Consider the following 144,179-nt stretch of genomic DNA (forward strand, 5'->3'; position numbering starts at 1 on the left):
AAAAGTGAAATGTGAAAGACTGGATGCACTGCTGCTAAGTCTGCTGGCAACTCTAACTCATAAGCCACTTTACCAATCCTTTTCAAGATCCGGTAAGGGCCTACATATCTGGGACTGAGCTTTCCTTTCTTGCCAAATCTCATCACCCCTTTCATAGGTGACACTTTCAGAAAACCCAATCATCAACTTGGAACTCTAGTTCCCTTCTTCTATCTGCATAAGACTTCTGGCGACTCTGGCAGTCTTAAGTCTATCTCTAATGAGTTGCACTTTCTCCATAGCATCAAGGACTGAATCTGGTCCTATCAAGGCTGCTTCACCTACTTCAAACCAACCAACTGGAGATCTACATCTACGCCCATACAATGCCTCATAAGGGGCCATCTGAATGCTGGAATGGTAACTATTGTTGTAGGCGAACTCAATAAGAGGAAGGTGATCATCCCAACTACCCTTGAAGTCGATCACACAAGCTCTCAACATGTCCTCTAAGGTCTGAATGGTACGCTCTGCCTGACCATCCGTCTTGGATGAAATGTTTGCTAAGGTTAACCTGAGTACCAAGACCTTTCTGAAATGACTTCCAGAAATGAGAGGTAAACTGAGGACCTCTATCTGAGATGATAGACAAAGGAACCCCATGCAACCTCACATCTCATTAATGTAAAGCTTGGCGTAATCCTCCGCCGAATCTGTAGTCTTGACCGCCAAAAAGCGAGAAGACTTAGTAACCTATCAACAATCACCCAAATGGAGTCATGTTGTCTGCGAGTACGAGGTAAACCTGTGATGAAGTCCATGTTGATCACTTCCCACTTCCAAGTAGGAATGTCAATCTCTTGAGTCATACCTCCTGGTTTCTGATGTTCTACCTTTGACTTGCTGGCAATTGGGGCACTTAGCCACAAAGTCTGCTATATCTCTTTTCATACCATTCCACCAATAGACTTCCCGCAGATCATGGTACATCTTAGTGGCACCTGGATTAATAGAATATTTGGAGTTATGGGACTCTGCAAGAATATGATGTCTCAACTCGCCCATATTAGGAACACATAATCGACCCTGGTAGCGAAGCACACTATCTCCCCCATGGGAGAAAATCTCAACTCTCTGTTGGTGGACTGCACCCTTGAGTTCAAGGTAATATCGATCGCTGTCTTGCTTTTCCTTAACTTCACTACCAAAGAAGATTCTGATCTATTCTGGACTATCACACCACCATCTGATGTGTTAGTAAGACTAACTCCTAAGAGAGCAAGACGATGAAATCTTTTTCTACTTCCTTCCTTTTTCCTCAATATGTGCTACACCACCCTCTAGATTCACCTCTTTCTGGCCTTAAGGTAAGAGATAATCAACATATAGGTACTGAGCTACTACCCTTCTATTCTAAGACTGGCTCGTTTGGAAATTGGAACTAAACAACCCAAATTCTACAATCGACTGAGGCATGACAGAATTGAAACCAATCCATGCCTAGAATATATCGAAGTCTACCATTTCTAACTCTACAAGATCTGCTGAGGTGACTTTCTGAGACTGTGACAGGGCAATTTCTGTATACCCGTCTAGCTATAACTAGGTCACCAACTAGGGTAGAGACTAAGAAGGGTTCTGAAGGAGTTTCTAGACTTACTCCTAAGATTACTGCTATAAGAGAGTTACAAAGGTAAGAGTAGCCCTTGGATCTAACACTACAAAATATCTAAAGAAAGCTCGAAACGTACCAGTGATCACATCAAGAGAATCTTCCTGGTCCTGGGGAGCCTGAAGAGCATAGAGCCTGTTTTGGCGTTGTCCGCCACCTGTACCAGAAGAGTTACCCTGCTGAGTTGGGTGACCTTTCGGTACTGTTGGAGCTGTAGACTGAGCCCTAGTATTGTTACCTTCTTGCCCTTCCTGGCAGAAGGGCAATTCTTCACCCTATGACCAGACTGGCCACACCCAAAACATCCTTCCTTGCCTGCAAGACACTCGCCTGGATGGTTCTTACCACACTTTGGACAAGTTGGGTAGGTCCTATTTCCTGAAACACTTCCCTGAGACTTAGAGCCTGGTGCCCTACTATTCTGATCTTGTCGAAACTGTGAGTGATTTCCACCACCCGATTTCTGTTGAGAGTACTCATAGTTCCCTGTTCTAGCTTTCTTGGTTACCTTAGCAATTTCCCTAAGCTTATCTCCCTCAACCTGCTGATTGTTCTGATTATTCATACTTTGAGCGAAAGGTTGAATAGTGTTTTGAAACTCTGCATTCGAAACTCCCTGATCTGGGACTAGAGGAACTGTTAGCATTCCTGGCATTCGCATTCCTAGTGTTAGCTCTACGGGAGGCATGATCGCTGAAATGTAGAACGTCGAGTTAGAATAGAATTAGATCATACCTTACGCACGATAAGAATATCAAGAAAGTGAAGTTTTCCTAAAACACTTCATAGCCTCCCTCTCATTAGATGTGGTGCACTTCACACCCATGAAAAGACTCTACTTAGTGCGGCTTTTCAGACATCCTAGGACACTTAAACCTAATGCTCTGATACCAAGTTTGTCACGCCCCGAGCTACCCCGAGACGCGGACACGGGACCTAGGACCACAAGTGATCCCAAGCTAACCCTGCTGGCATGATCATGAGCATACTAAAATAATAAACATGCGGAAGCTAATCATAAATAAATCTGAAAAGATGGGGAATACCCATATACTATAACTGTGATAAATGAAAACTGATGAGTTTAATACAAAGAAGATATTAACTAAATACTAAGCTGAATCTAACTATGTCTGAAATAAGCCTCTAAACTGACTAGAAATGTTGGGACATGCCCCAACTAGATCTAGCAAAACTGAAACTAAAGACTAAAACGATAAAGATAAAATGTCACTAGTCCTCGAAGAATGAGGACTCACCACTGATGCTGCTGAACTGAAGATCGGGAACCGATCTAAGCGTGATCTGGATGCTGAGAACCTGAACCTACATCACGAGAAGATGTAGCGCACGTATGCGTCAGTACTTGAAAGGTACTGAGCATGCAGGATGGAGTAAAGCTGAAATAACATATAACTGAACAAAGCAATAAAGCAATGAAATAATCTGAACATGATATAGATACTGAATACTGAGCTAACTGAATGCAATGACCAATTTATAACATGCTGAGACTGAATACTGATGTACTGAAATATGGTCAATGCAATAGAGTCTGACTGAACTGTGGGAGCTACTAATAACCGACATAAAACCACATGAGCTAAATGTGGAGTCGATGTATACGCCCCATCAAGAGGACCCAATATACCCGGCCAAAGGTATAGAGGCATGACTGGCGTGATCACTAAACTGATGTTGCCCACAGAGGGGACTTACACCTACGTGGCTCGTAGTTCTGGGACTATAGGTACGCTGAACCCTAGTCCAACTCGGTATTATGCTACTCCCAATGAATTAAGTAGTTAACTGGTTATGACTGAAATACGAAATAACTTAAAAATACTGACATGTAGATACTCATACTTGAAAACTCCTTTTTAGAAAACAATTCAACATCATATTATACTCTGATCATTGATGACTTGGGAAGTCATACTGCATAAAAATTGATGGTATATCTAGATACCATACTATTCATACATTGATGACCTACTCAATTGTCATACTAAGCATGTTTTAGAAGCTCTTTCTCAAAACTCATCTTAACCTTCTCAAAAAGTCAGTTTAGAACTCAAGTGTTGTCTTAAAGAAAAGCTTCTCAAGATTTATAACTCAAAATAGGGTTTATGCTGAAATATACTGATAATGTGGCATAAAACTAGACCATGTATATCTGAATAACTGAAATATCTGACCTAGCATGTGTTATTCAAGAACTAATGAAATACATAGCTAGGGTTCTGAAATTTATAAGAAAACTGAGCAATAACATGATAATCTGATTTGGAACATTTAGATAACTAATTCATGATGATCTATTGAAATTCTAGAAACCCTAAGTCTGTTCATAATCATGGAATCAAGAATCTGACTGAATTCTAGGGACCTAATGGGCGAAAGGAACCCACTTGTGAAATCCCACATACCTGGTGACAAATTCCACGGAGAAATCTTTCGATTTCAGGGCTGGAACTGATGGAACCTTGTTGCGTTCTTGAACTAGGGTTCTTGACCTTTTTATCCTCTCTTGATTCTAATTTTCTAAGATTTTGACTAATGAATTGACTTAGATAAGTTCTAGTTAGGTTTCTAGGCTTAAACTGATTAAAACCTCATGATTTAGGGTTTAAACGATGTATCTTAGGGGTTAAATGAAATAGGAAAATACCAAAAGACCCCTGACTTAACTGTTGTCGGAGTGACTGACGGACGGGACTGACGGGCCGTCATTCAATCGACTGTCCGTCGATTGGAACCGTCGGTCGAGTCTGTCCGACATGGCTTTACTAAAATGGGCATAACTCTTTACTCGGAGGTTAAAATTTAGCAAACTTGGTGGCGTTGGAAAGAGGATTCAATTATCTATCTTACTCTAGGTCATGAGACACACAATTCTTTTTGTGCTAAGAGGTATGGCCATTTGAAGTTTACCCATCAATAATTTTCATCTAACTAGCTTCTAACCCTCATCTACGGTCAGACCTACGGACCGTGGATCGAATGACGGTCCGTGCTGGTCGACCGTAGTTCATGTCAGAGGTTGGGTAAAGGAGATCTTGATCCACGGTCACAGACCACGGATCGTGGTCTGATTTACGGACCGTGGGTCTGTCCGTGAGTCGGGACTTAGCTAATTTTTCTGAGCTGGTTTGGGGAGGGGTTGCAGTGGTGAACCACGGACCACCAGCACGGGCCGTGGTATGACCTACGGTCTGTGGATGGTGACCGTAAGTTGCACCTGCAACTTCACAAAATCTGCATTTTTGGTCTGTTTCGGATATGAGGTGTTACACTTACGGCCCAATATTACAATTTTATTTATGGTTATAATAGAAATTTGATTAGTTTTTTGAAAGAAAAATTATTATGATATTTTCAAATATACATGATAGGAAATTATAATAAAATGTAATAGGTGTTTAACAAACAAAAATAATGACCTACTTGATGAAAATTAGAACGAATCATCTCATTCTTTACAAAGTGATAAAATGATGAAAAAAAAGTTATGACTTTGTGTCTTGTCTTAATATTTATTAAAATTAGGAGAACAATTTAGAATAGTAAAGAAATAATGTTTTTAGAGTAATTAATATATATGATGAATACATGTTTTACCTCAAATAAATGAGAATTTAAAAATATTAACAAAAGTTGATAATATATATGACAATAATTTAGCATGAGGTAGTTAATATAATAATTTATATAACTTTCTTAAAATGATATTAACTAATGATAAGCTAATAGTAATAAATAAATATATGATTTTCAATAAATTATATAATGACATATATGTTACGTAAAGTTTTTGGATTATACATAAAAAGAGAAATCAAGTAAATTAGATACTTCAAAAATTATCTTTACAATCCAAAAAAAAAAAAAAGCAACACCATGAAATTGAAAAGTCTGAAGAGAACCAAATGAAAGGACATAACATGCTCCGAAATTATTAAAAATTTTGTTCTTGAAGAGCTTGCTCAATGGTTGCATTCCTTTTGGATTAGGCATTTTGAGAAACACAATTGTGATTGATATTGGATTAAACATGCTAACTAATTCACTAGGATGTTTGAAAAGTGTGGAACAGTTGAATTTTGCTGAAAATAGGCTATATGGGCAAGTCCCAGAAGTGATATGTCAACTAAGAAATGTTGAATTTTACTTTTGTCTTATCTTTAATTTACAAAAGTAGGGTCATTATATAGAGAATTGATCAAAAATGAAGTTCTTAATGTTGGAAAAATTCTGCATTATTGGTCTTTCTAATAAATTAGGAAGACCAATTTGCATTATTGGTCTGCATTATTCCGGAGTGTATAATATTTAGGACACAAATTAGAAATAAAGGGCGAGAATTTATTGGTATAAGACATGAAAGGGAGAGAATTGAGGAGTGAATGAAATGAAGAATGAGTTAATGTCTATTTATTTGTGTCAAAGACTTAGTTCTAGAAATATCTTATAATTTATAGTTTCTAGAAAAGTCATGTAACTTGTGGAGGAAATTTACCCACTTGAAAAAATATTTTTAACAAGTTTAAAATATAATTTATAGAGCTTTAAAATGAAATATATATGAAATGGCCATATTACCCTTGATCGTCCTCAACTTCACATTTCTATATAATAGAAAAATATCAAGTTTTGATCCGGCAACTTCAAATTTTAAATCAAACTTACATCAGTTCACATATTTAGATTAATATGTTTGAAATCCAGTAAAAGTACAAACTTGATTATATATTTTAATGAAGAACTACTCTTTATAATCTAGTAAACATTTATAGTCTACTTAAATATTTATAATTTACTTTAAATGCAAATATACCATCCTATTCATTTTATTTTTATAGTTACTTTTTAACATCTTTTAAAAATATTGAAATTAATTTTATTTATTCTTTAATTCCAATTTAATACATATTATTAATTTTATCAAACTTATTTCTTTTCAGGTATATTAATTAGAGAGTAATGAATTTTTATGTTAAAGTATATATTTTTAGTAGCATAATGAATATAAAAATTATTAGGAATTAATTAAAGTAATAGTACAATAGAGTAATGACTAGATATCACCATAACCCATAAAAGAAAGAAAGTGAAGTGATAACAAAATGAGTTAATAGTACTAACAATAACTAAAGATGTTTCTAGAACTATTTAGTTTTCTTGTTATTATTCTTGGTAGATTTTTGTTAGCATGATATAACATTTTTACCCTTGATAATCATTCACTTCATATACAGAAAGATGTTTATAGAATTATTTGTTTTTCTTGCTATCTTTCTTAATAGATTTTTGTTAGAATAAAATTACATTTTTAACCCTTGGTCGTTCTACCAGCCACTTAACTCTTCTAGTAAAACCTCATCACATATGACACTTCAAATACACTAATTTAGCACAACCCAAAAATATCAAAAACTTATGTGTGATGTTCCTAGAAAGGCTCACATCAAAATGCATCTAGTCAACAAAAGATTCACAAAGTACACTTAAAAGTGCAATCACATCGATTTATTTTTTGTAACACAAACACTTTACACCATGATCATCATGAGTACTATTCAAGACATCGATATTGAACACAATCGATCCTTGAATTATTATCAATGAAAACTCAAGCATTTCACGATTTCTAAAACTCACGGGGAAAGAGAAAAAATTTGAGAGAAAAATGCAAAGAGAGATAAAAACCAAATGAAACAGTATAATAAAAACAAAAATAAAATACTACAATCATCCAAAAGCTGAAAGTAACAAAATACCAAAATACAATAAAAAGGGGAATATTGGCACAAGTGCCCTCACCCCACCAAAATGTAAATAACAGTGTCCTCAATGCGAAAATAAAATAAAAGAGTATGAGAGGAAGGGTTAAAAGGCCCCCCTCACAGGCTATGCCTAAGGAGTGCTCGAATGAGTAGTATCTAGAGGAGTGGCATCATCTAGGGGCACAATAGTGGGAGGAATGGTGGAGTCCAAAGAGACTCCACTGGTGCCACTGCAGAAGTCTCCTGAAGGGATATCTCCAATGTAGCATGGACTATCATCTCATATGTGTCCTGCAACTCAGTCAATGTCAAAGCAATCCTTTTCTCATCTTCCTATCTACTCAACTCTTCCTCATCAGTCTCTTCGGCCAAATCATCATCGACCCTCTCAAACTCCACATCAACATCTGCATCAACTACTCTCTTATCCTTCTCACTCAGCTATACAATCTAAGATGGATCACTGCTGGGCATAGTAGATGGCACTAAAATAGGCACATCACGTAAGGGAAACTCTCATCAAAGCATGGTAATGTCCGTAGACCTCAGATGGTCTACATGAGCCCTCAATGTACCCATCTCAACCTGAATAGTAGAAATCACATCCAAACAATCCTTGGCCTTCTCTCGGGCCTCTAACATAGTAGTGAGGTTGTCCAACCTCACACCATGTGACTCAATAGTAGCCTTACATTAAGTCAACATATCTCTAAGTGAGATATAACCCTCTCAACAACCATATTAATTAACGAGGGAATCTCCTTCTCAACCCTCACAACCCTCACATCCGTACACTGGGCAAGACTGCCCCTTTGGTAGATCATAGCTTGGTTCAAGGGGGGATTGGAGACAGGAGTAGGGGCAGGTGCAGTAGCAGCTATAGAGTAGAAGTGAAATGCATAGTAGGGGACTGAGATATACCTGATTGCTTGATGAGTGAAAAATTTGCACTTATTTGAGGTCATTTTAGCTCAATAATTAGTGTCCTCAATGCCCAATTTTGTCCTATTTGATAAAATGTTGATGATTTGCAGCTATGAAAGCAAAAATGGACAAGACAATGATTGGTGTTTGGAAGAATGACCAAAAATACAAAAAGAAGTGAAACTATACATTGTTGATCACCTAACAAGAAGGGTGGATCTCCTACTGAGCACGACCTCACCCAAAATGACAGCGCATAACACTTGTGTCTATCGAACTAGGTTGGCGAACTCTATTAAATAAGGGGATGCACTGAATGAGAAATGTGACCTTGTTGATAATCACTGAAAATGACAGTGTAAGAATAAAAATTAAATGCTCAAAAGGCAAACCAAGGTGGTAATCGACGATTTGCTAAATGTGAAAGACTGACTCAGACGACTTCGCAGACTGAAGTTTAAACACCTGAAGCCTAGAGGATGAAAATGTGACCTGAAAAGGGAGAGGCATTTCACCAAACGTGCTCAACGAGCGTGACTAATGTCGCCAAACGAGGTGCACAATACGTTTTGGGCCAAATTTTGGGAAATTATAAATTTCCCAAAGGAGAGAGAAATTGGACGTCCTTAAAATTAGTTCTGAAATTAAGTTTTGAGAGAGAACACTTGAACCTTGTGAACAACACTTTCTAGCTTTAGGGGTTTTTCAACTTTTGCTCTTGAATTTGATAAATCAAAGTTGAATACAAAGTTGGTTTACTTTTAATTGCTTAATTTCATATGGTTGCTTACATGGAAGGTATATTTTCTTTGATTTTTGTGATGGGTTTCTAAAACCCCAAGATCTAGGGGTGCAATTATGGGGTCGAATTTTGATTTAATGTAGTGGGTATTATGTTATGCTCTGTTTTTTTTATGTTCATACATGAATTTGAGCTCATTAATATTGGGTTAATTTTTGGGTTAAAGTTGCAAACTTAGTTCGTACTTCCGATCTTCAGCCGATGCTCGAAAGTGATTGCTTGGAGCGGGTAATTAGTCCAATACTAGAAATTTTGGTTTGATGTATGTAACTTGTTTGAAAATAGGTTACGAGTTAGATCTATTTGCCCTATTTCTGCATCGAAAGAGAGAATATAGTAAGGTATTGGGTTGTTTAGTTGGTCATTTTGATAAGATCGAAAGGATATTCTATGCATAGATGCTTTGAGATCGAAAGATGATTTGAGTCAGTGAAGATGACCTAGCCTATTCATGAATGTTTATCACTATAGAGCAACCGAATTACCCCTATGTGACATCCATTTCAAATCACCGCACCTCTAGAATGCTTGTTAACTCTCGAATTCTTTGAAATTTTAGTTTAGTTGTGATAACTGATAACCAAAGATTTTTTATTAAATTGGTGGAATCATCCATTCACTCGTTCTTACTATTACAAATGAGCAATTATACAATCCAATTTTCTTTATCAGAATTCTCTACTATATACCATTCTCTCTAAGATTCGACCCCGACTCTTTGTTGAGTTTTTGTTGACTACAACTTTTATCCCTTTTAATTGGTTTTAAGGAGGACATTGAGTGTGATAAAAAAAATGGCACTGTTGCCAAGAAATGGTGGTTGATAATTCTAATTGAGAAATTAGATTTTAATCTTATTTAGTTGTAGTAGATTGTTGTTTTGTGTTGTTTTTGACTAATTTGCAGGCCTTATAGAATGAGTGACCATGGTAGTGACGACTATTGTCACTAAGGTGAAAATGACAACATTGGTGATTTTAATGATATGCATATGAATATTGTTCAAGCCAAACCACAGTTGGGTGGGTTGTGTTTCACATTACCAGAACAATGTTACAATTGCTCCAACTGAAAGGAAATTTTGGGGGACTAGCTCATGAGAATCCCGATGAACACCTTAGTAATTTCATAGAGGTATGTGGACCATTTGTGTTCAGGAATATCTCTCAAGAGTTCGTAAGGTTAAGGTTATTCCCGTTCTCTTTAACGGGAGAGGCTACTAGATGGTTGGCAAAATTGCCAAATGATTCTATCACTTCGTGGGAGGAGCTAAATGATGCCTTCTTGGAGAGATTCTTTCCAGCCTCGAAAATTTTTAAACTTCAAACCCAGATCCAATAGTTCAAGCGCATAGGAGGTGAACCTCTACATGAGACGTGACTGAGGTTCAAGAAGCTACTTTTACAATGTCCAACGCATTTGCTGCTGCAATACTTCTATTATAGCCTTGATTCAGTCAATAAAGGCATGACTGATCTGTTAGTCCAACAGGGAGTAATGAGACAACCGCATGATGTGGCTTCTTTGTTGCTAGATGACATGAGCAAAGTCAACCGAGCATGGCATACTATAGAAGACCAAGTCTCTACTCTACAATTGAGTTTGAGTAAAAAGCAAATTGAGAAGGAAAATGAACAAGATGAAAGCATGGCCGAAATGATGACCGAACTCGATTTGTTTTCTAAATATGTCATGGGAGGTGGACTCAAGTAGGTAAATTCAGTTGAAACCAACAGTGGACAGTGCCCGAATGATGCCAAGTTTAAGGCGTTATACAATGAGGAAGTTCAATATTTAGAAGACAATTTTAACTTTTAACTTTCAAATTTCAAGTTTTAAGTTTCAAATATTAAAATTCAAAATTCAAATTTCAAGTTTCGTATTTCAAATTAATGACACTACACTACACGGATTTTAAATATTTCATTTAAGCCCATGAAAGATGAAAGTTAGAAATTGAAATTTCAAAGTTGAAAATAGAATAATAGGCAAGAACTAAGTAGAAATATAGATAGATGGAGAAAGAATTGGATGAAAAATGAAATTTGAATTGGAGTTTTCAATAACAAGACAATTAATAATTAAAAACTCAATTGTCAACTTACAAATTTATAATAAGTTGGAGAATGACACAATGTTTTAAAAAAATAATATTGTCAATTCGACCCATGAACCAGACCGACTCTATCAAACAATCCAACCCCCAAAATTTGGCGGGTCATGGGCCAGGCCGGACAACCAACTCTTACCCCCAAAATGGATCCAGAATTGATACTTAATTTTAAAAAATTCAACTTGAGTCGGGTTGGCTTGGATCGATTGACTTGACACATTTATATCAGTTTCTCAATATTTTAAATCGTAAAAGAAAGTTGTGTCACATATCCTTCTGTCTTCCACAACAAAACCCCCAACCCTTCCATGAAAGAAGCCATGGGTAACATGAAATTAGCAATTACAAGCAATACCCACTTTGAATTTCAACTTCAAATTGTCACTTTTAAGAACAAAAGTTGAAAAACCCCCAAAGACTAAAAGTGTTCTTCACAAAGCAAGTCTTTTTCTCTCTAAGATAAGAATCATAATTCTCTAACTATTTTTTAGGACTTTGAAGTTCTAAACTCTCCATTTTCTCTCTCTTTTGGGTTATTTATAATTTCCCCAAAATTTGACCCAAAAATCAATACGTGACCCATTGGATGACGTTAGTCAGGATCGCCGATCATACTAGGCAAATCACCAACAACTCTCCAGCTCGCCTTTTTGTTGCTCTAGGCTTCAGGTGTTTAAACCTCAATCGATGAGCTCATTTGAGTCTGTCTTTCACATTCGATGTATCACCAAGTACCACCTTTGTTAACCTTTCAAGCCTTCAATATTTCTTCATGTACTGTTCCTTTTGACGAGGGTCAACATGTTTACCTTTCTCATTCGGCAAATCACCATTCCCCTTTTGGTTCGTCGACATGCCTCAATTAATTAAAGTTTGTGCATGTCTCTTTGAGTGAGGTCATACCCATTGGGCGATCTGCCCTTCTTGCTAGGCGATCAATAATGTGGAGTTTACACTTCTTTTCATATTTTTGGTCATTCTTTCAAACATTCATCTTTTCCTTGTCATTTAGCCATCATAGCTACAAATAATCAAAATATTATTAGAATATAACATAATTAGACATTGAGGACACTAATTGTTGAGCTAAATAGGTCTCAAATGAGTATAAAACTACCACTCATCAACACCCCCAACTTAAACTTTTGTTTGTCCTCAAGTAAATCAAGAACTCAATCAGCTCAACAAGGGTGTCTACGACAATTCTCAATGAGAGCTAACATGGAAGTTCCATTACAAGACTACTCTCAACAACATGATACACTCAATCATGATAGAGAAGCTTCAAATGATGACTAGCCGGTCTCAACACAAGCTCAAGCTTACAATAGCTTCTTTTCTAATACGAGACCATATTATAACAAACGTATTCAAGTGCCCTGACATCAAGAACAATTTCATGCTCTCACAAAGAAAATAAATAAAGAAGTAAGCAATCAATGCAACTCTCACTCTCTCAAAAGAGAAATACATGCAAGATACATCCCATAGGTTTGCCTATATTTTCCAATCATCACACAACCTAGTTCATGCAAGATCTCAAGAGTCTTTTAGGTTTGTAATGGGGATGAGGGTTAAGGTATCGTCAATCTGGCTTAGTGACTTCACCTTTTCAAAACATTGTTGCAATCAGTTTCACCTCTTCTCAAGTTCTTTTTATTTCTTTTCATTTGAGAACTCAAACTTTGATACTTTGATTTGTCAATCACTTTATTTGGAATTTTCTTATATATATATATATATATAAAAGGAGGGATTCCTTCTTTTTGTAATAAACTTCAAAGTTGAGTCTCATTTCATCTTTCTTCGTCTTTTACTTGACTTTTATTCCTCCTTCCTTTCCACACCCCCAACTTAGGCTGTTGGCCTAAGTTGGTTATTCAAACAAACCAATGCTTCAAAAAGGATTTTAGGTGAGAAGGTAAGGACAATTTGGCTCAAGGGATTTCAATATGGTTGTCAACAAATGATTTAGGCTCAAATGGTGCCAAAATAGATGCACACCCTCACAAGTTAGTAACAAAGGATATGGAAGCTTGGGTTCCCTCTCAGAATTTTTGATCAAGATCATGCCTTAACTTACCAAGGCTTAGACAATTAGAATAACAAGACATATTCTAGGAATCAGCAGACATGCTTTCAAGTAAAACCTCATCACATATAACACTTTAAATACACTAATTTAGCACAACCCTAAAAGATCAAAAACTTATATGTGATGTTCATAGCAAGGCTCACGTCAAAATGCATCTAGTCAACAAAGGATTAACAAAGTACACTAAAAAGTTCAATCACATTGATTTATTTCTTGTAACACAAACACTTTACACCATGATTATCATGAGTCCTATTCAAGACATTGATATTGAACACAATCGATCCTTGAATTATTATCAATAAAAACTCAAGCATTTCACGATTTTTAAAACTCACGGGGCAAGAGAAAATTTTTGAGAGAAAAATGCAAAGAGAGATAAAAACCAAATGAAACACTATAATAAAAACAAAAACAAAATACTACAATCATCCAAAAGCTGAAAGTAATAAAATACCAAAATACAATAAAAAGGGGAATATTGGCACAAGTGCCCTCACCCCACTTAAATGTAAATAATAGTGTCCTCAATGCGAAAATAAAATAAAAGAGTATGAGAGGAAAGGTTAAAAGGCCCCCTTCACAGGCTATGTATGTGGAGTGCTCAAATGAGGAGTCTCTAGAGGAGTGGCATCATCTGGGAATTAGTTTTGGGCACAATAGTGGGAGGACTGGCGGAGTCCAAAGAGACTCTACTGGTGCCACTCTAGAGGTCTCCTGAAGGGATCTCTCCAATGTAGCATGGACTATCATCTCCTATGTGTCCTGCAACTCAATCAATGTCAAAGCAATCATTTTCTAATCCTCCTCTCTACTAAACTCTTCCTCATCAGTCTCTTAGGCCAAATCATCGTCGACCCTCTCATCCTCCACATCAACATCATCAACATTTACATCAACAACTCTCTCAGCCTCCTCACTCAGTTTTACACTCTGAGATGGATCACTGCTGGTCATAGTAGATGGCATTAAAATAGGCACATCACGTAGGGGAAAGTCTCCCCAAAGCATGGAAATGTCTGCCTGCATAGTAGAAATCACATCCAAACTACCCTCGGCCTTCTCTCGGGCCTTTAATATAGTAGTGAGGTTGTCCAACCTCATACCATGTGACTCAATAGTAGCCTTACATTAAGTCAACCTATCTCTCAGTGGGGATATAACCCTCTCAAAAACCATATCAATTAACGAGGGCATCTCCTTCTCAACCCTCACATTCGCAGACTGGCCAAGACTACTCATTTGGTAGATCATAGCTTGGGTCAAAGGGGAATGGGAGACAAGAGTAGGGGCAAGTGCAGTAGCAGTTGTAGAGTAGAAGTGAAAGTTATAGTAGGGGACTGAGATATACCTGATTGCTTGATGAGTGATAGATTTGCACTCATTTGAGGTCATTTTATCTCAATGATTAGTGTCCTTAATGCCCAATTTTTTCCTATTTGATAAAATGTTGATAATTTGTAGCTATGAAAGCAAAATAGACAAGACAATGATTGATATTTGAAAGAATGGCCAAAATTATAAAAAGAAGTGCAAACTATACATTGTTGATCACCTAAAAAGAAAGGTGGATCGCCTAGTGAGCACGACCTCACCCAAAATGACAGCGCATAACGCTTGTGTCTATCAAACTAGGTCGGCGAACTCTATTAAATAAGGGGATGCACTGAATGAGAAATGTGACCTTGTTGATAATCACTGAAAATGACAGTGTAAGAATAAAAATTAAATGCTCGAAAGACAAACCAAGGTGGTAATCGACTTAAACAATTTCGCAGACTAAATTTTAAACACTTGAAGCCTAGAGCATGAAAATGTGAGCTGAACAGCGAGAAGCAATTCACCAAATATGCTCGGCGAGCGTGACTAATGTCACCGAATGAGGTGCGCATTAGTTGTTAGGCCATATTTTGGGAAATGATAAATATCCCAAAGGAGAGAGAAATTGGACGTCCTGAAAATTAAATTTGAAATTAAGTTTAGAGAGAACACTTGACCTTTGTGAACAACACTTTCTAGCTTTAGGGGTTTTTCAACTTTGCTCTTGAATTTGATAAATCAAAGTTGAATACAAAATGGGTTTACTTGTAATTGCTTAATTTCATATTACTCATGGTTGCTTACATGGAAGGTATATTTTCTTTCGTTTTTGTGATGGGTGGCTAAAACCCCAAGATATAGGGGTGCAATTAGGGGTCGTGTTTTGAGTTAATGTAGTGGGTATTGTGTTATGCTCTATTTTTATGCTGTTCATACATGAATTTAGGCTCATTAGCATGGGGTTAATTTATGGGTTAAAGGAAAATTTAGTTTCTACTTCCAATCTTTGGCCGATGCTCGAAAGAGATTGATTGGAGTGGGTAATTACTCCAATACTAGCAATTTTGGTTTGAGATCTGTAACTTCTTTAAAAATAGGTTACGAGTCGGATCTATTTGCCCTATTTGTGCATCAAAAGAGAGAATAGAGTAAGGTATTGGGTTGTTTAGTTGGGCATTTTGATAAGATCGAAAAGATATTCTATACATTGATGCTTTGAGATCGAAAGATAATTAGAGTCACTGAAGATGACCTAGCCTATTCATGAATGTTTATAACAATAGAGCAATACAATTACCCCTATGTGACATCGATTTCCAATCACCGCACCTTTAGAGTGCTTGTTAACTCTCAAATACTTTGAAATTTTAGTTTAATTGTGATAACTGATAACCAAAGATTTTTATTAAATTGGTGGAATCATCCACCTAATTGTTCTTACTATTACAAATGAGCAATTTTACAATCCTAATTTCCTGATCGGAATTCTCTACTATATATCATTCTCTCTGAGATTCGACACCGACTCTTTGTTAGGTTTTTATTGCCTACGATTGTTGTCCCTTTTAACTGGTTTTAAGGAGGACACTTGACCGTGATAAAAAAATGGCACCGCTGCCAGGAAATGGTGGTTGAGAATTCTAATTGTGAAATTATATTTTAATATTATTTAGTAGTATATTGTTGTTTTGTGTTGTTTTTGGCTAATTTGCAGTACCTTATACAATGAGTGACCATGGTAGTGACGACGATTGTCACTATGGTGAAAACGACAATATTGGTGATTTTAATGATATGCATATGATTATTGTTCAAACCACACCACAGTCGGGTGGGTTGTGTTTCACATTACTAGAACAATGCTACAATTGCTCCAACTGAAAGGAAATTTTGTGGGACTAGCTCATAAGGATCCCCATGAACACCTTAGTAATTTTATAGAGGTATGTGGACCATTTGTGTTCAGGAATATATCTCAAGAGTTTGTAAGGTTGAGGTTATTCCCATTCTCTTTAACGGGAGAGGCTACTAGATGGTTGGCAAAATTGTCAAATGATTTTATCACTTCATGGGAGGAGCTAAATGATGCCTTCTTGGAGAGATTCTTTCCACCCTCGAAATTTTTTGAACTTCGAACCCAGATCCAATATTTCAAGCGCATAAGAGGTGAACTTCTACATGAGACGTGACTGAGGACTAGCTTTCATCCCCAAATCGATGGGCAAGCGGAGAGTACTATCCAAACTTTGGAAAATATGTTAAGGGCTTGTGTGATCGATTTTAAGGGTAATTGGGGTGACCATTTGCCATTGATTGAGTTTGCTTATAACAATAGCTATCACTCGAGTATTCATATGGCTCTATTTGAGGCCTTATATGGTAGGAGGTGTAGATCTCCTATAAGATGGTTTGAGGTGGGTGAAGTCACCCTAATAGGTCCCGAGTTGGTACATGAGGCCATAGAGAAAGTTTCACTTATAAGAGAAAGGTTGAAAATGCCTCAAAGTCAGCAAAAGTCATAAGCCGATGTGAGAAGAAGGGATCTTGAGTTTGATGTTCATGATTGGTATTACTTGAAAATCTCACCCAAGAAGGGTGTAATGAGGTTTGGCAAGAAAGGGAAGCTTAATCCCCAATATGTAGGCCCATATCAGATTTTGAGACGTGTTGGTAAGGTTGCTTATGAGCTAGAATTGCCAAATGAGCTGGCATCGATGCATCCGGTTTTCCATGTCTCTATGTTGAAGAAATGTGTTGGTGATCCGACATCCATAATTTCCTTAAAAGGGTTGGGAGTTAAGGAGAATCCTTCTTATGAGGAAGTTCAGGTTGAGATTTTGGACCGGCAAGTCAAGAGGTTGAGAAATAAAGAAATAGTTTCGTGAAAGTGTTGTGGAGGAATCAGTTAGTTAAGGGTGCTACTTGGGAGGCCCATGCCGATATGATGTCCCGATATCCTCATCTCTTTCGTTCTAATCCTACTATAGCTTGAGGTAATGAGTTCCTCATGTTTTTTTCCTTGTTTTGAAGTCATATGTTTTTATGTGTTTCCATGATCTCCTTATTAAACATGATTTGTAAAAGTTCAAGTTTTGAGAAAATGAGTTAATTTGATTGATTTCTACATGTTTATGTGCACATGAGTATGAATTGCATGTAGACTACTTGATATGATGTTGTGAGCATGATGTTATCTTGGAGTTGATGTTTTCTCCTCGAATTTGTGCATTTCATGCATATTGGGCTGTTAGACTTAGTTTCACTCCTCTTATGATGTTTTGGTAATGTCTTAGATTGGAGTCGATAGTTTCTCCTTAGTTGTATGCATTGCATTGTAGGTTGGGTTGTTAGTTCCTCTCCTACTCTTTTCGTATCAACTTGAATCTCATTCGAGGACGAATGATCCCAAGGGGGAGATACTGTAACATCCCGAATCGGAAAGAAGGCAACATAGCCTTTTTCAGGAATTCCAAGTGCCAGCCACGAGGGGCCAACCAAGGCCCTTGGAAGGGACCACGGACCATGGGTGGGGTCCGTGGACTGGTCACCCTCAAGTTCCTCGAAGGCTCAGGACCACAGCCTAACCAACAGACCATTGGTCAGACCACGGTCTGTGGTTGGGGGTCCCCGTGGTTCGATGCCCAAGAACCCTTTTTGACCACCATCGACGGTCCAACAGGAAGCTAAGGACCGTAGGTCAGTCCATGGTTCGTCCACTAGGGTCCGTGTGTGGTGAGTCGGCAGTTAAGTTCAAGGGTAGTTGGGTCTTTTACTAATTAATTAACTCCTATACTACATCGTTTTATCCTTTACTAAGACCCCTATATAAGTAGTTTCAACCCCCAAATAAACCCATTCAAGTCATCCTTCCAAAATCACAAAAGAAGATCAATCCTTCTCTCCAAAATATTTCTCTCTCTAGAAACTTGAAGAAGAAGAAGGGTTCAACCTAGGGTTTCAAGGCAAGCCTTCATTTTCACCATTGAAGATAAGCTTTTGGCTTTGAGGTATGATAATTTTTATCCATTGATTCCTTCCATTCATGGAGTTCCCAAATTCCTCTATTTCAAAGTTAGAATTCCCCAATTGAGTTAGGGTTTTCTTCAATTATCATGGGTTCGTTTCATTATTGATTTAGATGATTGAATTATGATATCTTATGCATGAATTGATGAAGTACTATGATTTTATGATGATTTCCCCTATGAACCCATGTAATCCCCATGTTTTCATGTTATGAGTCATATGATATATGTGGGATTTTGATTATAAAGGAAGAGTTTTATGAAATTAAGCATATATTGCTAGCTTTACCTGAATTTATGATCAAATCCATATATAATCCTTGTTTTCTAAGTATTGATGATTGAAAGTGGGTTTTGACCGTGAAAGGTAAATTATGGATTTATGCATGTTCTTATGAAATTTATGCAAATGTTATAAGGATGCTTTGAGAATAAAGTATCAATGATGTTGTTGATGTGTTATTGAAAGGACATTCTCATAAAAACACAAAGAAAGATGTGAAAGGTTTTCTTACATAATAAAGGATTCTAAGGTTGAAAGGTTTTCTCACCTAATTAAATCAAACATTAAGAGCTATCCTAATGAACCTAACTTGGATTGGTTATTGAAAGATACCTTTCCATGGATGATGACTTAGCTTGGATTGGCAAGATGACGTGCCTTTTCATGGATAATAAGAACAAGTAAGAAATGACTATTCTGTGAGATTTGTGCTTAGCACCGAGAGGATATTGAGATGGAAGCTCCCCCGTTATTAGAGACCGGGTTTCTAGTAGAAATCTCCTTATCCCTTATCTATGTGCTCCCATAGGACGATTGTCTAGATAGACAATATCTAGTGGATCCACTTTAGCTCAAATTTATGGTCCTTACCTTGGAAAGTAAGACAACCCTTTTTGGTGTGGGAGACACTAGGATCATGTTATAGCTCACATGGTCTCTATTTCGGTTAAGGCTAATTCCCCACATTAATAATGAACTAAGGTTACTTCAAGAAGTATCTCATGAGTGTTCAAAGGCTTTAAAGATGATTAGCTTGCATTGACCATGGTTTTATGACTAATGTTTTCTAACTCTTTTATATCATGTTTTAGCTTGGTCAATTACATGTCATGAAATGAAATGTTCCTTTTTAGCATGATTTAAATGTTTTATGCATACCTATCATACTTGGTACATTATTTTGTACTAACACATACTCTTGCCTATATTTCCCCAAATGTAGGGTCCGACAATCAGGTTTCTCAGTTTCGTGGCTAGTGTTTGAGTTCAAGGTTTCCCGAGCTTTGGTGAGTCCTCATGCTTCGAGGTCAGATGTTTATTGTTTCACTTTCGTTCATGTATTTCACTTTTGTACATGATGTATGGGCTATGCCTAATTTCATTCTATTGTACTAGATGGCTATATTGAGACAAGTGTTTACGCTTCCGCTTTTCTTTTATAAAAACCTATTGGACTTGGACTATTGTTTTACTCTTATTGTTCTATTTCTTATGTGATGAAAGCTAAGTGGCTTGTATGGGGTCCTTCGAGGTTCTATACGTCATGTTACATCTAAGGGGTACCCCTAGGTCGTGACAATAAATAGGGGATGTACATGACATTCTAAGGAAATTAAGAAAACTCTTCAACAAGCATTCTGCAATTGGAGAAAGCTACAACACCAGCTACATATAGCTCTTCGAAGGAGTGGTCAACGAAGTTCTTCCAGGAGATCAACTTGCAACGACGAAGTGCTCCCGACGTTCTCGGAGATCAAATACATCTCTAGGAGGTCTACATCATCCTACATTCGAGAAATATGCTATTGAAGGCCCTCGAATCACGAAGAAGCTTAGGAGAGAAGAATCAAGAGAGAACAGAATTATACTCACAAATTCATCAATAAAAATCACATTTTCTTTTATTTATTTTGCTTGCAGTTAATTTTCAGCGCTTATGGAAATTTGTTGAGAACAACAACCATATGTAAAATGAATAAATAAAAGAGACAACAAAGATGAATTTTAAAAAAATGAAATTCTAGGAACATCATTGCATAACAAATAACGACGATATACTAGACAATTTGATATTGAATAGTTTTACAATACAAATGCATACATTATAGTAGTTTCATGACATGATATGCTTTCAAAGAGGATCATTAAAAGGGTTTAATAGTATATGAGTTGCAGTAGCCCCAAATTAAATTTAGAGTTTAGACCTTATCTCATAATTTTATATTATAAATTCAAAGTTTAGACCTTTTCAATTGTTCTCTTTCTGGAAGTTCCAAGTAACCCCAATGATCGTCATGGACCACTTCAGAAAACTGCATTACTATTGCATCGTGTACTTGCTCCAACTTTGATGGTTCCCACTATACATGTTCACAATAAACACATTCATTATAACCATTGGTTTTTTCTTTTTTATTTAATCTAAAATTTGATAATATTTTTCTATCACTTGAATATTTTAATTTGTTGTTAAATAAAAGAAAATGTATAGAAATATCTGTATAATTAAATTCGAAGATTCGTGATACCTTAAACTTTTTGTCCTTTGTAAAAAAGATTGCTTTACCACCCTACAAGTTCAACCAACATTTGTATTACTTAATTAATAGAAAGGGTAAATTAAAATCATAATTTACATGACAGTGTAACTTAAAAGACATACCCCTACGTACCTCATAGAAATCGTTGTAATTGAATGATCTTAGTACAATGTGACTACTGATGTTAAATTCACGAATCAAACATTGTCTAAGTGTTTGCTTGCGTCCTTCTCTAATCTGTAAAACAAGATAAATTTTGTCACATACATTCAAGAAATTAAATTTTATCTTAAAAACAATAATAAACTTGATTAAACTTTTTGTTTAGGAAAACCAACTAATAGTGAGCAGTTATTACAGATCTGAGAGTAATCTTAAGGCTTGTTGGTGATGCCAACTTCATAGACTTGATTGCATTGGCGATCCACTTATCATTCATTGCAGTGTTTTCCTTTTCCTATCAAACATAATATATATATTCTAGTTAATTAGCAGTAAATACAGGATAATTTGTATGTTATATTGGTAAAAGGGTAAAATGTATACCTTTATTATGCAAAATTGTTCAATTTTATCCTCTATTATATTATATGTACACAAATGTCGTCTAAATGGTTCAATTATACTCCTCAACAAATTATTAGTGTCCATGTCAGACAGCCTTAACAAAGGAGGGGTATATTTGAACTATTTAGATAATGACAAAGACATTTTAATTTGTATAACAGAGGATAAAATCAAAAAAATTGGCCTAGTTGAGGGGGTAAATTTGATGTTTTCCCCCTTTTCATGTTTGCAAACAAATTTGATTTCACGTGGTAAAGAGGAAAATTTGACCATTTTCCCTTTTTTCCTATTTTTTTTTTAATATCCCTTCTTGCTATATGGACAAACCTTCAATGTTCAAAGTCAAAACATATTAAACTTGTCGTTTTTTTTATGAAACAAACAAAGTCAAAAGTTGAAAAGTCATTCTTGTAAATCACCTCTTGGTCAATGAGTTTTACTAACATAATTAAAAGGAGATAAGAGAAGGAGTTGATGATTAACTTACAAGTGCAAATAATATTTCTTCAACTGTGTCCTTGCCAAAGCAACCATTGATAATATCAAGTCTATTACATTGATGATTGGTAAATGACAATGTCATACCACAAACAAAAAGATATTTTTAGGTAGATAAAGGAAATATTACACAAAGTTGTATTAATGCACTTCACTCTTTTGAAAAATGAGACAAAATTTTCTAATATTTTGTAGTCAACCATAGTCATTTCGTTTGTGATCTAATCTCACAAGTCATGTATAAAGCTAGAAATATTTGAATACAAAAAAAAAAAAAAAGAATATTACCTTTTGAAAATACTTCCTTCCTTCAATACTGGATTACGAACGAATTCTTTGATGATTCTTGAAATGTCCGATTCATGAATAGATTTTGATGATGTGTTTAGTGATAATGCTTGGCATAATGCATTTTCCATCGACTCAATATCCTGGAAAAGGTTAAAGTGGTTATGTTTAATGTATAAGAAAATAGCAATACCGTGAGGTTTATTAACATGGAGAGCCTCAACTTACATGAAAATAACTAAGCATACATGAATGGGGAACATGCTAACTCTTTTGTGCACTAGACAGTTCCACCGATGTTTGTTTTGAGTAATTAGAAGCCGACAAAGTAGGAACTCTATTTGTTAGGCTACTTTTAGGAATAATATTATTAAGTACTATTTAAACATAAACAGTTAAAATTTTACATGAATATAATGCAAATAATTAATTTGCATTAAACTACCTTTTAGTGATCAAAGAAAAGAAAAAACTGTGTACTAATATTTACTTATTCACTTGTTCCAAATATTACTCTGATCTCTTGTATTTAGGGGAGTTGTCATTTTTCAGTAATTGTATATGATGATATCATTGACATGTAAATAGTTTCTTTGGTATATTTATCAAAATTAGCAAAGCACAACCATAGGTATATATATTAGTTGATTATTTGCATTTATTAGTTCTTGTAAAGCTAATTGTGAATGCATATTCTTAGAGTTCAATAATTCATATAATAGTTCTTAATTTCATTTGTTCCTATTTGTTTAGGTATCTAGTACTAGTATTCAGTAAGAAATGCAGCTAAGTGAAAATTGAAACACAAGCACCAATAAGTTGTAGTCCTCTTAATCCTTTAAGAAATTTACTTATTTTAGTTTAGCAATGATATTCCTTTGCCATGTACACCATGAGAAATTTTTCCACGTACGTCACATGTGAAAATTAAATGTCAATCTTGCAACATGTTTTATGAACAAACTGATTTTAGTTAAGCAATATATGCTTTATGAACAAACTAGATATTCCTTTTGTTTGTATTTTGAGTTTTGATAATGTAACAAACTATAGTGCAAATGGATCTGGTCCTCAAAGCTTTCGACTATAGGATAGGTAGATTGTGTGCAGTTGTAGAGGTCCAGTTGCAACAGTGATTGATGGGCATTGCAGCAGAGGCGCCAGTAATCCTCGACCAATGACATGCTCCTAGGTTTTTGTATCTCTAATAAAAAGAAAATGTTGACAAGATAAAAACCTAATTTTTGCATCAAGATTTTACACACAATAGCAAAATCTATTTTGAAGGAAGAACGTTACTCATATTCAACAAGGGACGTGATCGAGTGTTACAATGTCTTTAATTACATTATTGAGTCTAGTGTTTTGTGCTCTTACATTGCATATCTACTCCTATGTTATAAAGGATTAAATTGTTTCGTGTCTCACTGTCTTGAGATTTGAGTGTGCAGTAAATTGTTTCTTGTCTCACTGTCTCACTTCATCAGATACTATCCAATGAAAAAAATTGAGTAGGAGGACTACATCAAAATTTCTGGTGACAAGGATAAATAGAGAGATGGGTCCCAGACAAGTCCAAAAGAAGAGTTGTTTTTCATTATATTGTCAAAAAGGCTCTTGATGCTTGGGGAGACTCATCAAGTGAATTGGATGAACCAAAGCACCTAGAAGATGCTTCAATGGTAGCTATGGAGGATGCTGAATATGCCTTCACTTCACTCTTTGTTCTCATGGAAAAGTCAAAACTACGAGGATAAAGAGGTAACACTTCTTGACATTAAGCAAAATCTTATTATTATTCTCTCAAGAAACTAAAAGGCTTGGTTAATATCTTGATTGACTCACACTATGAGCTCATTACTATAATTGATTTCTTAAGAGATACTCTTGACATCTTAGAAAATGAGAAATATTCATTAACTTGTCAAATCTCAGAACTGGAGAAAAATTTGGTTTTAGCAAGTGCTGTAAACACAACACTAAAGGAGAAATTAAAGAAAATTCTTGAGTCTGTTTCAAAGGGAAATAGTGAGGAAACTAGACTGCAACTAGAACTTCAAGAATGCTTTAAAGAAGTATGAGTTGAATCTGGCTATATATTTAGAAAGAAATGTTTAGTTAGAAAAGAACTTGATCCGGGTGGATATATCACTGGCAAAGGTCTAGGGTGTCAAAAGTTTGATCCCCCATCCCTAGAGTAAATATGTGTTTGTATCTGAAAATATGTTATGTATTCAGTGTAGACGAAATGGACACCTTAAGAAAGACTGTCAAGCCTGGATAAAGACTGAGAATTTTTTTTCAAACTATGATAAATAGAAGAGAAAGTTTAGAAGGGGATCTGGTCCTACTTCTAAGGTTAAGAAAGTCAGATTGTCGGGCTGAACTAAAAGAAATCTTTGATTGCACCCTTATCTTCATTTTTGGAACTCAAACTTAAGTGGGTTCTCAAAACTAACAAATGATCTTACTGTGCAAGAGAGAGTAGAAGATAGTCATTATTGGTTCATGGATAGTGATGAATCTAAGAATTAGAACTCATCAGGGGGCTTTTAGTTCAATAATTAGTGTCCTTAATGTCATTTTACATCCAATGGTTAATTTTTATTTTGCTTAAGGACAAGGCAAGAACAAATACATGCAAAAAGAAGCCAAAACATAGAAAAACAAATAAAGTGTAAAGTTGATGCTCGCTGAAGGCATGTGGTGACTCAACAAAAGTGTCAGACCTCGCCAAATATGACAAAGTCTTCTACTGAAAAGCTCAAGGCAGGTCGGTGAGAAGAAGGAGCAAACAATGACTCACCAAACTTTGTCAGCTAGATGAAAAGAACTCGCTGAAAGTGACAGAACAACTAAGCTACAATAGAGATAAAAAAGGCGAGCAAAGGTAATAGTTAGTGACTCACCAAACATGAACACTTAGGGCCATCGGGCTCACCAACTATACTTCAAACACCTAAAGCCTGGAATGAAGGAAGAAAAGGCGAGAAGAAGTACTAGTCAGTGACTCGCTGAGTGAGTTGGTGACTCGCGGAGTGAGCCAGAGACTCGCAAAGTGTGCCCGCGACTCGCCGAGTGAGTCGGCAACTCACCGAGCTGACTAATATCGCCAACTGGGTCACGAAATGAAATTTTGGTTGAGATTAGGGAAAGTATAAATAGTTGAGAGAAAAGAATAAAACTCATCTTATACTCTCTGAAATTATAGTACAGAAGAACATTCTTAGATTTTGTGTGTTAAGCAAGTTTGTAATTCATTTTGGTGGAATTTGGAGCTAGGTTTCTAAGATTTTAAAGTTTTAATTTATCAATTTATATGGATGACAGTGTTTTTGGTATAATTTCTGTGAATTCCGGTATGATTAGCTAAAATCCTGATTCTAGGAGTGTGTAATTAAAGTCGTGTATTGTTTAATTAGTAGAATTTTGTATATTGCTCTATTTTACATTAGTTTTCATTGATTCAAACTAATTGGTAGGTGTTAATTGATGAATTAAGGTTGCAAACTTGGTTCTACTGTATATCTTCATGTATTTCTTGAAAAAGGTTACATTAAGTGGATGAGTAGTTTGATGCTTGCATTTTAGATTTTAATTCCTAGTTTGCTTGAAAAAGAAATTTGGAGTTTCACTTGTAAATGCTTGATTTGCTTGAAAGAGAAAACAAAATTTATGTTAAGGCAATGGATTGTTGAGTAGATTCTATATGGGAGGCTTTGAAAAGAGCTCCTATGATAAGCATGTTTTTATTGAGAAATGCAATGCTGTGTTTTTTAAATTAATCTAGCCTATCCAGAGGCAGCTAATGTTATTAAGCAATCATATCAATCTATTATTTGACATCAATACCCACTTCCGCACAAGCTTAGATTGTCACTCCACTTGCAAAACACTCGGTTGAATTTACTTTTGTCAAAATTGGTCACTAAATCATCTTAAATTGATATTTGGAGATATCCAACTTTGTTTATGTTGAACACTTGTTACTATCCCACAACAATATATTAGATCACAATTTGTCTTCATAATTGAATTCTTATATATATATCACTCCTTGTGGTGTTTGACCTGATCTCAAAGGTTGGGTAATTATATTACTAAAGATCACCTGCTTGTTAAATTATTATACGAGTAATATGAGTGTTATCAAAATGGTGTCACTATCGGAGAGTGGTGCATAGAATTTTTTACTGATTTAGTTGTACTAGAACACTCTTACCATTTGTTAAATTGGTGTGCTCTTGATAGGTAACGATATGAGTATCATTGGGAGCAATGCCTCTAGTCACAATGGGCAGAATGATGATGTTGGAAACTGGAACAACGTAAATCTTAACACATTAGGGAGTGGGGGAGCCATCGGTTACCCCCAACTGTGGGTAATGTTATATTTCATGTGACTGGAACCATGCTCAAACTACTCCAAATGAAGGGAACATTTGGGGTCTAGCTCTTGAAGATCCCATGATAACATTCACAACTTTGTGGATGTATGTGGCCCATTTACTTTGTAGAATATCACTCAAGAGTCCATTTGGATGAGGTTGTTTCCTTTCTCTCTAATGGGGGGAAGCAATAAAATGGTTGGCTGAATTATCAAGGGACTCAATTACTTTGTGGGAAGAGCTAATAGAGGTGTTCTTTGAGAGATTCTTTCCTTCTTCGAGAATGTTGATGCTTCGGGATAGCATTCAAAATTCTAAGCGAGTTGATGGTGAACCAATCCATGAGACATGGTTGAGGTTCCAAAAATGGTGTTACAATGTCCTAATTACGAGTTGTCAGATAAAGTGTTGTTGTAATACTTTTATCGGAGTCTTGATACCGTGATCAAGGGGGGTAGCCGATCAACTCATTTGTGGTGGTATCATGCGACAAGCGTTTGAGGTAGCTTCAGTTTTGCCTGATAAGATGACTAAGATTAATCGTGCATGGCATACAAGGGAAGATCAAGTGTCTCCTCTCAATGTGGGTTTAACTAATGAGCAACTAGAGAAGAACCAAGACCGTGATGAGAACTTGGCAAAAATGATGACCCAACTTGACTTGTTGTCAAAGCATGTCATGGGAGTGGATTCAAGTTGGTGAATGTGGTTGGTGGTGGTAGTGGGTTGATTTTTCCGGGTGTTGGGTTAGATAAATTTGAGATTTCCCATGGGTCTTGAATATTTGTTGTGTGGGTGAAATCTCAGTATCTTGAATTCATCAAGATAACTTGAATTTTCCCAATGATAGATTGGGTGACGACATTCTTAAGGGTAACTAATCATTTTGTTGTTAATTGTTGAAACTGGGGGAAAATTTGAGTGCCCAAGGTGATTGGGTGTTATGGGTTACCTAGAAATTATGCTAATTTTGTTGATAATTGATCATTGATTGGTTATTGCAATCGAATTTTGAAAAATAGGTTGAAGGCCTGTGAATTACCTATTTGGCAAGCTCAGTCGAGCTCGCCAAGGTTATCTGGCGAATCACCATGTAAGTCTCACCACGCCCTATATTTGAGAATTGTTGATATGTTTACTGTCACTTTCTATGAGTTCCCTTTAGCTCGTTGAATGCCCTTGGGGACTCGCTAATCTGATAAGTAGCTTGGCCTTTTTGCCTGTAATATGATCAAATGACCCTACCCCTTTCAGCGAGCCTGCTCTGGATTGCTAAACTTGTTTGGTGACTTGCGGACCAAGCTGATCTCAGGATAGGCTCAGTTCTAAGCTTTATTTTTTATTATTTTTTCCAAATCCTTCACCCGATCTATGTTTTGGGATGTTGTGCAATGCAGGTATTTCCCAACCAAAGTTACCAGTTACCCAGAGGGTTTCTCTAGAAAATTTTCATCCACCCTAAAAAAGACAATGGGGAATTGTGATCTTAGAGCCTAGTGGCATACCACATCCCACTCCACATACTTCTATGTGTGTGAGGAAAAGGCTCAAAAAAAGGTTGTTGCAAAGACAATGTGAGGAGAAAGCAAAAATTTTGGGAGCCTACAATTGAAGAGAATAGCTCCGATAATGATTCTATTGACTTCACATTAATTGAGAGCGAATAGGAGGTTGAGAGGGTTCCTAAGCCTGTTCGTGGGCCTGCAGTGGAGTCTTGGGCTACCCAAAGGAAATGTTTTGAAATGCGCTCCAAGGCCATTCATCTCCCATTTACCAATATATTACCTCGGATAGCTCCGGTTGTTTCCCCCGAGCTATGAACAGATTGAAAGCCACTGGGATGAGAACTCTATTAGAGGAGAAAAGGTTGTCTACTGATGGGGCCATGGATAGATATTCGGTTGTTTGGGATACTAAATGTTACCATAAGTTTGAGCATTCCACACAGGCTAGGACATTGTATGTCCTCACTTGGGTCTGAGAGTTCTTTCAAGCTTATGATCAGGTACTCCTAAAGAAGAGAAATGGGGTCGTTTACAAACCGATCGATAAAATTGAAGTTCAGAGAAAAAGAGTCCATTTTTCTGCCAAAGTGATTAATGATGTGCTTAACTATGGATCAAGGGACTCTAGTTCATACAATGAGAAGATGAAATATCCTCTTGATGAGTTAAGAGAGTGGCTTGCCCCGTTGTTAGCTGAAGTTGCCCTTCTTTGGATTGCAGATGGGGTTGAAGTTGAGAAAAAAAAAACTTGAATGTGGTTGCTCGATATTAGTTCGTCTTTATCAGTAGAACATCGATGCCTTCCCAGAATGAGTCGATCCTCCAACATCCCCAAGCTATATTGTTGGGATAAAGTATTGCTAGAGAGGGTATGTGCCTCGGTTCTATTATTATTGAGAAGATGCTCTTGAGAGCATGGCAACAATAGACCTCTTTGTCGTTCCAGTTTAAATTACCAAGTTGTGTGAGTTAGCTTCTGGAGGCTACTAATATGAGGATTACTTCGGCCTCCTCTTGTGACATCCAACAGATAGAGTTGGATTATTTGAGAAATGATGCGGCTAAGAGGAAGCCACCACCAGCTAATACTACTCAGGAGATGGATCTTGCTACCTTGGAGGTTGATCCTGCACCTCCCACTCCTACTACAGAGCCCTCGGGTATAGATATGCCCTCCACCTACACTTCTACTACACCTCCCTCTTCATCCAGTCCACCTTTGACACATGCCTTAGTTCATCGAATGGGTAACCTTGCTCCCTCAGCAGATTTTAGAGTCTCTTGTTTTGAGAGAGAGAGAGGTCCATGATATGATTGTCGCAACCATTGAGGGTGTTTTGGCCCCCTCTTGGGGATGAGGTAGCGAATCAGCACACCTTGTTGACTGAGTTTGGACACCCTTACTGCTCGGTTGAGGAGCGTGAGAGAGTTGAGTGTGCTTCTGCAGAAGTGACATCCTTGAAGGTAAATGTTGTGGCTTTTAGGAAAGATGTGGACGAGCTCAAGTCTATCGATATTACTATGCTATGGGGGGAGATGCCCCTTCCCAATGTGCAGGCGACTCAGCCTCCTTCCTCCAAATAGTTAGTAAGGTCAATCTTGCTGCGTCAGAGTTGTTGGTGAGGCTGATGAGGACTCCGACACTCCTGAGATGGATGATGAGGAGTTTGTGAGAGATAAGCAGAGGAGCGAGGACACTTATGCAGGTTTGCAGGACTTGGAGGACACATTCGTGTAGGTTTCTTTGGAGCATTCTCTTCTGGAGACCTCCGCCATTGGTCCGAGTGGGACCTATTTTTGACACTCCACTTCTCCCTTTGATGCTTCGTGCACTAATTCCTAAGTTGATGATGCCTCTGTTGATCCACAGAGAGATTTCTCCTCAGGAATAGCCTGACGGGGGGGTCCTCACCTTATCCTTATTTTATGTTTTTTTTATCTCACATTGAGGACAACGTTGTTTTCTATCTAGTGGGGTGATGGCACTTGCTAGTGCCTAGCCCTTTTGTTTGTTTATATTGCTTTGATTTTCATTTGGGTTGTATTAAATATTATTTTCTTATTTTGGTTTAGTAGTATATATATAGTTTAATGTTGGTTGTTGGCTTTAAAATTTTAATAATGTTTATTTTCCTTCTTTATTACCCCGAAATGGTTGTTATTGGTTTGACTGATTAAAAACCTTGCACACCTATTGTGAACATTTGATTATCGATCATGATCAAGATTGATGTTTTAGATAGTGTTTTTAATGAGAAGTACTTTTGTGTTAGTTCTATGAGGAAACTCAAATTGCATGACTCTTGCGTGAGTTTCTAGCATCTCCTTATGACTAATTGTGTATCGATTGTGAAACTTTGAATGACCATTTCATACAAGCTTAAGTTTGTAGAATTATGCACAATGATTGTGTTTGAAGTTCCTTGTGTGGTGAGGATTACTTGAAAGGCATGTGTGTGGATTCCTAAAATTTGTCTTGTTGGTCAAATTTCTTAACTTTTGTGAATACAAGAAATGACTTAAGACACAAGTTGTTAGAGTGAGTCCAAATTATCATGCCTACATTGTGACTACCTTGTGAGGGTGTGCAACAATTTTGGGACCAATTAGGCCTAATCCATTTGTTGGCAACCTTGTTGAAACCTCTTGACCTAAAAATGTCACTCCATTCTCACTCAGAAATCCTTTTTGAAGCATTGATTTGTATGAATAACATACTTAGGACAAAAGCCTAAGTTGGGTGTGGTAAGGAAAAAGGGAAAAATCCAAATGAAAGAGAAGTGTGAGACTCATCTTTGGTTCTTGTGGCAAAAAGAAGGAACCCCTCCATACTAATTTTTTTTTAATGAAAGTGCGTCACCAATTGAAGTTTTTATTTTTATAGTGCGTGATTGAATAAAAAGTGTTTCCAATGAGTCAAATAAGAAAATAATAGTTTGAAAAATGAGGTTGAGTTTCTATGTCAAAAGGAGGAAAGAAAATGAGAAGAGGTGAAGTTGAGAACGACAATGCTTCTAAAAGGTAAAGTCACTAAACCAAATTGATCATACCTTTACCCTCAGCCCTATTACAAGCTTTAAAAAGACATTTGAGGTCTTGCTAAAGCTATATGATGTGATGATTAGAAAATATGGGCAAACCTGTGGGTTGAGACATTCATGCATTTCTCTTTGAGAGTGTGAGAGTTTGTGTTGATTTCTAACTTTATTATTGATGTTCTTTGTGAGATCATGAAATAGCCTTTTATTGTTAGGGCACTTAAATACTTTTGTTGAAGCATAGGTTTGCATCATGAGTGATCATTCATGAGCTTGAACTTAAACTTAGATTGATACCAGCTAGTCATCATTTGAGGCTTTTTGTGCATAATTGAAAATTGCATATACTTGAAGTTAGCTTTGTGATAGCACTTGCATGTTGGCTCACCAAAAGCAATGTTTGTAGAAACCTTGTTGAACTGATTGGATTTTTTATTCAATTAAGAAAAAACAAAAGTTTAAGTTGAGGTGTTAATGAGTCAGAAAATTTGGACTCATTTGAGGCTTTTTCATTCAACAATTAGTGTCCTTAAAATCATTTTATGTCCATATCTGATGTTTAACTGTTGTTTTATAGCTATGAAGGCTTAAGGATAAGGCAAGAACAAATACATGTAAAAATAAGCCAAAAAACATAGAAAAATATATAAAGTGTAAAGTTGGTGCTCGCTGAAGGCACTTGGTGACTCATCAAAAACACAAGACCTCGCCAAAAATGACAAAGTCTTCTACTGCAAAGCTCAAGGCAGGTCGATGAGAAGGAGAAAACATCGACTCACCAAACTTTATCGGCGATAAGAAAAGTATGCGCCGAAAGTAATTGAAAATTTGAGCTAAAATAAAGATAAAAAAGGTGAGCATAGGTGATAGTTGAAAACTTGATGAACATGAACGGTGAGGTCCATCAAGCTCGCCAACTCTAGTATACTTGAAGCTTGACATCAAGGAAGAAAAGGTGAGAAGAAGTACCAGTCAATGACTCGCCGAGTGAGTCGGTGAGCTAGACTAATATCGCCGACTGGGTCACGAAATAAAATTTTGTATGTTAAACAATCTTATAATCCATTTTAGTGGAATTTGGAGTTGGGTTTCTTAGAATTTGAAGTTGTAATTCATCAGTTCAAATGGCTGACACAGTTTTTAGTATAATTTATGTTAATTCCAATATGATTAGCTAAACCCCCAATTTTAGGGGTATGCCATTGAAGTCGGGTATTGATTATTTTAGTAGAAATTTGTGTATTGCTCTATTTTACACTAGTTTACATGGATTCAAACTAAGTAACATGTGTTAATTCATGAATTGAGGTTGTAAACTTGGTTCTACTTTAGATCTTTCATGTATTGCTTGAAATGGGTTACATGAAGTGGATGGCAGTTTGATGCTTGCATATTAGATTTGCATTCCTTGTTTGCTTGAAAAAAGAACTTTGGGGTTTCACTTCTAATGGCTAGATTTTTTGAAAGATAAAATATATGTTAAGCCAATGGATTGTTTAGTAGACTCTATATGGGAGTCTTCGAAAAGAACTCATGTGGTAAGCATGTTGTGTTTGAGATTAACCTAGCCGCGGCTAAAATTATTGAGCAATCACAGTCATTATTTGAAATCCATACTCACTTCCACACACTCCTAGACTGTCACTCCACCTGCAAAACACTCGGTTTAATCTACTCTTGTCAAAATTGGTTACTAAATCATCTTAATTTGATATTTGGAGCTATCCAACTTTGTTACATATACCACTCCCTATGGGCCTTGACCCCCCACCTCATACATTGGGTAATTATATTCCTAACGATTCTCTACTCCTTGAACTATTGTATGAGTAATCTAAGCTTTATTAGATAGTGAATATTCTAAGAGTATGACAAGCAAAACTACGTCAATGAACTTCAAGGTGTAGGTGTCTATTTTCAAAATGGAAAGAAAGGATATATTTTGGGTGTTAGAAAGATCTCTTGATCATGCTATTGAAGATGTATATAGTGTGAGTGGATTGAAGTATAGTCTACTCAATATGTATCAATTTTGTATGTCACAAAGTGAGAATGCCAATTTGTGGCACCGAACATGTCAATGACTTTCTACTCAACAAACTTGTCTCAAAGGACCAGATATGTGGGGTACCAACGATTAAATTTGTACACGACAAATTTTTTTATGGATGTGACAAAGCAGGACTTCATTCAAATAAAAGAAGAAAGTCTGCTACCAGGCCTTTTAAATTACTACACGTGGACTTATGTGGACCTATAAAGGTTCAAAGCAGAGGAGGGAAAAATGCATATTGGTGATTGTAGATGCTTTCTCAAGAATCGGTTTCCCAATAGAGAAAACATTCTTATAACACCTATGGTGTCCAAATCATAAAAGGGGTGCCTAATTTCAAGTGAAATACATACACCATTCTTGAAAAAACCCGTAGTATGAAAACTCTGAAATGGATGAGTAATTTCAAGTGAAATACAGACACCATTCTTGCTCTCGTATGAATTAATTTACCGAATTTACCTTGGCCCTATTACAAATGGGATGTGTTATGTCGGATAGTAGTACTTATTGGCACCCTTATTGTGATACATAAATCTGACTTGTCTAAGACGAGACCCACCACAACAAAAATGAGAATTGAGGTTGACTTAGTTAAATCTCTAATTACAAAGGTTATTATTGAATATCAATTCAGAAGTCATGCTAGAAACCTTCAAATAGAAGGCTGAGTATAAATTTGCTCCATTTTTTTGCTCTCATCGCAAAATGATGTTAGAAAAGGAGATATTTCTAGATGTCTTTTGTTTAATTGTTATTTTCTTAAATATTATGTTAAGTATGTAAAGGAAAGGTAGTCCTTGTTTTATGGAATATGTTTTGTATGAAAGTCAATAGTGGTTGGATATGTATGGTCCTCTACTAACTTTGGAAAAGCTTATGTAGATATAGTGTGTATGCTTTTCAAAAGCTGAATATGAATGAATTTCTGGTGCTGAACCTTATTTTTTCTCTCTAAAAGTTTCAAATCCTAACAGTGGTATCAAGAGCCCTGCTTCTTGAGGGATCTGTGAAGGCAAGAAGGCTAAGGTTTTTTCTCCTTCTAAGGTGAGAGCTGAGCAGCAGTAACCTAGCATCCAACAACTTCTTGGGTGCAGGCCCCCCTATGTTTACAGGAGAAAATTATCACATATGGGTGATAAAGATGAAGGCTTATCTCAAAGCTCTTAGTCTATGGGAAACAATTGAAAGTGAAGATGATCCTCTTCCACTTGGACCAAATTAACAGTTGCACAAATGAAGATTTATGAATATGCGAAGTCAAGGAAACCCAAGGCTCTCACATGTCTTCATTCAGCACTTTCAGATGTGATTTTCACAAGAATAATGGCTTGTGAAACACCTAAAGAAGTATGGGAGAAGCTAAAAGAGGAGTTCGGTGGAAGTGACACAGTGAAGACTGTCAAACTCTTAACTCTCAAAAGAGAATTTGAGATGTTAAGGATGAAAGAAGGAGATATTGTGAAAGAGTATTCTGCCAAACTTATGGAGATTGTAAACAAAGTAAGGGTGTTTGGTGAAACCTTTCCAGATTCAAGGGTGGTGGAGAAGATGATGATAAGCTTACCAGCAAGGTTTGAGTCCAAGATTTCAGCAATAAAAGAATCTTGTGATTTGAAGACTTTATTTGTGGCAGAACTGATCAGCAAGCTGCAAGCCCAAGAACAAAGATCAAGTATAAGAGATGAAGAAGTAGCAGAGCGGCATTTCAAGCACAGCATAAAGGCAAACAGCCTATGAAGGACAGTAGAAGGATGGAAGGAGATAAATTAGAAAAGGGAAAACCAAGGAAGGAATCTTCAAAGAGAGGGAAGTTTCCACCTTGCAGCCACTGTAAAAGAACCATTCATCAAGAAAAAGACTGTTGGTTCAAAGGAAAGCCACCGATTTAGTGTAGATTATGTAGAAATATGGGTCATATTGAGAAAAATTGCAGGTCCAGGCAGAATCAACCACAACAAAACCATGTGCAACAGGCAAATTTTATTGAAAAGTCCGAAAATGAAGAAGAAATCTTGTTTATGGCTTCTCATGTAGAAAACATAACCAACAAATCCTCATGGTTCAGAGATAGTGGATATACGAGTCATATGTCACACAATGAGCTCTTGTTTCACACACTTGACAAGTCATTCAAAGCTAAAGTTAGGATGGGAAATGGTGAAATGGTTGATGCACATGGAAAGGGTTAAGTTTTCTTTCAGACTACACAAGGTACAGAGTTTATACATGATGTGTTGTATGTTTCTTCTTTAGCATGTAAAATGTTAAGTGTGGCTCAAATGATGTCTAAAGGCTATTCCTTATTTTTTAACGACAAACATTGTTTGATTTTTGACTCCAAAGATAGTTTGATTGTTAAAGTAAGAATGGTGGATAAAACTTTTCCTTTAGATGGGAGGTTTGATTGTGCAAATTTTGCAAGTAAGGATGAGTCATGGTTGTGGCACAAAAGATATGGTCATTTTAACTATGCTACTTTAAAGTCTATGTATGAAAAGGGCTTGACTAAGGATTTACCTGAGATTTCACTGTCTAAAGAAGTTTGTGAGTCATGTCAGATGTGTAAGGTACACAGGAAATCATTCCCTAAAAGTGCTACCTGGAGGGCAACTGAAAAACTTGAACTAGTTCACACTAATGTGTGTGGACCTATGTAGGCATCATCTTTGGGACACACAATAAATATTTTGTGTTCTTTATTGATTACTTAACAAGGATGACTTGGGTGTATTTTCTGAGTAACAAGTCTCAAGTATTTTCAGTTTTCAAGAAATTTAGAGCTTTGGCGGAAAGACAAAGTGGTTGTAAGCTAAAGGCTTTGAGGTCAGAAAATGGTGGCGAATACACTTCAAATGAGTTCAATAAGTATTGGGAGGATATGGGGATTGATCACAAGTTGACAGTAAGCTATTCGCTCGAACAAAATGGAGTCTCGGAGAGGAAGAACAGAACAGTAGTTGAAATGGCAAGATGTTTGTTGCTGGAAAAGAAACTGCCACAAAGCTTTTGGGAAGAAGTTATTCATACTTCAGTGTATTTGTTAAATAGGCTGCCAACAAAAGCTGTGGATGAAAAGACTCATATTGAGGCATGGAGTGGAATACAACCATCTGCCAAGCATCTAAAAGTTTTTGGTTTGATATGCTATTCTCATGTTCCTTCTGTCAAAAGAAGCAACCTTGAACCAAAAGGTGAATTGGGGATCTTTATTGGTTATTCATCACAAGCCAAGGGTTATAGAGTTTTCAACTTGCAAACAAAAAGTATTTCAATCTGAAGAGATGTAGTCGTGGATGAGCATGCTTATTGGAACTGGGATAAGGAGCAAATTGAGAAAGATAATGCAGTTTTTTAGAACTTGAGTCTGCTGCTTGAAATCAAATCATTTGGGTCTAAAACTCTAGAAGAAGACGAAGAATCAGACAGGGAATCCTCACTTGATTCGCCAATTTTGAAGACAAGGTCTCTTTCCGAGATATATGAAAGATGTAATGTTGCAATCTCGGAACCAAATAGCTATCAAGAAGCATCAAGACATGAAGTTTGGATTGAAGCCATGAAGGAGGAGATTGGTATGATAGAAAAGAATGATACTTGGAAGTTGGTTGATAAACCCAAAAACATAAATGTGATCGGGGTGAAGTGGGTTTATAGAACCAAACTTAATCTAGATAGCTCAGTTTATAAATACAAAGCAACGCTTGTTGTGAAAGGTTATGCGCAAGTTGCAGGTCTGGATTATGGGGATACGTTTGCACCTGTTGCACGACATGATACAATAAGGCTGCTATTTTCTTTGGCAGCTCAATCAAATTGGAAGCTGTATCATTTGGATGTGAAATCTGCATTCTTAAATGGACTGTTGCAGGAGAAGATATATGTTGATCAACCAGAAGGCTTTCAAGTTGCAGAAATGGAGGATAAAGTCTATCGACTTCATAAGGCATTGTATGGATTAAAGCAGGCTCCTCGAGCATGGTACAATAAGATTGATGATCATCTCATTCATTGTGGCTTCAAGAGAAATGAAAATGAAGCCACTTTATATGTGAAGAAGGCTAAAGGAGGAGATGTGTTTGTGGTGTCACTCTATGTTGATGATCTTCTGGTAACAAGAAGCAATAAAGCAATGGTGAATCAGTTCATGCAAGAAATGGAGACCAAGTTTGAAATGTCAAATTTAGGTGAAATGAGTTACTTTCTGGGAATGGAGATTCATCAAGCTACTGTTGGAATCTTTATTTCTCAGAGAAAATATGCATGGGATATTCTTAAAAGGTTCAAGATGGACAGGTGCAAGTCTGTACCGACTCTACGGGTTCACAATGAAAAGATTTCGAAGTTTGAAGGAGGTGACAGGCCTGATCCAACAGTTTATAGAAGTCTGATTGGTAGTTTGCTGTATTTGACAGCAACAAGACCCGATCTCATGTTCGCGACAAGTTTACTGTCGAGGTTTATGCAAGCTCCAAGTCAAGTTCATCTTGGTGTTGCTAAATGAACGTTGAGATATATCAAAGGAACTGTTGATTATGGTATTTGGTTTAAAAGGGAAGAGAAAGGGCAACTGATAGGTTATTCAGATAGTGATTAGGCAGGAAGCGTTGATGATATGAAAAGCACTTCTGGATATGCTTTTACACTTGGTTCAGGCATGTTCTCATGGAATTCAAAGAAGCAAGGGGTGGTAGCTCAATCTTCTGCAGAAGCAGAATGCATCACCGCTGCTGGTGCAACTAATCAGGCTTTATGGTTAAGAAAGATTCTACGTGATCTGGAGCAAAATAACATTGAAGCTACTGTCATTAAGGGTTGACAACAAGTCAGCAATATCTATGGCCAAAAATCCAGTGCAACATGGTCATAACAAGCATATAAATGTGAAGTTTCACGTCATCAGGCAAGCAGAGAAGGATGGTGAAGTTCAACTTGTTCATTGCAGCTCAGATCAGCAGATTGCAGACATCATGACCAAGGCTCTTCCTAAGGGGAAATTTGAAGTTCTAAGGGCTAAGTTGGGAGTATCCAAGAAAAATCTCAAGGAGGAGTGTTAGAAAATGAGATATTTCTAGATGTCTTTTGTTTAATTGTTATTTTCTTAAATATTATGTTAAGTATGTAAGGGAAAGGTAGTCCTTGTTTTATGGAATATGTTTTGTAAGAAAGTCAATAGTGGTTGGATATGTATGGTCCTCTACTAACTTTGGAAAAGCTTATGTAGAAATATCTGTGTATGCTTTTCAAAAGCTGAATATGAATGAATTTCTGCTGCTGAACCTTATTTTTTCACTCTAAAAGTTTCAAACCCTAACAAATGAAAGGTCATCTTGCAAAAAATGTAGATTAGGCCAAATGAATGCTTCAAGGGATAGAAATAGATCGAGGAATCGTGGGAAAGAAGGGAATAATGTTTAACCCAATATAATAGTAACAACCATAAGAAATGGAACCAAGGCATCTCTACAAATTAGACAAACGTATTAACTCATGAGGTTGATATTGTGATGTCAATGATCATGACCATGGAAGACACTCTTAAAGCAGAAGCAGATGAATGGAAACATGTAGATAAAAGGAAGGGTAAGGATAAGAATATCCTCTTTCATCAGCAAACTCAAAACAAAACAGGAAGCAACCTATTCCAAAATATGAACCAAGAAGAGGGTTATGGCACCTATAACTAGAGAGAAATAAGGCAATGGAAATCAGCAACCCACATGACAACTAGAAAACCAATCAAGAATAAGAGTTCCCTCAAAGTCAGATCATCAGGATTTATATTGGAGAAACAACAAAAGGATAGTTCTAGGGAAACTAAAGACAAACATTCCTCTTTCATTACTTCATTCTTTCCATATCCCTCTCCTTTATTCACTGTTACTCATCAAATGACACTCAGTTCATATCTTGAAGTTCAATCAGGGGGTGCGGGTATGTTCATTCTCACATTCATTCTACCCAGTCAAAACGATGGAAACGATTGAAAGCGGCTTACTCAAAGTCAGGTAAGTCACAGCTATTACCTCTAGAATATTGGATTGGAAGGGGGAAACCCTCAATCCTTATTTGAAGGGAAAGATAATAGATTTTCTCCGAAAGGAATTAAAATCAAGGGAGTTACAACTCTTCCCTGAAGGGTTGGTGTTTGATGGTGAGCGGGAGGGCTAAGAGAAACAAAATAACCACCACTATTATCCTGGGACAAACTAATAAATAGATGCACTCTTACCAAATGTTATATGCACACCAATATTCTCATGACTTTTGAGATTGATTACTCAGAGACTTTTTCAAACCTTATTAGACCTATCAGTTTAAGAAATGTCATCACTAAAGTCATTGCCAAAATATTTAACTCTAAATTTGTCATTATTCTTTGTAGCATCATCTACAAAAATTGGACTCGCCATATTAAAGGGAGATTCATAGAAGAGAACATATTACTAGCCCAAAAGATCATCAATGATATCAATAAACCTAATTAAAGGAGCAATGTGGTTAAGAAACTAGACATAACAAAAGTCTATGATAGAGTTTCATGTGAATTTTTTGCCTATTTAAGAAGAAATTTGTCTCTTATCAGTACTGGACCAACATGTTTTATAACTACATCTCCATTAATTAGTAGAAATTGACTTTTTCACTCTAAAAAGGGCCTCATACAAGGGGATCCTCTATCCCCATCTTTGTTCATCCTTAGTATAGAGGTACTCGCACAAATAAGGAATAATTTGTTAATCTCTACCAATTATATTAGATTCTACATGAATTCTAACCATCCTTAGGTTAACCATCTTTCTTTTGTCAATGATACCATAATTTTCTAAAATGATAGAAAAAGGACTATGACTCTAGTTATAAAGACCCTATCTAACTAGAAGAAAGTTTTTGGTCAATTGATTATCAATAACAAAAGTTGTTTTGCCATGAGCTCTAAAACTAGTCTTGTTTCCACTGACAGATCTCTATCAAATATCTTGGATTCCTTATAATCACATGTAGAAATGGATTGAGAAATTCTCAGATATGGTCAACATGGTTATTGGTAGGATCTAATGATGGCATACCAAGCACTTATCTTCTGGTGGCAAGGCTATAACGATCAAACATGTTCTGTTGGCTCTCCCTATCCATATCTTAGTTGTTGTTACCCTTCCTAATTTCACCTTAGACTTGATAGAAAATTTCATTGTCGAATATTTTTGGTGTGATTAAGATGGTATAGAAAAATTTCATTGGGCCTCTTTGAATAACCTTTGTTATCCTTATTAAGAAGGAGGTGTTGATTTCAGGGCCTTGGCAAATATTTATAAAGCTTTCACAAATAAATAGTGGTGGTCTATAAGAATTTGTAGGGTTCTTTGGAGCAATTTCATTCTGGCTAAATAGTGCTGGATTAATCAATCACCTTGTCACTGTCCCTCAGAGCATAGGCAACTGTCACACTCGGAAGTACACTTGTGATACTAAGGAAAACATGGACTTTAACATAAAGTCGAACATTTGTAAAGGGAACATTTCGCTTTGGCGTGATGATTGGTCTTCTCTGGGACTCTGTATCAGTATATTTCCAGTGGTCATACCCCTCAAAATATTATGCTTACAAGTGTGCTTTCCAACAATTTGTGGTACCGGGAGAAATTGGATTTTGATCTGTTCGATGATTTAAAACTCAAGATTCTCTTATTTAATATCTCCCTTTACGAGGACATTGAAGATGAGGCTAATTTTGACTATCTCTAACTCTGAGAACTTCTCTATTCGATCTACCTTGGAATCCATCAAACAGAGAAGTGGAGGATATACATCAAATTAATTGTAAGAGATGCTATTGATAATAAGAGAATTTTCAGGTTGGGGATCGTGATGGAGCCCCAATGCTATTGACATAGGGGACCAACAACTCAACAGTAGTTGATGCAATGTTTTTTGGGATAAAATAGTGCACAACCAAGGGGATTATAGGGGAAACATAGTCTATGTTTCTCACTAAATTCACATACTTCAGTGACCTTTTAAGATATTAACTCTCTTTAAAATAGTAAAACTGCATGATACCTTTGAATAAACAAAATGAGTTGCAAGGCCAGATGCAATCATTTCAGAGCCATTTATTTTTGCTCCTGTTAATCCTAAGTATTCTCCTGTAAGTAAAGATTAAGTGATAAACAAATCATTCAATCACATTAAGAAGTCATAATGGAATGACTATAAAATTTGTTAAGAGAAAATGATTACCAAAATGGCCAGGTAATCTTGAAAGAAAATAAGATGCCCCAACATCCGGATAATGTCCAAATGAGGCTTCTGGCATGGCAAATACCTACTTACACACAAATAAGTAATTGTTAAAACGAAAGGATCTCCTATAAAATAAAACAAATACCACTAAATATTCATCTTTCAAACATTAATATTATAATTTTAGAAGAAATTAGCTATACAGCTCACCGTATTTTCAGTTACAATACGAAATTTTGCATTCATGGAAAGACCAGCACCTCCTCCCATTACAGCTCCATTGATAAGGAAAACCTTCATGCATGCATGCTTGTTTAATAATTGAAAATAATTTATTTCTAGGATACATACTACTGATAAAACTTACAACTGGTTTTTTGTATGTCGCCACCAAATAATCCAAAGTTAGCTGATTTTTGTAAAACTCCTTAACACAATACAAGTCTCCTAATATAACACATCATCAAACACGCAATTTTAGTTTCTATATATGCTTCAAATCAACTAGTCTACCATCTAGCTTAAAGCAAAATGAAATTTTTTTCTAATTTATATATATATATATATATATATATATATATATATATAAATCAAATAAAAACTACACCAACCTTGCATCCCTGCTTCGAGATAACATTTTATTTTAGCCTTATTTATTTGTATTGGTCCATCAAGAAAACATAGGGAAAACCAACGTACTCCCTCAATTTTTCTACCATAAAATTAGGTTAACCGATAGACAGGGTCAGGTTTAATAATATATTTTTCTATTTTTTATGAAAACAAAACTACGGGCTGTCCATCAAGTTTTTAATCTAGATCCAATCAACTCATTTAGTAAAAAACATAAGGACAACCCGACCCTATCTATGAATGTTCTACTTAACATCAGAATTTTTTTCGATTCCCCTTCATTGACCTCCTACCCACCAGAACACCTATATATATATATATATATATATATATATATATATATATTATAATTAAAGAGGTTAGTTTTCTTCAATTACATTATTATTGTTAGATTTTAATTATATATCTTCGATCTAAATGTATTAGTTTATTTAGGTTACTTTTATATATTACGTGTTTTACCATATAATTTGTGATCAAGGTAGACACTTTACTAACCAAAAAATGTGTAGTGATCACTTTTGATGTCATTGAAATGAAATTATATTTGATCCTCATTGTCAATATTATGAATGTATTAGTTAGTTTAAAATTTATAAATTTAGGTTCTTGGCATTGTTAAGTTATCACTTTGTTAATTTTCAATTTGTAGATTCAGGTTCAACGCTTTATTTATTTGAAATTTGTATCTTTACATTAATTTTTGTTTTAACATTGAAAATATAATAATTTAAAAATTCAAAAATTTCATAACCATAATTTAATAATTACAAGAATTTATAAAAAATGATTTTTGAGGGTGTTCTTGGATTAATTATAATTGGCCATTACATACTCAAATTCCATAACTGTATATAATTTTAATAATTAACCATTAAATACTCAATATATAATTTCATTGAAATCCAAGTTACTTTAGGAGGATGGTTGTCGGATAATTATCAACCATTATTAAACAATAAAATTTAATTATCAATACAACTTAATTAATCTAATTTTATATGTAATCTAATTTATAATTAAATATCTATATTTTTTTAGATAAATCATAGGATGCGGATATATGAAAAGTCTAATGAAAATTTTGTTTACTCAATTACATGATTTAGAGCTTATGGGAGTATCTTGTGAATTTTAGGTAAAAAAAAAAGACTTTGAAATCAACTAAGTATAGAACAAAAAGTTGTTGATACTCGCAAAATGAAGTCCAAGGCAAATATTAAATTAAGCCCCTGCATGAAGCACAGGGAGGGAAAAGGAAAAGACCTTTGTGACGCGAGGGGCATGATGAGATAATCCACCTCGCAGCACGAGCTATAAACCTACATAATTTTAGGCCCTTCCTAGTCTTATTTGGTGGACCCTCAAAGATGATTTCAACATTATAAATACAATACTTATGAATTTTAAAACAAGAATTTGACCATATTGATGAGAGAAACGATGTAGGAGTATAGAAAGAAGACAAAATACTATTATTTTAGGGTTATTTCTAAATTCTTAAGATAGATTACCTTATTTGTTGTTTTTGAAGTTAATATTGTGTAGTAAGATTGTAAGTGGCAAAAAGCCTTCATTCTAAGGTTATGGTCATTGTATGAACATAATAGTTTTCAATCCTTTATTATTGTAAATTCTACCATACATGTCTTAATTCCTTGATATTATGCTTACTATTTTGTGGTTTCGTGTACCATAAGAAAAATGAATAATTCCTAGGGAAACTTGAGAGAAAAAATCTAGAAATAGAATATGAATTAAGGGGAGTAGGGTTCGTCTGCTGATGGATCAACTGCTAGGACTAAGTCGTACCTAAATTTTCCTACTTGTCTTAAATACAACACGATATAAAAATATATTCTGAGTGGTTTACCACATTCCCTCTCAATGATGTAGGTGCGACGCCAATCTAGGTAGGTGGTTAGAGTATTGGGAGACCGCGGTCATATTATCAACCAAGTGACTTAGCAAGTCAATAGATATCTTAGTCATGCTTAACAACAGTAAAACAATATGATGGAATTACACAAGCATCATAGCCCTAGGCTTTAATAACTCTAGGAACAACACCCACAATCATTCTTACTTACTTGCATTACTTAGTATAATTAATAGGTTAAACAACAACAACCAACTCTCTCTTGAACTAAATACCATTTATTCTCATAACGATAGTAGTGGAATCTGTAGCTTGTCATCAACTAAATTTTTGAGGGATCGATAAACCCAATTATCTAACAATCACTTATCACTTGCTAACACGTACACTTGAGTATGTGTGGGAAGGACAAAAAATTATTGACGCCATCGATGGGGACTTAAAGAATTGAAAAACCGAAGATTTCACTTATTGCTTTTGTCCTTGTAAGTGACAACAACTTGGTTTTAGGTGTGTATGCATGTGACATGTGTATGCAAAGTTCTTGACAACGAAACATACCTTACTGAGACCAGTGATAGCATAACTCCATCTCATCTGAGGGAGAGAGACTTTTTTTAAGCACATAGCAACCAACCATTAATAACAATATGGAAAACTCACCACCAATCCCATTATTAGCAGTGCATGAAATGGTAATCCCAATCGCAGTGAATGTTAACTCCAGTATTGTGATGCCTAACATTACTGAAAGATGGGAGCTAAAGCAAAATATTGTGATAATTGTTCCACTCTAGTGGGTACTTCACATGTCTACCACATGTGAACTCACATGCTCATCTCTAGACATTCTTGGTGATTGCAGACACTTTTATCACTAATTGTCTCTTTGGACTATGTGAGACTCATATTGTTTTTGTTCTCACTTTTAGGGGAAGCTAAATGATGGCTTAAAGCGGAACTACCAAACTATATCACTTCACAAGTTGGCTTAGCTCATAGATTCATCACATTGGGAAAGACAACTAAACTAAGAAGTAAGATTTTGGATTTCAGACAAAGCAAAAGAGAAGACTTGCTTAAGACTGGGAACATTTTAAGATATATATTGTTGCTCAGTTGTACCCATCATAATAGAAATAAGGAAGTTCAAGATCATACTTTTATTGAAAGTATATTTTGACTCTTAAGATTCTTCATCATCCAGCTCCAAGTGGACAAGCACTTGAGAAAATATATGATGAGCTAGTGCAACTCTTAAATAGGTTGGCAAATTTTAAATAGTTTGGCATCCAGTAATGCTATCTAGACTAGCAAGTCCAAAAGTTATTTGTTGTTGGATTATGTCTGTTAGTACTTTCCCCCTCCAATCCTCATCCCAAAACACTATATCTTTCAATAGGCATTTACTAGAGGTTCTGCATTACTAATTTTATTCTATATATATTCTTCTATATCTTCAGTATCATAGAAATGTTTCATTAATGCTATAAATGAGTAGTGATGTTTTTTATGAATGTATGTCAATATTTCAAAAGAGCTTTGGATGTTGTATACTCCAAATAATAACGTTTTGTCTATCGTTGGAAACACTTTATGCTTCTTGATTTATTAATCATTGTTGTGACTTGAAGTGGAAATAAAGCATTAATTTATTTATTTTTTGATGGCCATTTCTTAAGATGTTTGCATGTTTTGATGATAAATATCCATCTTTGATGATTTGGTCAATGTTCTATTCTGATTCATCCTATTATGAATTATTTATGATTTGCAACTGCTATGTGAGTGGATGGGTCAAGTCTATATCCTCTTTTAGGTGTGGACAATTCATAACCCTATCTTTAGCTTCACTATTAGTTTTCAGAATACTTAGGAGTTTTGTTGGTCCTCCACTTATTGTTTTAATAGTGTTATTAGTTTTTTAGGACTTGTGAATCTCATCTGAACTGCTATTCATCACTTCATTCATATTATCCACCTCTTTATTCTCATCCTCATCTCAATTTTTGGATTTTTTCATCAGGGTCTTACCAACTAACAACTTTATGTTATTTACTTTTTATTCCCATATCCCAAGTGATTATTTCTAAGTCATGTGAGTTGTTGATATGTGTATTGTTGATGTCCTTTGTGATTGTTCTATTATTTGTGTATTGGGCAATACCTTGCCCATTGGTTTGAGCTCTATTTTAGTATGGTTGTTTGCCAAAAGTGTTTTTGACCCATTGTTTAGAAGAGATCTTTTTCAACTCATTATTTAAGAGAGATCTTTTCTATACCCTATGAAATTTTTTCCTCAGTTTTCTCTAGTATTTATCGATACTTCTGTCGGTGTGTTTTTGTTGTTCTATGTTACAATTGTTTCCACTATTTTTCTAAGGTTTTGTGTAACTATTGTTCCTATTGTTTTTGTGTGAATAGCTAACTTGGATTCCTCTATCCTGTTGGTGTCTTTCCTATAGTGCTATAAATTTATTGCTGGTGTGCACTCCAGGATCATATTGATGTCCCTGTTGAGCAGCTAGTTAAGTGTACAGTTGTTGATTAGTGTTAGTTAGCTGACAGTTAGTTTTAATTAACAGTAAAGAGTTAGTTAGAGTTTGTTATTCAGTTAGATAGCTAGCCACTTCTATATAAAGCATTGTAAAGCATCTCTTTCAGTTAAGCCGTATATTCATAATTCAATCAATATATAATCTCTTTCTTCTCTGTTCTTCAACTTTACCTTGTTAAGAATTACTGAAACTAACATGGTATCAGAGCAATTGGAAACCATTTTGAGGGCTTAATTCCGAGGATTTTACAGCTTTGCTACAACAAAGTTTACAGGAATTAATTCATAGCGATCGAGGATGCATCTGCAGGAGGATCGAGTGGCAAAGCAACAGGAGACGCCATTAATGGGAGCTCAATTACTATTGATCATAATCATCCGTTGTATTTGAGTTCTTCTGATGTACTAGGAGCTTTATCGATTGGGATTCAATTGACCGGAATGGAGAATTACACAATTTGGAGTCGAGCAATGGAGATCGCACTGCTTGGAAGGAATTGGGATTTGTCGATGCATCTATGATGCACACTGATTTCGAAGGAGAATTGAGAAAGATTTGGGATCACTGCAATGCTAAGGAATTGCTTAGTGGAATCCTTTATTCCTCCGGTGCACATCATGTATGGCTTGATCTCAAGGAGAGATTTGATAAGGTCAATGGATCGAGGTTGTATCAGTTGCATAGAAGTATATTTACACTTACACAAGGAGTTTTGTCTGTCTCTGCTTATTACACAAAATTGAAAAAATTGTGGGATGAGTATAATTCTATTCTGCCTCCACCTAGTTGTGATTGTTCTAAGTCTAAGGAATATGTGGAACAAATGCAATATCAGCATTTACTTCAATTCATGATGCGCTTGAATGATAGCTATTCACAAGTAAGAGGTCAAATTCTCATGATGCACACTTTGTTGAATGTGAACCAAGCATATGCTTTAGTTATACAGGATGAATGTCAGAAGGGAATTGCTGGCAATACTAATGAAGGAATGGAGTCCTTGGCAATGTATACAAACAGGACAAATCGACCACAATAATTCAACAATAGGCAGAATCCAAGGATGAATTGTCAGTCCATTTATTGTGACTTCTATAACATGAAGGGGCAATAGGGGAGATTGCAACAAGCTGAAAAAACGTGATCATTGCCATTCAACTGGACATGTGAAGGAGGATTGTTACTTGCTAATTGGATCTCCTGAAAATTTCAAAAGAAAGAAGAAGGTCAATATAGTTATTGGAGGTGGATCAATGCAACAGCAGGACACTCATATGCAGGTCCCTATGGACAAGATAGCACACACAACTGCAACAGGACAAACACCTGGTGCTCAGAACACACATGAGTAGTGGCTAGAACTGCTACACAAGTCCTCACCACAGCAGCTTCAACAAATGCTTGAGACATTGCAGGGATGCAACCCTCGAAGCAGTGTCAACATGGCAGGTAATTCCAAGTCTCATTTGAAGTGGATTATAGATATAGGGGCCTCAGATCACATGATACACAATCATCAGTATTTGATTAATGAGAACTTAGTAAATAGTAGAGGGAATGTGAAGTTGCCTATAGGAGAATCTGCCATAGTTTCACATTTTGGAAGTGTACATCTAAATGAATGTGACATGATTAGTGAAGTTATGAGCATACCAACATTCAAGTTTAACCTATTGTCTGCACACAAACTGACAAAAGAGTTAAACTACTATGCTTCATTTTTCCCTACTCACTGTGTTTTTCAGGATCTGTTGTCTGGGAAGGTCAAGGGGATTGGTAAAGTAGAAGATGGATTGTATGTGATGCACTGGCCAGTAAAGCAACAAAATGTGAAGAGTCACACAATGTTTGCAATTAAGGAGGGAACTACAGATCCAGAACTTTGGCACAAGAGACTAGGACATGTTCCTATGGGAGTACTTAGAAGAATAAATGAGTTTAATGCTAGTAGTATTTTTACTATTGATCATTGTATTGTTTGTCCACAAGCTAGGCAAACTAGGATTCCATTTTCTCAGAGTAGTACCATAGTGGATGATATTTTTGACTTGGTGCATATGGATGTTTGGGGTCCATAAAAAGTCACTACTAACAATGGTATGAGATACTTTCTCACCCTAGTTGATGATAAGTCTAGGTGGACTTGGACTTTCTTAGTTAGTTTGAACTCTGATGTAATTGTTGTATTCAAACGTTTTTTAACAATGATAAAGAATCAGTTTGGAAAATGTGTTACGGTGTTCAGGTTTGATAATGGAGGTGAATTTTTGAATTCTAGCTGTTGTGAATTATTTGTGTCTCTTGGGATCATTCATCAGAAATCATGCCCACACACTCCACAACAAAATGGAGTTGCAGAAAGGAAACATAGACACTTATTAGAGACTGCCAGGGCAATCGAATTCCAAAGCCATTTTCCATATAGGTTCTGGGGAGACTGTATAGAAGATGCAACCTATATTATCAATAGGATCCCACTGTCTGTTCTGAAAAACAACTCACCATATGAAATATTTTATGGTAAACAACCTTCTTTGTCACACCTCAGGGTGATAGGTTGTCTTGTTTTTGCTACAAACTTGAACATGAATGATAAATTTGCACCAAAGGCAAGGAAAGTTGTGTTGCTTGGTTATGCTACTAGCCAAAAGGGATATAAGCTACTTGATATTGAATCCAAAATACATTTTGTCAGCAAAGATGTCAAGTTTCATGAGGATGTGTTCCCCTTTCAAACTTCCGATCTTGGACAAGACAAAGATCAGGTTGTTTCATTGTCTTATTCACATATGGAAGACTGTGACCTTACACCTTGTGTTGTATTCAGAAATACAGTAGATGCCCCTGAAACTATAACTCAACAGGCTGCTCTAACTGACTCTTCTTGTCATGGTTCAGCCATTGAATCTCCAAGTACCCTTGGTTTCTTCTCCTGAACCAAGCATTTTACCAACTGATCAGTTGCCTATTGCTACCAGAAGATCCAACAGACTTGCAAAGTCCCTAATTTGGCATACAGATTACATTTTGTCAAAGAACAAAGCTGCAAGTTATTGCTCTTATCCTATTACAGATGTGATGGACTATCAAAGCATCATACCTGCCTACAGAACTTTTGTCACTAAATTTTCACAAGAGAAGGAACATGCTTCTTATCAGGAGGCTATACAAGATACTAGATGGATTACATCTATGCAAAGTGAGATACAAGCATTAGAAGACAATCATACATGGGAGATTACTACCCTGCCTAGGGATAAGAGGGCAATAGGTTGTAAATGGGTGTACAAGATCAAATACAGGACTGATGAGGAAGTTGATAGGTTCAAAGCAAGGTTAGTAGCCAAGGGTTACAATCAAAAGGAAGGCTTGGACTATCAAGAAACCTTTTCTCCTGTTGTAAAAATAGTGATTGTTACATCAGTCATAGCCTTAGCAGCTGCACAACATTGGAAAATACACCAAATGGATGTATTCAATACTTTTCTTCAAGGAGATCTGACTGAAGAAGTTTACATGGATTTGCCCTTGGGATTTGTCCATCAAAGTGAGAAGGGGACAGGGACAGCATGCAAGCTTAAAAAGTCACTTTATGGACTTAAACAGGTCAGCAGACAGTGGAATATAAAATTGACCACAACATTAGCTAACTCAAGCTTCCAACAGAGTCATTATGACTATTCCTTGTTCACAAAACATCAAGGAGAAAAGTTAGTGATGGTGCTTGTTTATGTTGATGACCTATTGATCACATGCAATGACCACAAGTTGATCTTGGAAACAAAGAAGACCCTCCAAGGCAACTTTAAGATTAAAGATCTAGGTGAGTTGAGATACTTCCTAGGGATTGAATTTGCTAGAAACAACAATGGGATCCTTATGCATCAAAGAAAGTATTGCCTTGAACTGATTTCAGAAACTTACAACTGCAGAAATTGATTTACACTTCCCTCCTACTGATGAGCAGGATAAGTTGTTGAGTGAGCCTGAAATTTATCATAAATTGGTTGGGAGATTGCTTTATTTGACAATGACAAGGCCAGACATTGCATTTGCAGTGCAACTACTAAGTCAATTTATGCACAGCCCCAAGACATCCCACATGAATGCAACATTAAGGGTGGTGAGGTATGTTAAACAATCACCAGGCTTAGGGATACTTATGGCATATACTGTTGACAATCACCTTACTGCATATTGTGATGCAGATTGGGCATCATGCCCAAACAATAGGAAGTCCATAACAGGATACATGGTTACATATGGGAATTCACTAATTTCATGGAAAGCCAAGAAACAAGACACTATTTCAAGGAGCTCAGTTGAAGTTGATTATAGGAGCTTGGCTTCAACAGTTGCAGAGGTTGTGTGGTTGGTTGGTCTCTTTAAAAAACTAGGGGTTCAAGTGAAATTGCCAGTACACATACACAGTGACATCAAATCAGCTATACAGATAGCTACCAATCCAGTGTTTCATGAACAAACTAAACATATAGATATTGATTGTCATTTCATCAGGGAGAAGGTTCAAATGGGGATAGTTCAACCAGTGTACTTAAATACAACAGAGCAACTTCCAGACCTGCTTACCAAAGGACTCACCTATTTGTAGCATAGCTATCTACTTACCAAGCTAGGAATGAAGAATTTTTTTCATACGCCTAGCTTGAGGGAGGATGTTGAGCAGCTGATTAAGTGTACAGTTGTTGATTAGTGTTAGTTAGCTGACAATTAGTTTTAATTAATAGTGAAGAGTTAGTTAGAGTTTGTTATTCAGTTAGATAGTTAGCCACTTCTATATAAAGCATTGTAAAACATCTCTTTCAGTTAAGCTGTATATTCATAATTCCATCAATATAGAATCTCTTTCCTCTCTGTTCTTCAGCTTTAGCTTGTTAAGAATTACTGAAACTAACAGTCCCTATGGACGTTTTCGTTTTAGTCCTTGATCATTCCCTCCCCTTTGGTATTATCTATTTCTCCTCTAACTATTCTTAGTTTTTGGTTCAACAAAATTGTCAACCCGAGTCACCTACTTCCCTTTATCCTTTGATGTATATGTTGGTTTCACGACAAAATAATCGTTGTTGAGTTGTTTATTAGGTATTTTCTCTTGTTCTATATTTTGTCTTCTCCTCATCCTTAGGATATAAGTCAAGATGAATAACATAAAATTCTTTCTCATTATCTCCTTGCAAGTTGCAGCTTTTTCTGTTTTGGAACATAATTATATTGGATTTGTATCCGCTTCTCAACTATATGCCTCTTGTTCTTCTTTCTCGTGCTTATGTTAATTCATAGAGAAAGTTTTGATGAGAGATACACCTTTACCTTAATCCTAGAACAACTAGGTTTCATTAGATTACATTACCCATGTTCATTTGAAGAGGTTTTCCTACAAATGATGTCATTGGAAAAGTTGTCTGCTTCACTAGGTAATTTGGAGGTAGGTAAGAGATAGATCCACACAATTACAATTATCCTTTCTTACTATGTGTTGAACATGAGGTTTCCACTTTAATGTACGCATATGGTACAATCAATTCATATAGGATAAACAATTTGTTTAGATTACAGATTCACATAATCTTCTAGTAGGGCAACTCAAATTAGCACATATATGTGATGCAACAGACCTATAGTGCATTCTCCCTTTGGTATACACTGTATAAGAATTATACAACTTTGTTTTATATTTTTCCAACCATATAAGAACTTTTCAACAACTGCATATTTAAGAATATTGCTTAAGATCATCTTTTATCTTCTTCTTCTTCCCATACAATTATTATCTCTATGAATATGCGTTATTGGTTTAAACTCAAGGGGAATTTTGGGTTTATTACATATGTGGGTTGTAGGGTTGATGTGTATGTTATAGAGTAGTCTTTGTAGTTGTAAAGTTGATATGTGGATATTGCAATGGTTGAATGACCTCCATAAAAGGTTGCCAATGGCTATGTTACCATGAATCATAGGTGTAACTAGGATTTTAGGTTTTTTTATCATCGATTTTCTAGAGAGAATTTTCTCTGGTTGGACATTCTATTTTTATCCTCTATTCAAACTCATTGAGTTGTTCTACCATTAAAAAAAATACTTAATATCTAAAATCTGAATGATAATATTTAGTTATAAAAATAATGGAATGACTGGCAAAAATCTAATTAATTAAGATTAAAATCTAAAAAGAAGACATGATCACATAACTCAGCACACCAAAAAAGAAAATAATCCTTATGTTATTACCTTGTAGCATGAATTGTATCACTCGGACTACGTCTCCTCCAGCACAAAATACTTTTCCTTTTCCCTATATTGAAATATAAAATAACAATTAAGGATGACATTTAGTGTCAAAAAGTAGGAACTCTAAATACATATAGACATGATTTTAATTTAAAAATGCTTTTATTAAATTTATAGAACACATTTATGTCACAAGTTAGGTGGAAAAGCTTAAACCAACCATGACTAATGTAACACCTCGAACTTTGGTCAGTTTTTAGTTTCAGGTAAAGTTTAAATGACCATATCTTTTAGCACAAAAATAATTAGAGAGCCTATGAGCTATCAAACTGAAGGTCTTAGAGTCTTCTTTTCAACGTTGCCAAGTTTTTTAAATTCTGAGCTCAGAGTGAGAAGTTATGGCCATTTGAGTGAAGCCTCTCTAGTTAAGACATTTCATCCGTTTGAGAAAGGGGTATTTTGGACTTTTCCTTACCCCACCCTAGTTAAGGGTCTAATCAGACGCTAAGTTATTTTTCACATTCCTAAACGCTTAAACTTTTAGGGCTAAGTTTCAAGAAGAGGAAAATAGGGTTTTCAAGCGTTCTTCCAAGAATTGAAGAATTTCGCCAAGAACAAGGGTTCTTTAGAGGTATGTAAGATTCTCATAGTGTTGGCATTGTTTGCCCTCATGCCAATCATGAAATTTCATTAGTGAATTCGTTCTTGAAATCGTTTGTTTCGAGATTCTTGAGAAGTTCTTGAGTTTTAGTTTCTATTCTTTAACAATGGAGGTTTTGAGTTCTTGATGTGAGGGTCTTGTCAATGAGTGGTATTTCTTTATAGAATTTGAGTGGCATTTCATTGAATTTACGTTGGGTTTATGAATCAAGAGAGTTTGGAAGAAATCAATCAATTCTAGATGAGTTAGGACAAAAATTGAACAAGAAAATTTGTGTGATTTCTGGGTTCGGGCTAGGGAAATACGCCCACATAACGCCAGGAGGGCTGGCGCCCTACGCTAGCAGTGCACCCCAAAGTACTCCAAGTACTTTGAGGCCTAGTGTGTCGCGCCACTGATGCGCCAGGGTCGCCAGGCCCATTTGTTCTCCGTTCTTCGTCCCGTGTGTGTTCGTTCAAATCATGTATTCACTCTCTTCTTGATATTAACTTTTAAAGTATTCATTAATCCTTGAGAGATCCTACATATCCTAAATCACATTTCTTAATTTACATTTTCAATTAAAGTAAAGTTAAGAGGAAAGTTCAAGATATCATTTTAAGTAAAATTTGAGAACTCTTTCTCAATTAACTAAAGTTTTGAACCAAGTCTTGAATAAATGAGTATGAGGATGAGGAAAGTTGACTTCAGTTTTTAAAATGAGTATAAGGGAACTGATTATGTATGTAATATGTAACACCTCGGGTCTCAAAATAAAGAAAATCCTAGTTTTCAGAAAATTTGGTACCAATACCAACGAAACCACCCACGGACCATAGGTGGGACCACAGATCGTAGGTGGGGTTCGGTCATTAAGGCCCGAATCCTTATAGTCTCTAATCCCACCCATGGTCATGGGCGGACCCCATGGTGTCCTCCGGGTGCTCGAGCACCCATTAACCTCATTTTGGAATATATATATCTGTGTAGAAATTAAGAGGTATTTGTATAAAATTAACACAGAGCACCCAATTACCAAATGATCTCACTAGTCCATTGGCTCTTGGGTGGATGTTTAAGGTTCTTTTGGTGTTGTTGAACCCGAGTTCGAATGTCACTTTTAACATTTTTTTTTTTTTATATTTTTGACTTGTGCCACAACCTTAAAATACTAGATCCGCCACTGCCCACGGTAGACCAGTACGGTCCGTTGTTGGACATACGGACCGTAGGTATGGGTCAACAGTCAGCTAGATGGAAATTATTGTTGGGTCAACTTCAAACGGTCAGAACTCGTAGCACAAAAGTAATTATGTGGCCCATGACCTATAAAATGAAAGATAATTGAATCATCTTTCCAACTCCATCGAGTTTTCTAAAATCCCATCTCTGAGTAAAAAGTTATGATCAATTTAGTGAAGCCCTGTCGGAAAGAATTGACCGATGACCCCTACCTACGGTTGGTAGGTCAACCCACGGACCGTAGGTCCCTCTATGGGTGGCCTTCATCAGAATTAAGTCAGGTCGTTTTGGTCCTTTCCCCTATGCTTTAGGCACTTAAACTATGTCGTTTGATCCCTAAACTACGTAGTTTGGTCAGTTTAAGCCTAGTAACTTAGTCAGATCTTTCCCTAAGCGATTCATTCACTAAAAATTCATCAAACTTAGAACAAAAGAGGAGAAAAGAGGCGACCCAAACCCATCCAAGAACGCAACAAATTTTCTTCAGTTCCAGCCCCGAAATCGAAAGATTTCTCCATATATGTCATCACCTAGTATGTGGAATTCCACTAGTGGATTCCTTTCATCCACTAGGTCCCTAGAATTCAGTCAGATTCTTGATTCCTATATCTTACTTAGACCTAGGGTTTCTAAAACCTTAGATATTGGTTTGTGATTTAGTTGTTAGAGTTCTCCTAATCAGATTATCATGTTTTTTTATGGAATCGTTGCTTAGTTCTTTGCATAAAACTCAAAACCCTAGTTGTGTAGATTCTCTTAGTTCATGAATTACACATGCTAGATCAGTTAAACAGATATACATGCTTGAGTTTTCGAATGTCACATTATCAGTATATAATTGTTACATTCTCGGATTTTCATGTTAGTAGTTTGAGCTATTCAGTCTTTCAGTCATAATGTATCATATACATACTCAGTTGGGAGTAGGCTTAGCATTGAGTGGACTAGGGTTTCAGCGTACCCTCATAGTACTAGAACTATGTACCTTGCAGGTTTGTAAGTTCCCTCTGTAGGCATCAGATTTAGTAATCATGTCAATCATGCCTTTATACCCCTGGCAAGGTAAATCGGGTCCTCTCGATGGGGAGTATGCATCTGACTCCATGTTTAGATCACGTGGTCTTATGTCGGTTAATAATAGCTCCCATAGTTAGAATCTAGTGAATTTGACCAGGTTTTTAGTTATACTTCAGTATTTAGTCTCAACATGCTATGTACTTGGTCATTGCATTCAGTTAAGTTCTTTTCAGTATATTTCAGTGTTTGCATCATGTTTAGATTATGTCATTGGTCAGTTATGATTGTTCAGCTTATATGTTTTGTTCAGCTTTTATCCTATCATGCATGCTCGATACTTTCCATGTACTGACGCATACTCTGCACTACATCTTTTCATGATGTAGGTTCATGTCCTCAACATTCAGATCACACGTAGATCGGTTCCCGATCCATATTCAGTTGCTTCAGTGGTGAGTCCTCATACTTCGAGGATAATAGACATGTTTTCAGATTTGGACTTTCATTTCAGTTTCAGTTTTGCTAGGGTTAGCTGGGGACATGTTCCAGCAACTCTAGTCAGTTAGAGGCTTTTTCAGACATAGTTTAGATTCAGTATTAGTTTTTGAGTGATTGTTCAGTATCACTAAACTCTTAGAATTTTGTATATATTCAAACTAGTATTAGGTATTCCCCATCATTCAATTATTTCATGATTTAGCTTCCGCATTAGTTTATCTTTTTCGTAGATATATTCAGTTTGCTTATGATATGCCAGCTCATGATCCTAGGTCCCGTGTTTACTCATGATCCTAGGTCCCGTGTTTACATCCAGGGGATAGCCTCGGGGCGTGACATAATACTTTTACATTTAAAAGAGAAACATCAATTTCTAAATGAGTTTACAAGTTTAGAAGAGTTTTAGAGTATTACCTCTTTTAAGAGGATCTTTTAAGTAATTACCTCAAATTGAGAAAGAGTTATGTTTTTAAACATTTGAGTATGAGTTATATATTATTGGGAGTAGTATTGAACACCGATATGGGGATCAGTTTAGACAACTCAAAATCCTCATAAACGATGTATGCCAGCATGGGTAAAGGATCATTCTTTTTAGATGACTCCTTATTTCTTTTAAGCATAGCTTAGTAGATCCACTTAGTTGAGGTTTTTTATACCCAGAAAAGGTATATGACAGTTCTGGCAGCACTGGCGAGATATTGTTTCATCAGTAGCTCATAGTGATGGTTGTTGGTTAGAGAATCTCCCAAATAAGAGTAAAGAGTTTGTTATTGTATTTTTATACAATTTGATTTGATAATTAATGTTTTAAAAGCTTTAAGTATTGAAAATCTTATTGTTGCTTTCATATTGAGTTGAGTTGAGGTGAGTATTCCTTCCAGCCTTGTCAGTTTAATTTCTATTACTTTTAGTTTTCCCCTTACATGCTCGTACGTTCAATGTATTGACGTCATTAGACCTGCAACATTTTATGATGCAGATATAGGTGTTCATGGTCATCAACAGGTTCTCCGTTGATACCATTTTCATTTCATTTAGCTTTGGTGAGCCTCATTACTTTCTTAAAGGTTCCATATTTACATTTTTAGCATTGTTAAGATGTCGTGAGTCTTGTCCCGACATATATTGTAGTATTTAGAGGCTTCATAGATACTAGTAGTTGAGGATCTTTCACTATTTCCCCTTGTTGATGTTTTGAGACTTGGAGATTATTACTACTATTTATTTAAGTACTTTACAACATTTACTAAGTTGAGTTATTGTTGAGACTTTTGAGTTGATCTTTACAACTGAAGTTTTTGTTTTGTTGAGTAAGTCTTCTGCTGAGTAGTGAGCCTGGCCAAGGTTTTTCTTGGACCAGCGAAGGTTCTCGAGTACCGGCCACGTCTAGGGTGATTGCTCGAGACGTGACAAATTTGGTATCAGAGCATAGAGTTCAAAGTCCTAAGGTGTTTATGAAGCCGCGTCCGTAGAGTTCTTGTTATTGGTGTGAAGTGTGTCACATCTATAATTAGGAGGCTATAACATTTAAGAAACATTTTACTTCCTTGTTACTCTCTTTCATGCGATAGAGTTCAACTCTATAAAAGTTTCCTTCTAATTCGTATTTGCGTGTATCTTTCAGATCATCCCTCAACAAAGAGTTGCTCAAGGACGTCCTACTAGAAGGAATATGGATCCTAAAGAACAAGAGGTTCCTAATGCACCAGAAGTGCAACCCCCTCAGGGAGAAGTCACCAATGCTGAGTTCTGGAATGCTATCCGGATGTTGACTCAAGTTATGGCAAATCAAGCTGGCCAACAAAGAGTAGATCGCCAGGTTGTGGCTGATACATCCAGGGTCTGTGAGTTCTTGAGAATGAATCCCCAGAGTTCACAGGGTCAATATCATTGAGGATACAGAGACTTTGTGGAAGAACTTTAGAAGGTGTTTGAGGTTATGTGTGTTGCCGATGCAGAGTGTGTGGAGTTAGCTTAATACCAACTCAAAGGTGTTTCTAGGATTTGGTACGTTCAGTGGAAGAAGAGCAGGGCTGAAGGAGCACCACTTTTGGGTTGGGAAGTGTTTGAAGGTGCCTTTTTTCCCCCACAAACTAAGGGAAGCGAAGGTAAGAGAATTTTCTAAATCTTAATTAGGAATCCATGAGTGTGCATGAGTAAGCCTCAAGTTCACTTAACTATCCTGTTATGCTCTGGAGATGGTGGCTGATATGAGAAGCAGGATGAGCTTGTTCATGTCTGGGCTATCCAATTTGTCAAGTAAGGAAAGTTAGATGGCTATGTTGATATGGGACAAGGAAAAGTTTTGCAGTAAGAGTGTTAAGACATTAAATCGGGAGTTTGGCCAGCAGAAGACCAGAAATATGAACGGTCCCTTTTCAAAAATAGTCACATGGACCTGCTCCGTCGTCAGCAAGTGCGCCTGCACCAAAGAATAGAGGTGATTTCAGGAACGAGAATTCCATATCTAGACCTACTTAGTCTCAACGTAGTGTGGCACAAGGGGCTAATTGGACTTCTACATGTGTTAAGTGTGGTAAGACCCAAGAGCGTGTCGTGATGGCTCTAATGACTACTTCAAGTGTGGACAGATAGGTCACTTCATGAGAGAGTGCCCTAAGAATAGGCAAGGTAATGGTAATGAGGGCAACAGAGCCCAATCTTGTTCAGCGACTCCAGCAGACAAAGATGCTCCGAAAGGAGCTACTTCAGGGACATGCGGAGGACCAAACAGTTTGTATGCTATAACCAGTCATCAAGAGCAAGAGAACTCGCCAGATGTTGTCACTGGTATGATCAAAGTTTCTACTTTTGATGTATATGTATTACTTGATCCAGGTGCGAGTCTATCTTTTGTGACTCCTTATGTAGCTATGAGGTTTGATATTCTTCCCGAACGACTTCTTAAGCAGTTTAGTGTTTCCACACATGTTGGTCAGTCTATTCTAGCAGAAAGATTTTATTGTGATTCTACCATCTCTGTCAATCACAAGAACACCATGGCTATCTTAGTTGAGTTAGACATGGTGGACTTTGATGTTATTCTAGATATGGACTAGCTTCATGCTTGTTATGCCTCAGTTGATTGTAGAACTCGAGTATTCAAGTTTCAGTTTCCTAATGAGTTTTCTTAAAGTTGAGGAGTAGTTCAGCAGTGCCTAAGGGTCGTTTCATTTCATACCTTAAGGCCAGAAAGTTAGTCTCTAAGAGTGCATCTATCACTTAGTCTGAGTTAATGACTCTAGTGTTGAGACTCTGCCTATTCAGTCAGTTCTAGTTGTGAGTGAGTTTCCAGAGGTCTTTCCAGATGATCTTCCTAGAGTCCCTCTTGAGAGAGAAATCAACTTCGGAATAGACATCATTCCTAATACTCGATCTATCTCTATTCTGCCATATATAATGGCTCCAGCTAAGTTAAAAGATCTAAAAGAACAGTTGAAAGATCTTCTTGATAAGGGATTTATTCGACCTAGTGTCTCACCTTAGGGCGCACCGGTCTTATTCAAGAGGAAGAAAGATGGTTCCCTTAGAATGTGTATTGATTACCGCCAATTGAATAAGGTCACCATAAAAAATAAGTATCCCCTTTCGAGAATTAATGATCTTTTTTATCAAATTTAGGGTGCCACTTGCTTCTCTAAGATAGACCTCAGATCTGGCTATCATCGGTTGAGAGTAAGAGAAAGTGACATCCCGAAGACAGTATTCAAGACCCATTATGGTCATTATGAGTTTTTTGTTATGTCTTTTGGCTTGATTAATAATCCTGCACCGTTCATGAATCTTATAAACAAAGTATTTAAGCCATATCTCGACATGTTTGTGGTTGTATTCATTGATGACATATTGATTTATTTGAGGACTGAGGAGGATCATGCTAGCCATATTAGAAAAGTTCTTCAAACTCTTAAAGATAGAGAGTTGTATGCCAAATTTTCTAAGTATGAATTTTGGCTTGGGTCGGTGGCATTCTTAGGCCACATCTTATCCGGCGAAGGGATTCGAGTTGACACTCGAAAGATTGAAGCAGTGCAGAACTGGCCCACACCTATGTCTCCAACTGACATGAGGAGTTTCTTGGGGTTGGCTAGTTACTACAAAGGGTTTGTCGAGGGGTTTTCGTCTATTTCTTCCTCGTTGATTAAGTTGACATAGAAAATTTCTAAGTTTCAATAGTTTGAAGCTAATTGTGAGAAAAGCTTTCAATAAGTGAAAACCCGGTTAACTATTGCCCCAGTGTTGACCCTATCGGAGGGTACAAAAGGCTTTATTGTTTATTGTGATGTGTCCATAGTTGGACTAGGTTGTGTATTGATGCAGATTGGTAAGGTTATAGCCTATGCATCCAGATAGCTCAAGATTCATGAGAAGAATTACCCAACTCATGATCTCAAGTTGGCAGCAGTAGTGTTTGCTCTAAAAAATATGGTATCACTATCTCTATGGTGTTCATGTAGATGTGTTCACCAACCATAAGAGTCTCCGGTATGTTTTCAATCAGAAAGAGATTAATCTCAGACAGTGGAGGTGGTTAGAGTTACTCAAGTACTACGACATGGGTATCATCTATCACCTAAGTAAGGCTAATGTTGTTGTTGATGCTTTGAATAGGTTGTTCATGGGAAGTACTGGCCATATTGAGGAAGGTAATAAAGAATTGGCCAAAGATGTGTACATACTTTCATGTTTAGGTTTTCGATTGTTAGATTCCAATGAAGATGGAGTGGTGGTGATGAATGGGGATGAATCATCACTAGTGTCTGAAGTGAAGGAGAAACAAGACCAAGACCCTATTTTTCTTGAATTAAAGGTGAATGTTCATAAGCAAAAGGTGATGGCTTTTGAATAAGAGGGAAATGGTATGTTGAGGTATTAAGGTAGATTGTGTGTGCCGAAGGTGGATGAGGTCCAAGAGAGGATCATGGCAGAGGCTTAGAGTTCCAAATGATCAATCCATCTTAGTTCAACAAAGATGTACCATGACATGAGAGAAGTCTATTTGTGTAGTAGTATGAAGAGGTGCATTGCAGAGTTCGTTGCTAAGTGCCCAAATTGCCAACACATCAAGGTAGAGCACCAAAGGCCCGGTGGTGTGGCTAAGAACATAGCTCTTCCGAAATGGAAGTACGAGATGATTAACATGGATTTCATTACTGGCTTGTCATGCTCTCGCAGGCAGAATGATTCAATTTGGGTGATTGTAGATCAGATGACTAAATCAGCCCATTTCTTGCCGATAAAGACTACCAATCAGCCGAGAATTATGCCAGATTGTATATTCAAGAGATAGTTCGACTACATGAAGTTCTTGTGTCTATCATTTCAGATAGGGATGCGCAATTCACCTCTCAATTCTAGAAGTCTTTTCAGAAAGATTTTGGTTTGAAGGTAAATCTTAGTATCGCTTTCCACTCTCAGAGTGATGGTCAAGCAGAGTGTCCAATCCTGACTCTAGATGATAGGTTGAGGGCATGTGTCATAGACTTCAAAGGAAATTGGGATGATCACTTGCCTTTCATAGAGTTTGCTTATAATAATAGTTATCACTTTAGTATCCAGATGGCTCCTTATGAGAAACTTTATGGGCGAAGATGTAGATCACCTATTGGTTGGTTTGAGGTTGGTGAAGCTGAGTTGATAGGGCCAAACTTGGTTCATCAAGTCATGGAGAAAGTGAAGATCATTTCAAGAAAGGCTGAAAACATCACAAAGTCGTTAGAAATCTTATGCATATGTTAGGAGGAGAGACTTAGAATTTGAGGTTGATGATTGGGTCTACTTGAAGGTTTTACCCATGAACGGTGTTATAAGATCTGGTAAGATTGGTCCTTACAGGATATCGTAGCATATGAGTTGGAGCTACCTTCAGAGTTAACACCAGTTCATCCGGCGTTCCATGTATCCATGCTAAATAAGTGTTTGGGCAATCCTTCACTTATTGTACCTACATAGAATATTGGTATTAAGGACAACTTATCTTATGAGGAGATGCATGTTCAGATTCTTGATTGTCAGGTTTGCAAACTAAGGACCAAGGAGGTTGCATCAGTCAAGGTTTTATGGAGGAATCAATTTGTTGAGGAAGCTACTTGGGAGACTGAGAAGGATATGAAGAAGAGATACCCACATCTTTTTACTTCCAGAGAAATTCCAGACCAAGGTACTAACTCTTTGTAAAGTACTCTTTAAGTTTATATGTTGAGTTATGTTAATTGGTTGTTGGGTGTTTGGGTTGGGGTTGTTAGATGCTTCCCACCCCTACTCTGCTTAGTGTGATCTCATTCGAGGAAGAAAGTTCCCAAGGGGAAGATATTGTAACACCTCGAACTTCGATCATTTTTTAGTTTTGAGTCAACTTCAAACGACCGTATCTTTAGCACAAAAAGAATTAGAGGGCCCATGAGCTATCAAATTGAAGGTCTCTAAGTCCTCTTTCCAGTGCCGCCAAGTTTAATAAATTCCGAGCTCTTAAGTTATGGTTATTTAAGTGAAGTATCTCTAGTTAAAGCATTTCATCCGTATGAGAAAGGGGTATTTTGGTCTTTTCCTTACCCCACACGACTTGACCACGTTTTCCTCACCCAAGTTAAGGGTCTAATCAGACGCTAAGTTATTTTTCACATTACTTAACACTTAGACTTTTAGGGCTAAGTTTCAAGAAGATGAAAAGAGGGTTTTCAATCGTTCTTCCAAGAATTGAAGAATTTCACCAAAAACAAGGGTTCTTTCAAGGTATGTAAGCATCTCATAGTGTTGGGTTTGTTCTCCCTCACGCCAATCATGCAATTTCATTCGTGAATTCGTTCTTGAAAAAGTTTGTATTGAGATTCATGAGAAGTTCTTGATTTTTAGCTTCTATTCTTTAACAATGGGGGTTTGGAGTTCTTGAGGTGAGGGTCTTGCGAATGAGTGGTGTTTCTTGATAGAATTTGACTGAGATTTCATTGAATTTATGTTGGGTTTATGAATCAAAGAGAGTTTGGAAGAAACCCATCGATTTTAGATGAGTTAGGACCCGAAGCTGAACAAGAAAATTCGTTGGATTTTTGGGTGAGGGTTGGGGCAATGCTCCCCCATAGTGCCAGGAGGAATGGCGCCCTGCGCCAGCAGTGCACCCAAAAGTACTCCCAGTACTTTGAGGAGTGGCGCAACGTGCCATTGATGCGTCAGGGTCGCCAGGCCCATTTCTTCTCTATTTTCTGTCCCGTGTGTACTATTTCAAATTGTGTCTTCGCTCTCTTCTTGATATTAACTCTTAAAGTCTTCATTAATCCTTGAGAGATCCTACATATCCTAAATCACATCTCTTGATTGATAAGATTTACTTTAGCATATAAATTGTTTTGATAAGATTATTTTTATTTTTATTTTTTATCTTATTTTGAAATTACACATACCTTTTCTTTCACCATAATCATATTTAAATATAAGAATGACAACGAGATAGAACAGGACAGGGAGTGGCAGACTCATAAACGTTTTTAAAAAAATTATACAAGTGAGGCAGGTCACAGAACAAAATTTAAGTCTTTTGAATTAAAACTTACCATGCTTAATTTATTTTCAAGAATCAATCGGTTCCATATAATTTTAAACTAACTACTCAATATATTATTATAATAATTATTATTATTATTAATATAATTATTATAATAATATCATTCAGCCTTAATATTATTAGAATTCATTTTTCGTGTCTTTACGTACATTCAGTTATAATATATATTTCCCAACGTTGTTCTATTAAGTATTTAAAAAAATTATAACTTAAATTAAGAAAAATAACGGATAGTCTTTGTTAAGAGAATGACTATAAATATATGAACTAAAAACAGAATTAAAATAACAATGACTATAAATATATGAACTAACAGAATTAAATTTTTTTATGGAAAACTAAATATGAATTAATTTGTTTTTTTAGATGCTAGTAATTGAGAAAACACTAAATATTTTTTAGTTAATTTAATATTATTAAAAATATAGAATGATATGAGTATTTTAAATACTCAGTCCTAAAAATGTTTTTAGTTATTGTGATAAAAAAATGTTTATTAATTCTTTTATTCAATATATCAACATCTTAAGAAAATGAAGTAAAAAACATTTATTGGGAGTAGGAAAATAAGAAAATGAAAAAAAAAAAAAAGAGGTGAGTAGGAGAGAGATGGTAAAAAGGTAAAGAAATTGCCCCATTATTCAAGTGTCAACTAATTGATGGAGGGTCACACAACTATTGTTGGTTGTGGCTCTACCATTATAAAAAATTTCGCTTTCTTCCTATGGTGATTCTGCAAAACACCATGTCACGATCTGTCACCTTGTAACCTTTCGTGAACGTTACTACCTTATGTGTTGTAGTGAGTTCCAAATTAATAGTATGAACCAATTTCATCTATGTTAGAAGGTAAGTTCAGAAGTCAGATAGATAGTAAGAGTAGCTCCTTTCTCAGCTTTCAATTCAGCTTGACCATCATTCAAGGAAGAATGATCCCAAAGGGGAGATATTGTTACGTATTCTTCCATCAAATGAATTTTTAATGTATGTAATGGTTTGTACTAGCTGATATTGCTCATGTAATTTGTGTTGTTAAAACGTCTACTGACAATCCTAAGAAAGAGCATTGGGAAACGGTGAAGTGGATACTCCGGTATTTGAGAGGAAGCTTAGATGAATGCTTGTGTTTTGGAGGAGCAAATTCAATCTTGAACGGCTACCTAGATACTGATATGACAGGTGAGATCATAGAAAATCAACTATTGATACCTATTTACTTTTTCAAGGGCTATATCATGATAATCAAAGTTGCAGATGGGTTGAGTATATTGCGACTACTGAAGCCGGCAAAGAGATGATATGACTCAAGATATACCTTCAAGAACTTGGATTGCGATAGATGGAGTATGTTGTTTATTGTGATAGTAAGAGTGCAATAAACTTGAGCAAGAACTCGATGTACTATGCAATGACAATATACATCAACGTGAGATATCCTAGAATTTATGAACAAATGGAGAGTGAATTATTTCACATAAAAATTATTCACATAAGTAAAATTTTTATTGATATATTAATCAAGGTAATACTGAAAGACAAGTTCAAGTTATACAAAGAACTTGTTGGCACATGCTCTATTTGAAAAGACCAAAATGACCTTCTTCGGATGCATATGACCCGAGGGGAAGATTTGTGGGATCCGGACCATAATTAAGGGAATAAAGTGTTCGTAGCATATTGCAATGTCCAAATGAGCTCTTTAGCTCCTCAAACAAAACGCACCATAGAGAAAGGATAAATATAGAGAGAGCGATGAGGTATTTTATAGATTGAGTAGGAAAATCGTCTGTGAAAAAAAATAGAGTGTGAGCGACATTTTAGTAAGATGAAAATTAAAAAGGGATTATTTATTTTGAGTATGTTATGAACATTTTGAGTATTGTACTTGTGATTATATAATGCAAATATTTTACCATAATAATATCAGGTGCCTCTCTGGGCCTGTGATATTTTCCTTATTAAAATAGAATTTTCACATAAAATTGTTGGTGTCCTTATTTTTTCATTTTATTCCAATTATTTTGATTGTAATATTTTTATATTAGTACGCATTTCATAACAAAATAGGGGATTTATACACCATGTTTGCCTCTTCTTTACCTTAACTATTACAGCCCTTACTTGTGGATCTTCTTCATACTCTTCGAAAGTTCTTAACAATTCACCAATCTGCAAAATTCAAAAACAAAATTGGGGACATGAAAAAACATATTAAACAAGAATGTATATAATTAAAAATTAAGATAGAAAAAAGAAAGAAAGCAAAATAATGATGAGTAGATGCTCAACATACCATTTCAAAAGTCAAGCAATTCAATTGTGTAGGTCTATTTAGAGTGACCTTCTGAACACGTGACATAGCTTCAAATAGTATCTGGGAGGACAATCAAAGAAAAATTTCAAAAATAAGTCATCTATTATTAATTATTATTATTAAAAACTATAAATGTAGAGGTATACGATATAGGGTTAAAAAAAACTTTAACATAGTAAAAATGATTCGAAATTGCCCTCTTTTTGTCTAGTGTATCAATTTTTCCCACCACACATTTTTTGGAATAAAAAATGTCCTTTAACGTACTAGAAATAATTTTAAAATGTTCTTCTTTCACCTATTAGATCAAATTTGTCACTAAAGTTATATTCATGCTTAAAATTGTCTCTCTATTAATGACACAATTTTATGACATTTCATTTGATTAAATTATAATTAAATATGTGTCCTTTATTTATGAGTCCACGTAAAATTCTAAAGCAATTCAAAAGGACCTGAATCATCCATGATCCAACTCAAATACATTATGTATGATCATTTAATATATATATATATATATATATATATATATATATATATATATATATATGTCCGCGACAAAGGAATATTAATTGGCGCAATCATCGGTATTTTCATGAGGACGCCAATCGATCCTAGTACTTTAGGGCTCGAGTAAAACTTCTTTATTTATTGATGCATTACTTTGTAACCTATACACAGTAGTCTTAACATGATTGAAAAGAGATTTAATTATGAACCGAATAAAAACAATACATAATATATTGACCATGAGAAACTTTTACTTTTTCCAAGAAAATTATTTCATTTTATTCCAATAATTCCAAATACAAATACAACTTCAAGATGTATTTGTAATTTGGAAAACATCCAAAACCTTGTTTTCATTTTTTTTAATTTTTTTGTTTTTTTTGTGTTTTTTTTAAAAAAATATATATTTTTTGTTTTCATAAAATAACCTCATTTGAATTATATTTCATGTTCAAATAATATTTAATATTTTTTAAAAAAAAATACATTTAAATTCTAAATATTAACTCAACAGTTATGATCAAATACAACTCAAACTTCAATTCCAACTCCAACTTTGAAAATGCAAATAAATTGATTTTTTTTTTTATTTTCATGGTCAAACATTTGGGGCTCCAAAATTTTCATATTTTCTAACTCGATCATTTAAGACCCAACAGGGTAAGGGGCCTAGGCTGAACATCCTTTTTCTCTCGCAATTAGGGCTGGATATATATACCGGGTCAAATCGAATCGAATATATTTTATTTAGATTTTGGTATTTAATTTATATGGTCAATTTTATTTTCAAAATTTAAAATTTCAATTATTCGATTCAATTTTTGATTTTTAACAAATTAAATTGGTTAAGTCAAAAAATCTATCTATATATAATAGGAGAAGATAAATCGCCACATGTCAACACCACAAATTTTCAGAATTTTAAACTATAACTAATTAAATATTATATAAATAATTAAATATTATAAATTCAAAATTAGAAATAAAAATAGACACATGACATCAACATACACAAATAATGACAAATGTCGGCATTTTAAAAAAGATTTAATTTTTTTAAAATCTAATTTATAAATTAGTAATAATAAATGACTATTTTTAAAAAAAATAATTTTAAAGCATTTTTTACAATTGATAAATAGTTTTAAAATAGTTCTTAAAAATAGGGTGATGTGACGTGTGTAATTCTTTTTTTTTTGAAAAATATATTTTAACTATCTTTCCACAACCTCTTTATTTATTGCATAAAAACTGAATGTCTAAAAATTAGTTCAAAAAAAATAAATTTTAAAACTGTAAAAAATGAGAAATAACTGTGCAAATTATAGCTTTGTCTTGTTTCTTTTAATTATATATCCATTTTCGTGCAAAGAATAAAATAAATTTTAAAACTGTAAAAAATGAGAAATACTATTAATTATTTAAAATTTTAAAAACAAGAATTACTATCCTATATTTTTTTTTCTAAAATTACATTAGTTTTCTCCTTTGAAAAGACGAATAAAAAATAATAAGAAAAATAAAAAGAGTGACCAACCTCACAAACCTTACCCCTATATGATATATCCTACTAACTCAAAACACAGACGTAAGTAGTTTATAAAAAATAATTAAATTTTTAAATTTAAAGTAGTTATAACTTCTCAATTTTATTTTTAAATATACCCCCTACGTTTTCTGTCTCTTCTTTTCTCTTTACTTTCTATGTTCTCAAATCTCAATATGGATAGTGAGGAAATAGCTTGATTGTTCATACATAACTTTATGTAATTTATTATTTTTTAAATCAAAAAGAAAAATGTTAGTATACTATTTAATAGTAACTCATGTTAATCTGCTTAGCATGCTGATGAAACAAAGCAACACTTCTTTTACACTCCGTTAAAGGTATGATGTTTGATTGTTTAGGAATTCTTATTTCTTATGCCCCATCTTTTTCTCTATGTATCCAGGTGTGCTCCCCTAATTCAGGGACAAACATTTGTTCTTTTTCAATAACTATTATCTTTTTAATATGACACGATATCCACATATATAAAAATATATATATATAAAAATAGAAATCGCCAAAAAAAAATCCAGTTTAAAAATTAATATTTTTAAATATCTATTTTGCAAAATAGTGCCAAATGTCAATATTACAAAAAATACTTTTTTTTTTTAATCTCAAAAACTAATATCAAGAAAAAAGAGTGTTAACATAATTTTTCAAGAACTAGCCGTTTCAAACAAAATATGTTCACGCTCTCGAATCACCGGCAATGATAAAATTAGATGAAATCTTCACATTCACGGTTAGATATAGGAATTATGATTTGACGTCTATTTATGCTTTGTTTGTGATTTTTATTCGGAAATATATATATATATATATATATATATATATATATATATATATATATATATATATATATATTTTAGAACAGACAATTATGGATATCGCCAGAAAGAAAAGACACAGGAAGAAAGTGAAGATGAGACTACAAGTAGTCTAAAAGAATTGGATGAAAGCGATGATGAAACAACACGTAGTTTAAAAGAATTTATGGAAACTGCCTCCACAAGTTCAAGTCCTTTCCAAAAAACAATTCCAGTACCACCAGTGGAATATACAATAGGTAATTTATCACGATAGCGTGTTTATAGACAAGACCCTGCTACAGAACTAGAAATGGTTAGACCTATAGGAATAAGAATGCCAATAGAAGCACCTATCAAACTCCAAGATGGAGGAGATAGAGGAAAAATATTAAATATAGTTGCCCATGACCCTTAATTGTGGAACTCAGTAATAGATGTATGGAAAGGTATAGTAATAGCAGACTATATACATCATTATAGTGAAACAGATCGCAGAGACCATGTATAGATACCTGGAAACTTTTTTAGAAAAATCAATTAAAGGAATGTGGGAGGCATACAAAGTAGCTTACCCTCAAGAATTCCAAGAACATATATATGTGCAAATTGTTATATTAGATGTAGGGAAGAATATTACATAGGGGTTCAATCTCTGTCCAAGCATCACAAGTCTTTCTAACACAGACAAAGAAAGAATTTATAATGCCTTTAGTGACTCTATTGTTATTTCATAATTTGTAGTAGTAACATAATCAAATCTAATACTTCTGGAAGATTTTCTTCAATTTTGAATCAATGCTAGAGATAAAGCAGTCCTTAAAATTTCTTTTGCAGATTCTTTTATTGTAATATAAATTAATAACTAATTATATCTCCTAAAATTTTGGTAATCTATTTCTTTTGCAAATTTTTGCTACTTTTTTGATGATTTTTTTAATTAATGCAATAAATATTTGAATGTATCACTCAAAATTTTGGCAATTGATTAACATAACTAATTCTTAGTTTTAAGTGAATATATATATATAGAGAGAAATATGATGGTATTTAGATATTTCTTAACTTAAGATATTCTAATGCGTTTAATCCAATTTTTGAATTCAAGTGTTAAACTCTATATCTTTTTTGCCGTTGAATACAAAAAGTGAGATTTTCGTGTTTGGGGGATTCTTGGAGTAGAACAATAACCCCAAATTTACTAGAATTAATGGCAAGGTATGTATTAATATTTCATATATTTGAAATTTAGATAGTTTGTTCACTTTATTAATTCATTTCTTTAATTTTTGTGCTTAATTTCAATCTTAGCACAAGGCAAAAGAGAAATAAAAAAGAGAATAAAGAGTAATACTGGATATAGAAAAAATGTGACATTTGTTAATTTATTAAAATTTATGAAGGTGAAGACTAAACAACTACAAGTCTACATGTGTGTATACTTTTTTTAATGTATATGAAATAAGAATTTGAACAAAGCATTCTTAATTTCCACTATATATTATAGCGATGGTAATTGTTGGGTAGCTTTAATTTATTTTGGGCAACAGAAAAAGTGGTAAATATTGACTTGAAAAATTTACTAGGATGACTCCTAGCACAAAATACTATCTATTGTTATATTGAATTCATATAAAAAAAAAATTCCTGTTTGCTTATAATTGAATGCTATATCTAATGGGGCATGTTATTATCCTTGCACTCTAGCTTACTGGGAAAACCTATATATAGAGAGAGAAAATGTAGTTTCTTTTTTCATTTAAATGCATGTGATATTCAAATGATACTAATTAAATTTATGATGTGTGTGAATCGTGTCTTTGTATACATCGTTTGCATTGGTGGATTGTTATGTTTTATGACCTTGGTATGTAGGTGTTCAAGTCACACATCAACTTGGTCTGATTATTGCGCACACAAATCACTTTTGTATGAAAGTCAAGTTTCACTTGCTTTTTCGTTTTTTTCTAAAAATAAATACCATAACAAAGAATAATTCAATTTTTACATTATTTAAAGCTTCAAATATTACTTTTCTTATTGTATAAGGTAGTATTTATATTTGAAGGAACGTCATTAGTGTTGTTAAGTAATACAACAATCGGAATAATCTAATGCGTTCATAATTTTTTTTAACTTCTTTAGCATTATCCATGAGAAAATACCACTTGCAATTTTGGATAATTGATGAAAGTGTTATTGTAAGTTTTTTTTGCATATCAATTATTTTTTTAAGACTCAAATATATACATATATCTAATCGGGTATGTATGATAGAAGCTTAAATTTTTAAATCTCATAAAAATAAATATTTGTGTTGAATACTTTTATCGAACAAAGTTATCTGCTTAGCACTCACATTAAGCAAAAATATTATTATAATGGTAATGATGAATTTAGAGAAAAAAATGACATTGCAATTGGTTATTCCCTCCCTATGAAAACAATGATTACAAAAATATATTTCCTAAAATTTTGATATAATTATATGATTTTTTTGAAATATAATATAATTGATATATGATTTTATGAAAAATTGAAAAACAAAATTTAAAAATTTGAATACCATGCCTACAATTTGATAGTCAAGTGATTAAAACTTCTTAGTTTTATGTTTAACATTATCATAATTGTAGATCTTTACATTTTATTTTTTTTGTATAACGATTAAATTTTCTCATAATTTCCTTATTCTAACAAGAGGATAATATGGATTGTGGGAGTGTATTTATGATTATGAATAATTTGAAAAATAAATAAATTTAATAGTGCTAAAAATTATGTTTGTCAAATTTAGACAATGATAAGCTTATATATTGATTTATTTTCATAAATATTCTCTTATAACCTGTTAAAATGTTAAATGCTCACATTCTCTAATATAAACTTTATAATATCATCTTATAATAAGTTGAATTTTGAAATTATCGATAAATTATTTACGATAATATTTATCAACTGATCGTGTAACGCGTGAATACATATACTAGTTAAATTTAATTACACTAGTGACTAGTCCCTACACTCTAATAATACTAACTCAATTGACAGTGTATCGAATCCAAACCCAAATTTAAAAGTATCGAAACAGAAATCTAATTCCGAAATCAAAAGGACTATAATTGTCATTCCTAAGATATAGTGACTCATCATAGCTTAATATCTATGCTAAGCCATGTTATATTGTTGTTGAAGTTGTATAGTGATAATGGTCATGCGATATGGTATCATGATAAGAAATTATGATATGGTATCATGATATGGAATCATGATATGATATAATAATATGGAATTATGAGATGAAATTGAAGTTTTGTTTGGGCATGCGATATGAAATTTTGATGTTGTATATTTTCTCATAAACATAAAAACTTCGCAAGTTGTAAAACTATTAAACTTGCCCCAATTGTTTATCCAATCTTACCAAATAAACAAAAATTTATAAAATTGCATAATATATTATTACATGGCTATTTGTTCTCCACTTAAGTAACTGTTTCATCAAACTTTAATTTAATTAAAAAATTGAACATAAGTTTTAGTGTACTGGTCTTTAATATTACTCAACAATCGGTTGGTGTGACTTAAATTGACTATATGTTGGTGAGAATAATAAATTTTATGTCGGTGAGAATAATAAATTTTAAAAAGTAATGATGTCATTATAAATTTTATTTACATATGAAATAAATAGTTAGTAGATAAATGTGGGGTTGTTTTAACAAAATATAAACTTGTGGATCAATTTTTGTATTAAAAATATCTCAAATCATGATATGGTATTCCCATATCATGGTTTTTGGAAAATATGGAATCACATCTCATGATATGGAATCATGAGATGGAATCAACATAAAATTGCATGTCCAAACGCTGATTCTATCTCACGATACCATATCGTGATATGGTATCGCATGGCCAAACAAAACTTATATGTGAGCAATGCCTTGGATTTTGTGAGTTGTGATTGAAATTTAAAAATGTGTAAATCATTACTCCCTCTGTCTCAATTTATGTGACCTACTTTCATTTTTAGTCAGTCCCAAAAAGAATGAAATATTTCTATATTAAGTAATAATTTAATTATAAAATATCTATTTTATCCTTAATGAAATGATTTACAGTCACACAAATTTCTTTCATTTATTTTGGACCACAAGTATTAAAAGTCTTCCTTTCTTTATTAAATTTCGTGTCCAGTCAAACTACCTCACATAAAATGGGACGGAGGGAGTATTTTTTATCATTTATTAAATTGAATTACATCGAAAACCGAACCATATTTTGTGAGTTGTGGATGTAAAAGACAAGAGAGGGTAAAGTAAACAACCCCTCACTTACACCAACAATAGGTTTGGTGAATTTCAATCTTTTTGATATAACCTTCAATAATTTCTATTTTCTTAGTCCAACCCCTCACTGAACATGGCAGGTCTAGTTGTGCTAGTTCCTTTTCCTTTAAATTTCTTCTTCTTTTTCCTTTCAACTTTAAATAATTTTAACATTTAACATATATTTTGCAACTTACTAATCCCTACAATTATATATACATACGTAATTTACTTTTAAATACTTCCAACAATCATTTATTATGTACTTGTATATATATATATATATATGACAAACTTTACATTTCTAATCTTCTAAGATTTTATATAATGGATGACAAATATATGACAAACTTTACATTTCTAATCTTCTAAAATTTTACTATAATGGATGACAAATATCCTCTAACATAATATATATGATTTAATTTATAATGGCAATATATATGTAAGATAGCTCAGGTTAGAGTAAGAAAGATCGGAGGTTGTTGGTATTATATTTTGAAGTACTTAATAATAATTTAAGATTGTAGATCTAGCTAACTAATAATTAATATATCACAAAATCTATTACTTTTTCCTTTATGAAAATTATTGGATCTGACAAGATAAATAAAAACACTTGAGATCATCTAAATATTTATTAATTTCGAGCAACTCTACAATATGCTAAGATCTATTTTGTTAGAAAATTTCTTTTAAAAAAAATGTTTATTTTCACGAGAAGGTTGTTTGTATAATTTGTATATAAAGGAAGCAAATTGAAGATGATAATTTAGCTTTTTCACACACACAAAACTTACTAATTTAATCTTAATGAAGGAGTATTATAAAGCAAGTTATATAAGCATGTTGTAACGCGATTCCTTTCGAGAATAAATTAATAATATACTATAATGTATAAAGTTGAAAGTTGATAGATACCTCATTATTAAGCCTAGAAGCCATGTTTTTGTTTCTTCTGGATCTGTTAAAAAGGAAAATAAACAAATATGTATTATATAATGGTGAAGGCTTAATATTTTACTAATTTTGGCAAGTTTTAGAGAAATAGAAGGAAAAGTTAAGGAGTATAGGAACCTGAAATAGGAAAGGTGACGAGCAGAGAAAGATTAGAAGATGGATGCACTGCATATATAGTGCATGGGGGGGAGGGGGGTATATCTTCATTTTTTATTCCACAACCCACCCTCTTAATGCATTTATTGCCATCAGAGAAGTAGGTCGAAGTTGTTGAAATATACTTCATTTTCAACCATTTAATTTACTTACCACTAGGGCTCTTCAAGGATAAAAACCCATTAAAATCAAACTACATACTAATATTTAGCTTTAATTAAAGTTCATGTTTATTTAATAGGAAGTGAATGGAAAAAAGAAAAAAAAGAGAGAAAATTCAGTTTAGAATGAAATCATTTTTATGCTTCAAGATTTCACGAACCTCTAATAACTAACGACACATGAAAAATTATAAAGAATAGAATAAAACGAGTTATATCAAAAGAAACTTTGTACGGAGCTTTTTCACTTTTAATAGCTTTATAGAAAAAAATTAAAAATAAATAGGATTTGCTTATTAACTTTAAATTAAATAATTACTTTTATATTTTATTTAAATTTTTAATGAAAAGAAAAAGAATAAAATTGATTAAAAATTCAATTGGTTACTGAGCTTTTTATCCCCTTAAATTTTTAAGTTAATTTTTTGAATTATTTTAGAAAATAATATATTTATTAACTACAATTAAGAAACTAATTAGGAGCTCTTTGAAAATGTAAAAAAAAGTGCAGCCAAAGGGAATTGAACCCATGCGCAGCATGTAGCAAAGGCCTCAGGTTAACGACGGAAATTGTAGCGACCCTTCTGAAATAATATAAGTCAATAACTCACGAGATTCTTATGCATATATCGTACTCACACTAGAACAAAAAATGACATAAAAAAAAATATTACCAACTTCCAAGTACCCAAACTAGGTGGTTCATGCTTCACACATTAATTCAAAATTAGTGGTAAATTTAATATATTACAAGACTTGGGCTTACACACCCCAAAAGAACAAAACATAGAGTCATACTTATATTACAACCCATGGTGACATGATCAAATTAGTCCTCAAAATTTCATGTAAATATACAACACATAGATCATGTACAAATTCCGGGTTTATACAAAATATAGATGCCTATATGCAAATGTGATCTTCCTTAATGCTCTCAAAATTTCCCTCTCCAATGGCCAGCTTCATGCATCCACTCGCTCATTCCCTACGATAGAAACAACTATCGCTAAGCATATAGCTTAGTGGTGTAAAACTATAGGTTCGGAGCCATCAAATTCACAAAACTACCCTTCTCAAGTCATGGGCAGCATAATCGAACATAATAAATAAATCAAGTAAACAATATATCAAAAGTATCAAGTTCGATATTTAGAGGTCCAATTGTCAAGAACGCTCATAGCACCATTTTCCAAGAGATTCAATAACAAGGCTCGCCCAATATGTACATCATGTCTTCACACCAAGCACAAACAAGTATCAAGAAGGGCCGACGCCCTATATCAAGAAGGGTCAAAGCCCAATAATCAAGAGAGATTTCTAATTCGTACTTAAAATGGACAACTTCCATACTTAAGACGAACTAAAAATCCAGAGTCAAGATGGCAAATGATCTGAATCAAGAGGCATGCCAATAGTGACAAAGTCACAGCCACAAGAAGGACAAGGTCCCAACAAGAGTGCCAGGTGATCAAACAATCCATACAAGTGGGCGAGTTACACAAACGTCTTTAACTTCTCAAAGGATACCAATACAACAATGCAAAGCGACAAGAGTAACCAAGGTACTAAGATCAAATTTCAAATATACTAGCAGTTAAAAGAGTGCAAATACAAGTTTATACACAAACCTCAGTGCTTTAGCAAAGAAACAGTCCAATACAACTTCAAGAGTTCAAACCGTAGATCACAACGTATCAAGGTCCTCAACTTGTTCACGCGTATATACAACCTTAAAAAATATAATTAAATAACTTCTTTAATTCCCAGCAGCTCAATAATATTAGTGTAAAACAAAATTATCATCACAAGTAAGCTTAGCCTGTACAAACACGACTATGCTCCCAAAATAGTGATTCTGGCCATCCTAGTACCTTATGTCGCAACTTAGATTTGAAAAGGAAAACGGAAAAACTAAACTTTATAATCTTCATGAAAGATGTAGCTACACCTCTTAAGGTTGCAAACAAACAAGAATCACCGTAAAATAATTTTTTTATAAAAAGATATATTCAAAACACTAACAGCTGTCCATACAGGATTTCAAATTTCAAAATCTGGACAGAATTTGTCATATGTTGTGTCCCATATTTCGATTCCATAACAGCTAAATCAGAGTTTTACATAAACATAAAAGTTGTAGGTCTACGAATTAGCTTTCCAAATCATATTTATTCACTATAAAACGGAGTTCTCGAGGATGAGATATGCATAAATTACCAAACACTACCCAGCTCATGAACAAATTTCGTCACTTACCAAAAAGAAGTGTGTGTCTCGAATTCCAGCCAAAAGAACCAAGTTTTCTCTTGTGATTTTGAAGAACAATCTATTTAGATATGCTTTTAAGGTTCTAAGGCTTGAGGAAAGAGAAAATACTAAAGGAGGGGTGAAAATATATAGTCAAACAAGTGATGTTTATCCCTTGGGCAGCTGTCCTTCAAAGGTGCTGCCCAAAAATTTGTGTGCTGCCCAAAATGCATACATATACACCTATATATATATATATATATATATATCCCTAATCTCCTTTTAAAGTTATACATAATTCTAATTAGAAAATTACCTAAACACCCCATCACAATCCCTTAAATTACGATCACAATTTATGTTAAGAAAGTTAGCAATTATCACAACACTTCAAGTTCCTAAAATGAGAGTAAAACATATTGTAGTAATTAAGCAATGGTAAATCGACATGCGACTCTTGGTTAATATTTAGGGGTGTTACAGAAATCACTAGGCTAAAAAAGTTTATTGTTTCAAGGATGTCCAAAACGTCTCATTTAAGCAGTTAAAGTATTATTTTACTTGTATATATGGTGTAATTTGTCGATGAAGGGTGTCAATTGGACACCCTCAACGTAGTGTAGCTACGCCCCTAATTATTATACATATAATATATATATATATATATATACGTTTTCATCAAATTTTATCTCACTACTACAAAAGTGAACTTTAGCGACAATTATTTTGTGGCAATAAGCTAATTGTCACTAATATATTTACGCAAGGAAAAATATCAACGGCTAATGTATAATAGTCAGCAATAAGTATATTTTTAGTTGCAATTACTAACAAAAGCCGCAAAAGAGTCTCTTTTTTTTCTAAAAATAAAAAATCCCACCTTTCTCTAAATTATTTCCCTCGACCTTTCTCTAAATTTTGAAGAAAAAAGGTTTCCTACGCTTTAAGGTAAACCTGAATAGCCAAAAAATCTCTCCTACACGCATAAGGAAAATAGTTGTACTAAAAAGATCTTCCACGCACATTAGGATTCCTCAACCTAATTCATCAGATTAGCACGTCCATCAGCCTATATTTCTCTCACAACAGTGACAACCATCAATATATTTTTTTTCATAGCAGCGACGTCCGTCAACAACGAACTTTAGAGAAGTTTTCAGGTATGTAGATCGCTCCTCTCCACTCCTTTGTTTCTATTATGTTCAATTTTCTTTGTTGCTCTGAAGATCTTCATTGAGAATTCAACCGTGCAATTTGTTTTCTACCATGTTCATTAATCGATATTTAGTCATTAATTGGGAAGAAAACATAAAATACACCTGACAAAGTAATCAGTTTTTAGGCATTAGTAGGGATTTAAAGTGATTTATGATTCGTAAAAGTATATTTTTCTGTGTTTGTGATCTCTTGTTGTTGCTGTTTTGATTGAAATTGATCGAATCGATTCCTCTGTTAATATACATTAAGGCATATGAATGTTATGTTAAAGCGAGTGGTTGTTTATATATTATGGAGCGTGACTCTTGATATATTAAGGTGCATGATTGTTAATAAATTAAGGTGTGTGGCTATTAATAAATCAATTTGTTTTACTATATCTCTTTATGTTAATGATACATTGTAGTGTTGAAGCCAATGTTTATATTTCTTGATCTGTTGCATCTTTCGTTTATCCGTTAATGTTTTCTTCAAACTCTTTCAACAATAAACACGTTATAACTACAGGTTCTTGCTAACAATGTTCACTAGAATTTGGTCAATGTTTGTTATTTAAAATCTCATAGAGGATCTGGTTGTATGGTAATCCTACATCATAGATTAAACATATACTATACACACAAACTAGTGAGAAACGATTAGAACAGAAAATATTAGAACAACAAAAACTTATCTCAAAATTTCAAAACTGTATAGATGTATGTGTGTTCTGATTCAACAACAACAAAATTCTCTTACCCAAAAACTTATCAACAATCAGCTGGTTAGTACAAAAGGAAAAGGACAACCATAGTTCCTTAAAAGAAAAAGGGAAAAAAATAATCAAAGAACATATCTCATGTATCCTATCTATTTTCCTTCTCGCTGAAATCCAAAAAATTCCTCTTGAACTCCTAACAATTTGAAGAGTTTCAAGTCATTGAATAAATTCTGCAACTTATCAAATAGTAATATCCTATTCCTAGAAGTCTTCCATCCAGTTTTCCCTTGCACGGAACTTCTACCAAATTCCCCAATTCCATTAGAAATCCAAGACGCCTAAGTCATCCAAGCAGAAGTTGAACTCCTCCTGCCGGCTTGATCTCAGAAAATCAAAATTGTAATCAATCTTGATAGGTTCTTACTGCTCCATTTGCTGCAAACCTTCCAACGTATTGTCATCTGCATTGTCCAACTGATATGATGGATTTGACAACTGATCATCTGCATTTTCCAACTGGTATAATGGATTTGAGAACTGATCATTGTCATAGGTAGTATTCTGCAATTGATACGAAGGATCATAGGCATACGACTCTTGTTTAGGATGAAAGAGTCAACATCTTGACTTGGAACCGAGGCATCTAGTGGCGTCGAATCTATAATTTCTGATGGCTCATTTACATCAAACCACTACAAGAAATCTGCCTTATTGTGGCGGTAGAAGTCGCCACAAAAACTCCAAATGTTGCCACTAAAAGTTTATTGTGGCGACTTACTCTCCGTTGGTAGTAATTCCGTAACTAAAAGTTATTTGGGGCGACAAAAGGATGTCGCCACAAAAAACACTCATCTGTGGCGACATAATCCGTCACAATTTGTTAACAAATATGCCACAAAAATAAAATCGCAACACGACTATTTGTCAAGTCGCCACTAAAAACAAGCCCTTTAGTGGCGACATTGTTGCCACAAAAACATATAAACTTTCTGTGGCAACCTTTGTCGCTACTAAACATTAATATCAGTAACGACTCCTACCGTTGCAAAAAACGATTAACTATTAGTATCACCTTTCATCTCGCTGCTACACACTATTAATTAGCAGCGACTTTTTCCGCCACAAAATCAACTAATTATCAGTGGCAACTTTTATGTCAATGCAAAAAGTGATTTTTAGTAGTATCTAAAAATCACCACTAAAATTACTATAGCATTTGTGGCAACATTCATCTCATCACTGAAGAACAATATTTAATGTTTTGAATTAAATTCTCTAAAATCAATACATATATATAGCTATTAAAAACATCTATTTGTATTTCACAAAATTAATACAAAAGGCATTTTCGAGTTAAATATTACAAATACTCCCAGTACTAGAAATTCAACTATACATTATAATATATATATATATATATATATATATATACGCTAGTAGTTCAGTTATCGTTGTATCCATATACATATGGCCAAAAAGCAAAAACTTCCATTGCACGCCTTAAAACTACTTCTTGATCGTGCCCCATTGTTTAAGAACCTTGTCCCTGAAATTAGAAAAACACACAATCACTTTCTAATTCCCACAGTCAAATGCTAATAATAACAAGAGTAACATAAGACTTTAAAATCAACACCATCATAGTTTCAATACTTTATTTTTTTGTGTATGAAAATATATAATAAGATACTGGCAGTTGTTGTCATTCGAAAATCCACACCAAAAATTTTAATTGCAACACAACAAGCAAATCCTCTATTTAAATCAACAATCAAAACTATACATGATATGGACATTAAAATATCTAACACAGTAAGAGAATCTCATTTGTTCTCTTAAGTGCTACATCCATCACAAATCAAATTTCTAATTCTAGTGATGACTGAGAGATCCAGTAATAATAGTGTTATATTATAATAGTGACAGAAATCCAGTTACATTAGTTCATATTGTGTTAAAAAAGAGTAAACACATAGAAGGAAAAAAGAATATGTCAAGAGGCTAAATTGATTCCAAGTTAGTCACTTAAGTAACAAGACACAATCTTTTCTAATATTAATAGCAGAGGCAGAACAAGAAACATTTACTCACATTACAAGACAACTTATTAAAAGCTTCATAATACTTTTTCATTCATACACGAGAGAGACTAGAAGACATAATACTTTTTCACAATTAAACAAATATTTATCTCAGACTTAATCTTTAAAAAGAAAAACCAATCCACCCACAACTAAAATCCCTTGATAACTAAGGCATTTCACGCTAAAAACAAAGAACCTACATATAAGGGAAGTCAATAAACAGAGCTAACAACTTCCTAATATCAAAATCTTGAAAAAACAAACAAATGCCACATACTCTTTCTTGATATGTGGTAGAAAACGCCTTCACTGAGAGGCAATTAAGATCTTTAAATAACATTTAAAATTTTACGGCAAGAAGAATAGACAATGAAAGGAGAAGAATTATTCAGGAGCAAGAGAAAGGACCTGTTGCATTCTAGTCATGATAGCGGCCATTTGTTCTTGAAACATCTTGTCCACTTCGCCTTTCATGTGTTCACGCTCCTCTTCCAATTTTTTTTGCAAATCTTCTTCCATATTTCATTTTAAATCAGCAGTCATTTGCTCTCGTTCTTCTTGTAACTTTCGATCCATATCAGCTTGCATCTCTTGACGCATACTTTCCATAGTTGAAGACACACTAGCCTCTATGTCTGCCTGCTGTATTTGAGTCTTTTTAGGAGGTTTCTTTCCGTATCCTTTCCCCCGAACATAGCCTGATCTCTCACCAAGAACTGAAGATAAGATATCATCCCTAGTCATGCGATGCTCGATCTCTTCAGATTGTTGTTCAACAACAAGTTATTGGAGTTGACCCTACAATAATACGCAACCATTTACACAAAAAACATAACTTACATATTGGAAGTAACTTGTAGTAGGTCAAAAAGATAAAAAGGCAATTATTTTAGGAAATTACATGAATCTGTTGTGATTGTGGATCCAACCATTCACGTTCTCCATTAGTATTTTTACGTGTGTGTTGAATCTCCCAAACTTTATCTGGTGTGTCTTTTTCTCCCGATTCAGGATTTCTCTATAATATAGTTCAATAAGAAAAAAAAAAATATGAGCAGATGTATATAGGTAGCAAAGAAGTATATGAAATAATTGAGGAACAAATATATTTTCACCGTAGATTCCTCTACTTCTGCAAATGATCTTGTACCACAAGAATGCTTAGTTATTTGTTTTTCTCTATTTTTTCTGTTTCTCTCACTGACAACCTGCACCAAGTCAGGTGATCAGAAAATAGTTATCCTAATGTGCTACTAAAAGAGTATAGTCTGTTCATGTAAGCATAAGTAAGTTACCTTGAATTTTTCACTGCCAAAATACTTAACTAGGTATTTCCAATCCTCCAACTCAACATCCTCAGGACGATGTGACAATCTGTCTTCATCGGTACTATAGGCAGAGTAACAGTTATGCAATCGAGCTTTCCAAGCTCTAAAGAGTCTTTGGATAGTGCTTATCACAAAGCCTTGTAACTTATGCTCTCTCAGTCCATCGCAAACTTCAAATTTGTCCTAAACACATTGTAATATTAAATTTGATAAATCAGGTAACTAAAGGCAATACAAAATTAAAAGTGATTTATTACCTTGACCTTATACCACATTGCTTCTCCATGTTTTAAAATAATCTTTTGCCAATTTCCATCTCGGAACGAGATACTACTCCTCATGATCAAGCCAGAGTAATTAACAATATCTCTAGCCCCAGAACCCACAGCTCTATCAATGTCATATGGAATAATTACTTTGATTTTTTCTCCATACTTGGTTTTAATATCAACAATTTTAGATTTATATTTTCCTCTTCCTCTCTTTCTATTGACGCGAGAACCTGCAAAGCAAATAAAAGCTCAAAGAACATTATATCAAATAGTTCTTGTATAATACTATTAATGCAAAACCAAAATATACTAGTATTCTGCCACTTAACCAACATACTTTCTTGTATAAAAAAATAATAGTTGAACAGCAACAAACTAAAACCCCAACAGGTATCCTCTAACAACAATCGGGTAGAACACTAGTGAGTCGTTTCCTATTAAGAAGGGAGGTGAACTAACCTGTTCCAGTTTCAACCTCTGGAGAGGGGAGTGTGCTTTCTTCAAGATTTCTAGATGATTGTGTCTCTAGAGATGTTCTTGGGAGAGGGTGACTTGATATTTGGCCTATCTGTAGAGATCCTTGATTTGGGTTAGATGATTGTTCTACTTCTAATGATATTTCGGTAACTCTTATTGGTTGTAGTTGTGGCTGAGACGTAGTTCCAAAACTTTCACGTCCTCGAGAACTGCCACGTCCACTTTTTACATCGCCTCTTCCAATTTTACCTCGTCCAGTTCCTTTCATTTCCTGCAACATCAAATAAAAATCACAAGTATCAAAATAAGAAATTAAAGATGATTAAGAATATGTCTACAAGCCAAATAAAATATCAATTCGTAAAATAAAGTAATTCACTGACAGCCAAATAAAATATCAATCCATAAATTTAAGAAAATGTGGGACATTTTGCTGACAACTGCTGCTTAATTGGTGAAAATGTAACTCACTGATTCTACTAAAACCAAATATCAATTTATAAAGCTAAAGCCACAAGCGTTATGAATTAATTTCATCTTAGTCTCAAAACAACTAAATACAAATAACTTCCAAAAAACATGTAGACATCTATATGAACCGTCTTTGTTTCTCAATCTTCAGAAGGATGTATCACTGTCCTCTCCATCATTATCAACAAGTGACTCTTCTTCACTTTCTTCATCCTCGGATACATCTGTATGATAGTCATTAATAAAATCATCTTCCTCATTTTCTTGATCATTAGTACGCAAAACAGTTTTTGGTTCAATATCATCTCTATGTAAAGACACCTCAATATTAGTTTCATGATCATTGGTATTCAAAATATTACATTCGACTTCCTCTTGTTGATAAACTTCGTCATTTATTAATTCTTCTTCTTCAACATCAGGCATATTAAAAAGGTCCCGAGGATTTGTCTTTACAACAACAAGCCAATCTTTATCAATCATGTCATTCAAGTAGAAGACTTGTTCAGACTGAGATGCCAACACAAATGGCTCATTTGTATTCAAAGCACAATGAGTATTTACACTTGTAAAACCATAGTGGTCAATCTTATATCCTCTTCCTAGGCGAGCCACATCCCACCAATGACATTTGAATAGATAAACTTTTCGATTTCCCACATAACGCAACTCATAAATGTCCTCCAATACACCATAATACTCCTTATTAGAGTCTGCATCATCTGCTCTCACAAGAACTCCACTGTTCTGCGTTTTTCTCACAAGCTCTTTTGTTTGAAACCTAAATCCATTGACCATAAATATCGAATATCGATGCACCAATGGTTCAGGACCGACAACTAAGCTTATGAGCTCATCAGTTGCACGTCCTTGTGCAGCTAGTACAAATATCTACAAAAATCAATAAGACTTGTTTATAATGAAATGTCAACACTAATAGTAAAGCGTTGTTGAAGTAAACACTTACACGTGCACGAAACCACTCAATACATTTGTTATTATGTATCCCTTGAGGTCTCGTTGCACCTTGAATTTCCATTTCTCTCATGTATTCCCTGCGTTTTGTGTTAGTAAAGATTAATTAAACTATCTCAATATGAAATTATATTTGAATTAAAAAAAGACTTGCTCCATGAATGGTGAAACCTCTTCACAATTTTGAAGAACATACATACATGCTTGGTTGAACTCATCATGAGGTAGTCTGATTCCATCTGAAGCCCCTTTTGTTTGCCCACTTTTTTTAAAGATAGACATCTCACCATTTGATTCAAATCCATCATCATTTCTTGTTGGTTTATTGAACTTGGTTGAGATATTTTTTAAATATATTGAGCCAAACGTAAGGTTTTCCCTTGCCATATGACCTTGAACAATTGAGCCTTCTGGACAACGTGGGTTGCGAAATCTGACTTAAGTATTCGCAAATACCTATATATAGATTTCTTATTAATATAATTATAGAATATTACATTTTAAATACATTGGCATTCAAATTATAAATTATATGTTACCTCTCAATAGGGTACATATCTCGATATTGAACTGGTCCACCAAGTTTTGCCTCACTTGCCAAGTGTATTGGCAAATGAATCATGACATCAAAAAATGCCGGGGGGAAAACCATTTGAAGTTTGCACAATATGATAGGAATTTCAGCCTCTAGGATATCAAGATCTTCAATGGTCAGACACTTAGAGCATAAATTCTTGAAAAATTTGGCTAAGGCTATAATTGGTTCACACACTTCCTTAGGCAACAAACCACGTATAGCTATTGGTAAAATGTCTCGCAATAATACATGATGATCATGACACTTCAATCCATGTATCTTTTTCTCAAGTACGTTCACACACCTTGAAATATTTGACGAAAAGGCATCTGGAACCTTTAAATTAGCCAAGAATTCACATAACTTCAACTTCTCTTGAGAAGACAATGCATAGCAAGCAGTTGGCAATAAAATAGTATCCCCATCCTCAATTGGATGCAATCCTTGCCTAATTCCAAGGTCCACCAAATCATATCGACTTTTCAATGTGTCCTTTGTCTTTCCAACTATACTCATCATGGTCGATAAAATATTGTCGGAGACATTTCTTTCTATGTGCATCACATCAAGGTTATGTCTTAACTTAAGACTCTTCCAATAAGGCAATTGAAAAAAGATACTTTTCTTCCTCCAATTATAAGCATTGTTAGAAACATTATGCTTTCGCTTTTTCCCTTTACCAAAACTCAGATTGCCTAACTCTTGTATCTGCATAAGTGCTTCATCACCTGTTAAAGGGCTAGGTGCAACCCCCATTTCAACTTTCCCATCAAATAACACCCTATTTTTACGCCATGGATGGTTCATAGGAAGGAAGCGACGATGACCCATATAGCACAACTTATTGCGCAAGGAAATCGATTGTGTGTCTTTATAGCAACAAGGGCATGCAAGCTTGCCTTTGGTTGACCATCCTGAAAGGTTTCCATACGCGGGAAAGTCATTAATCGTCCACATGAGAGCCACGCGCATAAGAAAATTAGATTTTGTGTGTGCATCATAAGTCTCCACCCCATCCCATAATTCTTTCAACTCTTCAATCATGGGTTGTAAGTATACATCAATATCATTGCCTGGAGATTTAGGACCTGGAATAAGAAGTGGCATCATGAAATATTTCATGCAATCCCATGGTGGCAAATTATATGTAACTAAAACGACAGGCCAAAAACTATGATTTGAACTCATATTTCCAAAAGGTTGGAACCCATCACTTGCTAAACCTAATCGAACATTTCTTAACTCAGATGAAAAAGAAGGATAACGCTCATCAAATGATTTCCATTCTATTGAGTCAGATGGATGACGCAAGACACCGTCATCAATATTTTCCTCCTTATGCCACCTCATCTTCTTTGATGTCTCTTTTGCCATGTATAATCTTTGAAGCCTTGGTTTGATTGGAAAATAGCGCAATACTTTATGAGCTACTTTCTTGCCTTTGTTTTCTAGTGATTTCCATCTAGACATTCCACACTTTGGACATGATTGGGCATTGACGTAATCACGCCAATATAAAATACAATCATTCTGACATGCATCTATTTTTGTATACCCCAAGCCTAGGTCACAAAGAATTTTCTTAGCTTCATAAAAAGAACTAGGTAATAATGACCCCTCGAGAAGAACTTCTTTAAAGAAGCTTAATAACTCATCCATCGATTTGTTGCTCCAATGGTTGAGGCACTTCAAGTGAAGTAATTTAATAACAAAAGATAACTTTGAGACTTTTGTGCAACCAGGATAAAGTTCTATCTGAGCGTCTTCCAACAATTTGTAGAACTTTGCTGCATGCATATTTGGTTCTTCATTTTCCTCAGACGAATTAATATTACTCCCCATATATCCACAAGCGTCATGAATCATTTCAATAATGTCATCCTCTTCAATGTCATCAGCTTCTACTTTAGCACTACATGCGGCATTAGAGTTTTCAACTCTAACTAATACTTCTCCATGCAAGTCCCACACTTTATAAGAATCCCAGAAGCCCTTTTTCAATAAGTCACCTCTTACATCAATTCTTAGCTTGAACACGGTGTTCATACATCCTCTACAAGGACAGCGAATCATGGTATTCACTCCAGTTTGACTGAATGCCCAATTAAGAAAACCTTCAACTCCATCTCTATATCTTTGGTCAACTCTATTCCTAATATTTAACCAACTTTTATCCATTCCTATTCTCAACAGAAAACAATTCATTAATTTAATTTTTTTACAATGATAAACAATGGAGAGAGAAGCCCAGATAAATAGAATTAAACAAAGAGAAGTGAGGATCAGCTAACTAGAAAGAAACACACAAAGTGTAGTAAATAAATCACTGAATAAAAAAATGTAAGTACTCCATTCTCCAACAAAGGTGTCAATTCTTTAACAAGTCAAACAAACGATTTTTGTATAATTAGAGTAAGTATTTTGCGGTAAATTAAAACAAAATGTAATGTTTATTTTACAGATTTTACATTATAGATTTGGACTGCCAATAATCTACTTCTATCATATAATTTCAATCCATTCTAGGAGCAGATTTTAGGCCAATAAACTTTTTTTTTGGTAAAAGGAGATGGTTTTATATATATATATATATATATAATGAATCAATACAATCAGGTGGCTACAGATCTACTAATACTAGGATTAATAGTACTAGTACTAGATATAATGTTGCCAGAAGCTTTAACGTTACAAGGGTTCTTAGCACTATTAGCAAAACTACTAATTCTCTTGTCCAACAAACTACCAAATGGTCACCACACCATAATTGTTAGAATCTCCAAGCTCAATGGAACTATAACAGAAAACACATACATAAATCACCAATAGAAATGAGATATTTACATGTACACAAATCGCAGCTAAATGAGACACTACTTTTACTTTGAATCATGTTCATACTATTTAAAACATAATTCACAATTCATAGCAAATAGAATCTGAAATAAAGTTTAGAGGAGTCATTAAACATCGTGTAACGAATCAGAGTACATACAAAGAAATAGGTTTCAAAATGTCTCAAGTAAAATGAGTTGTTTCCCAGATGACAACTACTATTGAATCACTAACAGATTCATTTTTTCTTCATAAAAATGGAGTGTAAGAAAGTGTGTAATTTAGAAACCAATTATGGCAAATAACATTAACTTTAAGCAGCTTCTTTAGAAGATTATTTGACATTACAAAATGAAAGAATTCCAATGAAGTGCTTGGAATAATAGCTTTCTTGGAAGTCAACAAATTAAAAGGCAAAATGGAAAAGGAATTTCTTGTTCTCTAACTTCACATGTTATCCCCTCAATGTTTTACATCACACTTTTCAAGCATTAACCGCAATTATATTTTCTATCATAAATGGCTACAACCATACACAACAGTAGCAGTCACATTAGCATTACATGTTCGTTCTTTTGAAAGTCTGTTTCCATAAACCTGCCTTTTGAGAGGCATTTACATTCTTACCGTACCTATATAGGAAGAAAGGCTTTTACCATCTCAAAGTTTGACTGTACCATGTTTTAAATTTCCAACAAACACACAAGACTTTATGCTTTCAGTGACTATGGTTGATTTGGATAGAAGAAATTTACTTAACTTTCACAGTAGAAACCCAATAGAATACTGAAACTGAATCATTAAATCACTTATTTTAACCTGAGGTAATTTTAACTGAAAAGAAACTCTTTTCCCTGAACTTAAGGTATCCAATCTATTTTAAACAGACAATCACAATAACAATATCAAAAATAAACTTCCAGCTTACCCAAAGAAAGAGATTACTCAGACATGACTTTCAAGATCGAGAAAACAAAATAAAAAATATTAAAATATGGATAGACATGAATCGTACCTTCAAAACTTCAAACAAAGAACAAGTTCAATTGAACGAGACACTCTCATACTGATTTTCAAGTTAGGAGATTTTTCCCTTCCTCCTTCGAGTTTAGAGAACTCTCTTCCTACATAATTTCAACTGGGTTAAAGAAATTATATGTGAAATCAAAAATACAAATACCAAGAAAGGGATTTGAGCACATACCTGATGTAATATATACTTTAGAGAACCCTATTAGTGAAAAATTGAAGAATATTCAGCAAAAAAACCCTATTCCAATAGATTTGAGGAAATATTAAACCAACAGACACTACTTCTTCCTCCCTTTTCACAGATTTGAGCAAAAAGGAAAGATCTTTTTCTTCCTCCTTTTCCCAGATTTGAGCAAAGAGGAACGAGTTTTTCTTCTTTCCTTTTCCAAGATTTGAGCAGAGATATGTTTTTCTTCTTCCCTTTTGCTATAGAAAACCCATTTGAGCTAAGAGGAACATTTGCTTATTTTAGCTTTGAGCAAAGAGGAACAAATGACCCTTTAGTTTTATTTTCACTAGAGCCTTCATTTTATTTTTTTATTCTTTTTATTTTAAATTAATATTAGAGGCGACCTGATCGCTACAAAATTATATTTAGAGGCGACGTTTAATAAGATGCTACTAAATATTTGGAGCGAAAATTTTCATTTCAGCGGGAGTATAATTTTAGATTTAGTGACAATTATTAGTGGCGACACAAAATAAGTCGCCTCTAAAGATAAATGTTCAGGAGCGACAACAATTGTTGCCACTGAATATGTAGCTTATGTAGCAAAAAGAAGAGTCGCCACTAAATATCGTCACAATAAGTGTTGTTTCTTGTAGTGAACATCTCATCATCCAAACACAAGTTGCCTAAGTCCTCTAGTCCAATGTCCCACGTCTCATAACTACAAGCCACATGCTCTTCTTTAATTTTAAAGGTCTCACTTTTATCGAACACCTCCTAACATTGTCTCTACCTCTCATCATGTCATCAGCACACCTCAGAGAAACTTGTTGTTGTATTCGAGTTCGAATGAGATACAGTAGGCAACCTCGCCTAGTCACGTCTTTGGCTTTGACGATTTAATTTTTTTATGAATCTCCCTTTAAGCACTCAATCTTGGCCAGTCACATCTTTGGCTTCCTACTCTATTTGAAAAAGAAGGTACAATACGAAATAGACGTATATAATTCTCACGAGTAGAGGTAGTAGCAAGAAGAGTGACACTAGGGTAAACAAATAGAGCAAATATAGGACTGGTATGCGCCTTAAATTGTGAAATAACTGCTCAAGAAACAAAATCCTTAATAGTAACCTGCAGTAGAAAAGATGGAAAGAATATTCAGATCTCATCACCACCATACTGTAAACAAAGCTGATGCAATCATCAATTTATGAGGTAAAGAAGAGAGAAAAATAGGAGGGCATTTGAAGTGGTTAAACAAGATTTAGTAAAATCACAAAGTAGTCTTTTTTTTCTAGTTCCTTTTTGGAGTGCCTATGAGGTCACCCGTCCCCATTTATACAGAAGATTGGGTTCCTTTTCTAGAGACATACTTAGTTGTAGGTTCTCTCTTTTTGCACATGAGTTGTATAGGTTTTACTCCAACTGTTAATAATATTCACCTTAGCAAAAAACAATTTAGTAGCTAAAACAATTTTCTAGAGCTTAGTATGTAACATATAGAGAACAAACTACTCTCGTTTAGAGAGAGCTATAGAGAATTTTCTTGCTCATATGATGACAGGTAGTATATGCTTCATAGGATTATAGAGCTTAATTTGAATAGTCCAAAATCAAGCAGGTAGTATATGCTTCTCTTTAGTATCTTGAGTTTCTAGCTTGTCCTATCTATAGTTTCCTAAGTTGTTCAAGAGGCCTTATCCTTAGAAGTCATGAGCTACTCCGCTCGTTTTATCCTTAATTTTCTGGGCTACTCAACTACCTAAATAGTAGTTAGTATCTCCTACCCCGAAACCCAACATTTGCACTCTATCTTTAATAAGTAATATACCCCACACAACAAGCTAGTTCATGAATATAAGTTTAGGAACTTTGATTTAAGTTTCATAGTAGATTAGCAAATACCAATTTGGATACACTACATTAGACTTTTATATCCCAAAGAGATTTAGTACACTCGATTATTAAGAATGAGTTTTTTACAATTTTAAAAATGAACATATAACATGTTGATATCTATTAATTCAAATTTAATCTACATTTCAACTAATAAAATGATATCTTTGAGAAAAGAAATTACATACTACTAGAATGGATGTGTTTGTCTGAAATACATTTTTGATTAATTTCTTCTCTTTTTTGCTAAGTATTTTCAGCTCCAACAGTAATTACAAAAAATAAAACAATTTCTTGAACATCATGAGCAATTCTACTGGTATTATGCCATCATATAATAATTAGTTTTGTCATGGAGAGTCTCTAAAGGATCAAACATTAATATTGAAGCAAATCAGAGGTAGGCAACTATAGGAGGCGATGATATGAGAGGAATTATACATGATGGTTTTGGAGGCTTTACATCGTTTCATAGATAGTGAAATTAATAACAGAAGTGAGATGGAGCCAAACCTACAAGAAAATGCTGACCATCCATCTTGAATGCAACCTCATCTAGATACGGATAAGTTTGAACGACTCATGAATAAGGTAAATGAAGAATTATATCCTGGATACAAGAAGTTTAGAAAATTATCCTTTTTATTGCATATCTATCGTAAAAAATGTATGTTCAAATGGTCAAATAAATCCTTTAATTCATTGCTTGGGCTACTGAAGGATGCAATGGGGTAGCAGATCGCCTATAAGAAGTAATATTGAAGAGGATTCATCTAATGAGGTTGTACAAAGGTTAGAACAGGAGATAACTGAGTTTAAGGAAAAAACAAAATGAAGAAATAGATCTGATGAAACAAAATTACGATAAGCTACAATCAGAATTCCTCCAAATGAGACAATTCATGCAAAAGTATGCTCCTAATGAATCTCTTCTTCCAGATATCAAGGGCACCTCAAATGAGCAGGTAACTAAATTTTACAAGTCTGAGACATTTTTAATGAAATTTTAATCCTATAAGGGGTCGTTTGGTGTGAGGGATAATACCAAATAGTCCCGGGATTAAATTATAGTACCGCTTATTTTGTTGTTTGGTTGGCAAGTTCGGGATAACTTATCCCGGGATTAATAATTAATACCGGGATAAGTTATCCCTCTCTTGGGGTGGTATAGTAATCCCGGGATAATTTATCCCGGGATAAAATAGGTAAATGACAAAAATGTCTCTTTCAACCCTTTTGTTATATCACTTTTTACATTAATGAAGGGCATTTTTGTAAACAAATAAATTGTTCTTAAAATTTATTATTTTGAATACAACAAACCAAACACTCAATAAAAAATAATCCCAACACAACTTATCCCATCATAACTAATCCCAACATAACTTATCCCAACATAATTTATCCCATCATAACTCATTTTCAAACCAAACGACCCCTAAAAGTATTGTTAATTAACGTCGTAATACTTATAGGTTCTTGACCATAATGGTGGTCAAGAATGAGTACAACAATCATCAAGGATATCTATACCATAATGTACTACCTCATCTTTATCATTTGACGCTATTGTTAGAGTTATCTTGCTACGTAAAATTTTGGATTGATGAATCCAAATGCTTATGTTGTACTTCTTACTTCCTTAATTTAGTGAATGCTCTCACATTATTTTGATGAATAGATTTCCAAATATAGTAAATATTGTGTTGAGCTGTAGAATTTCAAGAGACGAAAGCTAATTAGGAGAGTATGTGAACTCAATAATTTTGGATGTGAGTATAGTCCACATGTATATATAATCAACAAATCTTAAAGTATGAATTGTCCACATCTACTTTTAGCAATCAGATGTTGTCCATTTACATAAACTAAAGTACGACCACTAACTAGCTTTTTTCGTAAGAAGCAATATTCCTCCTATAAAGTTAGCTTCTAAAGGAAAACTAATACACTTGTGAAAAATTTATTTATCAATTGCTACCAATTTCCTTGGAACATCTCCTTCTGGAAATGCTCTTTCTTTGAACACAAACCAACAGTATTTTGTCGATAATTTCTCCAAGAAATGAAGATGATGTGTTGCTACTTTGGTTAGTCTTATATTTGTATGACCGCTATGGTGAATAGATATTGCTTGAACAAACTTGATTTTGTATGCTTGTAACTTGTGATATCAAAGTAGTTTCTTCTAGGAATCAGGAGAAATTCACACTTGATTTTTATTTGGTTGCTTTTTGCTTGTAATTTTTCAAATTAGTCACACTACTTGCGATATTTTTATACTTTGCGTTTTAACTATTGACACATTTCTTTTTTATTTCAGGTATACAATCTGAAGTTCACAACTTTCATATGTGGGTGATTTTAATATGAATAAGAGTAACAAAACTTATTCAAAGACATTATTCAATATGATATATATTACCACGAACAATATAAGTTTAGTTTTATAAGTTGTGATATTCATATTTTGGTCAATACTTCCTTTTGTTTGTCTAGATTAAAAGAGATATATTCTATTTTAAGGATTAGTAGTAATATATATTTTTAGTATTAGCCAATTTTTGTTGGTACTATGAGGCTTTCTTTTGCCAACATGTTTATTGGAATTCTATATATACATTTTCTCGGTAAATGTAGTAGTTATTATTAACGGCGGCTAAACAATTGTTGTTAAATGTTATGACATGTAGTGGCAATATAATTGAATTTATTGGCCATAAAATTGATGCTAACAGGGAAAACTAAGACATTTTTAGAAGGGATATTGTAGCCATTGCTCACCATATTAAAATTGCCGTTAAAACAACTAGCTTTTACCAACTATTTATTTGGATTTATCGACTAAAACAATGGACACTAAAAGACCACAACTAGCCGATATAAATCACCTTTAGTAGTCAACTTAATTGTCACAAACAATTGCCATTAACAGTACTACCTTTAGTGGCTATTGTTTAAATTTATAGACTAAATCAATGGACGCTAATAGACCATAGTTAGCCGATATGAATTACCTTGAGCAGCCAATATAATTGCCACAAACAATTACCATAAAAAGTAATACCTTTTAGCGGCTATATATTTAGATTTACTGACTAAAAAATTGGATGCTAAAAGACCATAGTTAGACGATATGAATTACCTTTAGCAGCCAACATAATTGCCGCAAACAATTGCCGTAAAAGCTAATGGTTTGTAGCGGCAATTCATGCTACCCTTTACCAGCATTTCCCACAACGGCCGGGAAAGCCTTTGCCGACCCCAACATTGCCGTCTAAAGACCATTGGCCGGTATAGGTTATCGTGGCAAATGTTATTGCCGCTAAAGTCCTATTTTATTGCCGCTAAAGGGCCCTTTTATAGTAGTGTTTTTAACCTATATATTAAAGAAAAAATGCCCAAGATGAGAACATTCATCTTATTGATTTCATGTATATGTGTAATGACCCTCCAAGTCATTTTCTTTGTTTTCCGATCTTTTCAGAGTTTTTCTGTAGCTACCCCAAGTCATTTATGACATCCTGGGACTGACAGATTGGTCACCGAGTCATTCGTTTGGATCTTGTGCAAGTTTCCATGTTTTGGAGTCTTTGAAACTTGAAAGGTTGAGTTCAGTCAAACATTCATGAAGATGGCCCCAAAATGCAATTCTGACGGTTTCAACAGCTCCGGAAGGGCCATTTCAGGCTAGGGACATGGTTGGTTAAGACCCTGATTTTTAACGTTTCAAGCACACCTCATCCAATTCTAGGTGTCAACGATCGTAAATCAGTATAAAACCCAACTAAATGAGTTGGGGTCGAATCCCATAGGGAGCGGTACGTGTTTCAAATTCAATTAAGAAGTACAAATGTGGTCTAATCAGTCATATGAATAGAAATTATCGAAGAACGAGATTAAACAAATAAAAGGGGTGATGCGAATGTCAGATGGAGGTTTTGATTTGCAATTATCAACTACACAACAATCACAAACAGTTCTAAATAACAATAAGGAGATAGATTCTCCGGATGTGATCGATTATAGACAAATTTCGATATATGGGTAATTGAAACTACTAGTAAACAACTGAAAATCAGTGAGTAGGCTAGACTATAAGGGAGATAGCTTTCTCTCGAACAACTACCGCAAATCAGGTGATTTCTTTCGAACATCAACAAGCATGACAATGAAGAACAACCTACACCTTAATACATCCACTCTTTCGAGCGAGATGGGTTGAATTGGGTTTAGGATTCACTCTCTCGATCTAAACCCAACTCAACCAAATACCCACAAATCATGAATCAATAATCATAGTTCTAAAACCTCTCTCTCTCGCAAGCCAAGAACATAAAAGTAGAACTGCATTTGCAACTACAATTCATAAATTAAACCTCAATTAATGATTAAGCTCACTTCAATTCAACATTTAAACTAGTAATTAACAATACCCATAAACTAATTCAACTCATAATCACATCATCACACCCCAAGAACTGGGTTTTTGCCAAACATCATAAAAAAGTAAAAACTATTACCGAATCGATTAGCCATCAACTGGGTAAGAGAGATTTAGTCTTTACAGTGCTCAATTAGAAGAAAATCTGAAACCCACTTCCAAAATCTCCAAATTGAATCTCTAAGGTTCTTCAAAAACTCAGAAAAACTTAAGAGAAAAACTGTTCTAAGCTAATTGCGTCTTCAGATTCTTCAAGCTATTAAAAGATACTCAATTAAAATGTTCAAAATCCAATTTATAGTCGCCAAAAATAAGCTACAAAGAGCTACTCGGCGAAGTAAGTCGGGCTCATCGAACCACTCGGTGAGCAGCCCTTTGACCTCTTCTTTCACCTTTTCGCCTTGGCATTCAGCATCCTCGAGGTCTGTAACTTTGGGCGATTTACCTTTGCTTCACGGAACTGCTCGACGATTCGTTGACTGCTCATTTTTGTCGCCGACTTGGTGTCTTCCTTCAGGGCTTAGCACATTGGAACTTTAGGCAGTTAGATGAGCCACTCGGCAACACGCCGAGTGCTTTTGGCAATCTCAGGCTCGCCCTTCTTCATTTCTTCAGCTTGTTTAGTTCCTTTTTGCCTGTTAGTGTCCTTGCTTTGTTCCTCAATCCATATACTTGAAAATCAAGGATTTAACATCAGTTATTGGCACAAATTAAACATTTGAGGACACTAAATCTATATAAACAAAGCCCTAAATGAGTCCAAATCCAGGACTCATCAACACCCCCAACTTAAACTTTTGCTTGTCCTCAAGTAAAACTCAAGTTCAGCAGATCAAAAGGGATGTCTCAAATAGTGCTGCATAAGACTCAACATGAATGCACACAAAAAGATTCAACTTACTCATGCAATGATCAATTGTGCACTCAAAGATTCAAATTGTGACTCACCATTATCAAAGATGCTCAAGTTCACAATGCTTGCTTCAAATGCAAGTTCAAGCTCAACAAAGGTACTCAAATCCCATCACAAAGATGATTCCATATTCACACACATTTCCTCAACAATTTGTAGCTACAGAATCTTATACGACTCTCACACTAACAAAGATGAACACATGCATGACTTCACCCATTGGTTTGCCCTTATTTTCCAATCAACACTCCTTTCAACTCACTCAAGATCACAAAGGTTTTTTCAAGGCTTGTAACGAGGTTGAGTGTAAAGGTATGACCATTTAGGCTTAGTGGATGCTACCATCATGGAGTGTGGCCTGAACATCACTTTCCTCCCTTTCTTTAACATTTCAAATATGCCCATAATCCACTCCATTATTTAACTTCTTATGAATTACTGGACACCCCATTTCTTTTGCAATTTTCATCACTTATTTCACAACTTTTTTTAATTCTTTTTCTTTGCTTCTTTTGTCTTTTCTTTTACATGGAGGGGTTTCATATTTTTCAAAACCATTCTCAAATGGGGATTTCTCACACTTCTTGATTTTTCTTCTCTTTACACCACACCCCAACGTAGGCTTTTGGCCTAAGTTGGCTATTCAAACAAAACACAATTCATGAGAATTATGGGTGAATGGATAAAGAAGGGTCACAATTGTTCAAGTTTCTTTCAAGAAAAGGGATAAGTCTCAATGAGGTTCAAGCAAGGTTCACACATCTCACAATGTTGGCCACAAAAGAGGTATATTGTCATATTGTTTCACTCTTCAAAATTGTTTCCTAAGATCATTTCAAGTGCTTGCATCACTTAGTCAACCGGACCAACGGGGTAAATTCTAGGTGTCATCACACAATTGTTCAAAGTAAGCTCATCACACAAGGCATTGGCACCGTTATCAAACAAGACTCCACACTTTCTAGCTAGTATGCATTGTTCATCACAAGACACTCATTCGATAATCGGCAAGTCACAACGAGATGCAAAAAGTCCACACATTGTCTATGCAACTTCATTTGGCCTCATCGTAGCTGCACATTCATTTCGTTCAATTAAGAGCACTATTTAAGTCATCGGTATTGATCATCACCGATACTCAAATTTGCATAAGAACAACCACAATCATACACAAAAGAGGTGGCAAAGAAATTTTAAAATTTGGGTCAAAGCCAATTCCATTTAAAACAATGAGCCACAAGCTCAAATATCCACAAGATAAGATCAAAACCAATTAAAACACAAAAACCCAATATATACGAACAAAAAATTAATCACAAGAGATAGGTATGGAAATACCTCACCCCACCCACAAAAGAAAAGAAGTTGTCCTCAAATGCAACTAAAAACAAAAAAATCAATAAAACAACAGAGAGGGAGGTAAAGAGAATGATCCTGTCTACTCAGTCGCTCCGTCTGTCGGGGCATTAATGCCCGGTGTAACATCAGATGTAACTGCACTCGACCCAACCATATTGGTTTCTCTCAAGGAGGTCTGTCGGGTAGTCTCGAACATAGCACCCTCCAAGTCGGCCACATCATCATACACAACCACATCTCGCTCCCCAAGCAGCTCCTCATCGGTCTCGACGTTAGACTTAGCAGCAACAACATCCTTCATAATATCATCTTCGATGGTAGCCGGAGGCATAACAAAACTGGCCAGGACATCTGCACTTGGAACCTTAGGGACCTCTGCTGAATCAAACAGTGAAGTGAAGTCTGTGGACTTCAGATGGTTCACATCCTTCCTCAACTCGGAGACCTCGGCTTTCAGAGCCGTAACCTCAGTAGTAACCCTATGTCCTCTCTCACAAGTCTCTACTCTCACCGTGAGAGCATCAATGGATGTCCGGAGGGATGTCAAAGCAGCTAAAATAGCTCGCTCAATCATCCAAGGCACCTCGGCCTCTAATTAGGAAGCCCGCACATCGGTAGAATGGGCTAGGTGCCTCATCTTGAGGAGCATGACCTGAGTGAACCTAGGAGGATAGGAAGAAGTGGAAGAACCTTAGGCCTGGGAAGGAGTGGAAGTAGATGTACCTGAAGGCCCGGAGTAGGCAAAAATGACTCTGTAGGTATAAACTTATCATCAACTTCTGGGGATGCATCCACCGGAGCTGCTCTCCTCGTATCCACCTCATCCCGTGTGTACTCGACCTATATGTGCCAGATATTAGTGGAGGATGTGGGTGTGACCTCAATGTCCCTCTTCTTGTCACGAGGAACTCCACCCCGCCGACATAACTCTGTAATAAGCACTGGGAAAGAAAAGGATGTATGGCGCTATTTTTCTCTCATGGCCATCTCCTTCTCTATAATTAACCCTAGATTCAACCGCTTCTTGGCGATAATAGCTCCAAGACAGACCGTCTTTGGGTGGCGGAGAATGGAATCATTCTATGACGGCATGATTGAGCTACCGATGAACCTGAACAAATACAGAGTTGCTATGCTCAAGTCCTTCTTCTCAATAGGGGCACCGACCTCAATCCACTTCGGGGTGGTGTCAGAAATAAGGGGAGCTAGCCATCCCTTGAGGTCTTCCAGAGTCTGCGTTGTAGTCATGCTCAAAACTTGTGGCCCTGTCAAGTACAACATTAATATGATCGTTGTTGCATCACACTGTCTTTCCCCGAACCATCACGGACTCCACTGGCCGGCCTGAAGGCACTAGCCTTCTTCTTCCCCTTGGGGTACTAATTCACCATATGCGGTGTAGAACTCTCTGACCCAGGTGGGAATGTATGGGGCACAGAGATTGATAAATATATCAAACCTGTGGAACCGGAGTGTGTCCCACACCTAAGGGTACCTATCCACCACACCATCCGTGGACAATATCTTCTCTTTAAGAATGGTCGTCAGTCCCTCGTCCTTTAGCATGTTGAGTAACTGGGGATGAGGACCCTGAATTGGTGGTGCTGGAATCACCGTCTATGCCGGAGTTGGCATTGTATCAGCAGTATGAGGGGTAGACTCCGAAATCCTCGACGGACCTTGACAAACCCTTGCACGAATCTCTGCTCGTTGGGTCTGTAGCGGTTGGTCATCATCAGGCTCGGAGAGTGAGACCTGAGAATCAACAGATTCCACATCACTGCTGGAGTTATACTCCGGTCTCTCAACAACGTGCGCTTTACCCTTGACCCTTCGTCCCTTTGGAGGTGCTTTCTTGCCTTTGTTGTTAGAAACAATTGCTCCCTCATTTATCACAACGCCCCGTGCTCATTTGCGGGGCAACATGCCACTTCATCCCAATTAGTCCGAGCCATATCTGCAAAACACATCAGAAAGTGTTAGAAAAAATTCAAGAAAATTTGCAGAATTCAAGTTGCAGAAAGACTCACCGAACCAGTCGCTGAGTCACTTAGGCGAGCCAAATCGGGTTCGCCGAAAAGACTAGCCTGAAAAATTCCCAAAAAACTGGCAGGTCGACGATGTCCTGGGCCCTTCAGTGAATCGCCGACATCACTTAGCATGCTCAGAATAGCTCGCCGAAATTAACAGGGTGTTTTAGGGGTTAGGGGCGCCAAAAGGGCGATCAAAGGACACTTTCGGTGAGTCGCCGAGTGAACTCGGTGAGCTCAGACTGCCCGCTGAAATTGACAGACTCTAACTAAGCCAAAAAATGAAATTGAGGGCGATCAAGGGGGACGTTGGCAAACCACCGAATGGTGCGGTGAGCTCGACCCAGCTCGCCAAACTGTCCAACACGCCAAATTTCAACGCCAATTTCAAAAAGCAAGCATGCAGTCCCCGAAATCAAACTCACACACTATGCAATTCATACAAGACCCAATTGACCCATGCCTCCGGGGTACTCAGACTTCCCCCGATTTGGCCAAAATTGGCCATTTGACGACTTTTGCCCTTAAGAATGATGTCAACTGTTGTCTCATTGGGCAAATTACGTCATTTGGCTCAATTTGGGTTACTCAGACTTCACGCAACTAGACCCAGCATAAAATAACCGCAACCCAATAATTTACTATCAATTTTAATCCATAAAACTCAGGGAATCAATTTTAAGCAAATAGGCTCAATTTCGAAATACAAAGTCGGCAATCCAACACATTAAGCGTGATTTAAACACATGCCCAACACACAACAACACACATTTACCAAGAGAATTCGAGTTCAACTACTAATCAAGAGTTCAGGGTTCGGAAAACCAACTTGATTGCTGAATTTGGAATTTGATACGCTAGGCGGCAATGTAATCAAAATCTGGGCACGAGATCAAGAATAAAAAACTACTAAAAATGGAAAGTATTGAAAGATCTAAGGTGCGGGTGAGAGTGTACAGGATTTAAAACGAGAGATTATGAAAGATTTTGAAAATTTAAACCGTTTGGCCTTTTAAAACCTCTTAATTTGCGGCCCTTTCGACAGTATTAGTCGACCACACCAAACCACTCGGCGATTCGCTGAGTGGTGACTTACCTCGCCAAGTTTTACAGGACCTCCAATTAATTGGGGGTCCAAACGACAGACATAATCGAGCTTGCCGATCTATTTGGTGAGTTACCAATTCAGCCATTGGTCCGCTGAGTTTTACACACTTGCACTTCAAATTTTTGTGGGTCCAAGTTGGGCTCGCCGACTGGACTCTTGGCTCGCCAACCTATACATTCTCAACCACATTCTACTTTTCAACCTGCAAAATCAACACCCGTTATTCAAAATCAAACTTAAAGCATTAAAAACTTGGGTTGCCTTCCAAGAAGCGCCTTAGTTAACGTCGTGGCACGACATAAGTACCCATTCAAGCTTCATTTTTGGGGTTTGCCATTGTATCACTAGGCAACCCCCTTGTTGTCTTCGATTTAGATGTGAAGAAATTTGACCCATTTGGGTCTCTAGCTGCTTGATAGAGACGGAATGAGAGATCACCATCTGATCGAGAGTCGAGACCTCATCTTTTATCTCTTCCAACACTTTGTTGAACTATTCGACTTTATTGAGAATGCGCGAGAGCATATCCTCTGTCTGACCATTCTCAGAGTCCTTGGGCTTTTGACGCTCATGGGAGGAACATACCTACCTTTCTCCCCTTCTCTATTCCATCTTTGGTTGCCCTCCGACCTTGAATGTTTTGTACGATTACTTCCTCTTTGATTGGCTAGGAAGTTCACTTTCTTATTGTACAACACTTCAAGTTCCACGACATGTTTGGCCAGGATATTCAGCTGGGTCATCATTTTGGCCAAGTTTTGGCCTCTCTCTTGATCCTTTATGATTTGTTCTTTTGTCATTTTATGAGTGAGGGAATAGACTTGGTCTTTGCAAGTATACCATGCCCTGTTCATCTTGGTCATGCGATCAAGGACTTGGGAGGCTCTTGCATAGGGCTATCGCATTATACCACCCGAAGAAAGTTGGCCAGCCACTCCTCTGTTTACCGAATCAAGCGCTCTATAGAAAAATTCCAGCAGCACCTTATTTGGAAGTCCATGAGTTGGGCACTGAAGCACTACCTTCTTAAGCCTCACCCACATCTCATGGATTGAATCACTCTCCAAGTGCTTGAAACTTTGGATATCATCCCTAAGTATCATCATCTTCGATGGAGGAAAGAATCTCACTTGGAACATTGTGATCAACTCCATCCAAGAAGTGATAGAATCTTTTGACAACTTAGCCAACCTCTTACTTGCCTCACCCATAAGAGAAAATGGGAACAACCTCAACCGGACCGATTCTTGCGATATGTTCTTAAATGAGAACGGTCCATAGACATCAACAAAATTTCTAATATGCTCATGGGGATCCTCATGAGCCAGCCCGCCAAACAAACCCTTCAGTTATAGGAGTTGAAGCATGGTACTTATGATGTGGAAAACGGCATTTGCTTCAGCTGGAGGCAAATGAATGGCACTAACACCACCCACTTGGTTTGGGTCATTGACATCATTGAGATTCTCAATGTCATCTTGGTGGCCCACTTAGCTACCATTACTTCCATTGACGCTCATTTCCTCCTCTGTTTTAACATAAGCAACACAAAACCAAAAATAAAATAAGTAGATTCAACTATAGCTAAAAAGAACACAATTCAACTTCACCAAAAGACTTTTAAACACCACCACTCCCCGGCAGCGGCGCCATTTTGATTTTTAATGTTTCAAGCACACCTCATCCAATTCTAGGTGTCAACAATCGTAAATTAGTATAAAACCCAACTAAACTAGTTGGGGTCGAATTCCACAGGGAGCGGTACATTTTTAAATTTCAATTAAGAAGTACAAATGTGGTCTAATCAGCCATATGAATAGAAATTATCAAATAACGACATTAAACAAATAAAAAGGGTGACACAAATGTCAGATGGGGGTTTTGATTTGCAATTATCAACTACACAGCAGTCACAAACAATTATAAATATTAATAAGGAGATAGATTATCGGGATGTGATCGATTATAGGCAAATTTTGATATATGGGTAATTGAAACTACTAGTAAACAACTGAAAATCAGTGAGTAGGCTAGACTATAAGGGAGATAGGTTTCTCTCGAACAATTACCCCGAATGAAGTGATTTCTTTCGAACATCAACAAGCATGACAAGGAAAAACAACCTACACCTTAATACATCCACTCTTTCAAGCTAGATGGGTAGGATTGGGTTTAGGATTCACTCTCTCGAGCTAAACTCAGCTCAATCCAATACCCACAAATCATTAATTAATAATCTTAGTTCTAAAACCTCTCTCTCTCGCAAGCTAAGAACACAAAAGTAGAACTACATTTGCAACTACAATTCATAAATTAAACCTCAATAAATGATTAAACTCACTTCAATTTAGCATTTAAACTAGTAATTAACAATACCCATAAACTAATTCAACCCATAATCATATGATCACACTCCAAGAATTGGGGTTTTAGCCAAACATTATAAAAAATAAAAACTATTACTGAATCGATTAGCCATCAACTAGTAAGAGAGATTTAGTCTTTACAATGCTCAATTAGAAGAAAACCTGAAACCCAGTTCCAAAATCTCCAAATTGAATCTATAAGGTTCTTCAAAAACTCAGAAAAATTTAAGAGAAAAACTACTCTAGGTTAATTTCGTCTTCAGATTCTTCAAGATATTAAAATATACTCGATTAAAATGTTCAAAATCTAATTTATAGTCGCCAAAAATAGGCTACAAAGAGCTACTCGGCGAAATAAGTCGGGCTAGCCGAACCACTCGGCGAGCCGCCCTTTAATCTCTACCTTTGCCTTTTCGCCTTGGTATTCAACATCCTCGAGGCCTATAACTTTGGGCGATCTATTTTTGCTTCACGAAACTGCTCGGCAATTTGCCGACTGCTTCTTTTCGTCATTGAGTTGGTTTCTTCCTTCGGGCTTGGCACACTAGAACTTTAGACGGTCAGATGAGCCACTCGGCGACACGCCGAGTGCTCTTGGTGATCCTCATGCTCGCTCTTCTTCATTTCTTTAGCTTGTTTAGTTCCTTTTTGCCTGTTAGTGTCCTTGCTTTGTTCCTCAATCCATATACCTGAAAATCAAGGATTTAACATCAGTTATTGACACAAATTAAATATCTGAGGACACTAAATCTATATAAACAAAGCCCTAAATGAGTACAAATCCATGACTCATCAGTCCCCAAGACTTTGGTATGAGTTTGTGTCGTTAGATGTTTAAACTTGGAATAAGCCAAGGTTTGATTTTGGTCAACATTCCTGGTAAACGTGCTTGGATGAAAATTCCGTTAGCGGGGTTAACATCAGATTGTCGAGTTTGATCTAGAACGACCTTTCGTGCGGTTTCCTAGGCTTCCGGTCTCATTTTAAGCCTTATTGTGGAATTTGGCCAAAGATTGAACTTGGATGTGGGACTCACTTTTCATTGAAACGACCCCAGATGAAAGTTTTGATAATTTTGTTGAGTCCAAAATGCTAAATTTGATGAGGTAGCATATTTTGTTTAAGAGTTTAGAAAAATGTTGAAACAAAAAATTATTTTCTCAGGATTAAAATATCATTTTCATAAATACATATTTATCAATATATTTCTGATTAATTAATTATCATATTTCATAAGTTTGGGTAAATTTCATTTAAATTTTTTATTTTTTATTATTATATAATACATTTTATAATTTATTTTAAGTTTATATATTATATATTATATATTCTTTTACGTATTACTTTGTAGAATTAGATAGAAGTAACAACAATATTCTCATAAAATTAGAAAATAAAACCAATTAAAGATTTCAGCCTAAAAAATAAGGTATAATATTGATTGAAAATTTAAACATGTAAATTTATTTTTATTTTTTAAATAATTAATTAATTTTTTTTATAATAGATATTTAAAAAAAGTTTCTCTCTGTAAAATAATTTTAATATTAGAAGGCCTCATTTGTTTACACTTAATGGAGGTCTGAATCTTAATCATTCATATTCAGTCCATTAAGTGTGTTTGATTTTTAGGTCGGAATATGAATGATTCAGATTCAGCCCATTAAGTCCATTTGTTTCTTTTTTCAAAAAGCCTTTTAATGGACCTGAAAAGGTTTGAATGTATCAGATCTGCAGGAGAGTCTTAACACCATTCAAACTTATTTAATTAGTTATAAAATAATATTGTATCATTTGTCTCGGTCTTTGCGTGACTTTTGCTCTCACTACTACAAACTTTCTTCCTCTCTTTTCTCAATCAAACACCAATTTTTTCCTCTTGAAGTGGTAAGTTTTCATAATCTTTACAAGTATTTTTTTTTATATTAATAATTTTCTTAGGGTGTATTGATGTTTGTCAAGAACACTTGTTGCAATAATATTTTTAGTGTATTGATATCTTCATCAAGGTTTTTGAGTGAAAAATAATATTATTCATAATTAAAAATAATAACTATGTATACATATTTGAGGTCTCTTATTAGAAATTTGTTTTAGGCCAATAATTTTATTGAGACTCTTTGATCATCAAAACGTTTGGGAGATAACACTAATATATTATTGTTGTTGAACTATTTGGTGACAAAAATAATGGAGCTCTTAATAATTCTCCATCCCAATCTTCTGTTTCAGCTGGAAAAAAAAGTTTTGGGGAAGAAAAATAACTTTGTCACGACCCAAAAATGGACGTGATGACACTCGTCTTATCCCACCCAGACAAGTCAGCCTAAAACTCAACCATTACAATAAAATGCGGAAATTTCATAAACAACTCAAAAATACCCCCAAAACCTGGTTGTCACGTGTACAAGCCTCTAAAGTATTATAACAAAATTGAAAGAAAATACAAGTCTCAAATGACATTGTTTCTAAAATAAAACAAGATCATAATTAAAGAGAAAGAAGGTTCGTTGGAATGACAAGCAACTACCTCACAAACCTCCACACGAAGCCTCAGACAAGGAGAAGAGAAAATATTACAAAGATCCAGGCTAGTAACCTACAAAAAAAATGTAGTAGCAAAGGGTGAGTACCAAACCACACGGTACTCAGCAAGTAAACCTCTAAACACAAGCTAAGGGGATAGAATACGGGTACTCCTTACACCCCAACCGAACCTCCACAACTACAAACTGCATAAAACCAACCCAACCTAACAGTTCACAATTCACAAGCACATATCTCAACAACAACATTTTAACAATCACATATTCTCAACAACAAACTCAATATTCATCAATTACCACCTCCACAACTACAACCTGTATAAAAACAGTCAACCTAACAGTTCATAATTCACATAGCACACAGCTCAACAACAACACTCTAACAATTACATATCCTCAGCAACAGGCTCAATATTCATCAATCAAAGTTCCACAGAAAGGCACTCACAAGATCAGCAAAACACAATATCAAGTTCACTAATGATAAATATGTGTAATGCAATGGAATGCAATGTCAAGTATAGTGAAGCATGTCTAACCTAGTGATACACACCTGCTGTCTCTCAGTCCGGGACCCATGGGGGACATATCTGTCCATGCATCCATCGTGGCGAGCGATACGACCCTCGATAATAGTAACCATCACGGCGCACGATACGTCCCTCGAAATGGTACATCCTCTTTAATTTCTTATTCTTTCTCAATGCACATAACACTTGTCACAACCATGTCTTAGAACAATGCAAATGACATGTTTACACAAATAATGAGGAGATGACCATTTTAATAACACTGCACAATTCACAACAACACAATCATGATACAACATCAATAATGATTCAACAAGCCTTTCAAACCATTCTCAACACATCGCACAAACAATTGATCACATTGCCTTTTATTGCCCCTTTTTCATCATTAGAATTAATCAATGTGGACAAGTCAACCCATCACCAAGTCTCATTACCCCCAAACACATATTACAAGGAAATACACGAATTCCATACACTTAACAAGGGTTTAGAAATTCACTTGCCTTAAACAATTGAACAATCACTCCGGGACTTGAGTCTTCCCTTTTCGCTGAGCTTCCAAAGCAATATAATCTATTCAAGTAAATAATCACAATAATGTTTTGAAACTAACAACGCTCATATTACTATAGGTCTAGCCTAGACTTAAAAACTCACTCACACTTATAATCAATTTCCTTATCTTGCTAACATGTCAACTCTCATATTTTCTAAATTTCAAGTTTAGGGTAAGTTCCAATTTCTCCAAATATCATCAATTTAATAATATTTGTATAATATACTATACCTACTATTTAATTAGGTCTGTCAGCATATCAAAACTTTATTAATGTGGTACCACATTTGAACTTCCAACGACAGAAGAAAATGTGCATGTTGTAACTAATATGTACGTCCATTAATAGATAACCTCTAAGCCTCATTTAACTCCCCAAATGATTACCCCTAATTACTGTCCAGTGATTGCATGCACTAACTATAAACTTATATTGTATTTCAAATTTCTAATTCTTTTCTTTTTCAAATTCACTTCTTTGATTCTCTTTCCCAGACAACATCTTAACAATACTAATAGTATATCTACTAATTAATTAGGAAAGAGATAACCACTTGCAGCAAAATCGCGGTTAAAACTATTACCTGGACAACTATTCTCGTCGGCGGCTCCATGTCCTCGTACGAATGAGTTTAGGTTTATACTCTCTGTTTCTTTCTTTTCCTTTCCATTTCTTAAATAAAATAATTAGGTATTAAAAGTGACAAATCCTATCAGCTTATTTTAATAAATGGGCAATTAACTTAAATTATATTATATATGGACTTGATCCATTAACCACCAACTAATAAAATTAATTATTTAATAAATATTCGTCAACTAAATAACTGTAGTTAAACAAATAGTTCAAAATTCCCAACCAACTTCGCAAACTGATCAAAAGTAACTCGGGGCAACTATCGAGATGGGTAAAATGATAATTTTATAAAAATTTCTAAAAATGACTTTTCGGGTCATTACAAACTTATTCGTCTGAATTGGATCCATTCCAATCTTTTGTTTCAGCTGGAAAAAAAAGTTTTGTGGAAGAAAAAAAACGTATTCGTCTGAATTGGAAATTGTTGAGAAGATGATTAATTCTCTAGAGTTATTGATTAAAAAATAGTGCACCTACATTCAATGAATATATGAAAAAATTAGACGGGATTGGATGGGAAGAGTCATTATACAATATATTTTGTGAAAGTGTCCACTACAAAAAAGCATGAATGATGTTAGAGGTTCACAAGTTAGAGAATTGGATTAAGGTTATTGGAAAACAGATAAGAATTCTTTAGTTTTTCTAATTAGCCAAAATATATGTTAGGCGTTGATAATGTGATACCTTATTTGTTATTTTTCAACTAGTATTTATCATACTTATTGAACTTTTTGATATTATATTGTGCCTATAAAATACTTTTTATTCGTGAATTTTTTAATGTTATGCTTGATGATTATGATATTTTTTTAATCAAAAAGTAATATTTTTTGTTGAAATGAATTTTTTATAACATTTTATTAATATAATGTTTGATTTCATATGCACATTCAGATATTGAAAATAAACAATAATCATTCAGTATTCAAATTTGGAGACCGCATCTTAATATTCAGATGTGCATTCAGATCTAGACACCTAGCTCTTAATGCAAATCTTAATATTTAGACGTGTATTCAGATTCATAGGTCTTAATCTTAATGAAAACAAATGAGGCCTTAAAATACTTTTTAAAAAGGAATAGTCAAAAGCAATTTGCTTATGAAAAACATTTTTCAAATGAATTAGCCAAACACAATTTTTTTTTTCAAAATCACTTTTTTCTATAAAGCCATTTTTAAAAAGTGCTTCTAATAAGTTATTTTTAGCAGCAATGTCAAACAGATTCTAAACCTATATGATAACTAATTAATACATTTTCAAAAAAATTAATTGTATTTAGTTCTTTAATATTGATCAATTAAGTATTTTATTTTTGTATTAGAGTATACATCATAGGAGTATATGATTTGTTATTATTTTTCATTATTTAATCTAAACATTTGAGAAAATTGCATAATAGTTGATTCTAATATTCATAAGAAATGTTACTGTAACATCTTGCAATTTGAAATAACTAGGAAAGAGTTAAAAGTTGGGGAAAGAATCATTTTTGGAAAGTATATGAAAGTCTGGAAAATTGTGAAATATGTTAGTTGAGTTATTGGTCAACTTCAAGCGGCCATAACTCCTATCTCAGTATGGGTTAGGTATATTTCCAGATATGGTTAGAAATCTCTTGGAGTAACCTTTTCAACGCCGCTGAGTTTGCGCGATTCCGAGTTCGTATGAGTGAGTTTTTGCCCTTTGGAAGTTGGGTTGTTTGAATACGGAAAGTCTAATCCGAATTTTGGAAGGGTAGTTTAGTCTTTTCCTTACCTAATTATTCTAATTCATTTTTAGGAGTTTATTGGAGTTAAATCAAATTTTAGTCAGTTTAGAAAAGTTGAGGGATTGGAGAAAAGAGAAAAGAGGATAAGGGAGAAGAGAAATCAAGATTCGTCAAGATCGTCGAGTTTAGCTAGTGGATTTCATTAAGGGGTGATCCCTACGAGGTATGTGAGATAACATAGCATTGGGTTAGTTCACCCACGCGCCAACCATGATTCAATTCAGCGAATTTAAGTCTTTGAAAGTTTAGAAATTGAGTTCTTGATGAACATTGTTGAAAGTTTCGTTTGAATTTCTTGTGGGTTGTGTTGTTGGAGTTTCTTGCGATTTGATTCATGTTTTCGGGTGTAATTTTGGTTTGAATCTATCATATATTGAGGGTATAAATGATTCTAAGTGTTTGGGGAAGGAACCATTGAAGTTTAGAGGGTTTAGAGATGAAAAACGGAGAAGAAAAGTCGTCAAACACCTAGGGATATGGGTGGGGAATCGCGCCAGCCAGCGCCCCCCAAAAGGGGATCTAAAACTTCACCCTTGTGGAACCACACCAGCCAGTGCGACCCAGACCAGGCTCTGAAGTTTTAGGGCTGTTGCCCCGTGCCTCTTAGAGCGCCAGGGACGCCAATTCTTCCCATTCGTCCCCCATCTTTTCGTACTTGTTCCTTAGCAATGTCCCTATGTTTCTTAGTTGATTCCAACACTCTAAGGTACATCTAAACATCATGAAATCATCCATAAATATGAGATCATGAACCTTGAATCCATAATCCAATTCAAGGAAAGTTAGGATCAAAGTCAAGAGAAGTTAAGAGTCAAGTCTAGAAGTTAAGAAGCAAGTCAAGAGAAGTTTATAAAGTTTTCAAAAGTCTTTCACAAACTTTTAATTTTGTTTTAAGACCTAAGTTTAAAGTTAAGAAAAGAGTAAAGAGTTGAGTCATTAATCTATAAGGGAACTAAGTGTTCCCAAGAGTTTAAAATGTTTTCACATTTGAACAAGAAAGGGAAACACCGATTTCCAAGAGAGCTTTTAAGCTAAGTTTTGAGTAATTATCTCAAACCAAAGAAAGAAGTTTTTTTTATAAACATATGAGCTAAGTATATTTTGGGAGTAGTATTGAGCACCGATATGGGGATGCGAGTTCATATTAACTCAAGTCTCTATAAACCATATAGCCATCATGGGTAGTAAATGATAATACTTTTTAGATGATTCCTTAAGATGTTTTTAGCATAGACTAGTAGATCCACTTAGTTAAGCGTTCTATATGACGGCAAAGTATAGGACAGTTCTGGCAGCATGGGCAAGATGATGTATCACCACTTAGGCTCATAATGGAGGTTGTCGGTTAGAGAATCTCTCACATAAACTATATTACTTTATTATATGAGTAAAATTGAGTTTGTTATTGCATTTTCTTTAACGAACTAAGTTGTTTTCCACTTTTTACAAGCTTTCTATATATAGCACATGTTTATTGCTTTATATTGAGTTAAGTTATTCAGGAGTTGAGTAAAGCCACGGTAAGTGTTCCTTTCAGATCCTTTTCAAGCTTCAGTTGTGTTTAGCATTCCAACTCGCATACTCGTACATTCAATGTACTGATGCCAGTTGGCCTGCATCTTATTATGATGCAGACACAGATAACTAGGATCAGCATCCAGCACCCCGTTGATCCAGTTGAGCACTTAGAGTAAGTTGGTGAGCCTCCTTGCATTCCGGAGGACTCTTGTTATCATTTGCTTGCAGTATTTCATTGTTAGGATGATCAAGGGTCTTGTCCCGACATCCCTCTTTGTTTTAGAGGCTTCATAGACAGTCAGTAGTTCAGTTGTCTTTACATTTTCATTTCATATGTTAAGACTTGAGTTGCCATTTTGGCCAAGTTGAATGTTTTAACTTTTTAAGCATTCTCAGTATTTTATTATTCAAGTGAGTATAGTGCTATTGAGCATTATAAATATGCATAGAGTCTTCCGCTGAGTAAGTAAGCCAGGCCAAGGGTTCGCTTGGGACCAACAATGGTTCTCAAGTGTCAGCCACGTTCAGGGTGTAGGCTCGGGGAGTGACAGTTACAGTAAGTATTTACTTGGAATCTCCTTAATGAAATCTTGACTCCACAATAAATATTTCCAAATAAATTTATATAGAAATCCACACACAACAATACAAATTAAGATAAAAAATGTAGTTTCTTTGTTGATTGTGGTAAAATTTATTGGGTTAATATTTTTTTAATTAAGCAAATGATAAAATAGAATAAACTTATATTTATAGGACAATATACACATGATGTCTTTGTACTTATTCTACCTTTCATAATAAATTAATTAATAAAAAAATAAACTATCACTATGTACAAGAAATCAAACAAAGGTGTCTAACAAAGAATTTATAACATGATACATATAATTCTTCAGCATAATCACTATATGAATTTTAATATTTGTTAGATATTAAGTCTTTCGAAGTAATAGTTGAAAATCGGTCAAGTTAGTTACAAGATTGTGTATCTATATATGTATATGTACATAATGAAAGATCAATGGAGTAATAAGAAAGAAAGAAAGAAAGAGTGTTTGAAAAGAGCCATCTTCTTTGTATAGATTACTTCATCTTCTTCCTCATCTTTGCTTCTTCTTCTACCTCTCGTTCGTCTTCTTCTTATCTCTAAATCTAAGACTCATAAAACTACATGGTATCAGAGCTTTCAAGCAAGTAATTCATTGCTTGATTCGTAAGATTCTGCAGTTATTCAACAGGAGTGATTACAGATCAACAGCTTGTCAAGAATCAGTTCAAGAATGACACCAAATTCTGCAGATTCATAGGCATAACCCATCCTCTGTTTTTGCATGCATCTGATGTAACTGGAATACAAATCATATCATTTCAGTTGATTGGGTTGAAATTTACTTTGTTTGGTTTAGGTCAATGAAAATTGCATTGCTAGGTAGGAACATATTGGGGATGGTTGATGGGTCATGTAGAAAAGAGGATTTCCCGGGGTTAGAAAGTAACTAGGAACGGGTTAATGCCATAGTGTCATCTTGGATGATGAATTATGTATCAAAAAGCTTGTTAGGAGGCATAATGTATGTCTCGAATGCTAGAGTAGTGTGGGATGATCTATTTGGAAGATTTAACAAGGTAGATGGGTCAAGAAATTTTAATCTGCATAAGGAAATTGCAACCTTGAGTCAAGGTACAAGTTATGTGTCTATTTACTACTCTAAGCACAAAGGGCAATGGGAAGAGTTTGAGGCTTTAATTCCAGGACCAGGGTGTGCTTGTGAAGGCTCAAAAGAGTATGTTGTGCATCTTCAAACTCTAAAATTGTTTCAATTTCTTATGGGTAAGAATGACTCTTACTTGCAAGAAAGAAGTCAAATTCTTATGTTGAAACCAGTACCTACTGTTAATCAGGCATATTCCATGATTCTTAGTGATGAAAGTCAGAGGTCAGTGGTAGCTACTGTAGGAGTATTGGGTACTGGTCCAACCAACTTACAGGGTTCATTTGATGTTGTCATATATTCAAGAACAAGTGGGGCTCAACAGAGGTTCAAGAAAGGGTATAATCTAGTTTGTAATTTTTGCAAGCTCAAAGGGCACACTAGAGAAACATGCTTCAAGATAATTGGGTACCCATATGACTTTGAGTTCAAAAAGAAAGGAGGTAACAATTATGCATACAATGTAACTAGTGAAGTTGATGATGGTATGAAGTCAAGTGCCAGCACTAGCTCTAGTGATGTAAGAGATGGACACATGAGAGGTGATGGAGAGTTCAAAACTCAGAATCAACTGAACTCGTGTGCATTGACTAGAGAACAATATACTCAAATCTTGCAGCTTTTTGACAAAAGTCAGAAGTTCCACATTGTGTAAATGCAACAGGTATGCATTGTATTTTAGTAGCTTCTAATAATAGTTCAGGTTGGATCATAGACAGAGGAGCCACCAATCATGTGGTGGCTGACTTGAGTCTCTTAAATGGGCATTCCATATATAAGGTTGCAACTCAAAAAAAGGTACACCTTCCTAATGGTGATAAATCTGTGGTGACTCATTTAGGGTCAAGTGCATTAGATGGAAACAACACACTTTTTGAAGTGTTATACATCCTTCTGTTTAAGTTTAATCTCTTGTCTTTTCCAAAGTCAACAAAAGAGTTGAATTGTTCAACTTCATTTTCCCTTGATTTTTGCCTGTTTCAGGAACTCTTTAGTGGGAAGGTGAAGATGATTGGTAAAGAGGATAGAGGATTGTACCTTCTATCTAGCACTATAGATAAAGAAGAAGTTGTATTAGCAACTAGACATACTGATCATACAGATAGAACTACTGAAAAACTAGATACTCAGTTGCTACATCAAAGACTTGGTCATGTTTCTAGTTCTATTCTTCAGAAGTTGTTAAATCATACTTAGCTGATATTACAAAGACTGTAAGAAAATGTGTTGTATGTCCTTGTGCTAAACAAGTTAGATTGCATTTTCCTGTTGGTACATCTAGTAGCTTAAACAACTTTGATTTGTTACACATGGATCTATGGGGACCTTATAAAAAGCCTACTTTTGATGGATTTAGATACTTCTTAACTATTGTGGATGATCACACTAAAATGACTTGAGTTTTGTTTTTAAGAATGGAGTCTTATGTATGTACCATATTGAAGTCCTTCTTGGCCTATATAAGAACTCAGTTTGATAAACAAGTAAAAGTCATTAAAAGCGATAATGGAACTGAGTTTGTGAATACAAACTGTCGTGACTTGTTCAAAGGCTTAGGCATAATACATCAAACTTCTTGTGCTTATACACCCCAACAAAATGAGGTTGCTAAAAAAAGTACAGGCATATTCTAGAGATTACAAGAGCTATAAGGTTCCAAGCTAATGTTCCATTAAAGTTCTGGGGATTGTGTGTTAAAACTGTAGTATATATAATCAATAAGCTACCTAGTAGTGTGACTGCAAACTTGTCTCCTTTTGAGAAGCTTTATAATAAAAAACCTTCCTTACATCATTTAAGAGTATTTCGATGCTTATGTTTTGCTAAGAAGGTACATGAGATTGACAAGTTAAAGTCTAGGTCTACTGCTTGTGTACTTTTGGGATATGCTGAAACTCAAAAAGGTTATGTTTTATATGATCTAACTAACAAGGTTTTCTTTGTTAACAGAGATGTAGTGTTTCAAGAAGAGGTTTTTCCATTCAAACTGAAATCAACTGAGTCAGTTCCTATATTTACTTATAATGCCATAAACCTTGAAAGTGGTAGTGTGGAAGACAGTTCAGGCAATAACCTTACATCACACTTGCATCAAACTACACCTGTGGATATGATATCTCAAGAACAAGAGGAGAACTTAGAGGTGGAGGTACATGAAGAAGTTCAGACAGAACAATTACCTCAATTTGTGATTAGAAAGTCAGGAAGAGGGACTACGACACCTTTGTGGATGAAAGTTTTTGTATCTCTAAACATTCATGAAGGTTTATACAGTTTTGACAAGTATGTGTCATACAATAATATTACTCCCACTTATCAAACATATTTGTCAAAAATGTCAAATGTTACAGAACCACAATCATACAAAGAAGCATCAGCTGATCCTAGGTGGACTGAAGCAATGAATGCTGAGATTAAAGCATTACAAGAGAATCACACTTGGGGAAATAGTTGAGTTACCAGATGGTAAGACACCTATAGGATGCAGATGGATATTCAAGGTAAAATATAAGGCTAATGGAGATGTGGAAAGTTCAAATCAAGGCTGGTGGCAAACGGGTATAGCCAAAAAGACCAAAAAGAAGGTATAGATTACCAAGAAACATTTAGTCCTGTTGTTATGATAAATACATTCAGGACTGTCTTGGCTGTTGCTGCACAAAGACATTGGCAAATACATCAAATGGATGTATTTAATGCATTTCTTCAAGGTGATTTACCTGATGAAATATAACATTCCGAAAAACTAGTAGATGAAACTAGAGCCTAACATAAGGGTTAGAGTCGTAACTCAATATATGTGTTTTTGGGTTTAAACATCAAGGTATGACTCCCCAAGGACCAACCAAGGGTCCTTGAGGAGGACCCTAAAATAAGGCCCCAAAATAGTCCACCCACGAGAGGGGACCTACGGGCAGTAGGTGGACCCACACCTCGTGGGTGGGGTCGTGGGTCAGGCCTCAGAAAATGGGTTGCAGACCCGAACCCACGGTTCACCACCATGCCATGTGGGTCCATCCATGAACCCTGGGTGGGTTGCCGTGGGTGGTCACTGAAACTGCCATTTGGCAGTTAAACTTAGGGGTCTTTTGGGGTCTTCCGTTTTAATTAATTATTAAGTGATGTCGTTTTGGACTATTTTTAAACACCTATATAAGTATTTTATAAACCTAAACTGACTCATCTAAATCATAATTTCTAAATTCCCAAATCAAAACAAAAATCCTCTCCAAATATTCTCTCTAGAACTCCAAGGAAGAAGAAGAAGAAGAAAGGTGAAGCTAGGGTTGAAGGATCCATATTTTCTACTCAATTTCGTGGGAATTATTCACCAAGGTATGGTAGTCCTTCATCCAGGGATAATATTCATCCATGGAGTCCCTCCAAACTAAATTTCAAAACTTCTAATTTCCCCAAAAGCTAGGAATTTACTCCAAGTAATGGATTCACTTCAAAAATGATTCTAATGATTTAATTGGTTTATATTATGATCAAATTGATGATTTATTACTGTTTTTATGAAGATTTCCCCAAGAATCCATGAATTCCCCTATCTTCCCAAATTGGACCTAAAAGTGGGGTTATTCATCGATGCAAGTAGAATATGATATAATTATGCATGTAGTAATAGAACTACTTTAATTATGTTAACATACATGTCTAATGTAGTAATCCTAGATGTGTTGATGGAATGTGATCTATGTTCCTTGAAGGGAAAAGTATATGAATTATGCATGATTATAAGGATTATGTACATGCTTTATGAACACTTTGAGAGTAAAGTGAATATGATTATGATCTAGTTGTTGTGTTGTTGGAAGTTATCCTCATGTGCACACTTATATATGAATATGATATGATGTGATAGGTTTGTCACATGTAGTGATTCTAAGGCTGGAAGACTAGTCTCACCTATCTAATCTATGAGCTATAGAATGAACTATGTTGGATTGAGTGTCAAGACATTCTTCCATAAATATGAACTTAATTCAAGACTTAATAGATAATATATGGGAATTAATGCTTAGCATCGAGTGGATATGAATATGAGATGGAAACTTATACGATAGTTGAGTCCGGCTTCCCAATGAAAGTTTTTACACTAGTTGAGTCAGGCTTTCCAAATGGATTCCTTCTACCATAGTTGAGGCCGGGATCCCAAAGTATGTATCTCATGAGATTGAAACCTTCTATTTTAGTTGAGTCCGGATTTATAGAAGCAATCTCCTTATTCCATAAAGTATGTACCCATATAGGTGTTTAGCTAGTGGATCCACCTAAGCTAAGAGTATGGTTCTACCTTAGGCAAGTAGGAAAACCCCTTTTCGGTGTTGGGTAGACACCGGATTCCATGGTAAGCTCACATGGTCTATGTCGGTTAAGGTAAATCTCCCTATTATGATAGTATGAACAAGAATATGAAATATGAACTATAGTTACTCAAGAAGCTTACAAAGTGTGGGTAGGATTATGGGATCTTATTCATGCATTGTACAAGTATGCTTTAAGGGTATTTATGGTATGTTTCAATTATGCTATGATGATCTATATGTCGAATACGCTTATGAATTATGATTTAACCTATTCTTCATGATGGCTCTTCAACTTGACAAAGTGCATGATTTTCAACTAAAATATCCATTTTAGCATGTCTTCATGATTTTGTGCATGGCTAGCATACTTGGTGCATTCTTGTACTAACCCATATTTTCCTACATTTTCCACAAGTGTAGGGTCTGGTGTTTGAGGTGATCTTCATTTGATACAAGCTTGGATTCGACTATTCTCCTTGCTTGTGGTGAGTCCTCATGGTTCGAGGATGTAGTATATCTTTGTAGTTCCTTTTTTTCTTATATTTGACTTTCAGATTATGTTGTAAGGGCTGTGACCATATTTGATTCCAATATTGTAATAGATAGCTAATTGAGACAAGTCTAGACTTCATCTTTCCTTTATGAAAATTTTGGACTTGAAAATACACTTTACTCTTTATTGTTCTTTACTTATGTTATGATATGCTAAGTGGCTTACATGGTTCCTTTCGGGGTTCTATGTTCCTTGTTACGTCTAGGGGGTTCCCTTGGGTTGTGACAAACTTAGTAATCAGAGCAAAATGTTTAGAATGATTTTAGGATGATGTCTCATAAGCCAAGTCTAGTAGAGTCTTGTTCATGAGTGTGAAGCGCACCACATTTATGAATGAGAGGCTATAAGATGTTTAGGAAATTTCACTTCTTTCATTACTCTTAAGTCGTGCGATAGAGTTTAACTCTATAAGGTCTTCCTTCTAATCCTTCTCTTGTGTCTTCAGGAAATGAATACATGAAGGGCTAATGCTAGATGGGTGGAAGAGGAGAATGTGAATCAAGAAGCTCCTCCTCAAGATAATCAAGCTCTGGTTGACCCCGTGGTTGAGAATATGACCCATGCGGAGTTTAGGTCTACTATCAAATTGTTGACTCAAGCTGTGACAACTCCAGTCAATAGAGAGGTGATTGCTCCTATTAACACTAATGTGAATTTCACGGCTTCTAGATTGAGGGATTTTGCTAGAATGAACCCTCCCGAGTTTTATGGTTCCAAAGTGGGAGAGGATCTTCAAGAATTTTTGGAAGAGGTTTATAAAATAATTGATGCCATAGGGGTGACTTCTATAGAGAAAGCATAGCTAGCCTCTTATCAATTGAAGAGTGTTACTCAAGTATGGTATACTTAATGGAAGAACAATAGGCCTGTAGGAGTGGGTCCAATAGAGTGGGATGTGTTCAAATCATCGTTCCTTGATAGGTTATTTCCCTGAGAGTTGAGGGAAGCTAAGGTGGAAGAATTCATCAACCTTCATCAAGGAGGTATAAGTGTTCAAGAATATTCTCTAAAGCTTACTCAATTGTCCAAGTATGCTCTGACTTTAGTGGTGGATTCAAGGGATATGATGAGTAGCTATTTGGTGGGTGTGTTTAGATTGGAGAGAAAAAAATGTCGTTCGACAATGCTTCATGATAATATGGATATATCACGTCTCATGGTGTATGCCCAAAAAATGGAGGGAGAGAAACTCCAAGACAAGAATAGGGAGGTAAAAAGAGCTAGAATCGGTGATGGGAACTTCTCCAATGCTAGGTCCGATGGACAAGGTCTACCAAGGTTCAAACAAAGGTTCTCTAACCAAGGCTCCTCTAGTGCTCCAAGGGTCAACAAGGATAGGGTGTGTAACCCTAATCCTCTAGGAGAAAATAATGGTTGTTCTTATGTTGCTAGGCCTAATTGTGCAAAGTGTGGTAGAAAACATGATGGAAAGTGCTTAGTTAGCTCGGATGGGTGCTATGGTTACGGGAAGAGTGGCCACAAGATGAGAGATTGTCCAATGCTCAAGGTTAAGGGGAGAGAAGAAAAGCAAGCTCCTCCAAGTGGTTCAAACTCCAATGCCCTAAAGAAAAACCACTTTTATGCTCTTCAATCCCGAGGTGACTAAGAGAGCTCCTCGGATGTGGTGACCAATATGTTAAAAGTCTTTTCTATTGATGTATATGCTTTGTTAGATCCCGGTGCTACTTTGTACTTTCTGACACCTTTAGTGGCCATGAAGTTTGAAATACTCCCCGAAGTGTTAGTAGAGCTTTTTTGGTTTCTACCACGGTTGATGACTCGATTGTGGCTAAGAGGGCTTATAGAAGTTGTCCCATAGAGTTACTTTGGTAGATTTGGTAGAGTTAGACATGTTAGACTTTGATGTTATTTTGGGTATGAATTGGTTGCATGATTCTTATGCCTCTATAGATTGTAGGACTCAGGTGGTTAAATTCCAATTTCCAAATGAGCCTATTTTAGAGTGGAAGGGGGGAAATTCTGTCCCTATAGGTCAATTTTTTTCTTGTCTTAAAGCTAGGAAAATGATCTCCAAAGGATGCATTTACCATCTTATTAGGGTGATGGATGTTGAATCTGAAACCCCTTCTCTAGAGTCGATTTTGGTAGTGAATGAGTTTATGGAAGCTTTTCCCGATGATTTACCCGGTATTCCTCCCAAGCGGGAAATAGATTTTGGTATTGATCTTTTACCGGATATGCAACCCATCTCCATTCCTACTTATAGAATGGCTCCGGCCGAGTTGAAAGAACAATTGAAGAATTTATTAGATAAGGGCTTCATCCGACCGAGTATCTCTCCATGGGGTGCTCCGGTGTTGTTTGTTAGAAATAAGGATGGGTCTCTTAGAATGTGCATTGATTATCGTCAATTGAATAAAGTGACCATCAAGAATAAATATCCCCTTCCAAGAATTGATGACTTGTTTGACCAACTTCAAGGGACTAGCTATTTCTCTAAGATTGATCTTCGTTCAGGTTGTCACCAATTAAGGGTGAGAGGGGTTGATATTCCCAAGATGACTTTCCGAACAAGGTATGGTCACTATAAGTTCCTATTAATGTCCTTTGGTTTGACTAAGGCTTCGGCGGCGTTCATGGACTTAATGAATAGAGTGTTTAGGCAATACCTAGACACGTTTCTGACCGTGTTTATTGATTATATATTGATCTACTTAAGGAGTGAGAATGACCATGGGGACCATTTGAGAATTGTATTGTAAGTTCTTAAGGAACAACAACTTTTTGCAAAGTTTAGCAAGTGTGAATTTTGGTTAAGGTCTGTAGCTTTCCTGGTCATATTGTGTCAACCAAGGGTATTGAGGTAGATCTTAAGAAGACGGATGCGGTCAAGGGTTGGCCTAGACCTCTAATTCCTTCTGACATTAGAAGCTTTTTGGGTTTAGCCGTTTACTAAAGGAGGTTTGTTGAAGGGTTTTCCTCCATTGCTTCTCCGTTGACGGCTTTGACTCCAAAGAAAGATAAGTTTTAGTGGTCGGAGGCTTTTGAGAAAATCTTCCTAGAGTTGAAGATAGACTTACTTCCGCTCCGGTGTTGACCTTACCGGAGGGTACGAATTGTTTTGTTGTATATTGTGACACCTCTAGAGTTGGTTTGGGATGTGTCCTCATGCAAAACGGGAAAGTGATTGTCTATGCTTCAAGGAAACTTAAGGTCCATGAGAAGAATTATCCTACCCATAATCTCAAATTAGCGGCGGTAGTATTTACCTTGAAAATATGGAGACATTATTTATACGGGGTCCATGTGTATGTTTTCACCGATCACGAGAGTCTTCAATATGTATTTAGTCAAAAGGACTTGAATCTCCGACAAAGAAGGTGGTTAGAGCTCTTGAAGGACTATGCCATGAGTGTCCTTCAACACCCCGGTAAAGCTAATGTGGTAACAGATGCACTTAGTAGATTGTCCATGGGTAGTGTGGCTCATGTAGAGGATGAAAAGAAAGAATTGGTTCGCAAGGTGCATAGATTGGCCCGACTAGGTGTCCAACTAGTGGATTCCACCAAGGGTGGTGTCATGGTCCATAATGGGTCCGAATCGTCCTTTGTGATGGATATGAATTCTAAACAAGACATTAATCCAATAATAGTTGAATTGAAAGAATCGGTACTCAAGAAGTCTGTTGAGGTTTTCTCCCAAGGGGGAGATGGGGTACTTATGTACCAATGTCGATTATGTGTTCAGGATGTTGATGGTTTGAGGGAGAAAATTTTAGAAGAAGCTCATGGTTCTCGATATTCTATTCACCCGGGAGCCACCAAGACGTACCGTGACCTACAGGAAGTCTATTGGTGGAACAAAATGAAAAAGGATATTGCGGGATTTGTATCCAAATGTCTGAATTGTCAACAAGTTAAGGTTGAACATCAAAGGCCGGGAGGCCCATTACAAGATATACCAATTCCCACTTGGAAGTGGGAAGAGGTGAATATGGATTTTATTGTGGGTTTGCCTCGTACCTGAAGGCAACATGATTCTATTTGGGTCATTATAGATAGGATGACAAAATTAGCCCACTTCATTCCCATCAAGGTTTCCCATTTGGCGGAAGACTATGCCAAGTTTTATATAAATGACATAGTGAAGTTACATGGGGTTCCTTTATCTATTATTTTGGATCGGGTACTCAATTTACTTTACACTTTTGGAAGTCATTCCAAAAAGTGCTTGGTACTAAGGTTAAGCTTAGCACGACTTTTCATCCCCAAACCAATGGGCAAGTGGAGCGTACCATCCAAACATTAGAAAATATGTTGAGGGCATGTGTTATAGACTTCAAGGGTAATTGGGACGACCAATTGCCATTAATAGAGTTTGCCTACAATAATAGTTACCACTAAAGTATTGGTATGGCTCCTTTTGAAGCCTTGTATGGTAGGAGATGTAGGTCTCCAATTGGTTGGTTTGAGGTAGGTGAAATTACTCTTATTGGTCCCGAATCGGTTTATGAAGCTATTGAGAAATTTTGGCTCATTAGAGAGAGGTTGAGAACGGCTCAAAGTAGACAAAAATCTTATGCCGATGTGAGAAGAAGGGATCTAGAATTTGAAGTGAATGATTGGCCTATTTGAAAATCTCACCCATGAAGGGTGTGATGAGGTTTGGCAAGAAAGGTAAACTTAGTCCCCGGTATGTAGGCCCATATCAAATTTTGCAACGTATTGGGAAGATTGCCTATGAGTTGGTGTTGTTCGACGTAATCAACTGAAGCTATTTTGGTTCCAGTGCCAAACGATAGCGTGTAGTGATATAACCTAACCAAGGGTTGGGATCGTTCCCACAGGGAGTGGTTTTGAGAATTAGTAGAAAAATAAAATCAAGTTCTAATTAGTCATAGCTATAAATATTAACGAATAAAAACATACTAAATCTAAGGAGTGACACAAGCGTCAATTATCAATGGGGGGTTTGTATTAACTAATCAACAAAAACGACAAAAATATAAGGAAACGCGATAGGGAGACGAGATTCTTGGGATGTGATAGGAATACGGGTTAAACTAGACTATCGGGTACATGATTTTGATAGTAAATTATTGAGCATTTGTGACTAGGCGAGACTATAGTGGGGTAAATTCTCTCTCGAGCAACTTATCCTGAATCAACTCGGTTTCTCTTGAACACCGAGTTGCCGCATTAAGCACAACCTCTGCCTTAGCCTATTCACTCTCTAGAGCTGAATGTGTGGGAGAAGGACTAGGATTCACTCTCTAGAGCTGAATGTGTGGGAGAAGGACTATGATTCATTCTCTTGAGCTGAACCCATGTCGACCCAATACCACCGGCTATCAAAAATAGTAAGATGAAATCGTATTTGCAACTACAATCCCATTAAGTTCATACAAAACTACTAAACAAAATCACATTTAAACAACAAATAAACCATCAACAAGCAAGACCCAACAAATAATTTAACCCATATTCACAAAATCACATCCCAAGAAATGGGGTTTTAGCTAAACATGTAAAAGAGATAAAAATTTATACCAATATCAGTTTTCATCTACTGGGTATGAAGATATAAGTCTTAAAACACGTCAAGAGTGAGGAATCTTCGAGACCCACGTCCAATTTCTTGGAGTTGAAACCCTTTGAATCTTCAAGGACTTAGAACAAAGTCTTCAAAACCCTCTAAAACTTAAAACTCTCCAAAATCTATAAAAGTTCGAATAATAGAAGTGTTATTTTTTATACTTGAAATTTAAACAAGTATTTATAGTGTTTGAAAATTTGTGCTGCGTAGGACCAATCGACTCAGTTAGTTGGGATCGCCGATACGTTCGGCGATCCGCCTTTTGGTTGATTTCATCGCCTTCTTGCTTTAGCCTTCAGCCTCTTTGCATTTTGAGTCGTTGGGCAATATGGTACTGCTTCACGGAACTGATCGGCGACGTGCCGACTGCTCCATTTCATCGCCAACTTGACCTTTTCTTTCAAGGCTCAGCACACTAGAACAAAAGGCGATCTCCAGGCCCATCGGTGACTCGCCAACTGGGCTCGGTGATCTTCAGGCCATCATTTCTTCGTTCTTTTCATCCGCCTTGTTCCTTCTTGCCAAGTAGTGTCCATACTTTTTCTCAAACTCTAAATACCTGAATGGTAGTCCTTCATACATGTAGTCCCTCCAAACTCAATTTCAAAACTTGTAATTTCCCCAAAAGCTACGGTTTTACTCCAAGTCATCGATTCACTTAAAAAATGATTCTAATGATTTAATTGATTTATATTATGATCAAATTGATGATTTGTTACTGTTTTTATGAAGAATTCCCCAAGAATCCATGAATTCCCCTATTTACCCAAATTGGATCGAAAAGTGGGGGTATGGATTGATGTAAGTAGAATATGATAGAATTATGCATGTAGTAATAGAACTACTAGAATTATGTTATCATCCATGTCTAATGTAGTAATCCTAGATGTGTTGATAGAATGTGATCTATGGTCCTTGAAGGGTAAAGTTTATGAATTATGCATGATTATGAGGTTTATGCACATGCTTTATGAACACTTAGAAAGTAAAGTGAATATGATTATGATCTAGTTGTTGTATTGTTGGAAGTTATCCTCATGTGCATACTTATATATGAATATGATATGATGTGAAAGGTTGGTCACATGTAGTGATTCTAAGGTTGGAAGACTAGTCTCACCTATCGAATCTATGAGCTATAGTATGAATTATGTTGGATTGAGTGTCAAGACATTCTTCCATGAATATGATCTTAAGGCAAGACTTAATAGATAATATATAATGCTTAGCACCGAGTGGATATGAATATGATATGGAAGCTTATACGATAGTTGAATCCGGCTTCCCAATGAAAGCTTTTACACTAGTTGAGTCCGGTTTTCCAAATGGGTTCCTTCTACCATGGTTGAGTCCGGGTTCCCAAAGTATGTAACTCATGAGATGTAAACCTTCTACCTTAGTTGAGTCCGGGTTTCTAGAAGCAATCTTCTTATTCCATAAATTATGTGGCCACATAGGTCTTTAGCTAGTGGATCCACCTAATCTAAGAGTATGGTTCTACCTTATGCAAGTAGGACAACCCCTTTTCGGTGTGGGGTAGACACCGGATTCCATGGTAAGCTCACATGGTCTATGTCGATTAAGGCTAATCTCCCTATTATGATAGTATGAACAAGAATATGAAATATGAACTATAGTTACTCAAGAAGCTTACAAAGTGTGGGTAGGATTATGGGATCTTATTTATGCATTGCACAAGTATGCTCTAAGAGTATTTATGATATGTTTCAATTATGCTATGATGATCTCTATGTCGAATATGCTTATGACTTATGCTTTACCCTATTCTTCATGATGACTCTTAAACTTGACAAAGTGCATTATTTTCAACTAAAATGTCTTTTTTAGCACGTCTTCGTGATTTTGTTCATGGCTATCATACTTGGTGCATTTTTGTACTAACCCATATTTTCCTACATTTTCCACAAGTGTAAGGTCTGGTGTTTGAGGTGATCTTCATTTGATACAAACTTGGATTCGACTATTCTCCTTGCTTGTGGTGAGTCCTCATGGTTCGAGGACGGAGCATATATTTGTAGTTCCTTTCTTTCTTGTATTTGACTTTCGGATTATGTTGTAAAGGTTGTGACCCTATTTGATTCCAATATTGTAATACATGGAAAATTGAGACAAGTCTAGACTTCCGCTTTCCTTTATGAAAATTTTGGACTTGAAAATGCGTTTTACTCTTTATTGTTCTTTACTTATATTATGATATGCTAAGTGGCTTACATGGTTCCTTTTAGGGTTCTATGTGCCTTGATACGTCTAGGGGATACCCTTGGGTTGTGACATGAAATCTACATGGAATTACCTAAGGGATTTGAGAGTCAGGGGGAGAATAAGGTATGTAGACTCACTAAATCCTTGTATGGGTTGAAACAAGCTCCTAGACAGGGGAGTGCAAAGTTTTCTGAGGTATTAAGGTTACAGTTCAAACAAAGTGAACATGATTATCTCTATTCATCATACAAACACTAGCAGGATCTGTGTTTGTTCTTATATATGTTGAAGACATGTTGATCACATGAAGAAGTTTTCAGCTCATTGAAGAAATAAAAAAGAAACTGAGTCAAACCTTCGAGATGAAGGACCTAGTAGAGCTAAGATATTTCCTAGGAATTGAATTTGCAAGGTCAAATAAAGGGATACTAATGCAGCAGAGGTAATATGCTTTGGAACTTATCTCTGTAACAATACTGGGAAACTCAAAACCAGCAGTGACTCCTATTGACAACAACAACAAGTTGACTTCAAAGCAATATGATGATCATTTAAATCCATAAAGTTCAAAAGAAGATCCTCCAGCTGATCAAAGTGTTTATTAGATAGGAAAGATACTCTACCTTACCATGATAAGGACTGATATTTCATTTGGAGTGCAGACCTTGTGTCAATATCTACAACAACCTAAAAAAACTCACATGGAAGCAGCTCCGAGAATTGTCAGGTAAATAAAAGGGCAGCCTGGTCAAAGGATATTACTGTCTAGTATACAAGACAACAATATCACATCTTTTTGTGATGCAGACTGGGCATCATGTCCTCTTACAAGGAAGTCTGTAACAGGGTATTTTATCAAGCTTGGCAACTCTGTTGTGTCATGGAAATCTAAGAAATAGTATACTGTTTCTAGAAGTTCAGCTGAAGCTAAATACAAAAGTATAGTCACAATTGTAACTGAAGCTATTTGGATGATAGGTCTTATGAAGGATCTAAGTATTAAGGTGCAGAAACCTGTAGATGTGTGCACAGACAGTAAAACAATAATCTTGTTAGCTGCTAATCCAGTATATCATGAGAGAACAAAACATATTGAGATAGATTGTCATTTCATAAGATAAAAAATTGTACAAGGGATAATTTGTACTAAGTACACTCCAACACAGGAACAACCAGGTGACATGTTAACCAAAGGACTGACCAAGGTTCAACATCAAGTTCTTATTTCCAAACTTGGAGTTCAGAACATCTTTTCACTTCTAAGCTTGAGAAGGAGTGTTAATATTACTGAATTAAGAGTTAAGTAAGGTTGTAAGTTAGTTAGGAATAGTAACTAACTGTTAGTTAAGTTATTTATGACTCTCAAGTTAGTTGCAAGATTGTATATATATATATATATATATATATATATATATACACATGTACATAATGAAAGATCAATGAAGTAATAAGAAAGAAAGAAAGAGTGTTTGAACTCTAAAAGATTCATCTTCTTTGTATATATTACTTCATCTTCTGCCTCATCTCTGCTTCTTCTTCTTCCTCTCATTTGTCGTCTTCTTATCTCTAAATCTAATACTCATAAAACTACAATTAGGAACAAGTAAATACATATGAGGAATCCAAAAGTAAAGATATATGAGTATAATAGATCCAATTCATTACTCATTCCATTTAATTTAATGTGACATCGTTTGATTTGATACACTGTTTAAGTAGAAAATGAGAAATTTTGAAACTTGTGTTCTAAGTTCTTTTATACATATTTTAAAGTTAAGTTATTTCGTATTATAGTAAGGTAACATTAACATTTTGTGGAACGGATAAAAAAAGAAAAGTCTGTATGAAATGAGACTTAGGGAGTACTACTTCTTACTACTTAACACTTACTTCGTTTAAATTTATGTGATATAATTTAATTTGACATGAAATTTGGAAACATACTTAAGAATATTATGATCTTAATTAAGTCATAAAATATTTATATGATTATAAATTATTTTATTAAGAGTTAAATAAATATCAGAAAAGGGTCAAAACTACCCTTCAACTATTCGAAATAGAGCAAATATACCCTTCAACTATATTTTGTCTCAAAACTATCCTTCCCGTCTTACTATTGATTCACTTCTATCCTTCCATTTAACTGAATAAGATGTGGCATTCAATGTGTAAATTATAATGCCACAGAAACGTCCACCTAAGCACACCCACCCCACCCCACTAAATGATCCAAGCTTCCCCTTCTTTTCCACCATGGAGTACTCCATAAACAATAATTTCTCCAACAGTATTTACGCTGCACCAGACTTCAATTTCTCCGCCAAGATTGGTCCATCCCCGCCACACCCTTCCTCTCTTCTCCTTCGTTAACACACTCTCAAAACTCTTCTCACTTGGGTCAACCTTTTATACAATGTCAATAGCGCTAAGATTGCCCAAATTTGTTCAATAACAATTGCTCTTCTTCTTCAAAAGCTCTACTGGACAAGTATTGATTTCTTCTACAGAGAATTTAGTTGGGTTTGTTAAAATCAACAACCTGACATTTAGTGAATAATCATATCATTGTCCATGGAATCGACGGTGTATTGGACTATCGATCTCTTCTTGATCACAAAATCAGAGCATTAAGGAGAAGACGATCCACTATTGTTGCTAATGCGTTAACTATCAAACAACTGGAGTTGTTAAGTTTGACTTCCGCTTCCATTTTTTTGGCTTCTGATATAGCTTTGTTCGCACAACTTGACGGATTCTGTTACGATTACCGTCACAATATTGTTCTCCGACGGTGCCATTTTGGGGATCTTGCTAGAAATGCCAAGGGTACTATGGTTTTTCAAACTATCTTCTTGATTCTGGGAGCTTTGTTCCTTCTCTATCGTCGGTGACAATGGACATCCGTTAACCGAATGAAAGAAATAAGGATTTTACCACCAGTGTTCTGTCAACATCTCTGGCGACAAGGGAGATCCATTATCCGAATGAGATAATTAATGGTTATAACTTATAACTCCAGTGTTCAGTTTCATTCGCCGGAGAGAATGTGGTTCCGCTATGATAATGAATGTTTTGACACGGCTGTTCAATCTCCTGGCCTTTTAACCGATGGGGATGGATCTGCTGAGGTGGACATTTATGTGGCATTATAATTTACACATTGGATGCCACATCTTATTCCGTTAAAAGAAAAGGTAGAAGTGATCCAATAGTAAGACGGGAAGGGTAGTTTTGAGCCAAAATATAGTTGAAGGGTCTATGTGCTCTATTTCAAATAATTGAAGGGTAATTTTGACCTTTTTCCGAATAAATATTTAATTTTTTTGTGCTATAATAGCTAACAAAACAAGATGCATTTTCAGTTAAATAGCCACGTGGGTGGGTTGTAAATTGAAAAGGCTACAAAGTATGAAAAGATATGAGACCACGTACAAAAAAGTAATTGAATTCTGATTTTTAGTCCCATAGAAGAATAAGTGCATTATTCATCATTTTCTTTGTAGTATGTAATTTCTAGTGTTACTGAAGACTTCCATTTATAAAATTAGGAGCAAGTAAATACATGTGAGGAAACAAAAGTAAAGATATAGGAGTATAATAGATCCAGATTATTACTCCTTCCATTTAATTTTACGTGATATCATTTGATTTGATACAATATTTAAATTTTAAAAAATGAGGAATTTTGAATTTTGCGATTTAAGATGTTCCTTAGATATTTTAAAGTTAAATTATTTTTTTATTATAGTAAGGTAAACTTTTTTTGGGATGAATTAAAAAGAAAAGTTTGTATGAAATGGGACTTAAGGAGTACTACTTTTTACTACTTAATATTTTTTTCGTTGCAATTTATGTGATGTAGCTTAATTTGATACGAAATTTAAAAAAACCTTAAAAACTTAGCTCTTAATGAAGTCATAAATATTTATATGGCTATAAATTATTTTATTAAGAGTAAAATAAATATTTAAAATTTAAAATATATTATCTTTTTTTGTTGTTGTTATAATAGCTAACAAAACAAAATGCACTGTCGTAAAATAGCCATGTGGATGACTTGTAAATTGAAAAGGCTAAAATTGTGAAAAAATTATGGGACCACGTACAAAAAAGTAATTGAATTCTGGTTATTAGTCCCATAGAAGAAAAGTTGCATGCATGAAACACTCACATTTATGACACTCAGTAATCAAAATTACCTTTTTGGCCCTATATGATAAATTTAAATGACATACTTACCCTTGGCCGTCCTTGCCTTTTCTTTTTCTAGATAATAGACTAGTGTGTGATGTGGTTATATATATAGGGAAAACTAAGCAAATCTATATATATATATAGGGAAAACTAAGCAAATCTCCTAAATATAGAAAAGGTGATGTGACACATCTCAATGGCTAGCATTCCTATTTATCTTTTTTCTTTTTGCATTTTTTAATCCATAAATAATAAATAATTAAATAGCTTAAGAAAATACAAACAAAATAACTTGTGACTTAACAGAAATGCAAATGACTAACATTTATGCTAATAGGAAGCCCACGTAACAGTAATTTGCATTAAAGCCCAATTAACCGTTTCATCCCACGTAATAGCACTAACACATAATGCTAATTAATAGCTAAACTTTTGGCTTTTCAATTTCTTCAGTTTTAAAGGTCTTGTGTATAAGAAAATGTATTAATTTCTCCAATTTCATGTTCAGGGAATCCCAGAAGCATTTGGATGGAACTTCAAGTGCTATATATTTAAGAATGATATACAATTGATTTTGTAATCAATTCTAATGAGAAGAGTTTCTTGAGATGCCAATGAGGGTATTTGGTGTTGAAGAAGCATTGCTTAGTTATTATCTTCATTCGAAACATAATGACATATTCAAAACACCTTATAACAAGTTATTGTATTGTATTCGAACAATGTGAGAGTCACTTACCTCTTCATTTGTTACTTTTATGAAATAATTATTTAGAATTGATTAACTATCATGCTACTGGGAACAATGGCAAGAACAAAACATTATGGAAAGAAGCAAGAAAAAAAAGAATTAATACCGTAACAAGTTGATAACATTTGAGTATCAATATTCTAAATATCCTAAAAGACCTCACTGGTTCTATTGAATATCACACTTATTCAGTGCAAATATATTTTCATTTTACAAATGTCATTTCATATTAGCTCTTCTGTTTTTTTATTTTTTCTTCCTTTCAACTGTGACTGTTTATATTTTTCTCTGCCTATTTTGTGCAAATATTTTATGTTGCAATTACTTCATTATCAACTTCACCCTTTGAGTATAAGGGATGAGGTGTGGATTTTAAATTTAAATTGTAAGCATGGGGACATCTCTTATTCTCTTGAAAAAATTATTGCATGAGGTATATAAAGGACCATGACTTAAATAGTATTTCTCTCTTTTAAGTTGCTAATCTGATAATGATCAAGTTATGTAATAAACAATGTTTTATTCTCCACTTTGTTATAAATGCATTAATGTGGATGTCTTCCGTAACTCTTTTGTGAAGTTCATGTACAGAATAAATGAACTCTATTTAATTCATGTAACTTTCAAAGACATGTTGTACTATAAATAGCAATGATTATTTTGTAAAAGATACAATTGAAAAGTACAGAAGAAAGAAATAAGAAAGCATTATCTCCCATATATATTGTCTATATATTTATTGTCTGATATTATTTTATATTGCTAATATTTCACAACACGTTATCAGCACGAGTCTCTAACCAATTGAGACCTACTTAATTCGGGATTATCTTGTTTTCCTAAAAGTTAATCAATTTTCATTTAGACTCAGATAAATAAAATTTCCCAGTCTTCAGTTGGATCCAAGATGAGTAATGGAGATATGTGCCTTCTGGACAGTGTCACAACTCATACGATACTAAGAGAAATTTTTTTTCTCTCATTTGGTAATGAAAAAAAGCATATGTTAATACAATATCTGGTAGTACAAAATTGATTGAGGGCTCTGGAAGAGCGGCCTTATTACTACCTAGAGGAACATTATTGATAATTGATAATGCAATGTATTGTAGTAAGTCTCAAAGAAACTTGTTAAATTTCAAGGTTATTCACCAAAATGGCTATCATGTTGAGACAACAAATGAAGAAAAGGTTGAATACCTTTATATTACTATAATAAATGCGGAGAAGAAAACTGTGCATGAAAAATTGCCTTCACTTTCTTCTGGGTTGTACCATACAAATATTACTACAGTTGAATCACATGTCGTGGTAAATAAAAGGTTTACTGGTTCTAATGATTTTATCATTTGGCATGACCGGTTGGGCCATCTCGGTTATAATATAATGCGCAGAATAATTGAGAATTCACACGGACATACTTTGAAGAATCAAAATGTTCTTCAATCAAAGATATACTCTTGTGCTACTTGTTCACAAGGAAAGTTGGTTATCAAACCATCAGTAGCTAAGGTTGGGGTGAAATCCCTTGCATTTCTGGAGCGGATACAGGGTGATATATGTAGGCCTATTCACCCTGTATGTGGACCATTTAAATATTGTATGGTCTTGATAGATGCATCTACAAGATGGTCTCATGTGTGCTTATTGTCAACTCGTAATATGGCTTTTGTGAGATTGTTGGCTCAAATAATAAGGTTAAAAGCATAATTTTCTGATTATGCAGTAAAAACAATTCATCTTGATAATGCTGGTGAGTTTACATCTCAAGCATTTAATGATTATTGTTTGTCCACTGGAATAACTATTGAACATTTCGTTGCATATGTTCATACTCAAAATGGTTTAGCAGAGTCATTGATTAAACGTCTTCAATTGATACCTAGACCACTGTTGATGAGGACAAAGTTGCCTGTTTCGGTTTGAGGGCATGTTATTTTGCATGCAGCGGCACTTGTGTGCATAAGGCCAACCAGTTATCATGACATCTCCTCATTACAATTGGTTTTTGGTCAGGAGCCAAACATTTCCCATCTTAGAATATTTGGTTGTGCGGTATATGTTCCTATTGCTCCACCATAATGCACAAAGATGGATCCCCAAAGAAGGTTGGGGATATATGTTGGGTATGAATCTCGTTATATTATAAAATACTTGGAACCTAGAACTGAAGATTTATTTACGGCAAGATTTGTTGATTGTCATTTTGATGAATCAGTATACCTAACATTATGGGGAGAGCAAAAGTAGTTGGGAAATGAGATAGATTGGAATTCACTTTCTCTGTCTCATTTAGATCCTCGAACAAATCAATGTGAGCAAGAGGTTCAAAAGATAATTTATTTGCAGAATATTACAAATCAACTAACGGATGCATTTACTAACCTCAACAGGTTACTAAATCATATATCCCAGCTGCTAATGCTCAAGTTCGAGTTGATGTCCCGATAGAACAACATGTTAAGGCAAACGAGTCTAGACCACACTTAAAACGTGGTAGACCAATTGGTTCCAAGGATAAAAATCCTCGAAAAAGGAAAGGAATAAATGATCATAATATGGAGGCAATTGATCATGAAGAGCTCCGAGACATAATAAATGATGACACCACTAAGGAGGTCTATTGTCACGCCCCGAGCTACCCCCGAGACGCAGACACGGGACCTAGGACCACAAGTGATCCCAAGCTAACCCTGCTGGAATGATCATGAGCATACTAAATCTGAAAAGATGGGGAATACCCATATATTATAGATGAATATATCAAATCTGAGAGTTTAATACAAAAGAAATATCAAACTTAAAACACTAAGCTGAATCTAACTATGTCTGAAATAAGCCTCTAAACTGACTAGAAATGTTAGGACATGCCCCAACTAGGTCTAGCAAAACTGAAACTAAAGACTAAAAGCAGTAAGGATAAACATGTCACTAGTCCTCGAAGAATGAGGACTCGCCACTGATGCTGCTGAACTGAAGATCGGGAACCGATCTAAGCGTGATCTGGATGCAGAGAACCTGAACCTACATCACGAGAAGATGTAGCGCACTTATGCGTCAGTACTTGAAAGGTACTGAGCATGCAGGATAGAGTAAAGCTGAAATAACATATAACTGAACAAAGCAATAAAGCAATGAAATAATTTGAACATGATATAGATACTGAATGTTGAGCTAACTGAATGCAATGACCAATTTATAACATGCTGAGACTAAATACTGAATATACTGATAAATGGTCAATGCAATAGAATCTGATTGAACTGTGGGAGCTACTAATAACCGACATAAAACCACATGAGCTAAATGTGGAGTTCGATGTATACGCCCCATCGAGAGGACCCAATATACCCTGCCAGAGGTATAGAGGCATGCTGGCGTGATCACTAAACTGATGTTGCCCACAGAGGGGACTTACACCTACGTGGCTCGTAGTTCTGGGACTATATGGGTACGCTGAAACCCTAGTCCAACTCGGTATTATGCTACTCCCAATGAATTAAGTGGTTAACTAGTTATGATTGAATTTCTGTAAATACTGGATAGCTCCAAACTGAACATGCAAACTGAGAATGCAATAATTAATCTGATAATGATGCATTCCTAAACTGAGGCATGTAAAACTGAATACTGAAATATCTGACCTAGCATGTGTAATTCAAGAACTAAAGAAATACATAGCTAGGGTTCTGAAATTCATGCGATAAACTGAGCAATAACATGATAATCTGATTTGGAACATTTAAATAACTAATTCATGATGATCTGTTGAAATTCTAAAAACCCTAGGTCTGTTCATAATCATGGAATCAAGAATCTGACTGAATTCTAGGGACCTATTGGGCGAAAGGAACCCACTAGTGAAATCCCACATACCTGGTGACGAATTCCACGGAGAAATCTTTCGATTTCGGGGCTGGAACTGAAGAAACCTCGCTACATTTTTGAACTAGGGTTCTTGACCTTTTTCTCCTTCTTGATTCTAATTTTCTAAGTTTTGATTAATGATTTTGACTAAGGTAAGTTCTAATTATGTTTCTATGCTTAAATTGATTAAAACCTCATGATTTAGGGTCTAAACGACGTATCTTAGGGGTTAAATGAAATATGATAAGAACAAAAGACCCCTGAATTAGCTGCTGTCGGAGTGACTGACGGACGGTACTGACGGTCCGTCAATCAATTGACGGTCCGTCGATTGGGTCCGTAGGTCGAGTCTGCCCGACAGGGCTTCACTAAAACGGGAATAACTTTTTACTCGGAGGTCCGAATTTAGCAAAATTGGTGGCGTTGGAAAGATAATTCAATTATCTATCTAACCATAGGTCATGGGACACATAATTAGTTTTTTGCTAAAGGTTATGACCATCTGAAGTTGACCCATCAATATTTTTCATCTAACTAGCTCCTAACCTCATCTACGGTCATACCTACGGACCGTGGATCGAATGACGGTCCATGCTGGTCGACCGTAGTTTGTGTCAGAGGCTGGTAAGGGAAGTCTCGATTCACGGAGATAGACCACGGACCGTGGTCTGATCTACGGACCGTGGGTCTGTCCGTGAGTCGGGACTTAGCCAAATTTTCTGACTGAGTTCTGGGGAAGTTTTCTGTCACGAACCACGGACCTGCAGGACGGACCGTGAGTCCATCTACGGTCCGTGGATGGTGTCCGTGAGTGCCATCTATAACACCAGAAATCTGAAATCTCTATTTTCGGATACGGGGTGTTACATTATCTCCCCCTTGGGACCATTCGTCCTCGAATGAAGACTAATCTAGCTGAAATAGAGGGAGAGGGCTACAATCACTACCACTAAACACTGAGTACTGGATTTCTAACTGAACTAAGTTCCAAGAACATGCAAATACGCTGAAAATGCAAGTACAAACTGAAGAAACATGATTCTAAGACTGAATTTTCGCATGAATGACTGAAAAACTGAAGAGGAACTATTACCTCAAGCTGGAATGGAATCGGAAGGAAAGAGGTGAGGATACTTGGACTTCATGGCTGCTTCTGTTTCTCAAGTAGCTCCCTCTACGGACTGACTCCTCCACAAAACCTTGACTGAAGCGACAACTTTGTTTCTCAACCTTCTAACCTGACGATCGAGAATCTCAACTGGTACATCCTCATATGAAAGGCTATCTTTCAGGGCGACACTCTCTAATGGCACTATGGATGCTGGATCACCCACACACTTCTTCAAAAGAGAAATGTGAAAGACTAGATGCACTGTTGCTAAGTCTGCTGGCAACTTTAACTCATAAGCCACTTTACCAATCCTTTTCAAGATCCGGTAAGGGCCTACATATCTGGGACTGAGCTTCCCTTTCTTGCCAAATCTCATCACCCCTTTCATAGGTGACACTTTCAAGAAAACCCAATCATCAACTTGGAACTCTAGTTCCCTTCTTCTCACATCTGCATAAGACTTCTGGCGACTCTGAGCAGTCTTGAGTCTATCTCTAATGAGTTGCACTTTCTCCATAGCATCAAGGACTGAATCTGGTCCTATCAAGGCTGCTTCACCTACTTCAAACCAACCAACTGGAGATCTACATCTACGCCCATACAATGCCTCATAAGGGACCATCTGAATGCTGGAATGGTAACTATTGTTGTAGGCGAACTCAATAAGAGGAAGGTGATCGTCCCAACTACCCTTGAAGTCGATCACACAAGCTCTCAACATATCCTCTAAGGTCTGAATGGTACGCTCTGCCTGACCATCCGTCTGTGGATGAAATGTTGTGCTAAGGTTAACCTGAGTACCAAGACCCTTCTGAAATGACTTCCAGAAATGAGAGGTATACTGAGGACCTCTATCTGAGATGATAGACAAAGGAACCCCATGCAACCTCACAATCTCATTAATGTAAAACTTGGCGTAATTCCCCGCCGAATCTGTAGTCTTGACCGCCAAAAAGCGAAAAGACTTAGCAACCCTATCAACAATCACCCAAATGGAGTCATGTTGTCTGCAAGTATGAGGTAAACCTATGATGAAGTCTATGTTGATCACTTCCCACTTCCAAGTAGGAATGTCAATCCCTTGAGTCTACCCCCTGGTTTCTGATGTTCTACCTTTACTTGCTGGCAATTGGGGCACTTAGCCACAAAGTCTGCTATATCTCTTTTCATACCAGTCCACCAATAGACTTCCCGCAGATCACGGTACATCTTAGTGGCGCCTGGATGAATAGAATATCTGGAATTGTGGGCTTCTGCGAGAATATGTTGTCTCAATTCACCCACATCAGGAACACACAATCTACCTTGATAACGAAGTACACCATCTCCTCCTTGGGAGAAAACCTCCACTCTCTGATTGTGGACTGCACCCTTAAGTTCAAGCAAGATTGGATCACTGTCTTGCTTTTCCTTAACCTCTACTACCAAAGAAGATTCTGCCCCATTCTGAACCGTTACACTACTATCTGATATGCTCATAAGACGAACTCCTAGGCGAGCAAGTCTGTGAACATCCTTTGCTAGCTCTCTCCTTTCTTCCTCAACATGTGCTACACTACCCATGGATAGTCTGCTAAGGGCATCTGCTACTACATTCGCCTTACCCGGATGGTAATGCACGCTCATATCATAATATTTGAGGAACTCAAGCCACCTTCTCTAGCGAAGATTCAACTCTTTCTGGGTGAACACATACTGAAGGCTCTTATGGTCTGTGAACACATCTACGTGAACACCATACAAGTAATGTCTCAAAATCTTAAGTGCAAACACCACTGCTGCTAGCTCGAGGTCATGAGTTGGATAATTCTTCTCATGCACCTTAAGCTATCTAGAAGCATAAGCTATAACCTTACCTCGCTGCATCAACACACAACCTAGGCTGACTTTGGATGCATCACAATAGATCACATAACCATCTGAACCCTCTGGTAGAGTCAAGACAGGAGCTGTAGTCAACCTAGTTTTCAGTTCTGCAAAGCTTTTCTCACAATCATCTGACCATTAGAACTTAACCTTTTTCTGAGTTAACTTAGTCAATGGAGAGGCTATGGATGAAAATCCTTCCACAAACCGTCTGTAATAGCCTGCTAGACCCAAGAAACTTTTGATATCTGTAGTAGAGGTAGGTCTGGGCCATTGTTTCACTGCTTCTATCATATGGGAATCTACTCGAATTCCTTCACTAGACACAATATGCCCAAGGAAGGCAACTGATTGTAACCAAAACTCGCACTTGTTAAACTTTGCAAATAACTGGTGATCTTTAAGAGTTTGCAGAATAACTCTCAAATGACTTGCATTTTCTTCCTCATTCCTAGAGTAAATGAGGATATCATCAATAAAGACGATAACGAACAAGTCCAAGTACTGCTTGAACACTCTGTTCATCAAATCCATGAAAGCTGCAGGAGCATTGGTTAGTCCAAATGACATAACTACAAATTCATAATGACCATACCGAGTTCTGAAGGCTGTCTTCGGAATGTCACTATCTCTGACTCTAAGCTGATGATAACCTGATCTGAGGTCTATCTTTGAGAAATGACTAGCACCCTGAAGTTGGTCAAACAAGCCATCAATCCTGGGGATGGGATACTTATTCTTGATTGTGACCTTGTTCAACTGCCTATAGTCAATGCACATTCTGAGAGAACCATCTTTCTTCTTCACGAACAACACTGGTGCACCCCATGGCGAAATACTAGGTCTGATGAAGCCTTTATCTAGAAGGTCTTTCAACTGCTCTTTCAATTCCTTAAGCTCAGTTGGAGCCATTCTGCAAGGAGGGATAGAGATAGGCTGGGTATCTGGAAGGAGATCAATTCCAAAGTCTATTTCCCTTTTGGGAGGAACTCCAGGAAGATCTTCTGGAAACACTTCTGGAAACTCATTGACTATAGGAACTGACTCAAGAGTTGGGGATTCAGAACTAGAATCCTTAACCCGAACTAGATGATAGAGATAACCCTTAGAGATCATCTTTCTGGCCTTAAGGTAAGAAATGAATCAACCCATAGGCGCTAAGCTACTACCCTTCCATTCTAGGATTGGTTCGTCTAGAAACTGAAAATGAACAATCCTAGTTCTACAATCGACTGAAGCATAACATGAATGTAACTAATCCAAGCCTAGAATGACATCGAAGTCTACCATTTCTAACTCTACATGATCTGCTGAGGTGACTTTCTGAGAGACTGTGATAGGGCAATTTCTGTATATCCGTCTAGCTATAACTGGGTCACCGACTGGAATAGAGACTGAGAAGGGTTCTGAGAGAGTTTCTGGACTAACACTGAATTGGACAGCTATATAAGGAGTTACAAAAGACAAAGTAACCATGTTGTCTTTCCACTGAGTGAACCATACGTGAGCCACATCCTTAAGCTGGTAGGATGCCAACTCAACCCTACTATTACTAGTTACTTGCATCACTCTAAAGATTTTCTTAACCTCATCAATGAAGTTATATGGGTCCTCAACAACTTGGGAACCTAAAAACTCAGGCAGATTCATCCAAAAAAAATCTCGAGCCCTTGCTGTCACTGATCCACCACTTCTTTTAGTAGGAACTGGAACTTGCTAATTGTTCTCGTTGGTCACACCTGAGCCGAAAGCTGAATTGGCATTTCGAAACTCTGCATTCAAAACTTCCTGATATGGGACTAGAGGAACTGCGTTAGCATTGCGTTCATTAGCATTCCTTGCCTAAGCTCTAGGAGGAGGCATGATCTTAAGCGCATAACGATGGATTAGAAAGGAGATCATACCAATGCACGATAAGAATATCATGAAAGTGAAATTTTCCTAAAACACTTCATAGCCTCCCTCTCATAAGATGTGGTGCACTTCACACCTATGAAAAGGACTCTACTTAGTGTGGCTTTTCAGACATCCTAGGACTCTTAAACCTAGTGCTCTGATACCAAGTTTGTCACGCCCCGAGCTACACCCGAGATGCGGACACGGGACCTAGGACCACAAGTGATCCCAAGCTAACCCTGCTGGAATGATCATGAGCATACTAAAGATAATAAACTGATGCGTAAGCTAAATCATAAATAAATCTGAAAAGATGGGGAATACCCATATACTATAGCTGAATATATCAAATCTGAGAGTTTAATACAAAAGAAATATCAAACTCAAAACACTAAGCTGAATCTAACTATGTCTGAAATAAGCCTCTAAACTGACTAGAAATGTTGGGACATGCCCCAACTAGGTCTAGCAAAACTGAAACTAAAGACTAAAAGCAGTAAGGATAAACATGTCACTAGTCCTCGAAGAATGAGGACTCGCCACTGATGCTGCTGAACTGAAGATCGGGAACCGATCTAAGCGTGATCTGGATGTAGAGAACCTCAACCTACATCACGAGAAGATGTAGCGCACGTATGCGTCAGTACTTGAAAGGTACTGAGCATGCAGGATAAAATAAAGCTGAAATAACATATAACTGAACAAAGCAATAAAGCAATGAAATAATTTGAACATGATATAGATACTGAATGCTGAGCTAACTGAATGCAATGACCAATTTATAACATGCTGAGACTAAATACTGAATATACTGATAAATGGTCAATGCAATAGAATCTGATTGAACTGTGGGAGCTACTAATAACCGACATAAAACCACATGAGCTAAATCTGGAGTCCAATTTATATGCCCCATCAAGAGGACCCAATATACCCTGCCAGAGGTATAGAGGCATGCTGGCGTGATCACTAAACTGATGTTGCCCACAGAGGGGACTTACACCTACGTGGCTCGTAGATCTGGGACTATATGGGTACGCTGAAACCCTAGTCCAACTCGGTATTATGCTACTCCCAATGAATTAAGTGGTTAACTAGTTATGATTGAATTTCTATAAATACTGGATAGCTCCAAACTGAACATGCAAATTGAGAATGCAACAATTAATCTGATAATGATGCATTCATAAACTGAGGCATGTAAAACTGAATATTGAAATATCTGACTTAGCATGTGTAATTCAAGAACTAAAGAAATACATAGCTAGGGTTCTGAAATTCATGCGATAAACTGAGCAATAACATGATAATCTGATTTGGAGCATTTAAATAACTAATTCATGATGATCTGTTGAAATTCTAAAAACCCTAGGTCTGTTCATAATCATGGAATCAAGAATCTGACTGAATTCTAGGGACCTATTGGGCGAAAGGAACCCACTAGTGAAAACCCACATACCTGGTGACGAATTCCACGGAGAAGTCTTTCGATTTCGGGGCTGGAACTGAAGAAACCTCGCTGCGTTCTTGAACTAGGGTTCTTGACCTTTTTCTCCTTCTTGATTCTAATTTTCTAAGTTTTGATTAATGATTTTGACTAAGGTAAGTTCTAATTATGTTTCTAGGCTTAAACTGATTAAAACCTTAGATTTAGGGTATAAACGACGTATCTTAGGGGTTAAATGAAATAGGAAAAGACCAAAAGACCCATGAATTAGCTGCTGTTGGAGTGACTGACGGACGGGACTGACGGTTCGTCGATTGGGTCCGTAGGTCGAGTCTGCGCGACAGGGCTTCACTAAAACGGGAATAACTTTTTACTCGGAGGTCGGAATTTAGCAAAATTGGTGGCGTTGGAAAGATAATTCAATTATCTATCTAACCATATGTCATGGGACACATAATTAGTTTTGTGCTAAAGGTTATGATCATATGAAGTTGACCCATCAATATTTTTCATCTAACTAGCTGCTAACCTCATCTACGGTCAGACCTACGGACCGTGGATCGAATGACGGTCCGTGCTGGTCGACCGTAGTTTGTTCAGAGGCTGGTAAGGGAAGTCACGATCCACGGACATAAACCACGGACCGTGGTCTGATCTACAGACTGTGGGTCTGTCCGTGAGTCGGGACTTAGCCAAATTTTCTGACTAAGTTCTGGGGAAGTTTTCTGTCGCGAATCACGGATCTGCAGGACGAACCGTGAGTCCTTCTATGGTCTGTGGATGGTGTCCGTGAGTGTCATCTGTAACACCAGAAATCTGAAATCTCTATTTTCGGATACGGGGTGTTACATCTATGCACCTGAAAATAATGAGAATCAGGAAATGTCAATAAATTATGTCTCGACGAGAAAAAGGTGATATTGAAATAATATTGTGGTGGATAATATTTTTGCCTATAATGTTGTAGTTGAAATAATGCAACAAGATGAGGATTTAGAACCAAGATCTTTCAATGAATGTATACAAAGAAATAATTGGTCAAAATGGAAGGAAACAATTCAAATAGAATTGGCTTCACTTGAAAAACGTGAAGTTTTTGGACCAATAGTCTGAATGCCTGAAGGTGTCAAGCCAGTTGGGTACAAGTGGGTTTTTTCTGCGAAAACGCGATGAAAATGGTAAAGTCGTAAGATATAAAGCACGACTTGTGGCACAAGGATTTTCACAAAGGCCTGACATTGGTTATGAGGAGACATTCTCATGTGGTAGATACAATTACCTTCAGGTATCTAATAAATGACAGTTCATGAAAAGCTTGAAATGCATCTAATGGACGTTGTTACAACCTATTTATATGGCTCACTAGACCACAATATTTTTATGAAAATTCCTGAAGCACTCAAAGTGCCTGAAGCATATAAAATTTCAAAAGAAAGTTGTTCAATAAAGCTTCAGAAATCCTTATATGGATTGAAACAATCAGGGCGAATGTGGTATAATCGTCTTAGCGAATACTTGCTAAAGAAAGGGTATAAGAATGACCCTATTTGTCCTTGTATTTTTATACGAAGGTCAAAATCTGAATTTGTAATAATATCTGTTTATGTTGATGACTTGAACATCATTGGAACTCCTAAAGAGCTTTCAAAAGCCGTTGAGTGTTTCAAGAAAGAATTTGAAATGAAAGATCTTGGTAAGACAAATTTTGTCTTGGCCTTCAGATTGAACATTTGACAAATGGAATATTTATCCATTAATCAACATATACTGAAAAGGTTTTGAAGCGATTTTACATGGATAAATCACACCCATTAAGTACCCCGATGGTTGTGAGATCCCTTGATATAAATAAAGATCCATTCCGACCTCAAGAAAAGGATGAAGAGATTCTTGGTGATGAAACACCATATCTCAGTGCTATTGGGGCACTAATGTACCTTTCCAACAATACCCAGCCAGATATTTATTTCGCAGTAAATTTATTGGCGAGATTCAGCTCATTTCCAACAAGAAGACATTGGAAAGGTGTTAAGCATATATTCAGATATCTTTAAGAACAGTTGATATGAGATTGTTGTATTTTAATGCATCCTAGTCAGAATTGATCGGTTATGCAGATGCTGGCTATTTGTCTTACCCACATAAAGTCTGATCTTAGATAGGCTATTTATTCACATATGGAGGTACATCTATATCATGACGTTCGATGAAGCAAACAATAGTTGCTACTTCTTCAAATCATGCAGAGATAATAGCCATTCATGAAGCCAATCGAGAGTGCGTATGGTTAAGATCAATGACTCGACACATTTTGCAATTATGCGGTCTTTCTGTGCAAACAAAGATTCCAACAATATTGTATGAAGATAATGTTGCTTACATAGCTCAATTAAAGGGATGATATATCAAAGGAGACTGAACAAAACATATTTCACCTAAGTTCTTTTTCACACATGATCTTCAACAAAATAGTGAGATAAATGTTCAATAGATTCGTTCAAGTGATAATCTTGCAGATTTATTCACTAAGGCATTGTCAACGTCAACATTTGAGAAACTAAGATATAAGATTGGAATGCATCGTCTCCAAGATATCAAATAAGTTTTTCATCAGGGGGAGTAAAATACGCGTTGTACTCTTTTTCCCTTAACCAAGGTTTTGTCCCAATGGGTTTTCCTGGTAAGGTTTTAATGAGGCAACATTCAAGTCATATTACAAGATATGTGTACTCTTTTTCCTTCACTAGGTTTTTCTAGTAAGGTTTTAACGAGGCACATTATCTATGGACATCCAAGAGGGAGTTCTATAAATGCATTAATGTGGATGTCTTTCGTAACTCTTTTGTGAAGTTCCTGTACAGAATAAATGAACTCTATTTAATTCATGTAACTTTCAAAGAAATGTTGTACTATAAATAACGATGATTATTTTGTAAAAGATACAATTGAAAAGTACAGAAGAAAGAAATAAGAAAGCATTATCTCCCATAAATATTGTCTATATATTTATTGTCTGATATTATTTTATATTGCAAATATTTCACAACACACTTTATGTAATAGCACATTAATTGATTATTAAACAATTTCATTTTGTTTCACACAAATTATGCATTGAATTATTTTTTAATTGTAATTTTGTCATCGTGCAAAGCGTGGACAAATACATTAATATATATAAAGCTAATTGCTGAATAATAAAAAAGTGAGGTGGCATGTCTCATTAGACAAAATCACTATTTATATTTTTCTCTTAGAATTTTGAATTTTTTGAACTAAAAAATATGTTTCTTTAATGACTATACCTTTCCTCATTATTGTCATTTATTTCCTTTCCTATTTTCTTACAAATCATCATCATAGAGATAATGGGCATTTCAATTTTTTCCCAGTGGTATCTCACTGATGGATTGGTGATATACCGTGAGTTTATGGTATTTCTAATACATTTCACTTACAAGTTGTGTGTGTCTAGAGCCTTTTTGTATTGGTTTTTATGTGTTTTTATTGTATTTTGCAGGAAAGATGTTCAGGCACAGAAGTATAGAGACAACTGAGAAAATTGCAGAAAAAAGGCATACACGGAGGTGATCTACGGACCGAAGGTCCATTGACGGTCCGTAGGTGATGATCGTAGATCAGTAGGCAAGGTATGGATGACAAATCAGGGAAATCTGACTAAGTGTGGTATCACAGTGTCCATTGAC

General features: G+C 35.5%; 3 protein-coding genes and 1 pseudogene across 3 annotated transcripts; 1 reads left to right on the forward strand and 3 right to left on the reverse strand.

The window, feature by feature from the left end:
* Window positions 1-20,943: 20,943 nt before the first annotated feature.
* Window positions 20,944-74,730, reverse strand: LOC125821655 (probable 3-hydroxyisobutyryl-CoA hydrolase 3). Its single transcript, XM_049501059.1, has 15 exons — window positions 74,709-74,730; window positions 74,553-74,595; window positions 66,412-66,492; window positions 66,219-66,287; window positions 53,161-53,224; window positions 42,209-42,288; window positions 42,052-42,135; window positions 41,839-41,923; window positions 41,659-41,744; window positions 22,614-22,756; window positions 22,315-22,375; window positions 21,619-21,717; window positions 21,393-21,497; window positions 21,249-21,290; window positions 20,944-21,080 (listed from the first exon to the last, which is right to left on the reverse strand). The coding sequence occupies exons 2-15, from the start codon at window positions 74,574-74,576 to the stop codon at window positions 20,952-20,954; spliced, it is 1,152 nt and encodes a 383-aa protein (XP_049357016.1). The 5' UTR covers window positions 74,577-74,595; window positions 74,709-74,730; the 3' UTR covers window positions 20,944-20,951.
* A 4,766-nt stretch (window positions 74,731-79,496) lies between these two features.
* Window positions 79,497-83,505, reverse strand: LOC125821642 (uncharacterized; annotated as a pseudogene).
* Window positions 83,506-83,855: 350 nt separating this feature from the next.
* Window positions 83,856-87,438, reverse strand: LOC125821643 (uncharacterized). The gene is made up of 3 exons (XM_049501051.1): window positions 85,223-87,438; window positions 84,676-84,763; window positions 83,856-84,599 (listed from the first exon to the last, which is right to left on the reverse strand). The coding sequence occupies exons 1-3, from the start codon at window positions 87,436-87,438 to the stop codon at window positions 83,856-83,858; spliced, it is 3,048 nt and encodes a 1,015-aa protein (XP_049357008.1).
* Window positions 87,439-118,111: 30,673 nt separating this feature from the next.
* On the forward strand, window positions 118,112-119,164 carry LOC125821644 (uncharacterized). Its single transcript, XM_049501052.1, has 2 exons — window positions 118,112-118,309; window positions 118,589-119,164. Exons 1-2 carry the CDS (start codon window positions 118,112-118,114, stop codon window positions 119,162-119,164), a joined length of 774 nt encoding a protein of 257 aa, XP_049357009.1.
* The last annotated feature ends 25,015 nt before the right edge of the window (window positions 119,165-144,179 follow it).

The sequence above is a fragment of the Solanum verrucosum genome, unplaced genomic scaffold (assembly GCF_900185275.1).
Source record: "Solanum verrucosum unplaced genomic scaffold, falcon-dt-bn FXZP01000212.1, whole genome shotgun sequence".
NCBI lineage: Eukaryota > Viridiplantae > Streptophyta > Magnoliopsida > Solanales > Solanaceae > Solanum > Solanum verrucosum.

Excerpts from the sequence above, each read along its gene's own strand:
- LOC125821644 (XM_049501052.1), top strand. The coding sequence starts at position 118,112 with ATGACCCATGCGGAGTTTAGGTCTACTATCAAATTGTTGACTCAAGCT. Across the intron at positions 118,310-118,588 it reads TTCAAGAATTTTTGGAAGAG|TATGCTCTGACTTTAGTGGT; the intron begins GTTTATAAAATA and ends CAATTGTCCAAG.
- LOC125821655 (XM_049501059.1), bottom strand. The coding sequence starts at position 74,576 with ATGGCTTCTAGGCTTAATAATGAG. Across the intron at positions 53,225-66,218 it reads TAAGGGCTGTAATAGTTAAG|GGAAAAGGAAAAGTATTTTG; the intron begins GTAAAGAAGAGG and ends ATTTCAATATAG. Across the intron at positions 22,757-41,658 it reads CTCATTTTGTTTATTCAAAG|GATATTGAGTCGATGGAAAA; the intron begins GTATCATGCAGT and ends AACCTTTTCCAG.
- LOC125821643 (XM_049501051.1), bottom strand. The coding sequence starts at position 87,438 with ATGGATAAAAGTTGGTTAAATATTAGGAATAGAGTTGACCAAAGATAT. Across the intron at positions 84,764-85,222 it reads GATATGTACCCTATTGAGAG|GGAATACATGAGAGAAATGG; the intron begins GTAACATATAAT and ends CACAAAACGCAG. Across the intron at positions 84,600-84,675 it reads TTGAGTGGTTTCGTGCACGT|ATATTTGTACTAGCTGCACA; the intron begins GTAAGTGTTTAC and ends TGATTTTTGTAG.